General features: G+C 38.9%; 2 protein-coding genes and 1 long non-coding RNA gene across 4 annotated transcripts; 1 reads left to right on the top strand and 2 right to left on the bottom strand.

Annotated features, from left to right (window-relative positions):
• Window positions 1–26712: 26712 nt before the first annotated feature.
• LOC145980755 (DNA repair protein XRCC1-like) lies at window positions 26713–130714 on the top strand. Of its 2 annotated transcripts, XM_083113815.1 has the most exons (11): window positions 26713–26906; window positions 40691–40885; window positions 41729–42065; window positions 43599–43724; window positions 46079–46472; window positions 47333–47446; window positions 49485–49564; window positions 55324–55402; window positions 64298–64486; window positions 111719–111788; window positions 130536–130714. In XM_083113815.1, exons 1-11 carry the CDS (start codon window positions 26856–26858, stop codon window positions 130644–130646), a joined length of 1746 nt encoding a protein of 581 aa, XP_082969941.1. In that variant the 5' UTR covers window positions 26713–26855; the 3' UTR covers window positions 130647–130714. The 2 variants fall into 2 exon arrangements, with proteins under 2 accessions (XP_082969941.1, XP_082969942.1); XM_083113816.1 differs by lacking the exons at window positions 64298–64486; window positions 111719–111788; window positions 130536–130714 and adding an exon at window positions 57747–58348.
• Window positions 84729–88278, bottom strand: LOC145980786 (uncharacterized). Its single transcript, XR_014440885.1, has 3 exons — window positions 88195–88278; window positions 86115–86442; window positions 84729–85091 (listed from the first exon to the last, which is right to left on the bottom strand). It is a non-coding gene; the product is annotated as an uncharacterized LOC145980786 (long non-coding RNA).
• LOC145980793 (uncharacterized) lies at window positions 99592–106164 on the bottom strand. Its single transcript, XM_083113880.1, has 2 exons — window positions 106111–106164; window positions 99592–100537 (listed from the first exon to the last, which is right to left on the bottom strand). The coding sequence occupies exon 2, from the start codon at window positions 100372–100374 to the stop codon at window positions 99721–99723; it is 654 nt and encodes a 217-aa protein (XP_082970006.1). The 5' UTR covers window positions 100375–100537; window positions 106111–106164; the 3' UTR covers window positions 99592–99720.
• Window positions 130715–144179: the final 13465 nt, after the last annotated feature.

Here is a 144179-nt window from a genome sequence, read left to right as displayed (position 1 = left end):
GAAAAAAATCTGGCGAGAGGATGGCACCTTCCACCTCGTGGACACCAAGTTGATATGCCTTACCTTCCATGGTAAACATCTACCGGAAAAAGTGCTGATAAATAAGGAAATCTTCACAGTCAAACCGCGAGTACGTTCGGTGTTACAATGTTCTGGCTGTTATCGTTATAACCATTCCCAGGTTCAATGCCGGTCTAAACCACAATGTGCTAACTGTGGGCAAGAAAGACACGGGGAAGGATGCCCCAACCCCCCTCACTGTAGTAACTGCAAGGGCCCCCATGGGGCACGTGACCGCAAATGCGCTTTCTGGCAACGAGAACAGAACATTCAAACTCGCATGGCGGAGGAAAATATCTCCTATTACGAGGCGAAGGCCAAACTTTCCGGTACCTTCCACCCACCCCTAACCCGGGAAGATATTTTAAACCCCCTGCTCAACAAGCGCGACTTCCCCAAATTGTCTCCCACACCCACCTCGACCCCCACGAATGGAACACGCCAACTCGGCGCTTGGGATAACCCTTTTCATACTTTACAGACGCATTCTGCATCTGCACCCCCACCCCAAGTGATCGTCAGACCGCCACACCGCAGGCAGTGGAAACAGCCCGCTCCAAAAACAAAATTCACCCCCGCCGCTGGACTGGCAAGTCCAATACTCCTGTGCCCCATTCCTCCCAAAGGGAACATCACCCAGTTTTACAAGTTAAGGCACCCAGCCCTAACGTTGACAAAACAAGAACGATTTCCAGCTCCTCGACATCAGAAGATGAACTTACCCCCTCTCCCCCCATTGGGCGTAACGCTCATCCGGCCCGGAGGGCCCCCCCGGACACGGTACCACAACCGCCATCGGAACCACAGCAATTTCCATATTCCGATCAACAAACAATCTACAAATCACTCCTGGACCTCATAACAACCTTATGGGCATCAGTGCTCCAAATATCAAACATACGCGAACAAAAGATTCTCATTCAGCAAATACAAGCCCTCACGACTCAACTGTTAACAATAATAGAAGGCTGATTACCCATCCATTTTTGTTTCTCTTTATTCTTCGGTTTTTCTTAATTCTTCCCTCGTTTTCTTACCCTATAGACAAAATGAAGATATTACAACGGAAGCCCGCCTACTCCGGCATAGACCGCCTCCATGAGTCTCTCTCCCCCTTTTTTTTTTCCTTCCTTCCTTCCCCTCCATGTCCTTTCCTGTTATTATTCAATGGAACGTCCGCAGCTTTTCGGCCAGAAAATGTGAATTACAGAAACTTGTGGCGGATTATAAACCGCATCTCCTTAGCCTACAAGAGGTGAAAGGAACTCGATATGAGAACTACAGACTCCCACATTTCATCTCTTACGGTCCCCCTTTCCCCGCAACACAACGAGGTGTTGCCATTTACGTCCATGAAAATATTCCACGATATATCGATAAATATTCTCTCCCCTCCTCCCTTCCTTTAATTCATCAGTTTAATGTCGAACTGGTTGCTATACGCATTCAGGGTTCCATCAACACCTATTCACACTCCTCTCCCTCTATATTCCTCCCCATCATTTTTCGCAGAATATCCCTTTATCCACCCTCACAGACCTTCTCGCCCTACTCCCAGGACCCTATCTCATAACCGGAGATTTCAATAGCCATAACCAAATGTGGGGCAATGTCCAGACCGATAGATTAGGTTCCAACATTGAAAATTGGATCTATGAGAACGACTTCATTCTAATGAATGACGGTACCCCCACCCACTACCCACACAATGGTTCCTGCCCGACTGCCATCGATTTAACAATAGTGTCCCCAAACCTCTTTTCCCATATCAACTGGACAAACGATTTAGACTTACGAGGGAGTGATCACACGCCGATATTTATTTGTTTACCAAATACCTTTCCGAATACAGGCGTGACTGACATCCCTGTCCGTCGATGGACACGCGAGTCTCTTAATTGGAATACCTTTCGGTCATATTTCCTTAAATTATATTACACGGACGATATACCCTCTCACCGGACAATGACGTATACCAAATTTCTCCAAATGATTACGTTAGCGCTTGATCGGAGCGGTACGCGCCAAAAATTATTTTCCATTGACCGATTCCCTAAGATTCATTGGTGGAACAAACAGTGTGCCGCCATAAAAAAAAAAAAAAAAAAACGCACTCAAAAAATTCTATGCCAAACACCCCACGCCCGAAATATGGCTGGAGCTCCATAAACTACAGACGCTCGCCAAAAATACATATACCAAAGCAAAACGCCAAGCATGGAAACTATTCTGCCAGTCCCTCGATGTAACTCTCCCCATAGGAGCCATTTGGCGTAAATTCAACTCCTTACGTCACCCCCATATTCCCCGCCCCCGACCGCTCAATAATGCATGGGAAGCGGAATTTATGGACCTCCTCACTCCCCCTACGGTTACCTTACCTCCCCCATCCCTAGCCCCGACAAACTTTTCCTTTACAGCAGATTTCCCTGCTGTTACAATTTCGGAACTCCAACATATCCTAGAGAATATCCCCTCTACTGCCCCAGGATATGATGGCATCACCTACGACACCCTCAAACACCTCCCAGAACAAGGACTTAATATCCTCACGGCCATCTTCAACTCTGTTTACCGTAGGGGTAAAATCCCGCGAGGCTGGACCCAACATGTTGTCATTCCAATATTAAAACCGACGAAACCAGCTACCCATGCGACGTCTTACCGTCCCATTGTTCTTATACCTGTAATGGCTAAATTATTCGAAAAACTTTACAACACCGAATAACTTGGAATTTAGAGAAACGAAACTTTTTTCCTCCCTCTCAAATGGGTTTTCGAACCGGACTCGGCAGCCAAGATGCTATCTGTACTCTCACAGTGGCAATTCAGAATAGCCAAATCTTGAGACAGTATTGCTTTAGTTTATTCATAGACATTGCTCACGCCTACGATTCGGTCCACATTCCCATATTATACCAAATACTTAACAATATTCACATTCATCCGGGGGTAGCCCAATTAATATGGCAATTATATCACGAACGAATATTGTTTTTTTGGTTCTCCCATAACGTTACGGGACCACGAATAATTCGGAGTGGTGTCCCCCAAGGCTCCCCGCTCAGCCCAATTCTGTTTAATATATACACACAACACTTGCATCAAACACTAAATTCTAATCACCATATACTGCAATATGCCGACGATTTTTGTTTTTACAATAGCACACCAGATGCCACTCGAGGCATCTTAGACCTAAGCAAATTCATCATTCAATTACGTGATCAATTAGCGCTCCGCGGCTTATCATTTTCCCCGGAGAAATCACAGATCATCATTTTCAATCCGTATCCGCTTACCCGCTATCCCAATATGTTAACTCATTTACATCAAATTCCGGTGGTCCAAACCTGTAAATACTTAGGCATCCACTTCGACCGTAAATTAACTTGGCAACCGCATCTTACCTATTTGCACATAAGAGGGAAAAAATTGATCAACATTTTGAAAGGGCTCGCCACCACCAAATGGGGGGGTCACCCCTCCATTATGTTATTATTCTATAAGAATTGCTTCCGCTCACTTTTCGACTATTCGGCGCCCGTACTGGGAGGGATGTCTGATCGCTGGCTCCAAAAAATGGATATCTTACAGCGACAGGCACTCCGAATCTGCCTCGGACTAATGGCATCTAGCCCTAATGTGAGCGTTTATGGAGAGAGTACTGAACTGCCTCTCTCCTACCGATATCAATATTCTACCACGAAATACATCTTGAAAACATGGGAACGTCACCCTCACCCCTTTAATACCGTATTCGCTATCCAACGCCAACTGAATGCAACTCTCAACCTCGATCGCTCTCGCCTCCGGCTTTTCTTTTTATCTTGTTATAATATTGATAGCGACGCCTATCATCTCAGCTTTACATTTACCTCCCCTTTGATATACACTCTCCCAATACTCATCGCCCCTCTTCCTCATATTAACTTTACCGATTTCGGAAGACATGAATATTACAAAGAACTCTGGCCCGACCATATTTTTATCTACACAGACGGGTCCAAAAATGCTGACCGAGTTGGATGTGCATTTTATGTCCCCCAATACAATGTTGTACGCCAATTTTCCCTCTCGTCAGAAGCATCTATCTATTCGGCAGAGTGCTATGCCATTTATCAGGCCTTGATACACGCTCGCGAAGCACAATACACTCAAACTTTAATTCTTACAGATGCCCTCAGCGTATTATTCACGATCGCTCGTTGCGGTAAGGATGCTTATCGGTTGCAACTCTTTCCCATCTTAATCTTACAAGAGTACTTTCACCTCCAAAACAAAGCCCAACGCGTACAGTTTACCTATGTCAAAGCGCATAGCAATCTTAATCCTCACCAAGACCTTGTGGATCATTATGCCAAAACAGCTGTGGACGTTCCTTCCCCCTCTACAATCCGACTCGCCTATACTGATCTTCTCCCACGGGTCAAAAAAAAAAATCCACTCTCAGTGGGAAAATTGGGTTCATGATGCAGTGGCAAAAACCACTACTTACAAATGGTTCTATGATAAACTCATTATTCGACCTTGGTTTCATCATCTAAAAATACCCCGGGAAGTGATCACCTGTATCCTACGCCTTAGAACGGGACATGTGACCACAAACGAGCATCTGGCACGCATTCACCAAACTCCCTCTCCCAATTGTACCTGCGGAGAACATAAACAAACCCCCACCCACTTATTTTTCCAATGCCCACTATGGAACACACAACGCCAGGCACTTTTCCACAGACTACATCGACGAAAGGTTGCTTCTCCTTTCTCCTTGCCCACACTACTTTCATCTCCTTCCCCCTCTACTATGTGGATTCTCTATGGCTTTGCCCGACAGTGCGAACTTCGCTTTTGATTCCCGCCCTCATCATTATTGTACTATAGTGACAGTGAAGTGAAGTGTCAAACAATATTGTGATGTTCATCTTAGTGCGCGAACTCCTAACCCTCAAAGTTCTCAGACCGTTGCCCAAGACTGCTGTCATTTAAGCGGTGAGGGGCATGAAGAAGAAGAAGAAGAAGAAGAAGGGATGCTAAAGAAGCTGATATGATAACATAAAGAGACTGCTCCTTAGGAAATACGCTTATTTGAATGAGCTAGGAGTTCGAAAAAGAGATCCTGTAAATTTATTTATTTCAGAGTAAGAATCGCGTAAATTTGTGCGTTCGTGTATAATACAAAACTCAATTACATGCTAAAGTAAACGCCACGAAAACTGTCCAGTCAAGGTCACGCTGGTCCTGCCATCCACGTACAGTGCCAATAAGCAACAATTTCAACTTTCAATAATAATTCGGAAAAAAATGTTAAAAAATAGTACTTAACGTAAAGAACATTATGAGGTATTTTTTACGCTGAAATAATTTCTTAGCAATTTAGAAAAAAATAAAAACATGTTTCCGTGAAATTCACGAGGAAATTATTATTTTTTGCTTCAAACTGTATAAAATAATGGAGGCAGTGAAACAAGAGGGTTGGAAAAAATAGCGAAGCGTATCGTACCCAAGGTATTGGGTAAGAAGTATAAAGTCTTAGCATAGCAGGTAGCAGAGATAGGAATGCTGAATAAGTAATCAGACAAAGGTCGGGTGATTGACTTGGAAGGCGTTGTGGCATGAGTGTTGGAATTGTCAGGAGGTGTGATCAGTTGGCGAGAAGACGAGAGAGAGTAAGGACTGCAGATTATGAGATTATGAGAGAGAAGCAAAGTGGAGAACGATTATTGGACGATGGTGTGTGATTGAATCGATGTCTGAAAGGGAGGTCAGACAAGGGATAGTTGAGAGGACAAGTGTAGGAACAATATTCATCTATTTGTAAGGCAAGTAATATCATTTTCTAAACCAATCCATATCGGTTCAGTCATGGAGAGTAGAAAACCCATATCTAATCTAAGTTAATTATTTCTATCGCCATTCCTTTCAAAGGTAACCTCTTGCATTTATCACATTTAGGCCAAGCGAGTGATAACCATCTGAGAGATGAATGAGGAATAGCTACATCACCCAATACAATTTAGAGGTTCTTGGTTCGATCCCAAACGCAGCATGGGAGTTGCGTTACGGAAGCATTCTTAAGGTTTATAGATGCCTACAGTATATATTTCATATACAAAATATATAATCATGTGAAGTGAAATGTTCAAAGATTCGCAAAAAATCGTCGCTGGCTAACTCACATTCTATTTGATCACGTAAAAACTTTCAGCGAGAAAGTTTGTAATGAAACATTTAAATTAATTTTAAGAACAAATACAGGTTCTTTAGAGTGACATATCAACTGTATTTTATGTTTTATTTGACGGATTTTGCCGCGCATCGATCTTGCGCTCTTCTGAGCGCTGCCTGCTGTGACGTGTGCCCCACTACATTTACTTACTGGGGAACAAAATATTTCCTATTTGTATTTCGTCCACAGTAAGAATCATCACTATCTTCCTCTATAACAGTGGCTCTGGGGGGAATGCGGAATCAAATTAAGGGGTTGCGATCTTGAAAATAAAGACATGAAATAAACATGTACGGCTGTTAACACCAATCAACTTTTAGAAGGTTTCCATAAAAATATGCCGTTGAAAGTGAATTCTATCATAGGAATTGACTTAATTTTGTGTATTTCTCACAGTTAAAAATTGGCGGTCACGTCTAGAAAATGGGAAATATGTAGAAATACTCCGTGAACGAAGTAAACACTGGTGATTTATGAAGGAAACAACAATATTTTGCAATGATTAGCGTTCAAAAACTATGTTTATGAATACCCTCAATTTTAACTATGCTTGCCTAACCTAACCTAACCTTACGTGAATGGTTCGTGCGGCAAGTATGTTTTCCACATTTACTGAAGACACCATATTGTCACATGTAAAGCAACGCTCCATGGAACGGATAGCGAACTTCACTTGTTCACATCATCAAACATGGCGACCATTAGTATCGACAATCATAGCGGTAATGTATGCTTTTCAATATTTATACTCAACAATTTCATACTGTACCTCATGGTCAATTTAAAATCCTTCAATTTGCAGACGACTTTTGCTACTATTTGACCACACCAGATGCAACACAAGCATTACTGGCCACAAAGCAACTCATTCTGACCCTCGACAAATTATTACGTAACATGGATTTGACATTCTCTCGTCCCAAATTCAAAATCATAATATTCAATTTACGCACTTGTGAAAGTGTCGCCCCCCTATCCCTCGTTTCTATCCGGCCCTCTGGATTACTTCCTACTTTCATCCCTTAATCTCTCCTTTCACCTCACCCTGGGTGCCAAGCGAGCAGATTATATTTGCGCCGGAATTACAGAAAGGGGGGGGGTTTCACATAACAATTTATATTTTTATGTCCCTGGTTCGTTTACACATGTACAGCAAGTGAATATACAAGTTGTTAAATGGACAGCACGTTGTTCTTGAAATCATAACATTTTCGTAGGATATATTGGTTTATTATACGTAGTTATATATATACATATTTTACAGAGCGTTTCCATGAGTGTCTTGCATAGACCAAATTACCAAATCTCTAAATCAATATATATGCGCACCTATGGCATAACCATCGGCACTTCCCTTACCACCGAGTTAGCAAAACTATCTCGGTGGGCCTATCCTCAGCTTAAATGATATTCCGTTACAAATGCGTTTCCTTACGCCTTCTCTCTTTCTTTTGGACATCAATTAATCAAATACGGAAATATCCACATAATCAAAGCTTTTTCTAAAAGGGGACTTGGGACAGCAACAGGGGCTGGCATAACCAGATGCTACATTATGATATCCAGTTTAGCCACCATAAGTGGACTAAACTTGAGGAGACGTTCCTCTTTCGTCGATCAATGGGGAAACACTGTTTTTTGCTAAAGCCCACTGGCCTTTTTTATAGCCGGGGTAAAAGTCCGTGGACGTGGACCCCGTAGCGTTGGAAAATTCCACTGCCAACGGTCTTTTGTAAGACAGCTAGCTCCCCCAACCGGGGAGGTAAAGAACAGGGGAATCTAACATCCAGCAAAGCACAATCCAATAATATACACTTACATGCAATAATAACATAAAAGTACACTCATGGAAACATATTACTTAACCCTACCCTCGTAGCTGGCCAGCAATTAGTTATTACAATATACCAAAACCAGTAATGGTCAATCCGACCGTTACACACTCAACATAGATATCCGAACACAATTACCAAGATAACTAATATTCCAGTCAGTGGCGCATTAACGGGGGGGGGGGGGGTACAGGGGTACATTGTACCCCTCAAATTTTTGAAGGGGGTACTGTACCCCCTAAATCCGTAAATCGAGTTGTACCCCCTGTACCCCCCTTTGGTAATTTGACAGCAGACGCAAGGTGCTAATGTTAAAGGAACCTATTTAAATTCGCCCAATAAAAAAATGAATATTTTTTATAACTTAATCTTCCTTACCACAGAAATTCAAACCATTGTAAACTGATTCTACTACATTGTGCTTGCTACTAGTTAGTTCATTGACCTATGTTCTTGAAAACATCTTTACGGAGATGAAAATTGTTTAAAATGTGTGTGGAACGATGGAATCAGATTTGCTCTCAGAAAATCACACTGCAGACGAATGCTCCTTTGCGTAAGGGGGTACACTTTTCTAAAGAGGTCGTCGCGTCGATTCGAAGATAAGATACAAATCTTCATCTGAAGAGTGTATGACTGATCCCATTTTCTCTTGAATGTTTAAAATGGAATTTTCCGAAACGAAATACTTACTAGAACGAGATGAGACCAACTGGGGGGGGGGGGGGGGTACAATGTACTACTACTGTACCTCACCCATATTTTTCATAACTTTGCAAGAGGGTGTTCGGAAAACTATACTTAAACCTATATACTGTATTAAGAGATTTTTTATAAAAGAGTGCCTAGGCTATCTGAGCATGAAATGGATCAAGAATGTGTTTTTAATAACTTCAGAGTGGAAACCGAAACAGAAATAAACAAGAACGAGAAGGATCTCACCATACATGAGACTAGATGAGGCTGTGACAATTCTAGACTCATCGCATCGGGATATCATTTGTGGTGGGGCAATATGTAAATAACATGAAATTTGTTCTGAAGATTATTATTGATCTTAAGAAAATATGTAGATTAACCCGGCATAGCTCATACAAATACAAACACAAGTAATAAATAACCTTCATGTATCTTATGGCCATAAGTAAATGTTTGTTGGGATCCCTTATCTTTTATTGTCACTTATGCGATGCACTTCCTCACACACACTGTTCCTACTTTAGGTTGAAGAAGATGGCTGTGGTTCGTTGTTGAAGGGGGGGGGGGGGTAAAAGAGGATTGTTCACGGCTTCAGGTCAGGTTGGCTGATGTTCCGGTCACATGGTGTGATCTGCTTCATGTATTGTTCAGTAACCACTCGGAAGTAGTTCCATTTACACAAAATTAAAACACAGCTCTTCTTGCTGCACTGTGCTGTCAGCTGTCACAAATCGCACTTCACCTACTTTGGTGGCTGATGCTCCTGCGACATGTTGTGATTAACACGGGGAAGTAGCTCGAATTACACAGGAACAAAACACCGCTCCTTCCGCTGCACGGTGCTGCCAGCTGCTCAACAGCCACACTTCACCTACTTTGGTAACGTGTCTCCTTGCATCGCTGGATGCCATACGCAAAGTTTAGCCACACTTCGAAATACAGCTCCTCACTCCTCTCACCTCTATATTCTTGTGTCCCGTCTTTCCCCAAAGACGCCCAAACTTCCCCTGTGTTCTTCCAATGTTGCCGGTTTTAGCCTTGTACAGTGGCTCTAACACACACACACAAACACACAAATACCCAAAAGGAAGAAAAAACTAAGAAAAAAAAAGGACACCCTAGCCAGTGTAACTTGCCTGAAGAGCCCGGTTCTCCCTCTCGCCATGCCAAGCAAGGGACTGGGTGCGAGTTTGAAAAAAAAAACTGGTAAACTAACTGATAAAAGAAAAACGAAAAGCCAAAATTATATAATAAAAAAAATAAAATAATAATAAATTTAGGGTGGCACTACATCTCCCCCCTCAGATAATTAGGATAACGAATATGAAAATAGTATCATAATTATCTGAACCTATTTTCTTAAACTTAAAATAAAGGCTAAACCGGGGTAATGCCCCTTCTTTCCCCCCGGCTACGCAAAAAATAAAAAATAAAAATAAACAAACCCAATAAAAGCATTCACAATAGCAATAATCACTCATTTTTTAAAAAAAAATAATAGAAAATGACACAAAAAAAATATTATATAATTGCATTCCCAAAATATGTTTACTCCTATTATTTACAGCTTTCCTTTTCTCCATTAACTCTTATACCCCTGCCTGGTAAACCTCGCCCGACAAGGTGCAAGGGAAAAGGGGAGGGGTTTTAGCTTCGATCTTTTTTCTCCCTCCTTTCTGCAGGCCAGAGCCTCTTCTTCCCCAACCACTTGAGTTCACGCTCTCGAGGGTCCCTTTGTATTCGGAACAGCAGGTTGTCCTTGTCCCTTTGCCGATGTATAAGGTCGCAGGTTCGATGTATTATACACTCCAGCCTCTTTGTTACATTGAAAGTCCCATAACAAATATGCAATTGGGGCCACCCGTTTCTTTTTTTGGAATGGGCCCACGTAAAGGTGCACAAATTTCTTGCAAATTCCCTTTTGAACGTCTGAGAACGCAAATGACTTTCTTAAAACAATATCTCCTGCCTCGAAGGAGGTGAGCCTTGCCTTGTCATATTGCTTCTTGCGGTTCTTGGAAAGAATCCATAATTGTTCCTGTGTTTAAAAAAGGTGATAAAATGAACTGCAATAATTACCGTGGAATTTCTCTACTCTCAACAACATATAAAATATTATCTAACATTCTTTTAACAAGACTAACCCCATATGCTAATGAAATTATAGGTGATTATCAATGTGGATTTAAACGCAACAGATCAACTACAGATCAAATTTTTCACATCAGACAGACACTTGAAAAAAGTGGGAATATAATCAAAATGTCCATCAGCTATTCATTGATTTCAAAAAAGCATATGATTCGGTCAAAAGAGATAAATTATATAATATATTAGTAGAGTTTGGAATACCTAAGAAGCTTGTTAGTATGATAAAAATATGCACCAGTGAAACAGAAAGTAAAATTCGTGTGGGTATTAATATGTCTGACAAATTTACAATTCATGATGGGTTAAAACAAGGAGATGCATTATCTCCATTGCTCTTTAATTTTGCCTTAGAATATGCTGTTAGGAAGGTAAACGAAACTAAAGAAGGACTAAAATTAAATGGTGTGACTCAGTTGTTAGCATATGCAGATGATGTAGACTTACTGGGGGATGATGTGAATACAATTAAGAATAATGCTAAAATATTTTTCAAAACTGCTAAAGAGATAGGTTTGGAAGTTAACAAAGAGAAAACTAAATATATGCTTACAGGCCGAAACCAAGTGTTAGGTAATAATCAAAATCTAATTATTGATAACAACTCGTTTGAAACAGTTTCCAAATTCAAATACTTAGGAGTAATATTAACAAATGAAAATTATATTAAAGAGGAAATAAAAAGTAGGCTTAATTCAGGAAATGCATGTTACTTCTCTCTTCATAAACTTTTGTCGTCTCGTTTAATATCTAAGAATCTAAAAGTTTAAATATACAAAACCGTAATTTTGCCTGTAGTATTATATGGGTGTGAAACTTGGTCCCTTACATTGAAAGAGGAACATAAATTGAGAGTATTTGAAAATAGGATCCTTAGGAAAATATTTGGACCTAAAAGAGATGAGGAGACAGGTGAGTGGAGAAGGTTACATAATTTAGAACTACATAATTTGTATTCATGTCCAGACATTATTAGAATAATTAAATCAAGAAGACTTAGGTGGGCAGGCCATGTGGCACGAATGGGAGAGGAAAGAGGAGTTTTCAGGATTCTTGTTGGGAAACCTGATGGTAAGAGACCAGTAGGAAGGCCAAGACGAAGATGGAGGGACAACGTCGAGATGGACCTAAGGGAAATCGGTAGGGATGGAAAAGAGTATATAGATCTTGCTCAAGATAGGGACAGATGGAAGGCCTGTGTTGCTGCAGCCATGAACCTTCGGGTTTAAGAAGGCTAGAGAGTTAGTTAGTTAGTTAGTTAGGTTCTTGGCCGCTCTTTCTACGTTTTCCTTTGCTCTCAGCAGCTTCCATTCATAGCGTGGGTCATCATTCAATGAGGGCAATTTAAAAAGTTTCTTGATCTCGTCGTCCGGTTTCCTGTTGAAAAACAATTCCACTGGAGCGAAGCCTGTGGAGGTATGAACCGCCAGATTTAAACACTTTACCATATCGGGGATGTGTTCCGGCCATTTCTTGTGGCTCCCATCTATACACAGCCTAAACAAGCGTGAGATCTCTCTCATGCATCGCTCGACGGGTTCGACTGAGGATGCTTAGCGCTTATAAAGCGTGCCTCGATGTCTCTCGACTGAAGCTCTTCTTTCCACAGTCTCGAGGTGAACTGAGTGCCCTTGTCTGTGAGAATAGTTCTCACGTTGGGACACATTATCAAAAATTCGTTCACTTTTCCCAAAACGGCCTTGGTGGTGGCCTTTCTCAGAGGGTATATCGCGATGTATTTGCTAAACAAGCAGCACATAACGAGGCAATATTCCAAGCCGTACCTAGCCTTTGGCAGCGGCCCGTACAGGTCCACCGAGATCACCGCTCCCGGTTTGTCTGCGATCACGGGATGCATCGCTCCCTTCACTTCGTAATTAAGGTGCTTTGTCCTCAAGCAGAGGTCGCACTCGTTGACAAACCTTTTAATTTGATCCTTCATCTTTTTCCACGTGAAGTGTTCAGCAACAGCCCAGTGTGTCTTCTTTTGTCCGAAATGGCCCCGACCGTGATAAAATGTGATTAGCTCTTTGGCAACTTGCTTCGGAACGCACACTTTAAAGATTCCTCGCTCTCTTTTCCACAATATTCTATCCTTCAAGGCATAATCTTCGAGCTTTCTCGCCCTTTTTCCATCTCCCGATTTCAACATCTCATCTCTTATTCTCCCAAGTTCAGGGTCCTCTTGTTGACGATTTGGCAACTCTCGCATGAATTCTACCAATTCAGGCGATGACTTGAAGTGTATGTTCGCTATTACCTCGTGCGGCTCCTTTATTCGTGAACGGTAGCGCTCCTTGTGCCGCTAGGGTAACGCGAAAAGAAGTCCGCCATGTTTTCTTCACCCTTGATGTACCGGACATCAAAATCGAACGACTGTAGGAACAATATCCATCTCGCTATTCGTGGGTTTGTTAACCTGCATGTGAATAAGAATTGTAGCGCCTTGTGATCCGTTCTGACAGTGAACTTTCTTCCCAGTAAATACACGGCGTTTTTCTGTATGCCATAAATAATAGCTAATAACTCCTTCTCCGTTATTGTGTACCTCGATTCGCAGTCGCTGAGGACGCGGCTGTGGCATGCAATCAGCCGATGACCCCCTCCATCTTCTAACTGGTACAGCAGACTGCTGACAGCTTTGTCGGAAGCGTCTGTCTCCAGATACAGCGTCTTTCCAGGGAGAGGGCTACCAGTGGCGAAGCTTCCTATGAGGCCCGGAGGCCAGGCCTACCCTAATATATTTGTCTATAACGGATTATTGTATTACTTATAAATTTCATTAAACGACGCTTAATAAAAGAAAACTGAAATTCTTGGTCTTCCGATAATTACCGCAAGTTTGCAACCCTGCCTGGAACCGTATCTGAGCATTCAGCGAGGCCCGCCCGAGAGTGCCTCAGCTGATCCCATAACAACCTATGTGATTCGTGTGGGAAAGCATAATTTCAGGGGTGCGTTCGCCTGTAATGTAACCTGAGAGGCCGCCCTCTTTTCTCTCTCACACCCTCTCTCCCTGACTTCCGAAGAGTGCCGATCGTGTACGAGCGCGTGACGAAGCAGGCAGTGGACGTACAGAGCTTGTTGAAGCAGTGTTTCCATGGAAGATTCAGAGCTGTGCTGGGAGCGGAGCACACCAAGCTGCTAACATGTAGCGAAAATGTGTTGCTAACACCTCTAAGCCTGGCCTCCTAACCTATCAAAGTAGACATTATTAGAATTCTAACTGCAAATAATGCATGCAAGTTGGTTACCAGTGTTAAGTTTGGTGCTTTCAGCTCTTTTGAGGAACCGCTTTTCGCGAACTGTTAGCTGCTGGATGTGCCCCACACCAATCTCGATTCAGAGAGGGAAAGTATTTTATTTCTTTGAGGAAAGGGATATTGAGACGAAATTTCCTTTCATGATTGGTGCTATGCACAGGGGAACACTTTACCTTTTTTTTTTTTTTTTTTGATTAGTGACATAACTGAAAACGCGCTACTTTTAAAATGGGGCAAAGTACGTACAATGCAAACGTATAGAGAAAATCCGTGTTACTGAAATTTTCTGGTCGGTGTGTTACGCAGTCCGTGTTCTCATTTAGCATTTCATCATTTCCTAAATCATATTATATTTTTTTTAAAAAAAAGTCGCCTGTTGAAGAAGAATTATATGCATAAAAGAGTTAAAAAGAAATAATTGATTGATAGATTTAGTTTATTTTACTTGGCTTTCTGCCATTTTTGGCTAATTGGGAAGATGAGAATGAGCGATAATATGATGACATTGACGAAGAACACCTATGCCCAGGTGGGAATTCGAACCTGAGGCCCTTGTCGTAGCACGCTGTTATAAAAAATCTGCTGCGGAGGTCAGCATTAAAAAGAAATAAACGCTAAGTTACGATCAAGTGAACCAACCATTTCTGTAATGCGAGAAACATTTACAATACTGTTATTGAAGTAGCAAATAATTTTTACGAACAGCTTTAATCTAACAAATGTAAGATGGTTAGGGCCTGACAGAACGGCTTTTTCATTGGGTGACGCGTGGTCAGAACATCGAGTCTCATTGTCACTTTTTTCTGACCTTCGAGACAGAAGCGCCTTTATTCTCAGATATCTAATCGAGACTAGATTAAAGTAGAATCTGAACCAATGCCTCCAGGAGGAATCGAACCTTCTACTTCTTGATTATAAGGCGAGAGCGTTAATCACTACATTATCCTTTACAATCACTATCCCGACTTAAGTAGACGAGATTCAGGTAATATTTTTTATTTTCTAGGGGCTATATTTTAACATACTACCGTTAAAAAAAAATCACATCTTCCCCTCCCCCCAAACCCTGCTCCGTCCTGTGCCTACCCTTCCAGAGACAGCACGCTTCGCCACTGAGGGCTACGGATTATCACATCCTGCAAATACGCACGTTTTATCTTCTCGAATGCTTCCTGGTGCTTAGGCAAGCAGACGTACGCCGCTCCCTTGCGAAGAAGTTCGAGAAGGGGCACCGTGAGCTCTGAATGATTCACCTGGAAAATCCTGTAAAACTGCAAGTGGGCTAAGAACGACTTCAGTTGCTTTGAGTTCTTTGGCCTGGGAAAATCATTGACGGTCTGTAGTTTCTCTGGGTCCTTCCTTATCCCGTCGGACGACACCTTGCATCCCAACAACGAAGCTTCCTGCCTCGCAAACTGGCAGTTTTCTAATTTTAGCGTTAACCCTGCTTCTTTCAGTTTGGAAAAAATGACTTGCAAATGCTGCAAATGATCCGAAAAATCATCATCGGCAAGAGAAATATCGTCACAGTAGGCCGCCATGAAATGACAAGTTTCATCATCCAACACTTGCCGCAAACACCTTATAGCGCTCGCTAACGCTGAGCAAAACAGAGTCTCTGAAATGTGTACACAATGCCCTCGTACATAAAACCCACATATTGCTGGTGTTCTTCTTTAAGGCCGATTTGGAGAAAAAATTGCGATAGGTCAAGGCAAGAAATATATTTCTTTCCTTCAAATCTCTGAAGCACTTCTACTATGGAAGGGGGAGAGTCGTATTCTGGCTGTATTCTCAAGTTGGTACCCCTGGAATCGAGACAAACTCTGACTGATTTTTCTCCCGGTTTTCTCACGCAAACAAGTGGATTCACGAATCGTGCCTTTGCTCTTTTGATAATCCCCCACTGTAACCACTGCTTAATTTGTTTGCTCACATCCTCCCGGTACTGGTAAGGAATGGGATACACTTTCTGAGTGAAAGCTTTATCATCTATTACGTCGATTTCATGCTCGTATCCACGGACCAACCCTGGTTTGTTATCAAATATCTCGCGATATTCGAAAAGCAGCTCTCTTAATTTTCTTCTTTGTTCAGGAGTCAACCCTTGCGCCTTTTCTACGCTCTCGTAAATTTGGATGTCGGTAGCCCTAGTTTCTTCTATCGCGTTGCTCTGTGATTCTTTGGTCCCTCTCTCAAACCTTCTAAACGAATCTAGCGGCTGATCTTTATTCACAGAGTCCCTCTCGTATAAAGCTTCATTTGAAATTACATTCACATTGTGTACATCTCCCTCCATTACATTCTCGAAAGATTCTCGTCCTCCTTTCTCCCTAACCACCGAGTGATTTTCTTCACAAAATTGATCTCCCTCTACTAAAAACGCAGGCTCCTTCTCGTGCCGGCAGCTACATCCTTCAGCCCCACACACGTTTCCTGTATTCGGACCCACAGGACCCATGGTTGACATAACTTCGTCCCCACAACGACAAATAGGCTCCATACAAGAGTAAACTATTCGGAAATTGTGCAACTCCTGACACGCCGCTGGCTCATTAAATGTTGAAAATTCTATTTCTGTGTACCCCTTCTCAGTTCTTAATTTTAAAACATGCTGCTCATAATTCAGGATTGCATGGTTATCCTCCATGAAATCAGTGCCCAACAAAATCGGCTTTACTAAATTTCTTATCACTAAGCAGTTTACATCTATTCCAGTCCCTCCAAAATTCATATTTAAATACGTCTGTGTGATTACTTTTGAATGTTTAGTCCCGAATGCCGAGACAACTTTCAATCCGCCTACGGTGAGACAAGGCAACCGTGAGTTAATTTTCAATAGCTCCAGCCATAAACTCTCGCTAACGCATGAATGTGTAGCCCCCGTATCCATGACTGCATCATAATACTTTCCTTCTATAATCACATTAATTTCAGGCAACGACCTTGGGGTCTCTTTTCTCGAGGTCTGGGGTTCCTCTACAAATTCCTTTAAAACCGAGCATACATGCTTTACAGAAGTCTCGCACGAGTCGGCATACCCTATGGCTATCCTGAGGCTCACTTTCTTCGGGTTGACGTAAACAACTCTCAACCTGACCCGCAAAGCCACCGCTCAACGTGCTCTCCCCTTGTCATGCTTCGTTGTCAGGAGGGGGTGGCCCCCTCCCACTCTGACTTTCAAACGTCATGGCGTTTATGTTAGGGAAATTTGGGGGTGATCCCTCCCCTCGGGCACTCCACCCCCCTTCTCCATCGTTGCCAAACGTCCAACCTACTTGTCGGTTTGGGCTCCGTCTTCCTCGCTGGAAACCTCCCCTCCCCCGAGAAGGTTGGTTGGGAGGGTTGTCAAATTCTCTCCTGCGTCCGTTGCCGTAATTGCCCCGTGACCGAGCTCCCCTTTCGGAGTTGCTTGGGCCTGGGTTCGCTTCCATAACATTTATGGGTCTCGGACGATGACGTGGGGATGACTGACTCGAAGCACCGTAGTTCATTGTTTCCTGAAGTTCTTTCAGTAACCCGAGTAACTGACTGCTGGTGTCGATGGTCAACCAAAGGAAACTCCTCTGCACAAACGGGGGAAGTTGCTTTATCCCCAATCGAACCAAGGCCTTTTCACTCAGGGGTTCGGGAAGGATGGCATTCCTTTCGATGAGTTCCATGTAGTACTCACAATAAGTCTTCCCGCCCCCGGCAACATAGCGGTTCGTGAAAATCTCAGCTTTCAGGCGCAATAATTTTTCTTCAGATATGAAATACGACGCAAACAGTTCCCTGAAGGTGGCAAAATCTCTGCATTGCTTTCTGTTAACGTTGAACCAGCTAAGTGCGGCCCCTTTCAATGACAAGCTCGCCACGCCTACCTGTTGTTCAGCCGGGATTCGAGCCAGGTTTATGTAAGTTTCCAGCTCCATGAGATAAGAGCTGGCTCTCACTTCATTCTCCGAACCAGAAAAGCTTGGCAAGCGCATGTCCCTGTGCAAGTACACATTACTTGGGGTTGTACTACCGTAACAATCCAACGAGTTGCCATTGTCTTTTCAGTAGTTTAATTCCTTTGTGTAATTTGTACCTTTCGCATGCCAAGCAATAACTCGTCATGTCAATGACGAGTGGTCTCATCAAGAGGATGAATGATGAGTAGTTTACATCACCCCATCAATTAACTGGTTAACATTCTAGGTGCTCTTAAGATCCCACGAACTTTAAGGTTCGTTACGCTACTATCGCTGCTCGCCGCAAGGGATGCCGCGAGCAACTGTTCGCTCGCCTCTCCCGAACCCTGGACTTCGTTCAAGCGGGCGTTTAATGCTTCTATTTCTTCCCTTAAATCATTTTTTAGTCGACTTTCATGACGCTGCAAAACCCCATTAATCTGCTGCGCAACATTTTGTCGAACTTCCTCTGCTACATTTTCCTGAAGCTCTGCTACAGACTGCCTTATTTCGGCCGCATTTTGCCTACATACCTCCGGTTCGCGCCCGGAAACAGCTGCCAATCCCTCGCTTAAATTTCCGACAGTTTCTTCTAAAGTACTGGTTCTTACGACAAGCTGATCCACAATTTTCCGTGTCCCTGCGCTACCTTTTGCCACATTATCTATCCTACGGGTCAGATTTCTTTCAATTTCAGATTGCGACTTTTCGAACCGACGCGCCTGTTCCTCCATCCCTTCTCTAAATTCTCTCCGTAATTCTCTCATTTCCTGCTTGAAATCCATCATCATTCTTGCGAGGACATTTAATGTAATCGGGGCAGCTTCCTCCCTTTCAGATTCAGACTCCATACTCCTGTCCCCAGTATTTTCCGTATCCCGTTCTAAATTCCCTAAATTTTGTACATCCTCTTCTAAATTTTTTGTGACCTGATTAGCCTCGCTGAAAATAGAAATTCGCGTTTGCTCCCTCGTTAAAACCATGATTGTCCCAAACAATACAAAGAAAACATAAAATAACTCTATAAATGCCTTAAAAAAACTATGATAAACGAAACTTACAAAAAAAAATTGAAAATGACTCTCAAAGCATTACTGTTTTTAGTGGATTTCTCCCCTTTGCTAAGAAGAAAAAAAGAGAGAAAAAAACACCCTGCAACGCCCCTTGTGGGTACGTACTTACATGTTATTTACCACGGCTACAGATATCTTAATCTCAGGGGGATAGGTTCTTTATTTGAGAATTCCAAATAAGAAAGCGTTTTATAGCCAAGAGGATATAGTTAAATGCGGATATATATTCTGATAACAATACAAAATACAGAGAAAAATATATATATATATATATGTATAATCGAAAAGGCTTGTTCTTTTATTATCAGGAAGGCTTCTTCTTCTTCTAAAAGGCTTCTTCTTCTTTTAAAAGGCTTCTTCTTCTTTTAGTATGGAAAAGGCTTCTTCTTTTTTTCTCTCTTGATTATAGAATAGGCTTCTTGTTCTTTGATTATGGAAAAGACTTCTTTTATTATCAAAAGGCTTCTTCTTCTTTAATTATCCAAAAGGCTTCTTCTTCTTTTCTTCGTTTAATTTATTATCTTCCTTTAAAGCGTAATCTTATTTATATGCTCGCTTTCCCCCCGCTTCTTTGTCAAACAATACAAGCTATACTTGTAGAAAGAGTAGGGTCAACTAAACTGACAATAGCGCCACCTCCTATTTGACGACCAAAGGGGAATAACCAGGATCGCTAATAACTAGCGCTGTCAATGGCCCAGTGCGACTAAAAACGAAGCGCAACCGTAAAGTGCTTCGGGGCGTCTAATTGACCACAGCGCCACCGGGGAACGGACAAATGCAAAAGCTGACGATGTTCTCCTCGTCAGAGAATCAAAAAGAAATTGAGATACATTTCTGAATTCATTTGCTCGCTTAATAAATTTCCTAAACGTTTCATATGCGGCTATATTCTTAATTCTTTTAAATTACTATATACATCATTCTATTTACTTCTATTATAGTATTTGAACTCTTCTTTTATATTTTTCTCAATTTACTATAATATACATAATCCATCTTCTCCGCTCTAAGTTTTTTATAATCTCCTTCGCTCCTATTTATATGGCGTGCTGCCATCTCTTGTCAATTCCGAGAAACCATTCCTCCTTGCAACATTCATTGTGTCGTGTGAAACTGGCACGTGACAACCCGCATTATTTAGGAAAAAGTAATATTTAAGAAAATTGGCCAAATGTACCTGAATGTAAGGAACTTCCCCTTCAATTTAAATAAAATTTCATCAATCCAGTCGCTTGGGTGGCTTGACAAAAGACAAACCGGAAAATAAGTTTGAAAGCTAAACAAAGCATGACTGGTACTGGCTACTGACAACATAAGTTAGTTGCTGATATCAAGATGAAAATATGCTAATTTTACTGATAAAGTTTTGAACAAAAATTGTCCTTTCTTTTGTTTAAGCCTAAACATCGGCGGTAATCGTGCCCCTTAGTTGGGCTGCCAGTTGTGGTGGGGCAATATGTAAATAACATGAAATTTGTTCTGAAGATTATTATTGATCTTAAGAAAATATGTAGATTAACCCGGCATAGCTCATACAAATACAAACACAAGTAATAAATAACCTTCATGTATCTTATGGCCATAAGTAAATGTTTGTTGGGATCCCTTATCTTTTATTGTCACTTATGCGATGCACTTCCTCACACACACTGTTCCTACTTTAGGTTGAAGAAGATGGCTGTGGTTCGTTGTTGAAGGGGGGGGGGGGGTAAAAGAGGATTGTTCACGGCTTCAGGTCAGGTTGGCTGATGTTCCGGTCACATGGTGTGATCTGCTTCATGTATTGTTCAGTAACCACTCGGAAGTAGTTCCATTTACACAAAATTAAAACACAGCTCTTCTTGCTGCACTGTGCTGTCAGCTGTCACAAATCGCACTTCACCTACTTTGGTGGCTGATGCTCCTGCGACATGTTGTGATTAACACGGGGAAGTAGCTCGAATTACACAGGAACAAAACACCGCTCCTTCCGCTGCACGGTGCTGCCAGCTGCTCAACAGCCACACTTCACCTACTTTGGTAACGTGTCTCCTTGCATCGCTGGATGCCATACGCAAAGTTTAGCCACACTTCGAAATACAGCTCCTCACTCCTCTCACCTCTATATTCTTGTGTCCCGTCTTTCCCCAAAGACGCCCAAACTTCCCCTGTGTTCTTCCAATGTTGCCGGTTTTAGCCTTGTACAGTGGCTCTAACACACACACACAAACACACAAATACCCAAAAGGAAGAAAAAACTAAGAAAAAAAAAGGACACCCTAGCCAGTGTAACTTGCCTGAAGAGCCCGGTTCTCCCTCTCGCCATGCCAAGCAAGGGACTGGGTGCGAGTTTGAAAAAAAACCTGGTAAACTAACTGATAAAAGAAAAACGAAAAGCCAAAATTATATAATAAAAAAAAAATTAGCGTGGCACTACACATTCCTAGGTGAAATGAATTTTTCCTAGACATTTAAACAGGATGCAATCTGCGATTATATCAGACGAGGGGGGGGGACTTATTTTACCTATGTATTAGGTATACTAATAATACAATTGGACATTGCTTAGAATCTGATTTTGGTATCGAATGCAACATAAACACAACGTCATTTTAAGTTAAACCCTAAAGTCAAACTGTAAGAAAATTTCATTAGTCAGATGAATGCACGAGATAAATGAGACACTGCAGGTTCTATTGGTAGATTTTGGATTGGATTCATTCAGTGAGTGAGACGGGAATGTTTGATTGATATATTTGGTTTATTTTACTTCGAATTTCTGCCACTTTTAGCTAATCTCGAAGATGAGAATGAGTGATGATATGATGGAATTGGTGGACACTCACAAATAACATCCATGCCCAGGCTGAGATTCGAACCCGGGACCAATGGCGTCATAAAGCGCTATGCTAACCCTTCCACCACGGAGGCCGGCGAGGCGGGAATGTGTTTTGGATTTCATTTGTAGATTCGAAAATCTTTAACTGTGGCCTGCATGCTTTTGTTTACATTAAAGTTTACCTTTTCACATATACAAGAAATTGAGATGTCACCCTAAAACACGCATGTATATGCATTTAATACCACTCCATACGAAAATAAGCCTTGGCCGGCTCTTCATATTGTCCACCAAAGATTGATTGATTGATTGAAAAAACAACTTTTGAGCGTATGGCTTTCCTTGCTTTCTCAGATCTGAAGGATTTAGGTTTGTATATGTAATGATAGTACTTTCAGTGCTTGAAGAGTGTCATTAGGTACAGCTAAATATATAATAAATAAATGCTTTGACAAATTTTTCACAAATATTTCAGTTAGACTTCCTATCAGTTGATCGGGAACCATCTCAACTCAGTTTTTTTCTTTTTTAATACAACGCCCTATAGATGTCTGAGAAAATACGAAATACATGGCTTTTAAAGGGCATTGGATGTGGTACACATCTGCCATAAATTGTTTAAAGATATTTTTATGCGTAGCTATGGGACTTTAATATTAGAATGAACTGAACTTAAGTGGAACTCTATAAGTATGATATATTCAATAATGTGATTTCTATATCCAGTACGTGGGAGATGATTATTCCTGGTTGAGGTGACTCAAAATCCTCCTCATCCCCGTTAATCTCAACCTGCATTACAATGAATAGATGTATCTTTGTTCGCAATTTTCACTCGCACTCCTGATTTTCCGTTCCGTTAAATCCAAATATGCCCAGAACGAGATCCAGAGCTCTATATGTTTCAGAATTGTTATCAGGTTTTAAAATCTATTTGGTTGATTGATTTGATTGATTGATTTAGTTTATTTTACTTCGCGTTTTGTGCCTCTTGGCTAATTTGCGAAGATGGGGATGAGTGATGAAATGATGAAATTGATGAATGGACATTCACAAACAACCAAGCCCGACCGGGATTCAAACCCGAGACCCTTGGCGTTGCAGCGCGATGTGCTAACCACTCGGCCACAAAAATCTATTTGGGGTGGGGGTCCAATGGGTCTTACCAGAAAGACTTACCAAGTAGTAAAAGTAAATAATCAAAATATAATTGAATAGCATTAGATATATAATCGATGATTATTTCCGCTGAACTTATTGGAAGGCAAGGAAATTGGCTCAAACGGCTTTGAAGGGTTCCAAATATTTATGCACAGTACTAATGATAATATCCATAAAATGTTGATCAGCCACTTTACTTTTCGTTGATTGGATCTAACTCCTTTTTGTCATTCAATAAATATTCAATTATTATTCTATTTGACATTAAATCCTTGCCAGGGCAGTTGTTTTTATGCAAATCTTGGCGATCTTAACTACACGAACGAGAGATAATGAGTACGTGCTGTTCTGTATATCTATTCTTTTACTATCTTTTACCTATTCATGTAATAATAAAAATGCAACATTAATTAATTTACATATTTAATTAATATTTTAATTTAATTAAATATAATTATTCTAATTATTATTATGTATTATTATTATTATTATTATTATTATTGCTACACTTTGTTGGAACCCATCCCCAAATGTATTTCTACATACGTGCCTGCTATATATACACGGGAGGCTGAATTTTGTAGCCCCCAAATGAAAAACGTTCCTGCGCCACTGATTCCAGTAGTTCACACAGGTATTTATTTGAGAGTCAGGTTTGATAGAAAATTAAATTGGATCGCACATATCAAATATCTTGAAAATAAAGGACGACAATTAAATAATATTCTACGCTGCCTCGCGACCACACGCTGGGGGATCCACCTCTACGTAATGCTCTTACTTTACAAAAATTGTTTCCGGTCTCTTTTTGATTATGCTGCAGCAGCATATGGTAGCGCCAATTCTCGATACCTCCAAAACCTTGATATCTTACAAAGACAGACTTTACTTATTTGTCTTGGACTCATGAACTCCAGTCCAAACATAAGCGACTATTTAGAAAGTAACAAAACCTCACTAACCCATCGTAGACAAAAGTTAACTACCCAATATTTATTAAAAACTTGGGAAAATCATGCGCACCCCTTTAATGAAGAATTTGCATTGCAACGAGAATGGGAATCCGTGCAGGTTTTAACTCCATCAGACCCCACATGTTACTTTCTCCACTGTTATAACATCGATCGGGATGCATATCATCAGTCATTCACGTATACCCAACCACTTATCTATCAGCTACAATTTCCCTTAGTCACTCCATTGGATATTTACTACCAAGATAGAGGACAACATCATAATTATAGGGAAAAATGGCCTAAGGCAACATTTATTTATACTGACGGCTCCAAAAGCGGCGACGAAGTGGGATGCGCGTTTTATATACCAGGACAAACCGAAGCTCATCAGTAGGGAACGGAACTTTAGGTAAATAAATGTTTTTTTTCTGCGATAAGATAGAGACCCTCGTTCTTGCCAAAATTCTGATCATAGCCTTATATGTCAACACAACAAATTTTATTTTACATAAAAACACATATTTTCCAGTTTTCCGTATGTAAATACATATTTTGCGAATTTTCATTTTAAATACATAAAATCGCTCATTGACTTCAGCTACCTCGAAATCCTCGAGGGAAAAATGTTTATTCTCCGCACCTCTTTCATATCGAGAGTGTTAGTTAGGTTTGCTTTGTCTTTGAACACGCTCGCTGGCAGACTTCTGGCGCCTCGCCTACGATCCTATTGGGGGAAAAAATTACCCCCACTGGATCTAACGCACAAGTGCTAATGTCTAAATGTACAGAATTTTTTGGGAAAAAACAAGGTTTTCAAACGTTGTGCCAAATTGCACGTGTTTTGGAAGGTGAAGTAGAGGATGAGGAAGCTTTGGAAAACTTCAACGTTAGTGACATTTCGTGCTTCAAATATGCAAGAATTGTGTATTGTGACGTGGAGCGATCTTTCTCACAATATAAGATGCATTTAACGTTTTTAGAGATAATCGTCACAGATTTACAAATTGAGAATTTGGAAAAAACTATTTTGATCCACTGCAACTTTTCTTAAACAAGGTTTTCAAACGTTGTGCCAAATTGCACGTGTTTTGGAAGGTGAAGTAGAGGATGAGGAAGCTTTGGAAAACTTCAACGTTAGTGACATTTCGTGCTTCAAATATGCAAGAATTGTGTATTGTGACGTGGAGCGATCTTTCTCACAATATAAGATGCATTTAACGTTTTTAGAGATAATCGTCACAGATTTACAAATTGAGAATTTGGAAAAAACTATTTTCATCCACTGCAACTTTTCTTAAAAAAATAGCCCAATAAGAGGCAAGCATTTAGAAACTGATTTCAGGTGTTAAAAATGCATGTAATATTTTGTTTTTGTTATCAAATGTTATTATATTTTTGTCACATATTTTCAACATTTATGACACATAAAAAAATATTTCTGAGTTTTTTAGCGCATAAAGTTCCGTTCCCTACTCATCAGTATAGGTTACCACTCGATATGTCATTTTTTTTCTGCGGAGAGTTATGCTATCTTCCAAGCACTGACCTTTGTTCAACACCAGGATATATCTCTTACACTCATTCTCACAGACGCTTTAAGCGTCCTCCAGACATTGGCTCGAACTGGGGCTGCGGCTTTTCGCATGAGTGTTTTCATCTTCTTAATTCTTCAGGTCGTTTATAAGCTACGTCATTATTGCCAAATCGTGACTTTAACCTATGGTTTAACGTACATCTCAATGTATATCAAGATCTTGCTGACGCATTCGCTAAACGAGCCAGAATGGATATACGTGTTCTCCCACTGCACTTGTCATACACGGACCTTCTACCACGAGTACGGAAAAAAATTCAAACAAGTTGTCCCATACCACAACATATAAATGGGTTGCACAGGTCGGCAACCACCAGCCTTGGTTCCGTTCTCTACAACTGCCTCGTGCAGTGATTACACTCACAACAAGACTTCGCACAGACCACGTGCGAAACAACCAACACCTTACTCGACTTCACTTATCTTCTACCACTTCCTGCAGTTGCGGTGAGGCTATACAAACGATTAATCATATATTCTTTCAATGTCCGTTAAGCGAAAGACACAGAACTACCCTTTATCAGTGTCTTGTACGAGCAGGAACAACATTTCCTATTTCCATAGCCACCTTACTCCATAATCCTCACCCCGCTGTCATGTGGATCTTATACGGGTTCGCCCGAAAACAAAACATCCTACTGTAAACAAAACCCTGTTGATCAACAAAGAGACTACAACAAGGAAGTGTGATATAAAGTGCTAGTGCCGAAGACAAGTGACAAGTACGAAACAGGCGAGAATGGAAACGTGTCTTAAGTCTTCTCAAGGGTTTGTGACTTTGGTAATTCCAAATGCTTCGAAATTTTGTTTTTACAGAGGAGGAATAATATCAACACAAATAGCAACTTTGGCCGGAGTCTGCAAAGGCGGTGTGGGCCAGAAAAAGGAAGAAGAAGAAGAAGAATTCTCGAGCCTGATTGTTATGTAAGCTCTTTGAACATCACTACCAAAATTCACAAGAAGAGGAGGGAGCGGGACAAATTAACCACAGGAAAGAATTTGCGGAAGGGAATTACGTTTTGTCTAGAAAGGATACGTTGCAAAAACCGTTAATGTTCTTGTATCGGCACTTTCTGACACAATAATGGCTCCAATTAAAATTGATCATATTGTAAGCTTTAGCAGTGAAGAAACGGTATGTATTCACTTTTGCTTTTTCTGTACCAAGAAGAAACACATAGGCTATTCATGTTAGACAATATTTTGATTGCCATGCCTTTGAAGAGTGTTAAACTGTCACAAGTATGTGTTGGGATATACGATGTATCTGTCCATAAAATTGCAATATTCGTTTGTACAATTTGGCTATTAAGGGTAAAACTATGTTTCCTAACCTAACAGAACTAACCTATCCACGCGCCAATGGTTCGTGGGGCTAGCTATTCTCCGTCGGAGAATTAATTTTCAACGAACAACATGAATTTCAGCTATGAAACATTCCCACATCACACAAAACACTTTCCCGATGTTCGACAATGCTACAGGAACTTATTACGGTAAGTAGTTTCGTCTGTAAAAATAAATAAATGTGTCCGAAGGATAGTAAACTAGTACCACTTGGAATCGTCATTCTTCAATGGGCATGACATTCTGCAGCTTAGACCAACCATGTGAGATGTGAATTAAAAACCAAACATTAATAACTTTTCCCCTTGTTAAATGCGGACCCGTGACCAACCCTACACCTTCTAAACTTTCAACTTTTTAAATGTGGTAGACAAAATTCATTGTTTAACGCAACATAAAATGATATGAATTTACAATACCGGAAGTATCTCCAATTGCTTTCAAATTCGCCATACTCACTAATTTTGTTCTCGTAATCACGAATCTGCAGTTAAAAATTGTTGCCGAATTTGAAAGCATTCGAAGATACTTCCGGTATATTAAATTTGCTCCCATAAAATTTATTGGAACGAGTTTACAATACCGGACCACTCTCCAATTTCTATGAAATGTCACCTACTCACTAATTGTGAACTCCTAAACACGAATCTGCATGTAATAATTGGCGGTCAAGTATGGAAATCGAGAAAAAAAACGAAATAAACTATGTTTTCTTAACATAACGTAACCCTACCATAAGAACAATAGCTCCACGGAAGACACCATTTTCCCAACATGAAGAAATCAACAGGCAAGACAAGATATAGTTCTCGTAGCTAAAATATTAATTTTTCTTTGTATTTATGCTAATGGAACCTAACCGAACAGGCCTAACCTAACCTCGTAGGCATTCCTCGTCTTACGTCAGCAAGATTGTTGTGCATAAAGGAAGACCATTAACGAATTGCGAAAGAAAGATGGTTCCGAATTGCTGTGTAGGGACAATCAGCGTGGTAAATCGCAAGGTTATTTTACAATTTCTAGACGTAAATGTACAATTTTAACAAGCGACCGCCAAATATGAACTACAGTTATGTCATCAGGACACCGAAATTAGTAAGTAAGCGAAATTTTATAGAAATTGGAGAGTGGTCCGGTATTGTAAACTCATGCCAATTTATTTCAAGATGCGGAAACCACAAGTAATGAATTATGTAGCCCGAAAGTGTTGCCACATTTTGCCATTTTTTAAAAACAATATGTTGTCGTATGGAGACGCACAAAAACAAGAAACATAGAAAATCTAACAGCATTAAGCCTGACACTTCTAAACAAAAACGTAAACTTACAAAAATGATGAGCTGAGTAGTTAGCACAGCATGCTAAGAGGCCAGGTTTGGGTCCCTGCCTGATCATTTCCATGTCAGTTCAACCAGACCACGGTACCCGTGCTCTCAGTTTTTGATGAAACTTGGCACATTTAATTCTTCCATGGTGGTTTGAAACCACATTTTTTTTTTATAACTATGGTTTCATTTTTATAGCCCCACAAACTTTCAGTGATTCATCCTTTCATTACCAGTTTCATGGATCGGAGACACATTAAAATCGGATATTTTGTGTTTCGCATGGTTCGTATTTAACAATTGTGTATTGCGGAACATGGTTCAAGGTGCCATTATGCTTTTTACACGAAAACAAACACTTTTTCTAATAAAATAAGCCATTTCTCTAAGTGCTACCGAACGCACGTCATGGTGCGATATCGCTTGCTTTGCGAAAGATATCACTTATTTTGTTTTTGAATATCAGTGTTTCCAACTCCATTATGCAAGAAAATGGCTATGTTGCACGAATTATTGGGTTTTTGAAATTATACTTTCAAGTCACAAAACATGCATGGTTAGGTTAGGTTAACATAGTAAAAATTGAGAGATTAACTTACACATCCAGGACATGCCATTTTCTTGTAAAAAAAAAAGAAAGGGCATTTTTGGAAACCCTTCTTCCACTGGCGACACCGTGTGACTTTTGACGCTCGCGCCATCTGCAGGTACATAATGAAAACAACGGCATAATGTTGTCGCTTTACACAAAAGGCAAGTTCATTACATCAAAAGTGATTATTTCTTGTTCTGCAGCATTCTACGATGAAGTTTTCAGTTTCTGCAGCATTTCGTACTCTGCAGTAACAAATTTTCGTAAATACTTTTTCTTTGTTTAAATGAAGAAATGTGTCTCTGATGCATGAAACTGTTACCTCATATTTATATTTTAGTACAGTAATAACTTAATATATATTTTTTAAATTTTTTTTACCGAAAACATGGTGTACTAAAATTTGAATTATCATTGAAAGGGAAAGGTAACATGTTAAGCCTTGTTTCCATGTTATAACGTTATAAGTTGCTTTTGGACTTTTAACGTCGCAGTTTCGTTTACGCTAGAACATATTTTTGGTTTTACATCTCTGATTTACACTTTAAAACTACTTAAGAAAACCCAAGGATTCTTTACTGTTTTTTCCTTTTTTTTTTTGATTTATTACAAACTTTTAAAATAAACTAGCGGTTAATAAATCTTTAATTTGCCCTGGAAAGCTGGAGGGCTTTGTTTTACATAGTTAAAACTAATACAAAAATTACCTCCAGTTGCCTTAGATTAATCTTAGGTTAGTAACATAGATTAATAAACAGAAAATAAACACTTTAACCTCAATTAAAAGAATATGGTCGACCTACTTACGAAATTTACTCAGTGCTGCACTTTCACTTTGACTGTAATCAACACTTCCGATATAAAAGTACACATCTCGAGAGCTCTCGACACTAGGGGGGGGGGGGACACTATTGGCAGAAGCTCCTTGATGACTTCTTTCCCTCGAAGATCTTTGACGTCTATCCCTTGAAGTAATTCACCGTCGCATTCATAGTTCAAAGGTCGGACTTGGTATCTACGTCGTCATCTCGATTAGCAATTCTCAGTTCACAACTACACACTTGCAGTGTTCTTTTCACTTTTTGCGCTATAAAAGTTGCCACGAGAAAACAGTCTGTATTTAAATAAAATTCCGCGCGCTCTTTTCCCAATCACGCGAACGTTCAGATCTCTGGGACACAGATCACTGTTAACTGTCCCCTAGGCAAACGACATCTACAAAAACAGTCCCCGAATATCTAACTGCAACTTACTGCCTATAGCACTATCAAATTCGCGAATTCTCCATATAAAGAGATCTCGACACCAACTGCTGCATGTAAACTTCTGCAGCCAACGCGCGAAGCAACGCGGCCTTTCACTCAAAGGCTCTACAAACACTACTCGAAAAACTTCCCCGCGTTTTTCTTTGTCCCTTTGTCTTAGCATAGTAAGGACAGTTCATTTTCCCCGAGGGGTGTTAATCTCTCTAACCTCTTTCTTCTCGGAAGAAATAAGCAGTCATCAAAATAATCTGTTATAAATGCCCCCTCCCCTGAAGAGACATTAGATGGACTGATCAAGAAGAGCTAATGTCTTTTAGAGTCTATTCATCTCCCTGAATTTTTTGACCAGACCTCGCATATACATTTTTCACACTCACATTACAGTTAACTTTTTTTTTTTTTTTAAATACACATAACTATATTGATATTCCTTTATATGTAGCACAAAAATATTTATAAGGTATGATTTTCAGTTACCAAATGAGTAAATAATATTTTAATTACAATGATTTCACGTGAATTCACGACAATAAAAAATCAAATATTTACTCTTGAATTCACACATAAGCACCATGTGTATTCATTCATCTAAGCACTATTAACATTCTACAGAAACTTTCCAATATATATATATATATCATCATAGTTCACCTATCTTTATACCTTACATAAAATCAACTTTCAATCATTACCACTATACGGTCTATCAATCCAGTACAAGTAACATTAATCAATAACATTTAGTCTTGCAGGTTTTCGAATTTTTTCAACTGACTTACATAAATTTCTCTCTTACAGTTACTACAATTCCATAATTTTAAATTTTCCACATGTTGTGATTCAAGTACCTCTCCAGAGCAACAATCAAGTAAATCAAAACTTCCAGCATTAATTTGCCTTTTACACAAATAAGGACCCTTATAAAGTAAACAATATTTAGCTATAACTTTATTAATTAAAGAACTCTGATTTCTAGCTTTCAGAAACACTAGGTCCCCTTCTTGAATTTCCCTTCTACCTTTCTCTTCATTTGTTTTCTTCTTCATTTCCTTTTCCCTAATTTTTCTGGTCCTTGCTTCCACCATTATCAGTCGTTTCTCCCATTCTTCTGGAATTTCTTCTAATTTTAAAGCAACTTTCAGTGGGTTATCTATTTGCTCATTAAGATGAATTGTGACTGGCGCTTCCCCTAAAGTGTCATTGATAGAATAATTTAATAAATTTAGAACTTTCGCCACCTGTTTAGGCCAATCTTCGTGCGCTTCATTGCAAAGAAGTCGCATTAATCTATTAATTTCTTGATGGATTCTCTCCACGAGATTAGTCTGTGGATGGTAGCTATTACAGTAATAAACCTCTACTCCAAAACTATTAATTTTCTCCTTAAATTTTTTACTAATAAAACAAGGTCCTCGATCACAGATGATTCTCTTAGGTATCCCTAGGTGCACAAAATAGTTATTTACAAGTTTTTCCAGCACCTTCTCAGTTGTTGCAGCTGTCATAGCATATGCTACTAAATATCTTGAAAAACCATCCAACACTGTTAGAAGAAAATTTTCTCTCCGGAAACCTCTAGGTAAAGGTCCTTGCAAATCCACGAACACTTGTTCTCTCATTCTCTCTATGCGATGTTGCCTCAAATTAGACCTCGGAGGGTGCTTGTCAGCTTTACTCCTGGCACAAATCTCGCAGTCATTAATCCAGTCTTTGATATCTTGCCTCATTCTCCTCCAACTAAACGTCTTCAAAATTTGATCAAACGTTTTCTTCAATCCAAAATGTCCTGATTGATCGTGATAAACGAATAACACATTACCAATCAAATTTCGAGGCAAACATATTTTCCACACTTGTTCAAAGTGAAAATCTCTAATCATCAACACTCCAGACTCAACTTGGTAATATTTTAGTAGCGGTCCTTTTCTCTTAACATTTTCTACATTTTCGTTAGTTTCTAAGGCATCAATTATTTTCCTCATTTCTTCATCCTTTCTTTGTGCTATTACTAAATCTTCTATTTTCAGATTTAAATCTGATAAAGATATATTTCCCACTACATTAACAAACAATTTCTCCTTTTCGACTTCAGGCTGAAAACGAGACAACAGGTCAGCTAGATGATTTTCTGAGCCCTTTATGTATTCAATTCGAAAATTAAATTTACTCAATTCCAGCGACCATCTACATAAACGAGGGTTCCAATGTTTGGCCGCAGTCAGCCACTGAAGTGCTTTGTGATCGCTCAAAACAACAAATTCCATGCCCGCGACATATACTTCAAGCTTTTTAATGCAGAATAGTATAGCTAGGCACTCTAATTCTGTAATCGTATACTTTCTCTCAGCCTGATTTAGTTTCCTACTAGCATAGTGTATAATTCTCCGTTCACCATTTTCAAGCTGGAACAAATATCCACCCAAGGCTATAGTAGAAGCATCACAGCTGATGTAAAACGTCTGGGAAAAATCTGGATGGTACAAAAGCGTTTCCTGCGCTATAAGAGTTTTCATTTCATCGAAGCTAGACGGCTCCTTTTCTCCCCAAGTCCATTTTTTATTTTTCTGTAAAAGTTCCGAAAGTGGAGCTATCACATCCGAATAATTGGGTACGAACCTTTTGACCCACACGAAGCTTCCTAATATCCTCTGTACTTCCTTTCTGCTACGGGGGGTCGGTAACTCTACTATACTCCTGACTTTATCGGGGTTAACTTTTATTCCTTCTGCAGAGATAATATGTCCTAAAAACATAACTTCAGATTTTCCAAACTCTGTTTTCTTCAATTTCACTGTCATTCCAGCATCCCTTATGCGTTTTAAAATCAAACACACGTGATTTACATGATCATCAAAGTCTGAATCAAAAATTAAAATATCATCAACATACACAATACAAAAATCAGATACATTGCCCAAAACATGATTCATTGCACTAGTAAACGCCGATACTCCAGTCGAAATTCCAAAAGGCAGCTTCTTAAACTTATACATTTTACCATCAAAAATGAAGGCAGTACAGTCTCTACTTTCTTCTGTTAACTGTATTTGGAAATACCCTGCACATAAATCAAGCGATGTAAAATACCTCTTGCCATGAAAGCTCGCCAATATTTCTTCTAAACTTTTCACTCTATTATGCTCCAGTCTGATTTTAGCGTTAGTAGTACGAAAATCCACAACTATCCTTTTCTCGTCAGAACGCGGCTTGGGTACCACTAACAAAGGGTTGAGGTAAGCAGAATGTCCCAACTCAACAATATCATCTTCTTGCCACTGACCTATTTGTTTTCTAACTTTCTCTCTCAAAGCAAACGGAACAGGGTAATACTTTCCCACAGCTGGTTCATTATCAATCAGTTTAACATTATAAGTGAATTTATTGCAAGTCCCAGGCCGATCCGAAAATACATCTAACAAAAGAGAAGTTCTATTCAACATTTCTTCTTTTTGCGCCACCGTCAGAGCAGTAGACATTTCCATGTGAGCTCTTAGGTCTTCGATACTCGCGTCTCGAACGTCGCCAGTTTCTAAACCTGCTACGGTCACCAAATCGGACATAGTTCTCCCCTTCTCTTCATAATCACATCTTGGCAAAAATCTGACAACTACTTTTCCACCATTAGTTTGAAATAACATTTCTTTCTCTTGAAAATTAAGAGTAGCTTCAACGGTAAATAAAAAATCGCTACCCAGAATGGCAGACACATTCAAATCTCTAACAACAATAAATTCCATGAGCAAACTAGCATTTGCCAGAACAGTCGGTATTACTGTTTTCCCCATCACTCTTGTTTTGTTTTTTCCACTATAATCTATTAACATAATATTATCTACCTTTTCTAGAGAAGGCCTAGTCACGTCAGAAGTAATATTTTTCCATGTATTAGCAGAAATTAGCGATACCTGAGAGCCGGAATCCAGTAAACAGTTTACAGCTTTACCATTCATTTCCACTTCTACGCAAATAGAATGTTTAATTAATTTTCTCTTTTCCGCGCTGTTCAAAATCTCATTATTACATTTCAAGTTTTCAACTTCCAGATTTTCATACTCCCTTACATCTACTTCACAAATATATACAGGTTGCAATTCTAAAAGAGTCAAAAATTCTTTCATAGCCATTTCATTCCAGTGGACTAAGTCTTCACGTCTGCCTTCTCTCTTTAGTACATAACGTTCATATTTTCTTAAATCTATCTCCCCATTCTCCATATAAAACATCTTTTCTAGATCAATAACTTTCACTTTATCACACTCTTGATTTTTGATTACTCTATTAAAATACAACATTTTTTTCCAATGTCCATATTCCGAAATATGAGCCACAGCCGGAATAGGTGGAACAGTACACAAAATAATTTCATTACTTCTTTCTTTCAAATATGACACTAAGTAGGAATACATTTCCTCAAAATGTTCCTTTTCAGTCAATCTCATGACATCATTGGTTCCTACAAGAACTAGAACTTTCTCCCATTTTCAACTTGCACCTTCCTTTCTTTCTTTTTCTTCCAAAGCATGAACAAGCTCAGAGACTCTACTTCCACTAACACACAATTCTTCCCAACCGCTTTCTATGCAGTTTAATTCAGGAAATTGCCTTCTACAATATGATGCTAATCTTTTTAACAAACTATCTCCTAACAGCACATAATTCTTGAGACTAGCCACAGAATTCTGTAAGTCTGCATTTATTTCAACATCAGTATGCTTTTTATCAGCATCAAAAACATTTTTACGGTTCACCTTCGACCCTACTTTTGATTCTCGTGCCTCACTCACACTTCCATTTTTCTTCTCTGAATACTGACTTCTGCTGCTTATTCGTTCAAGAGTACTAATTATTTCATCCTTTTGTGTCTTCAGATAAATATTTCTGTTTATTTCACATTTTGAAGAATTTCCCAAATCTTTTTCCTCCGAGTTTAACTGTTCAAGTTCATCTTCTATTCGTTCTTCATCCTTTCTTGCAGGTTCAATAATATCTTTGAAATTCATTTTAATATTTACATCTTGGTTTTCGGTCCGCCCACTCTTTAGTGGCGGAACGGTAACTCGTTTTTTGGATCCTCCTGGTTATGTACTTCGGCGGCGACGATCTCATCTTCGCTTCTATTCCTCCTAGGAGGCCGACTAGAACTTTCATAATTTTCACTCTGCCAGATTTTTCTCTCAAAACGAGGTGAATAGTTGCTTCTTCTTCGCTCATCCCACGGAGATACATCAGATCTTTCATTTCTCTTCAAATTTTTGTTTCCTCCTCTTCCAAACTGCAAATTCCGACGATAGAATCTTGAATCGTTCCTCCCTTCATCATGATTCTCGAAACTTTCCCTTGATGTCTGTCTATAGTTATCCTTTCTCGGTGATGTAGGAGTAACACCGACATTACCAACATTATATCGTCGCTCCTCTCTACCTCCAACGTTTCTCTCATTTTTCTGGCCTCTAGAAGAATCTCGATTCTTCTGTTCTATCCACAATAATTCATGACTCCTTATCAGATCAGCAACTGAAGACAAGGTTTTACTTTTAACGTTTAACAACATTTCACGAAGCCTAAAAGGGAGTAAGTTTGCTATTAGGCTGACACACTTTTCTTCCGATAAGGCAGGTTCTAGCAGCTTCAGTTGCCTCGCCTTGTCCCAATAGAACTCTTCTACACTTCTTCCCTGACCTGGCACAAATTTCTGTGTTAGAACTTGAGCTAAACGGGCAGACTTAACATTTTCTGACTCAAAAGCATCCAAAAATTCCTTCTTAAATACTTCATAGTTCGTAAACTTTTGCTTATTTTCTATATACCACATTTTAGCAGTCTTTACCAACACAAAAGGTATCACATTCAGGTACTGATGCTTGCTCAGGGCCATCAGATTCAAGCTGTCTTCCACATGCTGAAGAAATTCAGTGGGTAACATTTCGTCTGTCTCTCCTGTAAACTTGGTTAACTTCGACACTTCACTGTACTTAATGCCGACCTGTTGTCTACTACTTGTGTCTTGAAGATATTTCAAGTCTTTTTCTCTTTCACAAATTTTCCTCTCCCTACCTGCAGAACTTTCAAAATCTACATACTTTCGGTACAGCTTCTTTTTCTTACGACCCTTCAGTGAAAACTCTCTCTCGGAACTGCTTGATGACGAAGTTTCAGTTTCCTTGTTTCCGCCTATCAATTTTTTCTTCCTTTCCTCCTTTTCTTTCGATTTCTTATTTTGTCGTCGTCTATAGCTCATCACAATATCACTTGAACTAGAAGACTGCATTCCCGTCGCCTGTCGTCTTGTGCTTTCCCTTTCGTTGCTCAAACAATTATTATTAAATTGCAATTTGAAGGTTAGTTCGTCCTTAACATTACGTATTGCCTCTTCTAATTCATTTTGCATTCTAGCCTGATTATCTGCCATCTTTCTTTCTAACGTACTTATTTGTTTACAAAGATCTTGTACCTTTTCAGCATTCTTTTGATTTTCACAGCAACTCGCTTTTATTTGAATTGGTTCATCTTTGACAACGACCACATTACGCCGCGGACTGGCAGACCGTCCCAAAGCACTGACTTTCTGCTGATCATTCTCTTGTGCCCTAACTTCTAATTTCTCTACTTTTTCTCCTAATCGGTCGCTTATTTCCCGAAAAGTGCGTTTAGTCTGCTCTATACTCTGATATAGGAAATCAAATCTTTCATCCTGTTCTAACTTGTTTTGTTCCATAATTTTAAGTAGTTCCTGTTTATCTCTACTCCGCTCTAGCTTATCTTCTTCCCTAAATCTAAGCTGATCCTTTCTCATGCTTAACAAAATAGATTTCAAATCACAGCTCTCATCAAAAACTACATCTTCCTTTTCTTTAAATTTGTCCACTACTTTCGAGACACCCTGTGAAATTTCATTGTCTTTTCCCTTTCTAGACGTTTCATTCTCCAGCTGATCTCGACAACGCTTACAAGAAAAAATTTCCTCAGGCTTATCTTGAAATTTTTTAAACTCCTCTTCACTCATATCTTCGCATTTTCTGTGCGACCCATTTCTTACACAATGTACATTCAACAGCGCAATCAATGTCCAGTCTTTTCCCGCAGCAATCTAACACGGTATCCCAGGGAATTTCGGGGGCCTGATCCTTCTCATAAGGTGACACTGTTATACGATTCATGTTGTCGTTTCTGCCGACCTACTTTTCCCCTTTCCGATAACACAAAACAAGGAGGTGTCAGTTGTTTTTTTTTTTTCTTTAAGCCTAACAGCTGACGCGACTCAACTTCGCTTGACGACAGAATGTCTGGACAGGGGTGTATGTTTTCTTTGAACCAATAAGTAATAGCCGTTCCCGTGTTTCTTACATTATACAAAAATCAATGTTTACAAATAAACACACTCGACAGTTTACAAACAATGCTCGCTATTATTATTATTATTATTATTTTCTCAGCAATACAATCCAAAGCAGTTCCCGGTAGTTCCGGCACCATATAACGTTATAAGTTGCTTTTGGACTTTTAACGTCGCAGTTTCGTTTACGCTAGAACATATTTTTGGTTTTACATCTCTGATTTACACTTTAAAACTACTTAAGAAAACCCAAGGATTCTTTACTGTTTTTTCCTTTTTTTTTTTTTTTGATTTATTACAAACTTTTAAAATAAACTAGTGGTTAATAAATCTTTAATTTGCCCTGGAAAGCTGGAGGGCTTTGTTTTACATAGTTAAAACTAATACAAAAATTACCTCCAGTTGCCTTAGATTAATCTTAGGTTAGTAACATAGATTAATAAACAGAAAATAAACACTTTAACCTCAATTAAAAGAATATGGTCGACCTACTTACGAAATTTACTCAGCGCTGCACTTTCACTTTGACTGTAATCAACACTTCCGATATAAAAGTACACATCTCGAGAGCTCTCGACACTAGGGGGTGGGGGACACTATTGGCAGAAGCTCCTTGATGACTTCTTTCCCTCGAAGATCTTTGACGTCTATCCCTTGAAGTAATTCACCGTCGCATTCATAGTTCATGGTCGGACTTGGTATCTACGTCGTCATCTCGATTAGCAATTCTCAGTTCACAACTACACACTTGCAGTGTTCTTTTCACTTTTTGCGCTATAAAAGTTGCCACGAGAAAACAGTCTGTATTTAAATAAAATTCCGCGTGCTCTTTTCCCAATCACGCGAACGTTCAGATCTCCGGGACACAGATCACTGTTAACTGTCCACTAGGCAAACGACATCTACAAAAACAGTCCCCGAATATCTAACTGCAACTTACTGCCTATAGCACTATCAAATTCGCGAATTCTCCATATAAAGAGATCTCGACACCAACTGCTGCATGTAAACTTCTGCAGCCAACGCGCGAAGCAACGCGGCCTTTCACTCAAAGGCTCTACAAACACTACTCGAAAAACTTCCCCGCGTTTTTCTTTGTCCCTTTGTCTTAGCATAGTAAGGACAGTTCATTTTCCCCGAGGGGCGTTAATCTCTCTAACCTCTTTCTTCTCGGAAGAAATAAGCAGTCATCAAAATAATCTGTTATAAATTATTATTAAATATATAAAACATTTAAATGCTGACCAAGGTAAACTATATAGTATAAAAAATAAACATAAAAATGTAACGTTTCCACCCTCTAACAGTGTCTTCCTCAGATGAATATTCACAATAAATTGATGAAAGCAGTGGCGTGGTCTGACTTTTCAGAACTGTTACTGGCCCATCAGTACGACAATTATATATATATAAATATTGCAAAACGAGCACTAACTTGTGTTATAAGAGTATGGTTGTAATTTCAGTAGGTTAGTGACTGTATGTGCCGATGATTTTGACACGCCCACCTCTTGTGAAACACGGCGTAGAGGTTTGTTTGGAGAACGTTCTAACGCAGCACCAATATCATCGAGTTTTGCTTCGGTTAGAATCCGTCGTTTTTGCTTAGGTGTTTTAAAATTTAACGATCCAGTTTCTCGTAATTTAAGGACAAGATGTCTAACCGTATCTCTGTGTGGAGTTGAAACGCATGGGAATTTCTGTACAAATTACCTACACACGTCTCGACACGAGTTTGTTTTCACGTAGGTACGTGTCATACATAAAAAAACTCTTTGTTCTAACGTGAATCTTGCGGCTGGCATTCCAATCGTCTCACTGACACGTCACACATACACACTACAATAACACAAACAAGTAACTGCAAGTAACCAAGAATAACACTTGCGCACAGTACGAAATTAACACGCTCTTGGTTTACATTGCTCGCCACTATATTTACAACTCTGTCTTCATCTAGTCGCGAAGGAACAAAAACTTGAGCTCGGAGATTTCGGATTGCAAGGAAGCTCACGAACACTATTGACTTTTAACGGTTTCTTCTACAGCGTAATCTTGATACAGTGTTGCACATTCAAAACCTCCAAACGATCCCCATCGGCACAAAACTCTTTCAAGGATATAAACTTAAGCAGGACGTTACTGGTCAAAACTATGATTAATATGTTTTATTATCTGTGGCTCTTAACATCGTTTCTAAAGCGTATTTTTTGTGTATATAAGAGCAGAACTTGGATGAATTACAGAAGAACTTTTGCGTGATATAACACAGGTTAGTGATCGTTTTGCAATATTTATATAAATGTCTGCATATGTCTATAAAAATAAGCGGGCATTACAGGCCGCAAATGTCGGCATTTCCGTCAGCGCCGCCCGCCACGCTTCTCCCGATCTCTCGGCTGCAGATCGAAATGAACACACGGTATATTGCACACATTTTAATTTCAGTCACAATAATTTGTTAATTATTATAAATTTGTTGAAGAAACATGATAATTTCAGACTGAAATAGTGTTTTTTGAGGGGCCATCACTATTAAGGGGAAAAATATGCCTCCTTTGCCCCCCCTGGAAAAACATTACCTTACTTGCCCCTCCCTGGAAAAATCCTGTGGACGTCCATGATCATCACTCATCCCCATCTTCGCATATTAGCCAAAAGTGGCAAAAGAAGCGAAGTAAAATAAAGCAAATCAATCAATTTATCCATGACGTACATTTTACCTGAACATGTTACTTTCTTCCCAGGTTATGCAATTTTAGATGCAAGATATTTATTACTGTTTTCCAGTGGTGGCAATTAGGAGAGGTATGGGGCAGTTCCCCCCCACTTTTACCCATGCACTATGCTAAATCTTATGTACAAAAGGTAAATATACTGTCTTTGCCCCCCTAGTTTTGGCACCTTGCCCCCCCCCTGTTTTTTTAACCCAATCACCGCCACTGCTGTTTTCTGATGAAAATTAATGTTATTTCACAGACAATTGTGAAGAACATTACTGTATTAATGCTAATCATAATTGTTACAAATTGCACAATTTATCTACATTGCTTCCAGAATTTTCCTGCAGACAATATTCTGAAAGATGATCCAAGTAAAAAATGGAAGTGCAAAGCTGGAGACAAACAAGCAGTTGTTGTGTTTCAGTTGGAAAAAGCGGTGCAGATAAACTCCATTGATATTGGAAATGAAGGTTCTGCTTTTGTGGAAGTTTTGGTTGGACGCTCTGGAGCTTCGGATGACAAATATGAGGTAAGACTTAGGATTGTTGATATTAGTTGACTCAGGAACATAGCCAGGAGTTTAATGGGGAAGGGGTGAAATAAAAACGTGCAATGTATGTACCTGTAACTAATAAATAATATAATAATCCGTGTCTCGACAGCCCTGGAAGGGCCTTTGGCCTATCTTCCGACTGCCAGTCTTCCACCCACAATCCTACCTAGAGGTGTAGAGTTCTTCAACCGGTAATGGAGTGACTTGGGGTCAGCACGTCAAACCCTCAGCCGTTATAGGAGATATCCCAGACCAGGTTACCCTACTCACTTGTAGCTCCCCAATTTCCTCACGATAGTGGGTTGCCACTGGCCCTATATACAGGCCAAAAATCCGGGCAGACTCAAACCCATGCCATCCCGCAACCGGAGTCCAAATCACAGTGCCTTAGACAGCATGGCCACGGAGGAGGACATGTACATGTCACTAACCATATTAAATGGGAGGCCATTAACACTCTTGAGAATTAAGTTGAATTTTCTTTTAATCGACAGATTTCATTGTCTTAGTAATATGCAGAAAACACAAATAATGTAGATAAAAACATTGGGCATAGGTATATTTTGTGAATGTCCCGTCATCAATTTTATCTAAGTATCACTCATTGTCATGGTTGAAATCAACCAAAAGTAGTAGAAAAGCAACACAAAATAACAAAAAAGTACAAATACAGTAAAATTTATTATTATTATTTATATGTAAAACTGCCATGCATAAAATTTGAACCCAGGGCCTCTGATTTTGCAGCCATCTTAATTTCTGTACTGTAGTCACGTTTCATGCAGTGTATATGTTTTTGATTATAACAATTGTTTTTAGGTATTGTTGGGATCTTCATCATTCATGACTCCTATAGAAGGAAGGAATGGAAGCAACATGAACCGTGTTCGCATGTTCGACTTGGATAAGCTCGTGAAGCCAGTGGCCGAGCAGAAGTGGGACAGAGTGAAGGTTGTCTGTACGCAGCAGTTTAACAAGCACATTCCTTATGGATTGTCCTTCATCACGTTAAACTCCATTGCGAAGAAGGATGAAGGGTCAGGTGGAAATAAATTGGGTCATTTTGTTGTCAAGGAGGATGAGGATGAAGGCTCGATAAGCACCGGGAGTCTCTTTGCGCAATGGAAGAAGAAAGCTGACGATGTTCCTGCAGCTGGTATGTGACATGTTGTATTTTTATTTTATTTCAGTCATGTACAACAACAAAGTTTCTTCTGCCAGTTTTAGTAACTTATTTGTAGTTACAAATCTCAGTAACAAACCTTTTATATTTTCAGCACTTTTATTTATAGAAAGTTTTTGAAAATTATGCCAATTCTACTTTGTACATCTTTTAGAATATATATAAATGTAAGGGAGATTTTGGACAAAGTGAATGGGCCAGTCAACAGCAATGTTTTACAGCGTAGTGGCATAACAGGCTGCATAAGCCTGCATTTGATTAGTGAAATTCTCAAGTGATACATGTTGTGTAATGTTTTCGTACTCCCTTAAACGTATCTCATTTTAACTATGGCCGACCTCCGTGGTGGAGTGGTTAGCACAGCATGCTACAATGGAAGACTGAGTATGAATCCCTTATTCTGTGTGAGAGTTCCTTTATCAGTTTCATCATATCATCATTCATCCTTATGCTCAGTGAAATCCACTGATGATTTGCATCACAATATGGACTTTTATGCAGATGACTCTTGCTATTTCATCATGGCAGACTTACTCAATTTTTGTCGCCCATCATGGAAGTGAAGGAGTGCCCCGCTTCTCCTTCATGCTTCTAAATTCATTCAAACATAGCCGGCCACGTTGGCAAAGTGGTTAGCACATCACCTTACGGCACCAGGGGTTCCGGGTTTAAATCTCGGTCTGGGAATGGATGTTTGTGAGTGTCCATTCATCAATTTCATCGTATCATCACTCATCCTCATCTTCGCAGATTAACCAAAAGTGGCACAAGAAAGAAAGTGAAATAGAGCAAATCAATCAATCAATCATTATCGTCACAATTAACCAAAAGTGTAAGGAAATGGAACAAAGAAACAAAAAATCAATCATTTTAATTATAGTGATGTGAAATATCCAAACTCAATCAATCATTTTAACTATTCTACATGAGAACCTCACTTACACTTGCTTATGAAACAACCAGAATATTAAAAATAACTAAATATTATTTAATAGTTGAATCCACTTTTATTACATAAGTTTTTGTTTCATAAATAATGAAAATTCACAGGATACAAGGATTTCAGAAAAGTAGTGTGTGTGTGTGAGAGAGAGAGAAATATATGTGCTGAATGATTGACCTCATTGGGAAGGAATGAGTGTTTCATCATGTATACCCAATTCTAGCAAACTAAACTGATTTTCATTGGCAGTAACTTTCTTAAGAAAGAATAACAGCAATATATTAATCTAGTATTAGTTCAATGACTAATTTGAATAATTTTATTGCCTAATTAGCTGTTATTTTATTTCAACTAATGACTGAATAGTCCAAATAAAAATTAGTCAACCATACCCACCACTAGATCCCTTTATTACTTTCATCTATAAACTTTTCATTTTCATAATGGCAATTAGTCTAAAGATGCAGAATTATTAAACTTAAATAAATACTGAAAAGAGTTATATTGTTTGTGCATTCTTTTGTGATGAAAAGTGAGCAGATAGATATCTTTTCTATTTGTAGGTGCAGCAGCAATACGCGAAGCATCTAGCCCAGCAAACGTTGCATTGGCAGAAAGCAAGAAGAACAAAAAAGACAATGACAGGATGAGAAATGTTCCCAATCCCACTACATCTACCTCACATAAAAGTAAGTACACTCGTTTGTTCAGTTCCTGAGTCTGAAGAAACCAGGCACGTATATTCTAGGCTATCGCCGAAGCCCAGATTAAATACAGGAAATAATAGACTAGCAAATGTGACTGATGCTTCACTCTCAAACTACGACCGTGGGAGAAAACGATAGTATAAAACCCGCGACTCCTGTGCACTGTACTTCCACAAGGAGGGGAGGGGGAGAGTGGACCATGCTTCCTTATGGCCCGAGCTGAAGGGAAGAAGTAAAGGCTGCGGGAGGATTTTTCGTCCAAGGTTTGTTTTCCTTGTGCTCGCTCTATACATGGGGATGGACTCCTTTCCTTTAAAACAGCACGTGGAGGCGGTCAGTGACATATTTGTAGTATCTTCCAAACCCAAGCGTGGACAGGGAAGTCTTCACTTTACAACGGCGATAAAACCTTACGGTGATGCCAATTCGCTAACCAGTATGAGATTTTTCCCAGGTAAGGGAAATTTTGAAACTAAACTACTATTACAGGAATGGGAAAAGAGTGGCTGGCATGTGATAGGGAATTTGTCCTCTAGGCCAAAACAACACTGTCCCATCAAACACATGCAGAACTCGCAGGCCGCTGACCTTCAACCCCTCTGCTGCTTTGTTTATGGCTGGCTGGGGTAGACTGACTGGCCGGAAATGACAGGGCATTTTGCAAGTGGAAATTGCGTTGAAGGAAGTTTAAGAGTAGGTTTCTTACTGCGTGGATTTTCTTAAGTGTATTGAGTGAGTGAATTACATATATATGTGTTGAATGATTTGTGCTGCCTCGTATAGTGAATTAAAATGAGAGACATAATTAAGAAACTATTGACCAAACAATTTACTCGGCTTTTGAATGAGGATAAACTTCAAATCGTGAAGACATGCAGGCCTCTGGCATCGCAAAGAAGAGAAGAATGGATTTGATTTGTTATTTTGCGTTGCTTTTCTGCCACTTTAGCTAATCGCGACGATGAGGATGAGTGACGATACGATGAAATTCTTGAAGAGACATTCACAAAGAATATCCATGTCCATGCTTGGATTTGAACCCGGGACCCCTGGCGTCATAGTGCGCTGTGCTAATAACTATTTTACCACAGAGGTTGCCAAGAGAAATTAAATATTCAAGGTAAGAAGTTTATTATACGCGTATATGTTATTCTCACACGTAGGCCTACATAAATATTTCACAATATGGAGCTCTATATTTTATAAATAACCATGAAATATTTGAAATGTTTTCCTTATTGTTTCTATATTAATGAAACTGATATTTTTATAATTATTAGTAAATTGTAATGTATGTATTTTAATCGCAATGTCACATCACCTTAAAATCCAAGCAACTGAACGAAAAAGACCCTCCCATTTGAACATTATGATAAGAAGAGAGAGCCCAGGTTTTGAACCCAGCATACGCCAGGGGAAGAAACCCTTAGAAAGTTTAAGTAGCAGTAAGATGCATCACTCCTATATTTAACAGGACTACTGTAGAGAGTTGAAGTTGCAATGTTGACAAGAGATGGCGTTAGTGTCAGAACAAGGAATTTAAAAGTTGGGGGAGAAGCATAAGGTACAACTTGTGGCTTCTGTGTGTATTTGTCAGTACTATATTTAATTATATGCATGTATCTTGACTTTTTTGGAGGGATGTTGAGCCAAATGAGAGGAGAATAAGGTGAAATAGATATAAATCAGTGTTTGGAGGTAAGTAGTGTACTTATTTTTGAGAAATTCTAACTGTAACCGGTTACTTTACTGCAATAGAATGACTTTTTGGAGTTGAAGTTACGTGATCAACAGTTACCTGCTTTTACAGTTACTTTACGGCATTTAAATTGTTAACTTGAAAATCTGAAATCTGGAGGAAGATATAAATGTGACACTTCTGTTTTAAACTGTATGTCTTCTCTGGATGCAAGGGTGAAAAGTATTAAAAGTATAGAGTAAAGTAAAATGACTGATCATTCAAGCAAAGCTGTCTCTTTGTTCCATCTTTTTTTATTTGTTGTAATAATATTGACATGTGAAAATTTATATAGCAAACATATAAATAAAACACATGTAAGTCTTCATACATTATTACAATTAATAACTTCCCATCAGAAAGTAGTAACGTACAGTTACTTTTTAATATGAGTAACTGTAACTCAGTTAATTTTTGAAACAAGTAACTGAAACTGAGCTCGATTACTTTTAAAAAGTAACTGAAACTGAGCTTGATTACTTTTAAAAGTAACTGAAACTGATCTCTGTTACTTTTAAAAAGTAACTTTCCGTGCACTGAAATAAATGTTATTGTGTGTTGCATAACTGGTGTGTTTGATATGCATATTTCTTTTCAGATGCTGAGACAGATATAAAGAAAGACAAGGATGTGGCTAAGAAAGACAAGGATGTGGCTAAGAATGGCAGAGTTGTAGCTTCGGACACTAGTGCAAAGAATAAGGATTCTAAAGCAGACAAAGAAGGGAAGGCAACTGCTAGAAGACGAATGTCGAATGATGACTCGAAAGGTAAACCAGCAGAGAAGAAGCAGAAGAAAGAAGATAATACTGACACTAAGAGTGGAAATAGCAAGAAGGCGGTGAAGCGAAAGCCATTTAAGAAACTGCTCGAGGGTGTCGTTCTCGTGATAAGTGGCTATCAGAACCCACACCGTGCAAACATTCGAACCATGGCTCTTGATATGGGGGCTAAGTACAAACCAGACTGGGAAAATGGCTGCACTCATTTAGTGTAAGTGTAAGCTTAGTTTGTAGTTGTCATGTCATGTGACCTCTGTGCACAGAGCACTATTATGCGAGAGGGCATGGGTGTTCTTTGTGATTATCCCTTCATCACTCATCCTCATCTTCGTGATTAGCCAAAAGTGGCAGAAAAGCAAACTAAAATTAACCAAATCAGTCAGTTATGTGAAGAATCAGAAAATATACCAATTGTGATAATGATATTCAACTATTTTCAATATACGTATTATTTAAAACAATAATGCTGTAAAATTTCTCTTTGTGCATTATAAATATCCTTAGATATTGCACACTGGTACAGAGTTTCCACACATTTCTGAGAAATTAAATCATGAAATTTGAGATTATTTTTAAAAAAGCAGAGCTAGAAGCCCATATTTGTTATTTTTTTTTCCTTTCAGTAGAGCAGTACAACATTACAGGTTAAACTTACCAATTAAACTTAATAACAGAGTTGAGCTGATAGCAAAGTATCAGAAAGTATTGGTTTTTAATTTTGTTACCAATACTTTTTTGAGATTTTGGGTGATTATGTGATCTGTAAATATGTTGTGTGATACTTTTGCAAAGTCAAATTATCGTGGAAATTTTGAAAGATCATTGCTGTTACTTCAGTTTGCATTAACAGTAATCACGCATTACATTTAGTGTAATTTTTGCAAAAACTGTAGTACTAACTGTATGAATAATATTGTAGTTTCTTTCAACGATATTCCCATGTAGTTTTCTTAAGCGATAATTACATACGTGGAAACAAGTGCACATTTTCAAAGTTGAAGTGCCATAAATTTCTGAAAGAAAAGGTATGATACATGTCATTTTCAACTGTTTTTTTCCCCAACTTTTTAGGTGTGCATTCCCAAATACACCCAAATTTCGACAAGTTCAACGAAAAGGCTGCATCATTCGTAAGGAGTGGGTTGAGGATTGTCATTCAAAGAGATGTAGATATCCATGGCGAAGGTGAGTTTCAAGCAATACAGTTCCTTTAATATGATAAGAACTGGCGCTGTTTGTGTGTCAATATGTTTGCTACATCTTCTGTAAATGAACAAATTTACGCACTTGTAATATCTTACCCAACTAAATATGAGAAAGCAGCTTTTTAAAGTTAAAAACTGAGCTTCTATCTATCAACAGGAACAGGAAATATGGCATTCTTTGGTACAATTGTAGCCAAGTCTTTTGTTAAAAATGTGTATTTTTCGTTGGGAAAAATACTTCGACTTTTTGTATTCATACTTGAATAATAAAGCTTACCAAATGTTTCATGGATATCATTCTTCATGCATAATGTTAGGCAATAATTATTTGCACTTTAGCTGAAGCAACAACAAATGAGCACTATTGACATGCACGCGTAGAAAGCAGTGTGGACAACCTAAAGAAAATTACAGCAAAAGTGTGGATACTTATTGACTAGTACTAATACTTCTGTGCTGCTTATTTGTCAAAGATATAATTAACTTGTTTATACCAGCACTGGGCAGTATGGTGTATCTGAAAAATACACGTGAATATTTTATATTAATTATTCATTGTTATCATTGCAATTAAACCAGATATGCATAATTTAGGGATGGGACATTAATCGGTACTGTATCGGTATTGGCCGATATAGGCATATTGGTATATCGGTAAAATTACCGATTTTTTTACTGATCTGATATATCTATAATTATCTTACAATTTAGTGCAAAATTCTGCCCTTTTGTTATATTTTTTATGGACAATCTCCATGCTCTACTTTTAAAAAAGTTAATATATAAATGTGCAACTTCTTTTGCATTGCAGTCACCTTGAAACACACATTTATTAAGGAGGTCAATGATCATTTCAGATTCTTCAAGGACCATTTGGAATTTTATGTCAGATCGGTAGAATATCTGTATCAGGAAATTTTATATCGGTACTTTATCGGTATCAGCCAAAATTTCATATCGTCCCATTCCTAGCATAATGAGAAAATTATCTATCACTAGAGGCACATATTTTTGGTAAATAAAAAAAAGCAACATTTCAGTACAAAAACAGTCAATTTCAGGTTCAAAAGTGGTAAATAAAAAAAAAAAAATTGCTGTTATAGCGGTCAAAAATCATTATCAAAATGACATTGTGGTTTTAAAATTGTGAATATAATCCTAAATTTGATTTAAAAACTGCGCTTACTACACAAAATAAACATATCCCTTCTAATAACACATTTATGTCGTTACCAGAATATTAATGTGGCTGCGGTGGCTCAGTCGGTAACGTGTCTGACTACCATGCTAAAGGTCCCGGGTTCGATCCCTGGCCAGTTCAAATCCGGGAACTTTTCTAACGATGGAAGCGGCCCTGGCGCCCACCCAGCGTCGAATAACATGGCTACCTGGGGGAAACCTTGGGGTGTAAAGGCGGTCAGGGGTGATGCTGATCACATCACCCCCACTCACGACCGGATCACGAAAGTGTGGGGCGTTACCCCCACACCCCATATATGCCTTCATGGCATGGTGCTATGCACAGGGGAGCACTTTACTTTACTTTTTTTTTTTACCAGAATATTAAGTGTATTCCTGCATAAATGGATCAATTTTGCTTCTCAAATATTTACAGCTGAATTAATCAATTTTCCGTGAATTGCATAACTCACAGGATAATTCTGACTTCAAAAAGTGTCACGTCGGTGAATAAACTCCAGATTTCGTGTTTGAGTCTATTTCACACTTTGCAGTTCATTTTGCATTATTTCGTGACAAAACAGGGTAGGAAAATCCACCTCACATGTTTCAGAAACATGAAAAATTAACATTACAATGTTTATTTCACATGTCGTGTTTTCGTCAAAAACTAAACATGCATGCCTCTATCACATTATGTTTTATAATGAAGATAACATTGATAACCTTGTGGTTTTATGATCACAGATGTTGCATCAGGAATTAAATTGTAGTGATGACTATTTTTATATGAATTTAAACAGAGATTTCCTTACACATTTTTCTACTTTGTTTCTCAGATATGCTATGGATCCTCAAGAGCAGATTATAGAAGAAAGTGAAGAGGAGATTATGGAGGAAATTCCAGATGACACAAAGGGTAACTGTTTTTTAATGCACTACAGAAGGTTGTTCGCTTTATATCCGACCATGTTTGATGGGTACTCACCTTAAGAGATACCATGCCGCCACCACCGATCATGTTCTATTGGACCCCCAGCATTGTGGACTATCGCCCGGCATCGCAGTTTCCATTGCAGCAAGCTCCGGCGCAGGACAGGCATGGGAATTCTGTCCCACTCCTCCCTGCAAGCTTTTTATAGACCATCCAGGGTGCGCGGGCAGCAATGTTGAAGACGTCATTTCAACAGTCCAAATGCGCAAAAATTCATTGGACTGGCATCTGGGCTTTTCACAGGAATGTCTTCAAATGGAATGACACGGATTCCTAATTCCTCTGCCATTTCCTGATAAAAACGTAGTGATGTGCTGGCAGTATGACTCGAAGCCTTGTCCATATGGATCATCACCTGGTCCGCGTCCATTCCATACAATTGTGGGATGTCTCTCCGATAGATAGGTGTCAGAATGGAGTCTTGGAAGTAACTGGCATTCACCTTCACGTTTTTGTCCACCTTGCGTATCATCAACTTACCCTCATATCTGAATCCCGTCTAACCATAAAGCCACGAGGGAAACTTTCCCTGCACTGACGAAAAAAGTTGATGTCAATGTCACGGTATGTGATCGCCCGAATGTGACCACCAGCAGTGAGATGGACTTATGATTCATCCATTGTGACAACTTTCTTCCATTTGGAACCCGCCAGGTACTTTTCATACAGTTTCGTGCAGTTTGTCTTACGTTCGGCAATGTGACGCGGTAGAAGGTGGTGTACACGGGTCTTCCGCACACACTTCAACCTCTGAGGTGCTTGCGAATTGTTTTGTTCACAGTTGACGTGATGTGAAATCTGTGGGCCATATCACGGTGAGTCGGGGGATTTTCTTGGCACGCCAATCGACGGATCCTTCTTCGCACTACGGGTGACACTTTGCTTGCAGCCCTTCTCCTGGTCGTTTTCGTGGGTGAATGTTTCGCAAGGAGAGCCTGTTATGTAACGGGCCGCAATAGCTTTCGCAGTAGTTACCCCAAGTGTTAACCCATTCTCCCGACACTATCACAATGCGTACGTACGAGGGTCACTATTTATATTTTGAGCCTAACAATGAAAAAACAGGAATTTGGCATTGAAAACTGCTTTATTGTTTGTTGAAGTATTCTCCTTTATGGTCAATACACTTTTGCATTCGTTCGAACCATTTGTCAAAGCAGTTTTTCCAATCTTCTTGAGACACCTCCATAATATGGTTTTTGAACGCATCAACGGCATCTTCCGCCGACTAAAATCGTCCTCGCAATTTATTCTTGACATTCGGGAACAAGAAGTAGTCATTGGGTGCCAAATCAGGACTGTACCAAATCAATTCGATTTTTTGACTGTTCATAAAGTCGGTTGTTAGACGAGATGTGTGACAGCTGGCATTGTCTTGATGAAGAATGCCGACAGCGCTTGTTTGTTTTCCGTATTTGACCGAAGACCTCTGGCAAACAAATTTGTTGTGTACCATTCAGAGTTGACCGTTCTACGTTCCTCTAAAGGCACAGTTGCCACATGACCAGTTTTCCTGAAAAAACAGGAGACCATTTGTTTCGATGTGCTTCGAGCGCGAACAACTTTTGTTGGATTGGGTTCATCTTGAAACACCCATACAGTCGACTGCTGTTTACATTCCGGCTCATATGCATATATCCATGATTCGTCACCTGTTACAATCTTACATACGTCTTTTGAAGCACCACGATTGTATTTATTGAGCATTTGTTTGCACCAATTGACGCGAGCGTCTTTTTCAGTTTTTGTCAAATTGTGTGGGATTCAACGAGAACATACCTTTCTCACAGCTAAATGATCATGTAATATTTTATATATGCTGGTGGAATTAATGCCTATGGTTGCCTCAATCTCACAGTATGTCACATGACTATCTTGCAGTATTAGGTTTTGCACAGCATCAATGTTTTCTTGAACAACAACTGATTTTGGACGACCTTCGCGAATCTCATCGGTGAGCGAATGGCAGCCACGATTAAATTTGTTATACCAGCGTTTCACAGTGGCAAAGGATGGGGCTTCATCGCCAAATGTGGAAGTAAGTTGATCGATGCACTCTTGTCTTGATAATCCACGTCGAGAATCGTAAAAAATCATCGCACGAAAATGTTCACGAGTTAATTCCATTTTATTGTTGTCGCGCAATCTCCAAGGCAACATAAACAACACAAATGAAGCTATTGACAAAACATTAGAAGTACGTTATGGCCAATAATGCCAGACGATTCCGTGCAAACGTCAAATCGCGCCTAACTTCAATCAGTGTTGCCAAGGTTCAAAATATAAATAGTGACCCTCATATGAAAACTTAGCATGGAAAAGGGCCATTACGTAACCCTCCCAATACCGGTTGATTTTCGGCGCCATTTCATAACATTCACTACCAACACTTGTGCACCTACAAGGTCAGACACAACACTGCTTCCGCCAGCAGACCCATAGTTCCAGCATGATACGCCAGGTGGCAGCACCAAATGGACAATGGTCGGATATAAAGCGAACAACTTCTGTATATTAATTCTTACGTGCCAATTTGTCACCCTGCTTTTATACAGCATGTTTTATCAAATAAGTGAATCCCAACTGTCAGAGACTTTCAGCATCTGAAGTTTCCAATTTTTTTTTTCTTCGTACCAGTTGCTCCATCTGAAAGTTATGTCCCATTATTGAGTGTGGTTTGAGTTGATGTTTTAAGTCAAGTTTGTGCACAGTAAGGCTAATCGGGACTGGACCTACAGTTTAAAGTGGAATCCGAACCACTATGTGTCTCCACAGGGTATCGAACCCGGGACCCCTTGATTACAAGGTGTTATGCCCCGTTATTGTCAATGTGATTCCTGGTAGTTAAATGCCTTAAAAAAAGACAAAGCATTGTATGAATATTGAAGAAAGATTGTGAAATTTGAAGTATTTTGTTTTGGAAAAAGAAACTGAATATTTACACGTTTTACATCATCAGAACCATGAATTATTGCTTCATGTTCATGAGAATAATATTGAAATTACAAACTAGTGATGTTTCACATTAATCATCAGGGGTGGGAAGGAACAAGCAGGTTAAAATAGGTGAATTATAAATAGGTTCACTGTGAATAAGAAATTATCTAAGCATAACATCCTTATGCCATGGGTCTTTTAATGTTTTAAATAGGTATGGAGCAGATTAATCAGTACTCTATCGGTATAAGCTGATATAGGTATATCAGTTTATTGGTGAAATTATTAAACCATAGTTCATATGACCTGATTTTATAAAGTAAATACATAATCATGCAGGGCTTTCACGCTGGCATAGTGGTAATGTTATTCCCTTGTAATCAAGGGATCCTGGGTTCGATACTTAGTGGAAGCACGTAGTGGTGCAGATCCGATTTTAAAAGATTGGTCCAGTCCTGAGTCCCAGCTGTGCATAAAGTTGACTTAAAACAAGAACTCCTCTAAACGTGCTATTTCTTTTTATAAGGCAGAACCCATTGTTATAACCTGGTTACATATTAATATACATGTACCAGGTGTATAAGCTTATATCTGCTGTTTGCTCATAGATGGCATTAGTGAGCATATGAAGCTACCATGGGCATGCCATACCTGGTGTTTGTATGAGTTGGACATCTGCCAACACGAATCAGTGCACATCGTCAGTACGTGCAGACAACAACAGACAGTGTTCCTGTGGTAAGCATGTCTAGTTTTGTGCCAGAAAAAGAACATATGCGTGAAGCTCTGCTTTTCTGCTTCCATTTGAAGAAATAGGCTGCCGAATCGCATCGAATGCGATTGACAGTGCTGTATCGGAAACAACGTGCAGGGATTGGTTTCGTCAGTTCAAAGACTGCAATTTTGACCTGAGTGACAAGAAGCGTGAAAATCGGCCCAGGAAAGTTGAGGACCATCAATTGCAGGCTCTTTTGGACGAGGACAATACCCAAATGCAAAAGATGCTTGCCGAGCAATTGGGTTTTACTCAAGCTGCCATTTCCATGCGTCTACGTGCCATGGGAAAGGTTCAAAAGATCGGAAAATGGGTGCCGCATGAATTGACTGATCGGCAGCTGAAGAGACGCCAAAACACATGCGAAATCTTGCTTGCCAGACAAAAAAGAAAGTCTTTCCTGCATCGGATTGTGACTGGTGATGAAAAGTGGATATATTTCGAGAATCTTAAACGCAAGAAATCATGGGTAGATCCTGGCCAACCATCAACATCTTCCTCGAGACCAAATCACTTCGGCCGGAAGACGATGCTGTGTGTTTGGTGGGATCAACAGGATATCGTCTACTTTGAGCTGTTGAAACCTGGTGAAACTGTCACTGCCGACGGCTACCACCAACAACTAATCAAATTGCACTGTGCTCTGTGTGACAACCGGATTATCAACAAAGACATGACAAGCTGATTTTCCTCCACGACAACGCCCCATCGCACACGTCAAGACTGGTCCAAAACTACTTGGAGACACGCAACTGGGAGGGTACTACCCCATCCTGCCTATTCACCAGACCTGGCCCCTTTCCACTACCATCTGTTTTCATCAATGGGCCATGCCCTCGCTGAGCAGCACTTCGATTCGTATGCAGACGTTCGAAAATGGTTTGATGAGTGGTTTGCCTTGAAAGAGAAGGACTTTTTTTTGGCGTGGTATCCACAAATTGCCCAAGAGGTGGGCAAAATGTGTAGCTCGCGAGGGCAAGTACTTTGAATAAATTTCTTGGTGCTTTCTATGAACAAACCATGTGTTTTTCTGACTACAAAACAGCAGATTTAAGCTTATACACCTGGTACATATTGTATTAATTAAGCATGTTAATGTTCTTCAAGGAACATTTTTATCAGATTGACACAAAATTGGTTGTTAGTCTTGGTAAATTTTATGTATGTAATTTATTGGTATTAGAAAAAATTCCTATTAGTGCATCTCATCTGTATCGTAATATTGCATTGCTACTATTATTAGCAATTTTGTTAATGGACCAATGTACCGCTAGGGTACCAATTGAAGGGCTCTGTAATAAGACAAGTGACATTTTGTTCATTATTGAGTTACAAAGTAAAGAGTGAGATCTTTCAATTTTCGTGTATAATTGATATGTAGTACAATTTGCATTTGACTCATTGCACACTCCTGAAATCGGTAAACACAACACTAAAACAATTTATCTACACTATAGCTTCTAATATCCTTTTTTCTCAATAAATTCAATAATGACCAAAATGCCACTTACCATGTATTACCCTGAGACCTTAAATTATTCTGCCTATTGCTCATATCCATTGCTAGGTTTGCTATTATGTGATTTTTGAAAGCTTGAAATTATCGAAAGAATTATGAAGAATACTTATTAACTGGCATTTAAACCTTTACACTAACTGTCAACAAAGCAGTGAGACAGTAAAGTATTCAAGGTTTACTTACGTGAAATTTAAAGGATTTCGTAATTCCGCGTTGCACAATTTAATGGTTCAATCCTATTAATTTCGAAGATCCACTGTCTTCATTCACAAAAGGGTACGGCGTTTGAAGCGGAGATGGTACCGCGTCAGTACATTGTAATTTTAAACCGTGTTTACCGCAACCACCATGTATTCAAGGTTTGATCTATCATTTTCCACTTCCCTACTTGAACTGTTTGTGAAAATAAAGCATAAATGCTACAGAGGCTAATTTTTAATACATACTTTTTAGGTGGCGAATCGGATGGAGAATATTCCGGATCTACAGACGTGGGAGAATCAGGCACAGATACCGAAGATGAGATTGCAAGGTAAGTTTCACGTGAATGGAACATGAACTACACTAATATCTCACTAATATCTCACTAATATCTCACTAATATCTCACTAATATTGCTGAATAGGTTATAGACCACTGAGAGCCAGTGTATGAAATTAAAAAGTCACTTGTAATCCGCTAAATTTACTTTCTGGATTAATGTTAACTACAACTAATTACTTTTTAAAATAAGTAACTCTAACTTACTTATGCCATATTGGGAAATAGAGACGTGACACAAAAAAAATCTCAACCTACCACTGGACTTGCTAAGCACATCAAATTAACAGCCATAAAATAAAAAATGTGCATGTCAAAAAACACACAACCCATACTTAATACACTCCAGGCATTTGCCATGTCCACACATGTCCATGAGATCACTACATCATGTAGCATGATTCGTCACTCCACAGGATGTTTTTCCATTGTTCTAGGGACCACTCGACACATTCTTTGCACCACTGTAATTGACGTGTCATGTTCGGGTAGTAATCATTGGCTTATGTGCTGCAGCTCTCCCATGGAATCCCAGTATCACCACCATTTGCCAGATGATACACGAGTACTGCCATCACTTCCTGATGCAATTCGAAAGTCTATGGTCACAGTGACGAATGAAACCTGCTGGTTTGACTTCACCATACGTCTGAGCACTTGCCAATCCCTATCAGTGAGTTCTTTGTCTCCCTGAGTTGCAGTTGTGTTTTTATCACACCCTCACATTTCCATTTCACCACTATATCACTGACTGTTGGGCGTAGTATCTTGAACCTGTCCGATATCTCATGGAGGAATGCCCAAATCAGTGGGTGCTGATAATCATACCCCATTAAGCCTCACCCAGCTCGCATCATCCAACCATTTTGACTGCTGGCAGCAGTATACATGTACACAGCGCACTCGCTGTCTTTTATGAGTCATTCTAAAGGCTCATGACGTGTATTGATGACATATGGGTGATTCTCCTTACAGTTCAGGGGGTGTCTGGTCGTTATTGGTAATATAGTGTATTTCTTCATTGCACAATCTTTACAAACTCTTCGGACCTCTGTTTAATGGGCTAAATATTTTTAATATTAATATTTAAGAATTTAGTAAAACACATTTAATATCACATTTTGCCTTGAAATAAGTTGCAACATTTGAGAATATCTGTACCACATAATTTCCACTATGAAATTTGTAGCTTTCTGGAACTCTGCAGCTTAACATGAACAGAGATTCTGTATCAATATATCTACCAATATCTACTGAACTGTAAACTTTATGAAGATTACGTAATAATATTCTGAACTTGTTTGACATTTGGTATGGTTCTTGTATCCATTAGGACATTAAAATACACTATACTAACTTGTTAATAATTTATATAACTTTGGTTGAAAATTGCATAATATTTGATTTGAATAATTTCAAATAATTGTTATCAAAGTATTAATGTATGAATCACAATCGTTAAATTATTTGTATAGGAATAAGTAAGGTTGCCAGATCACTATTTACAGTAGATTAAGGTTCCTGATCTCTTGAGAAGAACATTATTGTCTTATGCACGTCTTTTTAATGCAAGACTCATTATAATTAAATATAATTTTTTAAGAAAATAAATATTATAGGAAATTGTTTTTGATGTAGAGTGTTAAATATTTGATAAAGGAATAAAGATTATGTGCAGTGAAAATTCAATTATTTGTTTCAAAATAAATGTGGTTAAAAAAGCAACTTGTTATATTGTGAAAGCATTGTAACATAATTTGTTAAGAATAAAGTGTATGTGTATTGTGAGATGAATGTAAGATAAAGGATATAAAGTTTTTCATTTTAATAATTTGTGATAAGCAAATGTGCTATTAGATGTTTATTCAATTTTTGTGTGACAATTATCGTGATGAAACTAAATAATCTCATGTGAGTAAGCATTGTCTGAGTGATATCATTGTGCTTTTTCATGTCTTCAGTTTCATCCGTTCATCCCCATTGTTGTGATTGACCCAAGAGGTAGAAAAATTACATAAAATAACCAAAAAAAAAATAAAAAAAAGGTTGTGTAAACTTTTGGTATAATTTGGTAGAATAATTGAATAAATAACCTTAATTTCAAAAGCTTTGTATTCAAATCTTGCCAAACATATTTTAAATGACATTAGGAAGCATGTACTGTACTTGTACAATGATGCATGTTTGAAAATTTGATTTTTGAAAAGCTTTTGACTAGTCTTCATCACAAGTATGTTTCATATTTGGGAAGTATTTGAAGGATTGAAGATTACTTGTGATGTGAAAATCATGTTAAATGCCAGGAAAAACCTTCATCTGTGTCATAACTGTTTCAGGATCAGAAGACAGGCCGTTTATTAAATTTCTAGGATGCCCTGATCAGTTTTACCAGTATGGTGGAGATGCAAAATGCAACATTCCATGAGAGAGACAGTATTTAGAGATCCAAGAAACACCCAGCAGTACAAATTTGTGTGTGTGTAGCAGTTGTGATAATCATTTTAATCCACATTTGGTCTCGTGTTTGTGTGTGTGTGTGTGTGTGTGCGCGCGACTTAATTTTAGTTTCTTAGTGCATTCCTAGTGTCAATGAATATTATTTTTAGTTTCTTAGTGCAATCCTAGTGTCAGTGTACATATTAATTATGCTTATATGCTCTTCTCCTGTGAAGTATGTATTCATTTAGCCTAATATAATGCTTAGTTTGCTTAAGATTTTCAAAATGCTGGTAAACATGTAAAAGTTGGTTCAGATCCCACTTTAAACTGTAGCTCCAGTCCCAATTAGCCTATTTGTGCATACAGTGGACTTCAAACAATTCAAATTCATGTAAAAGTTATATTAAAATAAGGGCATTTGAGAATTGTAACTTGCTATTTTGTACAGAGTATCTTCTGATGTACATTTTATAGTATTATTATTATTAAAATAGCATGCTGTAGTGAACTTCTTGTTTACAATAAAAGAATTATATTTTATCACTAATACTGAATTATTGGTCTCTTTCTGTACCCAAGTAGTATAAATAATTCCATAACTTTTTAAGTTATTGTACTTGAGTACAATCGTAAATATTGACAATTTAGCGGACATAATTTGAATTGTGTTATCTTTCATTATTTTGTAAATCTCTAAATGGCATGTCATGTTATGATTGTTGTTACATAGAATAATCTTTTTGAATATATACAATGTTCTATTTCAATTTCAGTGGTACTTGTACTTGTACTTGTACTCTGTCAGTACTTCTTTTTTTAAATGCAGAACTATGAGATCATTTTCAATGTGGTAAAAAAATAGTTGGATCATATAGTTTGATGACTTGATTTTCTGCAAATGTTCCATTTCACGACTGGGTTTTTATGTGGTTTAAATATACTAGATGCTAGATTACTGCAGGAAGGCTAGAAATGTATACATACAGTTTTCTTGAGTTGTGTATTAATTCTGTATGCCTTGACAATATGAGAATTTCAAAATTGTTCAGTTTTTTTTCCATCCCTTATTTCGAAGAATTAATCCATGTTCAATTTTGTGTAATGCAGCATATGTTTCAGACTGGAAAGTGTAAATTTGATGTTAAATAATTTATTTTCATTTTGCACTTGATTTAGCATTATTTCATGACATTGTGTTGTAGGAAATCCACCTCACACCTTTTAAAAAAATATGTTTTTGGTCACAGGCAGGAACATAGTGCAGGAAAGTGTAAAATCAGGGAACGTGAATGTCAGTGGCAACCCTGTATCTGCTGTGGTGTTGCATATTTATGACTAAAAATACCTTTTTTTCAAGAGCTTGTGGTGTCAGCTAAGGATTCAACCAGGAAAATAATCTTAAGAAAAGTTCTTATCCCAATACCCTCTTCATGTTGTGATAGTTTGTCAGTGTTTTGTGGCAATATATGTTGGAATTACTTTTCAAAAATTTTGTTACATAATTTACATCTGGGGCCTCACCGATGGCATATTGGTAACATCATCACCTTGTAATTAGGGGGTCCCAGGTTCAAAATCTAGTGCAGACACGTAGTGATTTGGATGCCACTTTAATCTGTAGGTCCAGTCATTAGTTCGTCTGTACATGAAAGTGGACTTAAAAACTCAAGCACAAACAAAATTTTCATTTGACACATGTAAGCTAGGCATTTTCCATTTTAATGTGTAACAAGTTATGAATTAAAATACAAGTTTTGCTTTCGTGTCGCTTAAAAGGTTAAAAATTATTATTCATCTATTACGGGGAGAGAGGTACGTACATTTCAGAACTATCAAATCAAGATTGAAACAACACTACAGAGAATCAGGTTCTCGAGAAGATGCAAGTTAAACAATGTAGTGCCAAAATTTTTGAAGTGGAAAGTTAGAATTCGTAATACCTACACCAGTGAAAGGAAAGCTACAAATGTTAATGATAGGAAGACTAATTAGGGACTCGTACTCAGAATTGGACAGCCTTTCTCGAAAGACATATGATCTTCACGTAACATTGTCAAATTCTTTGCATCCACTCATATGGGATAAAGTAAACAGAGCTACACAACAAGTTGTAGAACACTACAGCAAGCTTTCAGAAAGGAGACTTGATAGGAAATTCTACCAGCTAATTCAAGAAGAACAAGTTATATACAACAACAATGAAAGAAGGGAAGCAGTTAATGTCACTGGTTAAATAGAAACTAAGAACATTAACAACAGATTATTTATAAATCTTACAGATATTGAGGTACCTGATGAGTATATAGAAATTTTTCAATTCGGAATGAAATTTTCAGTTGGTAGTGCTTATATACACAAGGAAGATTTTGTGATTTCAATAGAAAAAGCACTGAATTTCTTAGATGATGAGGAAGAAATGAAAAAATTACGAAGTTTCGCACATGATGCTCTTGATGAATGGTTAAGTTTTGAATGCAAAAAAAAAAAAAAAGGTCCAAAATACACAGAACGGGAGAAAGAGCATATAAGGTTGGGGGAAAAATTTCGTAGTTTCAAGATCTGGTTGAGAGAAAATGACATTTTCTTAATAAAATCTGACAAGGAAAATAAATAAAATCTGTCCTTATCTATAAAGACTATAAAGAAAAATGGAAGAATGTTTCAAAGTAAAAAATTTCATAGAAAGCTCTCAAAACCCTTTAACTAAAATAGTGAATGAAGTAAAGAAAGTAATTGAAAGCAGTATCACGACACCAAGAGAAGTGAAGAAAAAACTCATTGTCAAAAATTCAACCCTGCCGATTGCCTTTGGACTACCAACAACTCGCAAACTGGAAACTCCAATAGGATCCACCATTGCAACTTTCACACATCCTGTGTACGAACTATCCAAATATTTAGTTGAAAGGCTTGCTGTAATTAAACAACAAACTCCATTCAGTGTTTAACCCATCCGCTTACCATTTAAATGCCAATTTTTTTGCCATGAAATACCATTTAAATTTGGCTATCTCCCGTGAAGGTTGCACAGCAAGACAAGATGTCAAATATTGTGTAAACTATCCAAACAATTTACGTGAAAATTTTATATATTGAAGTGGAAGTATAGTAATAAGTACGCACATATGCAGTTTACTTGAAAGGTAATTAGAAACTCACCTAATAAATTTGATCACACACATCGTTGCATTCCATTTCCATTCCTCAACCTTTTATATTTTTCCTGCCACAGCCACCTCTTCCTCACTTTCACTACATTCTTCAATTTCACTAACATAAAATGAACCCCCATGTTCATCTCCCCTTCCAAAATCCACATTTTCCTTTTCATCGCTATCGAAAAGCAACTTTTCAATCGCAGAATCATCTACAACATTTTTATGCAACATGTTTGCAAGACGTAACAAATGAAGGTTTGTTTACATGAGAAATTACTGAACAAAACATGCTTGAAATGGTATGAAAAACTTAGCAGCACAAACATACACGTCATAGATTTGAAAGATCATACAACCTCTGCCATCTATTGAATGAAAAGGGAACTACATGATGAAAATCGGGAACCCGTCGATTCGACGATTAGGTTTGGGAAGCGAACGTCCAGTCAGGCCGTCGATTCGACGACTAGGTAAGCGGATGGGTTAAAATGCATATGAAGTGAAACGGAAACTAGAAAATATGGTTTGGAATAATAGTATCGTATTGCAAGTTTTGATGTTGAAAATGTATATCGTAGTGTCCTAATAGAAAGTGCCACAGATGCATTACACAGATGGCTTATTGAGATGAAGGTTAACCCGGTAGAAGCATGGGAAATGGTTTGATGGTTTACTGTATGTGCAAATTACAATTACTTCATATTTGATGGCAAAATTTATCAGCAAAGTAATGGTCTATCAATGGGAAACCCAGTATCCGGAATCATCTCCTTCATTACATAGAATCTCCAATTGTTAATCAGATAGATCAAGATATCATACCCTACATCAGATATATAGATGTTGTGCTAATTCTTGCTAAAATTGAGAACACCATCATGGACGTATTTAAATTGTTGAATGAATCGCATCCTCACATAAAATTCACTTGTGAACCCATGAATAACAATGTAATTTCTTTTCTGGATCTAAAAGTTAAGACCACTGACAATAATTCAAACATCAGTCCATAGGAAAACACTAGCAGGGGAAAAATCCATCCATGCCAATTCAGAACATTCTCTTATAACAATGGATAATCTATTTTGAATTTTTTTCCCAAGAGCACAAAAACTATGTTCTAATAATATGGATATCAAAAATGGAGGAGAAAAAAGCTTTTTAATATAGCAAAACAAAATGGCTTTTACATTAACAGAATAAACCAAATCAAAAAACAAGTCGCAAGAAAACTAAAGGAAAAGAGAAATACAGACAAAGATGGAAAATCTGTTGAAAAGAAATTTGTTTGCATTCCATTCCACAAGGGATTCTCACATGAAATTGCAAAATTTTTTAGAAGATTTAATTTCAAAATTGTTTTTAGATCACCAAGAACTTTGGAATGTACATTTAATGAATACAAAATGAGAAAATCTCTACCAGATGTGGAAACCACACAAATATATAAGTTGTTCATGTTCAAAGGATTATGTAGGACAAACATCAAGGAAAATGGCACGAACACGATTTGGACATTACAAATTGAAACACAAGAACAGGTTTGTTAGCTCACATCATCAAGAAGAGGCATGTTATTAAAAAGAGAAGGGTTTCAATAAGAGTGACGGGAAACATAGATTTAAATGTCTGGGAAGCTTCGTTCATTGCAGAAGAACACTGGAATAAATTAAATAATGAAAATGGTAACATAGACTCACTATTGAGATTTCTTTTTCACAAGTGAAGTAAGCCACCATCTTTAAAATTTAATGTAACAGAAAATATCAAGAAACTCTGTGAAAGCAATGATGATTTTTAATTGCCTGATGATATTTGGGATTCATAATTTTTAAATAAAAAAATAATGTGATCAAAATTTTTGTCTGAAATAAAAATAAAACAGACTGCTTGTTTTCACAGTTAAGTTGCTATATTACAACAATGTAGCATTGAAAACTTCCATTGTATAACTGATTCTTTTTTGTTTAAAAAAATTAACCATTAACTGTATCTTTAATCAAACTAAAATTAAATGTGTGATGAAGGGGGAACATGTGTTCTCCTGAAATGTCACAACAAAAATTTGTGTTTTTATGCTTGTAATAACCGTAGACTACAAGAGAAATCATTCCACAATGAAAGCAATGTGTACATACAAGAAAAATTAAAAGGTTCATTTCTAAAACTGACATTTCAATATCGTTGCCGGGTTATTCAAAAAGGTAAAAGGTAAAGTATTCCCCTGTGCATAGCACCACGCCATGAAGGCGTATAGGGGGTGTGGGGGTAACGCCCCACACTTTCTAGATCCGGTCGTGAGTGGGGGTGATGTGATCAGCATCACGCCCCTGACCGCCTTTACCCCCCATCGTTTCCCCCAGGTACCCATGTTATTCGACGCTGCGTAGGCGCCGGGGCCGCTTCCACCGTTAGAAAAGTTCCCGGATTTGAACCGGCCGGGGATCGAACCCGGGACCTTGAGCATGGTAGTCAGATGTGTTACCGACTGAGCCACCGCGACCATTATTCATTAGGGTTATCCAATGAGATCAGATTAAAAAGATATAAACAATCATAAAAATTGTTAAAGGGATAAAAATGAAATTATTGAATTCTTCCTCATGATCATCAGCTGTCTTGCATTAGCAACACACGTCACTGCCCACTGCCTACAGCATTGGGCCAGCCAATGCAAGACAACCGATGACCATGGGGCAGTCTTCAATAATTTGATTTTTATCATTTTAACTAGGGGTGTGCAGGATTGTGAAAAAAATATCTCATCATGATGCTGACTTTGGGAAATGATTTCCTGAATTTTCGGGATCCTGAACAGTCAGGAAATTCCAAATGGTCATTTTTAAAGTGGTTAATTCTCAATGAAATTCCTGAAACTTCAAGGAAATTGTTAGTTTTCATTTCATTAATGGAGAAGCAATGACTCAGCGAAAATGACATGTAGAATTTACAATATTCACAGTGTCGGAAAATTTCGAACATTTCCCAACTTGTCCGGGAAGTGGCAAAATTTTCCCATTTCGAATCTTTGGGTCAGAAAAGATTTTCCATCCCCATCCTGTTCTGACCAAAAAATCCATCCTGCGCACCCCTACTTTTAAACTTTTTAATGTGATCTCATTGGAAAACCCTAAAGAAGAACCCAGCAACAGATTCTAAAACTCTATTTCAGATAGAAACTTTTAAAATCACACATAAATAAAACTTGTATTTTTGTTTTGAAATTTGGAAGCTGTGGTTATGCAAATGATAAATTACTTGAACTTGATGTATAACATGTTGTATTTTAGGATAAGAGCACAGAAGGATCCTTATGGAGATGAGACCGATGTTGATGAGGACATCGAGAAGCCTGATACGTCACATTTGCCTTTACCCAAGTTGCCTTCCTTTTTCAATGGCTCCAGGTTCTTCATCCATCCTAAGCTCAAACCCATCGACGTTCAACAACTTCATCGTTATATAGTGGCCCACAAAGGGTGAGTACAGTATTTTTTTATCTGGGTGTGTTACATCACAGTTATATTCAGTATATTCTGGCAAACATTTTTGTCTATTAGCTGTTGGACATGCTGCTCCATTGAATGAAAATGGTACCATAACAATTTGAGAACCTCCACGTAGTCAAATGGTTAAGACTGTAGTCTTTGGTGAGAGCTGTTCTGCGTTTGATTCCTTGTACGAGATCTAAACTTTCAGTGTCGCCAGTGTAACGACAACCGCGTCTACTTTGTCTGTCCTTGACCAGCCCTGAAAATGACTCCGTGAAGGATTCGAAAGCTTGGAAGAACTCCGAAGTGATTTTTATCGTGCTGTTTGTGTGTGATTTCAGTGTTTTAACGAATATGTTGCTGGCATGTGATGTAAGAAGTTTTCTACAGTCATACCAGTGAGGACAATTGGAGATCTATTGGCAAACTGTTGTAGTAGGCTTTAGTTTTGAAAGCCAGAACACAGCAGCAATGCAATTCTATGCACAGACTATTGCCTCAAAGAGCTGTTGCAGCACACAGTTTAGCTATAATTCCATGAAAACCATTTTCAATGTTACTCAGAAAGCTTTTGTCAAGCAAAACAATTTGACCATAATATTCCTAACTACTGTCTGTATTGCCATCAGTGGCATATTAATGACATTCTCCAATCGGAGGCTGACTTCTGTGGTGGAATGGTCAGTACAGCATGCTAGAATATCAGGGGTTCCAAGTTCAAATCCTGACCTGTCATGTCAGGATATCATCATGTCATCACTCATCATCATCATCGCGATTAGACTAAAGTGACAGAAAAGTGACAAAATAACAAAAAATCAAATCTCCTGGGTGGGGGCAGATGAACTTTCTTTAGCAGTCGTCTGCTAGATTCATCGAAGCTTTCTTGTTTTAAATATTTTCCCCATCACTCAGTTCTACTCATATTGTATGATTATTTATTGTTATGTCTGACATCTTCGCAAAAGTTTAGACAAAGCGAAGGTAAGATCTCGGTTTACTCTGATGTTAGTTTTAGAATTTTGTTAATAATTACTGCCTTTTTACATTAGAAAAGGGGACAATCGACATTTATTCCAATGTTAATTGATGACTTACTGTTAGTTTCATATGCCTCCACTCTTCCTCTTAATCCAGCCATGATTACTGCAGACACTATACAAAAATAAAACACTCCTTCTGTGGTCTGTGAAACTTTGCATGTCATGTATTTTACTCTTATCTTTTGGAGAATTGGAAAAATATATTGGAGATGCATTTACTACATGACTACATGACTACTAATCAGAACATTAGGAACCAGTTTATTAGTTCTAGATTTTTTAACCAACTGACTTAATGAGGATTATTTATATCATAATACATTAATATTTGGCAGATACGACATTACACCAAATTTTATCTGCATTTATTGAAGCTTCCTGAATATCCTAATTAAGATAATGTTCCTTATCATTGTTACTCCCATTGGTATTTCACTGCACAAAACACTATATTTGTGCTGGTCTGCATGGTAGAGTAATTAGCACAGTGTGCTACAATGCCAGGGGTCCTGGGTTCGAATCTTGACCTGGGCATGGGTGTTCTTTGTGAGTGTCCCTTCATCAATTTCATCATATCAGTTGTCCCCATTGGCGATTAACAGAAAAGTGACACTCAATATCAAGAATCAATCAAAATGAAAATACCATATTTGTATTGTAACATTATTTTCTTGTAGTTTACGGTTATTAAAAGCATAAGAAAACAGTTTTTCATTGTGACGTTTCAGAATTCACGCTCCCTTCATCAGACATTTATTTTTATTTTGACTTAAGATACAGTTATGTTATATCTGTTATATACACAGATACAAGTCGCAAGAAAACTTAAGGAAAAGAGAAATACAGACAAAGATGAAAAATCTGTTGAAAAGAAATTTTTGTGCATTCCATTTCACAAGGGATTTTCACATAAAATTGCAAAATTTTTTAGAAGATTTAATTTGAAAATTGTTTTTAGATCACCAAGAAGTTTGGAATGTACATTTAATGAATTCAAAATGAGAAACACGCTACCAGATGTGGAAACCACAGGAATATGTAATATAAGTTGTTCATGTTCAAAGTATTATGTAGGACAAACAGCAAGGAAAATGTCAATAAGATGGCGCGAACATGATTTGGACATTATAAATCTAAACCCAAGAACAGGTTTGTCAGCTCACATCATCGAAGAGAAGCATTTGATTAAAAAAAGAAGGGTTTTAAAAAGATTGACGGGAAACATGGAGTTGAATGTCTGGGAAGCTTCGTTCATTGCAGAAGAACACTGGAATAAATTATATAATGAAAATGGCAACATAGATCCAGTATGGAGTTTTCTTTTTCACAAATGGAATAAGCCACCATCTTTAAAATTTAATGTAACAGAAAACATCAAGAAACTTTGTGAAAACAATGATGACTTTAAATTACCTGATGATATTTGGGATTCATAATTTTAAATAAAAAATAATGTGATCAATTTTTTTTTATCTGAAATAAAAATAAAACAGACTGCTTCTTTTCACAGTTAGGTTGCTATATCACAACAATGTAACATTGACAACATCCATTATATAACGGATTCATTTTGTTTAAAAAATTGCTAACCATTGTTATAACTGTATCTTAAGTCAAAATAAAAATAAATGTCTGATGAAAGGAGCATGAATTCTGAAACGTCACAACGAAAAACTGTTTTCTTATGCTTGTAATAACCGTAAACTACAAGAAAATAATTCTACAATGCAAGCAATGCGTACATACAAGAAAAACTATTGTATTGTAACGTTCCAAATACCAATATTGCCACAGGTGACATGGAAATTCAAAAAGATGTAAGAGAATTGAGAAAATTGTGTTCAGTAACATTTTTACTGTATTCAGATCATTTTAGTAACGAGGCATGCCAACTTATTCACTTGGAATATCCTTGCGGTCCATTCAACCTTCTTGAAGCTACTTTTTGCTACAGCAGCTTCCACGTGGATCTCCCTTTCCGTTGACCACCTGTTTCCCTTTAGTCTCGGTGCATGGCCCATCCCGCCCACATGGCTCCTTGCATCCTGCAGGTTTGGCTTTGGGTGGTTCTTCAGCTATTTCTGGTGTTTCCGCAAGCTCCTCGTCACTCATGGCTGTCCAGTAGAGATTCCCTACAAAACTGGATCAGAAGTCGGCTTGTGGGCTGATTTTTCGTAGTCTCGGTTTAGACACTAGTTTTGTCCTAGTGACTGCCCGATGATCTGGTAACTGTCAGAGGGTTAGAAGGTGAGTTAAAGATTACTCACTAATTTAAATGTTGTCCATCTTTAAGGTGTGATGGTTAGGTACACCTAGAATTCTGAAAAAGATACAGAAATTATTTCATGTACAGTAAAACGTATAGTATTTCAATTAGATATATTTGCACCCGGGTTTCTACACTGTAAATTCTCATCCATTGAGATATTTTAAAACAGCTTTGATTGCAGTGTATTTTATACAGATATTTCTAGAAATAAATAAATAGCATAAGTCAGGCACCTGCACAGACAAATGGTTAGTACTCTTGCCTTTGGTGTGAGCAGTCCTCCTTTTTATTCCTAGTGGGGGCCTCCAGAATTGTGGCATTGACTGAGCATTGTGAGAACAAATGGGGAACTACTTTAAAAGAAGTAGCAGGTTCCGGTATCGAAAGTCAGAAAGCAGTGGTGATGGGAGTTGATGCTCTGACCACACATCACTCAATTTAATAGCCACTCTGGTCAGGTCCAAACCCTTAGAGGGCTTTCTTGCCATATAGTTTTTTCTACGTCAAAAATCACCACTCCCCCTACCCCCAGAATGGCAATTTCAAGGGAGAAGCTATTATATTATTATTGTAGGGTCATAATTAAGTTAGCAGCAGCTGCGGTGGGCTAGTCAGTACGGCGTCTGACTGCCACGTGTGAGACCCAGGTTTAATTGCCAGGGTGGGTGATCCAAGGTTGAAATTTTTACGGCTTTGTCACCGCATAAAGTGGCTCCGGGGCTTACCCAGCCTCAAATCAGTGGGAGCAACCCTGAGGGGTTGCCAGATCATGGTGCTGATCACATCATTTCCAAAATTGTCGAGATCGAGAATATGTGGGGCCCTACCCCCCACCCCCACATCTCCTAAATGTGACTTCATGGCATGGTGCTATGTGCACAGGTAACTTTACATTTACCATAATTCAAAGTTTTATGACTCGTTCCATGCTGTTCTGTTGTGTGTTACCTGTAGGGGTCATGTGCAGCATTTAATGAATTTGGGAATAACATTTTTTATGGGTAAAGTGAAAAAAGTTACATTTTTGTGCCATATAATCTTGGTTAGCAACACTGATATCGCAGAATTTTTCCCTGGCATTGTTATGATGGTAATACTTGAAGCAAAATGTACAAAGAAGTTTGTTTCAAGTCCACTTGACAATTCAGGACTGAACCTACAGTTCAAAACTGAACAACAGACAGTGCGGTGTGCCTCCTCCTGGAATTGCGTCTGGGCTACAGTGTTACCACAGTGAGACCCACAAATTATACTATGTGCAAACATTTTGTAACTAATTAATAATATTTGCAACTGCTTAATTTGTGTTTTTCTTCACTTACTTAACATATTTTCAGCTGTGGCATGTTTTTTAGGTTCCCATGGTTATGATGATATTCTCGTCAACATTATTGTAATTCACACATAATATGCTAACAATAAAACAAGATAATTTGATTGTATAATTGGAGAAGATTCTGGAGTTATTTCCTTTACTCAAATGTTTGATGTTCATCAGGACATAAGCTAGATTAAGTACAGAAGGACAAACTCATTTACAGCAATGAGCATAATTAGCTGACGGTTTTAAATAGCAGAAATAAAATGAACATGTTTCATTAGAGTGTATTATGCAACTTGAATAAATTCTACATTTCTTGGGAAATAATTTAAGAAATAGAAACAATTAATCTGTACACTTGTTGTAGATTAATTCATACACACAAACTGATATTAACCAAAAATAATATATTTGAAGTGGTCACCTTGTGATGTTACACAGTATTGGCTTGATTGATTGATTTGCTATATTTTACTTTGCTTTTTGTGCCACGTTTGGCTAATTTGCGAAGATGGGGATGAGTGATGACATGATGAAATTGATGAATAGACACTCACGAACATCCATGCCCATGCCAGAATTCGAACCCGGGACCCCTGGCATCGTAGCGCGATGTGCTAACCACTCTGCCACGGGGGCCGGCTACACAGTATTGGAGTCTTATCGAGCGAGCAGTTGAGATTATTGGGAAGGAGCAGGAAATTTTATTTTGTGTGCACTCTTATGCACAGAGAGGCTAGTCGGGACTGGACCTACAGTTTATAGTGGGATCTGGACCACCATGCAACGTGCCTCCACTGGGTATCGAACCCGGAATCCCTTGATTACAAGGCAATAATGCTACCAATACATCATCTGGGAAGCCCTAATATTGGGAAGGATGTCTCGAAATGTGGTTAAACTTCGAAAAAAGACTCCAATACTGTGTAGCATCACAAAGAAATTATTTTTGGTTATTATCAGTTTGTGTGTGTGAATTAATCTACAAGTGTACAGATTAATTGTTTCTGTTCCTTGAATTAATCTCCAAGAAATGTAGAATTTATTCCATTTGCATAATATGCTCTAGTGCAACATGTTCGTTTTATTTCTGCTAATTTAAAACTGTTAGATAATTATGCTCATCTCTTTATATGTGAGCATCTACTACATTCAGTTATATGAAAGTTGTGTTTCCTAACTATAAATTAATCCCATTGCAAATAAAATAAACAATAATGGGAGCTATGCTTTAATTAATGATTGTGAACCACACGCAAGCTTTTCAGAAATGCTACATTTCACCATTTTTTTAGTAACAAGTAGCATGTGATTTAAATCAGTTACTGAAATTAAAAGGAACTCTTAGACCAAAGTGGGGAGGAATATGCACTTTACCCTCCCAGTTGTAAAAAAAAACAACTTTCAAAGCATCTCAGCTTTTGTACCAAAATCATGATCTTTTATTCACCATAAATATGTGGCTCTACCTATTGGTATTTCACTCCACAAAATATTTATTCTTTGATGCACCAATTAAGATTACAAACTAATATAACCAGGGGTAGAAAAATACAGAGTTCTCGGTCACCATAAAGTGTGTGTGTGTAAAGTGCTCCCCTGTGCTATGCACCATATGAAGGCGTATAGGGGGTGCTGGGTTAGGGCCCCACACATTCTTGATCACGGCCGAAGGTGGTGGGGCTGATGTGATCAGCACCATGCCCCTGGCCACCTTTACCCCCGGAGTTTCCTCCAGGTACCCACTTTATACGATGCTGGGTGGGAACTGCTCTACAGATCTCTGGGACAGAGTATAAAGGCTTTCCTATTTTGTGCCTTATGCAGTGTAGGGTCCACTTACTTAATTTAATACATGTATCATCCATCATCTGATGTCTCCTCTTCTTCCCCTGATACACTCCACTTGAAGAGGTGGAAAAAATCCCGGTTCTCTCCTGCCGGGGATCGAACCCAGGTCTCTCGCATGGTAGTCAGACGCCCTAACGACTCAGCTACCACGGCTACTCTCGGTCACAATGGAGCCTGAAAACTTTCTCTTGGTGCCTGACTTTTTAAAATTATTTTCTTTTTGTCTCCTTTTGTTTTAATATTTTGAGTTTGCTTACGGAAATTTCAATTACATATGCATTTTTTAATGTTTGTACATTTTCTATATCACGTGTATCAAATCAGAGTAATATACATACCATTCTAAATTTTTGTGCTGTTGCTAGCCAAATTTTAAAACCTGCAGCAATATGGTAGAGTCTGACATATACATATAAGAATGTATTGCACAATTATTTATCATGTTACGGGTAGAGCCTTCTTAAGGATGACCACTCTGGTACAAGAATTAATTACTTTTAATCTAACCTTGTATTAATTAATAAAGCTCAGAGATCAAAATGTGTAGCCTTTATCTTAGTTGGATTCATGACTTTCTTAGCTCGTACGTGCAAGCAAAAGAAAAGAAGAAGAAGGTAGCTCCTAAGAATAGAACCTGGTACCTTAATAATTCTTAGTTTTGTCTAGCCCTGACTATGACACATTATTGAATGCCAAAGTGAAACTTTGAAAAGAAATAAGAGGAAACATTGTTCATTAACATTTTTACTGTATTCAGATCATTTTAGTAACGAGGCATGCCAACTTATTCACTTGGACCTTTCGGTCCATTTGACCTTCTGGAAACCTTACAGTCCATTTGACCTTCTGGAAGCTACTTTCTGATGCAGACGCTTCCACGCGGTGGTTCCTTTCCTTTGAAGTCCTTTTCATCAGGACACGATTCCTGCTTCTCACTTTTCCCCTTGGCTCCTGTATCAGACTTCTCTTTGTCTTTGTCTTTGGATGAATCCCCTGCTTTTTTTGATGTTTCCGCAGGCTTCTTGTCACTCATGGCTGTCCTCTGGAGATTCCGTACAAAACTGGTACGGAAGTAGGCTTGTGGGCTGATTTCTCGCAGCTTCCTAGTTTTGCCCCAGTGGATGCTGGATGATTTGGTAATTGTCAGAGGGTTTGAAAGTGAGTTCAAGACATTGTCCACATGTAAGGTCTGGTGGTCAGGGAAGCCCTAAATTCTGAAAATAATGTGGAGAAAATTATTTCATGTGAAGTATAAACCAAAACTCTTAACTACAGATTAATATGTATTGTCAATGGCAACCTATAAAGGTCTATACGTGGAAGCTTCAATTATTTTATGGATCTGATATTTTTCTAAATTACCTTATGTTAATGAAAAATCGTGCCATTATTGTTATTACTTCTATAAATACAGGGTGACAAGAAATAACCCGTACAAAGTTTGGCGTATCCTGCCAAGAATGTAGTGTACTGTTGCCAAATAATTGTTGTGTTATTGGATTCTCCATAGTCTTTTGTAACTGTACCTGTTGTTTTGGCTTCATAACGATTATTTTCTTTGTGTTTCACAATGTCAACCAAACACAGTGCAATTTTGGAACTGTGACGCTTTCCTTGATGCCAATGTGAAATTGTTCGTTTGCTGGGTGTTCCAAAAATGACAGTCTCAGATGCAGTTTGGCGATTCAAGGAGCTCGGCCATGAAGGCGACCGTCCCGGAAGAGGAAGAAAACCTACCGTCAACACGTCCCAGAACCGTAAGATCATCAAAAATCGAGTTCAGCGAAATCCGAGGGTCTCCATGAGAAAAATTGCTCGTGAGTTCGGGATCAACTGCGAATTGGTGGGGCAAATGGCGAAAAAGAACCTCAACCTCAAGGCGTACAAGCTCCAAAAAGTTCAGCTTCTCACGGACGAAAACAAGCGCCTGCGACTCAAAAGATGCCGCCCTCTGAAGCGCCGGGCCACAGGTCAGCGATGGGAGTGCATTCTCTTCACAGATGAGAAGCTGTTCACCGTGGAGCAGGCGCACAACCACCAAAACGACAGGACCTGGTCTGCAGAGGCTCCCGGTACCTCAGCCATCGTCGAACACCGCCAAAATTCGAAGTCGGTCATGGTGTGGGGCGGAATTTGCGCAAGCGGCAAGACGCCCCAGGTTTTCGTGGATCAAAGGGTCAAAATCAACCAAGAATTGAACCGCCGCGACATTCTCGAGAACGTCGTCCTTCCGTGGACCCAGCAGCACTTCGGCGATACGCAATGGAAATTCCAGCAAGACTCCGCTCCGGCCCACAGGGCAAAAATGACACAAGCGTGGTGCAGAACCCATTTTCCGGACTTCATCGCATTGACGGAATGGCCGCCCTACTCTCCGGATCTCAACCCAATGGACTACAGTGTCTGGTCGATTTTGGAGGCCAGGGATGTGCTAAACGCCACCACAGTTTGGAGTCGCTGAAGCAATCGCTGCATCATGAGTGGAACCGATTGTCGCCCGAGGACCTGCGGCCCATCGCCCAAAATTTCAAAGCCCGTTTGGACCTCTGTATCGCCGCCCAGGAGGCCACTTCGAAACTGGCTGAACATCTTGTTCCTAAGGTCTTGTGTCATTGTTCTTCAGTGTTGTTTTGCTCAATTGTTTCGGTTTGATAAATTTATGATCACAAACATTAGTACGGGTTATTTCTTGTCACCCATTATAAAGCTACAATTCATATCTCCCATGTTCCAGATTTCATAAAGTAAATGCCCAAATATATTTCTTTCTTTAAAAGATCATATTGTAGTCACCCACGATAATTAATTAAGGAGATGAACGAACTACAGTTTTTGCCATTATTAGGCACCCTTCCAATTTCCTGTGGAAACAACAACACATGCCATGGTTGGCATCTGAAAAAGTTTCCACATCTTGGCCACCTTCTCAGCCGATCTCCATGGCAGCGTTGTTAGTGGAGCCTAACAACAGCCAGGGCATGGGTGTTCTTTGTATGATGCAACAACTAACTATATCCAGTGTTGCAAAATTGACTGATTCATTGCCACACCCTGTATATTAAATATTGTGCTGTAGCTTTTTCTTGCTGGGAGTATCCATGTAAAATTTTGTCCTCAAGTCAATTGTCCAATGACAAAGGCTGCAAGATCATGCCACAGTAACATTCAGCATTTATGGTGTTGCTAAAGAAAGTGTGGGTCCAATTACCCAACCTCTGGAAGTGGCACACCACACACAAACCCTTCAAATTGTGTTATGACATTTTATGTATTGTGTGCTGATTATCTGATGACTATATGTAACTGTTTGACTTAGTGCAAGAGTGACAGTTTCACACCAGGTATGCATTTATTTCAATATCGTCGGAATGTGCACTGCTACTGAAAAAAACAAAACATAGTTCAAGAGAGTATGAATTTCTCCCCATGTTGCAAGTGGGAGCGGTTTTCTAAAGTTGATTATCAAGCTATATACGATCTGTAAAAAATGTGATGAATAAGTACACAGAATCACATGTATTCCTTATGGACAAACAACTTCAAGTTAATGCTAGTCAACTGGAAGTTTAGACTTTTCCCAACACAAACAAAATATTCAACTTGTTCTCTTTCCGTTCATGTGTTTTCTACACCATCGAAAGTTTGATATTACCAAGAGAACAAATAAAATAATACTACCATAAGCATAATACTAAGTTTGCTCCTCCTCCAATGATCATCCAGCGCACAGACATATATTTCCCCGGCTCGCCATGGGGAAAGGTCGGTGAGGGAGGAGCAGTTTCGGGTCGTCACGACTTGCTGGACATGGACACTGTACCTTGTGCCCTTAACGTAACTAGATAAACAAGGTCAGAAATTAAAGTCACATCGATCATATTCTCTCCATTTACAGCAATAAAGTCTCCAAACCATGCTTGTAGTTCCTTTTGTGCAGATTAGATTATGCATTGTTATTACTTTGTAGGCTGTAAATGTAAATACTTCTTCAGTGTGTGATTTTTGGTTGTTTTACAGTCATGGACACGTCTGGGTTGTAATGATTCTATTAAAATTCAATGGTGTCTGTGACCATACAACCACCTCACTTGATGTGCCAATTTACGAAATTTCTTATCCTATAATTTCTCCTGCCAGAACTGGGGGCCTGCCATCACTGATCTAGTTTTGCGAAATTTATTGATCAACTTCAAAAATTCATTATGATGTGGTAGATATGTATCAGGATACCTTTCCATATACATATTTTGCACTTTTCCCATATATTCCCCTCCACTTTGAGAAACTTGTTCCACCAAAAACAGAGAAGCTTGGAGTAATGAAATAATGTTGGTGCATTCTTGAGATTGGCTGACAATGAGTAGTTTTGTGAGGATTGGGCAGTGAGGTGGAAAGAGAGGGGAAATAAGAAAAGAGAATAAATGGTTATTGTCGACATGTATAGGGTCGTGTAGGACATGAATACTGTAGTAATATAAACACCTAGAAAGGAAGAAAGAGAAGTTTTACCCTGTGTAGTGTAGGTGCATAGTGACTTTTCCTCACTCAATATACAACCTCTGACAATAAAGTTCGGTGAATGATCCTGAATATCGAAAGTAGACGGAATTCTTAATGAAACATACCTTACTGTCCTTCGAAGTAGTTCCCTCCCATGGCTATGCACCATTGAGAACGGCTGTACATGTCCTGGAAACTTTTAGAAAAGTCTTCTTTCGGGATGGTGTTCAAGACCCTCGTCACGTTCCGTTGGATGTCCGGAAAATCCTCAAATCTCTGACCTTTCAAAGCAATTTTGAGGCGTGGGAAGAGAAAGAAATCTGGAGGATTCAGATCCAAATTTTTTGCAATGCATTGCTACAGAGGATGAGAGCTGGTGTGTGAGGTACAACCCTGAAACGAAACGCCAAAGCATGGAATGGCGTTCTCCTGCATCACCCCGTCGGAAGAAGGTCAAGGCATAAAAATCACGCATCAAGACGATGCTTATCACTTTCTTTGACAGTGATGGCATGATCCAAAAGGAATTCCTGCCGGAGGGAACAACAATTTTTCCACCTTGGCCTTCTTCCGATGGGGTGATGCAGGAGAACGCCATTCCATGCTTTGGCGTTTCGTTGCAGGGTTGTACCTCACACACCAGCTCTCATCCTCTGTAGCAATGCATTGCAAGAAATTTGGATCTGAATCCTCCAGATTTCTTTCTCTTCCCACGCCTCAAAATCACTTTGAAAGGTCAGAGATTTGAGTATTTTCCGGACATCCAACGGAACGTGACAAGGATCTTGAACACCATCCCGAAAGAAGACTTTTCTAAAAGTTTCCAGGACATGTACAGCCGTTCTCAATGGTGCATAGCCATGGGAGGGAACTACTTCGAAGGACAGTAAGGTAGGTTTCATTAAGAATTCGTTTACTTTCGATATTCAGGATCATTCACCGAACTTTATTGTCAGAGGTTGTAAGTGGCCTGTCTAAAAAGTATCCAACTGTATGCCAGGAAATGAAAGTCTGGTGTGGTTCACATCCTAATTCCCTTCAAAGTAGCCCCTTTGGGATTTCACACACTTAACACAACAAGCCTGCCATTGCTAGAAGCACTCTTGGAATGTCTCAACTCTGCCATCCTCTCGGCTCTCAAAACGGGAGCCTTTTAGTGGAGGTTTTTGCTTCGTGAACAACCATGGAGCCATGTCCATCATCATCATCATCTCCAGATATCACGGTATTGAGAAACTCTGCATCCCTGTGACAGTCTCCATTTGTCTTGTGCGACGTCATGTCAAAGTTCTCGCTGTTCCTGTGAAAGGCAGCTTGGACACAAGTTTTGCTGCTACCTTGTGCACGCCTAAATGCTCCCGCAAAATTGAATGCACAGAATCTTTGCTAATGCCAATGTCATCAGTATGGCTAGGATTTTCATGACTTAGCATATTTTTTTTTGGTAAGGGTGATGTGTTCCCTAAATATATAGAAATTCATATTGTGAAGAAAGTAATTGAATTAAGGTGCTTCTTAAGGGCATATTTGGCCATTTACATGATAAAGCATATTTTGATGGATATTTGGTCATATTCAGCATATTTTCGGCTTTTCAAGAAATACACACTCATTTTCCAAGTGGATTCGTTCTTACTCCCATGTTCATTCAAGGGGTTTTTTTTTTTTGGACTGCAGCAAAATACTTTTCATTTTTAATTGAAAATTTACAGAAAGTATTCGTTGTGCATTTCAATTCACCAGGGCCCATAAAGTGAACTAAAAAAAGTATGTATATGAAAATATTTCAGCATAAGTTAGATATTGATGTTTGAAACAGTCTAGTTATAACAGCATATTTTACTAATTATAGTACATATTTTGTAAAATTTTAGGTCATAAGAGCATATTTTATTTTGCAAATTTTGGTGATAAAAATCCTAGCGCTAGTCATCAGCAATTATCCTGACTGTCAAACGACGATCTTCCATTATCAACGACCTAACTTTTTCAACGTTTTCTGCATTCTGGCTTGTTGATGACCTCCCAGAATGCCGATCACTCTACGCCAATGTGTTGCCATTTTTGAAGCGACAGTCCTTTATTTATGTAGAAATTTTCAGCGATAGTAATAGTCCTTAATTTCTGTAACTCCCACGGCATCATCGCCAAACGCCTTTTGAATCTTGCAAATTGTTTCCGTTTTCGTCTTCCGAAGCTTTGGGCAAAACTTGCAGTATCTCTGCTCCATGCATTCCATCATCCTAGCGAACATGGAAATGCGACATTACACTCACTCGCCAGCTGCCTCTCATCTACTGACGGGTCCGACACCCCCAGTAACATGCGTGCATGTGCATGAAGGTTTCCTTCACCTCTGTGCAGTGTGTAGCCAACCTACCATAGATATTTTCCGTGGAATAAGAAATAGTCTGATACTTTTTAGACAGGCCACGTATTTGTATTACTATGAGGTTTGACACACATTGGTCTTGTGATGACATAGTGGTAACATCATTGCTCAGTAATCAAGAAATCCATAGTTCGATATCGAGTGGATGCACATCATTCAGAGTCCACTTTAGTAAACTGTAGATCCAGTTCTGATCTGTGCCCATCCATGCATAAAGTAGACTTCAAACAGAACTAAAAGCAATTAAACACATGTACTGCGATTTCATTGGTTCTCACATAAGCTACTGTTTAATATGTTGCTGATAAATAGATAATTGATATGATTGAATACTTAAGACAAAGTATACAAGTAATATTATGAGAAAACATTTTGTAGCTAATGAATGCTTTTTACAACTACTTAATTTTTTGAACTTACTTTACATATTTTAAGCTGGGCAAGTGTTTTAGGTTTCCATGGTTTCCTCTTTAACATGGTTGTAAATGAAAAGCATGTTAACAATATGTAAGAGAGGTGTTTAATGTATTATTGGTGAAGATTCTGGAATTACTTCCTTTCTGAGGAGTGTATCATGTTTATGAGAACCCATAATCATAAAATATAAATTTGTTTTAGATGTGCATGTTACATTTACCCATTTTTATGATAATACTTACACACTTCATCAATTTAAAATTTCTCTGAATAGTTATGAACTTAAGGAGAAAAAACAGTTTCTATCATAGCTTTTCCAGTTTACTTTACTAAGAGTTTTCCTCTTAAATATTATTTTATTCATTTATACATTTACTGTAAAAAATTCATGCATGCGGCATCCGCATTGAACTTTGTACCCTCCTCCCCCCTTCACTAAATAAAAAATATTTCTGCACATTTGTACCTTCAGTAAAAAAAGTACCTGGAATTTGGCTGGTAAAAGTCCCACATTGGAGGTATCAAGAATTCATTTTGTCCGTAGGATGGCAGTACTGTACTGAATGACCACGCAGAGGGATAGAGTAATCTATCCATCAGTTTGTGCACAGCAGTTGTTTATGTTACTTGTATTGAGGAGTGTCCTGCGATTTGGAGAATGGAGACAAATATCGAGCAAAGAATTTTTTTGAAATTTTGTGTTGCCAATGGACTGTCGTGTGCTGAATCGTTTAAAATGCTACAAAAGATCTTTGGTGATTCGTGTCTGTTGACACAAGCATATGCATGGTACAAGGCTTTCAAAGAAGGCAGAGAAGTTGTTGCTGATTTGCCCCATTCTGGTCGACCTTCCACGTCGACGACTGACGAAAACATCGGAAAAATCAGGACAATGGCAATCATCATAACTGGTGATGAGACATGGTGTATGAGTATGACATGCAAACAGGTCAACAATCTTCGGAATGGCACTTCGAAAATGAACCAAAACCCAAAACTCCATGCCAAAGTTGCTCAAAAATTAAGGTCATGCTCATTGTTTTCTTTGATTATTGTGGTGTTGTGCACTCAGAATTCTTTCCAGCGGTACAAACTGCGAATAAAGAGTTTCATGTGACCATTATGAGGTGTCTGCGTGATAATGTTTGCCGGAAAAGACCAGAGTTATGGAAAAACAATTCTTGGATTTTGCACCACGATAATGCGTCGTCGCACACGTCGACTCTTGTTCGTGAGTTTTTGGCCAAAAGCTCAACACATGTGCTCGTGCAAGCCCTATATTCTCCAGATATGGCTCTGTGTGATTTTTTTCTCCTTCCACGACTCGAAAGTACCACTTTGGGGAAGTCGTTTTGAATCAATTGAATCCATTAACCATTTTGGGGCGGGGCCTATAGATGTCAGAAGTAACTCAAGGACGGATGACGAATATTTTGTGAAACAAATATTTTGGTAATAAAAGTTTAATAAACAGGAAACCGAATTAAAAAAACTCACGGAATGTTTTTGGGTTTATTCTCCAAGCTTTCACCTCACATCTGCCGTCATCGCTGAGTAGACTCTGACGTCATCCTCGTGTCGCCAGGCTAATTGTTGTGCTGTCGTATTCGCCTTTATATAACTTGGGGCAATCAGCGACCAGTGGTGGTTTGCCCAGATCGATGAGTTCTACCGAATGGGAGCTAGCCAAACTTTGAAAAAAAAAAAATGAAATTTCTCTGTCTGTTTCTTCCAAAAATGGGTACACATCGACGACATGTTTACCTTACCGAATGAAAGCCTTGGAAATTCTGAATAAAACTAGTCTTCATTGGCATTTATCGTGTTATTTCAACTTTTTTTAAAAAAACATTTTCCAAAATGTTACATTTTGCTTAAAATGAGCCCCGTCCTTGGGGTATTTCCATGGATGACGAATATTTCGTCATCTGCCTCGAAAGGGTTAAAGGAAATTCGCAGAAGGAACTCAGGGCGATACCATCTTCTCCATTTGAAAAGTGTTTTGAAGACTGGGTTAAGTGTTGGCATGTGTGTGTTGCATCTGATGGGGCCTATTTTGAAGGCCACAAAATAAATGTTGTTGATTAACCACATATTTTGAGTTATATTCACAAATTCCGGGTACTTTTTGTACGTAATAGTATATGCATGGAAAGAAAGGCATCCAAAGAGTGGGTAAATGAAATGAAAGAAAATGGTAAACACTACCGTTCAAAATAACCATTTATATATTTTGTAGCTTTTAAACATGTTCACTGGAGAAAATATAAAGACTGCATCGTACTGCACTGTAGCTAGATGACGGGAGAAGATGGGAACAGGCATTAAACAAAAGGCTCTTTCTCCATTGTTTAGCTCTTGCTGGATCGTGGGTGGGATGGAAAATGTCGGAAATGTGTGGCTGGAATCAGGGGGTGGGCATAGGTTGCATTACACTGGGAAAGATCCTACATATCAGTTATGGATGCTACCATAGCCCCCTGACTCAACCTGGCTGCTGAGTAATTTGAAATATTTATGAAAAACACAGGTTTTATGTAGTGCATTCCCCTCCACCTTGTTTATTGCTGCTTGATTGATATTCACCTAAGTCTTCTCCACATTCAACACCTTCTTATTGTTTATTGTGATAATCTTACTTTTGTGTGTGTTGTTTGTTTGTTCATTTACTGCATGAAAAAATTGTAAGCATTGAAGAACTTACAATTTAGATTGATCTTTTGTTTTGTGTTTTACACCAACTTTATGCTCAAATAGGTTAATTGGACTTGACCTACAATTTGAAGTGGGATCTGAACTGCTGTGCCATGTTTTTCCATAGGGGTTCGAACCCAGACCCTTTCATTACTATGCAACAGCATTGAATGAATGAATGAGTTAAGATTTTTGGGTACTTTGCAACCTTCAAAGTACATGAAAAAATCCTTTTATCCAAATTCCTTGCTTTAAAGTTGAGAAACGTTAAAAAATGTAGTGTTGTAAAGACATCTGCATAGGACATACACAACACGTTAACATGGCAAGGAGATTGATTTGGATTGATTTTGTGTTTCAAGTCCATTTTATGCACAGTAAGGCTAGTCGGGACTGGACCTATAGTTTAAAGTGGAATCTGAGCTTCCACCAGGTATCGAACCTGGGACCCCTTGACTACAAAGTAAAGCTCTATGCCATCGGGGAGGCCCAAAATGGTAAGGAGAGACTTAAGAACTTCCTTGTAGCATGAGAGGCTCATTCTTCTCAAAAAGCTAAAAACATTTGTTACAACATGAGCTGGAGATGCTTCCGCATTGTAACACTTTGCAGGATCTATGATACTGTATTATTAGAAGCATGCATATTTGGTTTTTGACGAAACAGAGAATGTGAAATAACACTGTAATGCTCATTCATCCTGCACCGTGGCTGTGTGGTCTAAGTCTAAGGTGTCATGCTTTGGGCTCCGGCTCCGGGAAGCGTACAGGTTCGACTCCCCTGGAGGAAAATGTAACAACTTTTCTCCTGAGATTTCGGCCTCTATATGGGAGCGGTGGCCACCCACCATCGTGAGGAAATTGGGGAGCTACGAATGAGTAGCGTAGCCTGGTCATGAGAACCTACAACAAAAACTGGGGGTTCGTCGTGCTGACCACATGTCACCTAGTAACTGGTTTGATGATCACCCAGGTGAGCAAGTGAGTAGCTGGGAGTAAGGCTGGCAGTCTGTAGGTAGGACCGGGGTGGGCTCTTCTGCCAGGGTTATTATTATTATTAATGTTCATTGTTCTTGAAGGCCGCGGTGGCTCAGTCGGTAACGCGTCTGACTACCATGCTAAAGGTCCTGGGTTCGATCCCCGGCTTGTTCAAATCCGGGAACTTTTCTAACGGTGGAAGCGGCCCCGGTGCCCACCCAGCGTCGAATAACATGGGTACCTGGGGGAAACCCTGGGGGTTAAAGGCAGTCAGGGGCGTGATGCTGATCACATCACCCCCACTCACGACCGGAACAAGAAAGTATGGGGCATTACCCCCACACCCCCTATACGCCTTCATGGCATGGTGCTATGCACAGGTGAACACTTTACCTTTTTTTATCATGTATTTGAAAGGTGTGAGGTGCATTTTCCTACTATGTTTTGTACAAAATGATGCGAAATGAACTGATGAATGCAAAATATACATTTCTACACAAAATTTCGAGTGAACTTGTGCTCGAAGACTGAGAGCTATGCAGATACATGGAAAATTATTTCTGCTGTAAATATTTGAGAACCAAAAAATGGCTCCTTTACACAGGAATACACTTAATAGTCTGATAACTACATAAATAAGCTATTAGAAGGGAAGTGTTTATTTTGTGTAATAAGTATAGTTTTAATTTTAAATCAAATTTCATGTTTTATTCACCATTTTAACACTGAAATGTCATTTTATATACCACTTTTAATCCTGAAATGTGTTCAAGTTTGAATTATCCTGAGAGCTATGCAGATACATGGAAAATTATTTCTGCTGTAAATATTTGAGAACCAAAAAATGGCTCATTTACACAGGAATACACTTAATAGTCTGATAACTACATAAATAAGCTATTAGAAGGGAAGTGTTTATTTTGTGTAATAAGTATAGTTTTAATTTTAAATCAAATTTCATGTTTTATTCACCATTTTAACACTGAAATGTCATTTTATATACCACTTTTAATCCTGAAATGTGCTCAATTTTAGTACCGATATCTTGATATTTTATTCACCATATGTACTCACTATGTACAAGCTCGTATTATCTTCATATTATCTTCACCATTAGCCACGTTTCAAGCAGAAAAGTGAAGTAAAATAAACAAAATCAATCATTAGAGGAGTAAATTATAATTTCCTATAACACATTTGTGGCTGCGGTGGCTCAGTCGGTAACGCGTCTGACTACCATGCTTAAGGTCCCAGGTTCGATCCCCGGCCGGTTCAAATCCGGGAACTTTTCTAACGGTGGAAGCGGCTCCGGTATCCACCCAGCGTCGAATAACATGGGTACCTGGGGGAAACCCTGGGGGGTAAAGACGGTCAGGGGCATGATGCTGATCACATCACCCCCACTCACGACCGGATCAAGAAAGTGTGGGGCGTTACCCCCACACCCCCTATACGCCTTCATGGCGTGGTGCTATGCACAGGGGAACACTTTACCTTTTACTTTAACTTTTTTATAACACATTTGCTTCATTTTGAATTAACCTACAATTCCTTTTACACAGAAACTTTATGAACAACCTATATATATATATATATATATATATATATATATATACATACACACACACACACACACACACACACACACACACACACACACACACACACACACACACACACACGAGGGGGTTCCCCCCCAAAAAATGGAATAACGCTGCGCTGGGCGTTAGTACGAATTTTTCCCGCCAGGCAAGCGTCGAGCAACTCGTTGTGAGTTCAGTGCACCTAGTGGCTTCGCCGGGGAAGGTTGTCTCTGGTCACAGTGATTTTTTTCGTAAAAGCAGTTTCGCTCGCACCTTTTTTTTGTGATGGCCGATGTAAGAGAACAGCGTGCGGCTGTGAAATTTTGTTTCCTGCTCGGGAAGAATGCCGCAGAAACGGTTGTGATGTTGAACGCAGCTTACAAGGACAGTGCTATGGGGAAAACTCAAGTGTACGAGTGGTTTTCTCGCTTCAAGAAAGGTGACACGGCGATTGATGACAAACCCCATTCTGGACGTCTGTCAACTTCTAGAACGGACTAAAATGTCGATAAAAGTCGTGAACTTGTGCTCGAAGACTGACGACGGACCATTGAAGAGCCGGGGAAGTTATCCGGACTATCTTGGAGCTCGGTTCAGCGAATTTTAACGGAAGATTTGGGAATGAGAAGGGTCGCTGCGAAATTTGTGCCTTGGAATCTGAGTGACCAGCAAAAAGAGTGTCGAGTGAAAACATGCCGTGCTTTGAAAGAAGAGCGCCGAGCGCAAGTTTTTGGCAAAAAATAGCATGACTCTCTTGCCCCATGCCCCTTACTCACCTGACCTCGCTCCGTGCGACTTTTTTTTTCTTTTCCCGAATGAAGAGGGACATGAAGGGTCAGCGATTTGACGACGTAAACGAGGTGAAGGAAAAAACGAGGAAGGAGCTGTCAGCCGTCACAACAGATGAGTTTAAAAAATGTTTTCAAGAATGGAATTACAGATTGGACAAATGTATTAAGTGTCATGGAGAGTACTTTAAAGGTGATAAGGTTGTTTTGAAAAAAAAAATTTGGCTTTTTTTTAAAAAAAAATCTAGTTTCTTTTGGGTACACCCTCGTATGTTGTTATAAAAATCATATTGGCACAAGGCATGAATTAAGCATTATTATGTGCATGAATTTAAACAATCTTCTAAGTGTTCAAAATACACTGTCATTAAAAGTCAGAATTTGTTTTTCTTTTCTTTTATTGTACTGAAATCAGAGCTGTGAATGAGATACAACAAATGATTTACTTATTGGCATCATGCTTGTTTGCAGTTACATTTATTACCGTGATTATTCCTTAGCTGTGCCCGGTGCTGCTTTTGTTGTTCTTTGCACATGCAGCGTTCTTTGTCCTCAGTTGGTGGTTCTACTTGTGCTTCTGCTTCTGCTTGTGGTGGTGCTGGTAGAGATGCCATAGCTATTGCTGCTATTGTTGGTGGGGGCAGAGTAAAAGTGTTGTTGTTCATGACAATTGGATTTGGTATTCGTGGAGGAATTAGAAATGGGTTCCTGTATAAATTTCAAAGTTGCAGCTTTTAAAATTAGCAAAGCTCAGAAGTCTGAAAAGAAAATGAAAATAAAGCACAATGAGCAGTATAAGCAGAAAAGTAGGATAAATATTTGTATATTCACTACAATGTTACAGAATGTATGATTCCAAAATAGCTGCCCACTCTTATTTTTGACTTCTGAACTTTCAATTTTGAATCAACATGTTAAGAACGATTGTGAAGCTACAGTATTTTAACGTGAAAAGTTGCAGTTTCTGGTTTTGCAGACCAGGATTGCATAACTTAAATCTATCTAGCATACCTTGGTCCCCGTAAGGCTTTTGTCTACTTTTTTTTAACTTTGACTTTTGTTTTAACTTTGGCTTTTATGCACAGATAGGCTAATTGGGACTGGACATACAGTATAAAGTGGGATCCGAACCACTATGTGCCTCCACCAGGTATCAAACCTGGGATTTTGAAGTTTTAATTATATGCTAATCATTCACCCCCACCCTCAGTTTTGGTATCCCACAGAGTCTGCAAAAATACTTTGTCGTCCTTTTGTGGAGTCCAAATATCCTGCATATTATTCAAACAGCATAATTTTCATTTTATTTGTAACAACATTATGGAGAGAAATTGATTGTGATTAAGTGATTCTCTCATGTGAAATTATGATTACTTTAAAGCTAGACCCTGGTAGAGGAATATGGTGTAGTTCCGATGGAAAATGTACACAAGATTCATGAATATTCTGAACTATTTTAAATTGTTACAATTTTCAAGAATTGCTATTGCTTGGAATTGCAATTAGATATAAGCAATTAGCTTGTGCATTTAATTATTTTTTGTAACAGCTTCAAGAGTGTTAGGATTATAATCCACACTAATCTTAGTGTGATGTAGATTGTACCGTTTATACAGTCTTCACAATCCTGATAAATTAAAATTTATATAATTAGAGGTAACTCAAGATACATTGTCATAAATTCTTTCCAGTTGTCTATGGTATGACAGTGGTCATCTTGTGAATTAATTGTAACTTTTTTTTTTCTTTCTTTGGTAACCCTAGGTAAATCTCCTATTTACCATAACTAACTCCAAGCTTCCTAACACTTGCGGCAGTTGTTACATGCCTCCTCGCCTTGCTTCTGCTGCTGCTTTGGTTTCTCATCTCTGCACCCGCAGCACGCCTTCTTCTTCCCTGCAGCCGGTTGCGCTTCTGAAGTTCTTTTGCCCGTTCCTGTTCCAGGTGTGGTGTCTACTTTGTCGCACTTGTCACTCATGGTGAACACTTGGTTTCCTTGTACAATTCGGTGCCCGTGGTTGGTGAAATAACCAGTTGCTTTTGAGGATTTTGAGTGGCCTCTTTCACTATCTGCAAGATGATTTGGGTTTGTCAAAATCACCACAAATTCTGAAATAAAAGAAAAGGCAAAAAAAAGAAACTGAAAACCATTGCATCCAGGATTTTATGTTATGTAATGCGGAAATTATATGGACAATAATATCAGTGAACATAACTCTGACCTTAGCTCTTGTGTAACCGATGGTTATGACTCTCATCTTTTGTGCTAGTGGTTCTGAGTTCGAATACTGGTGGAAGCTCCAAAATTTTGGTGTCGTGAGAACAGTTAAAGATCTACTTGGAAGTGATAGTAGAAAAAAATAATCTTCAAAGCCTACATCATCTCCAGTGGAACATGTCACTCAACGAAATACTGATTGGCAGACTTTGACCCTCAACATGCTGTTTGTACCACAGGGCTTTTTCTTAGCTCTAACCTTACCTAAGTAGTTCATGTTTTCCCCTTCAGTCTCTCCAAAGTAATTGATACTTTAGAACCTTTAAAAGACAAGGACACTTCTTGTCCTTTTCCTTCCATTCTATAACTAGTATTATTAAGTCAGTAAACTAACAAACTAGCCTTCTTAAACCCGAAGGTTTATGGCTGCAGCAACACAAGCCTTCCACCTATCCTGGGCAAGATCAATCCAATCGTTTCCATCCTTACCGATTTTCTTTAGGTCCATCTCAACGTCATCCCTCCATCTTCGTCTTGGTCTTCCTACACTTCTCTTACCATCAGGTTTCCCAACAAGAAACTCTTCTTTGCTCTCCCATTCGTGCCACATGGCCTGCCCATCTAAGTCATCTTGATTTAATTATTCTAATAATATTCGGACAGTTAAAGTTATGAAGTCAGTCATTGGACCAATGCTTTCGAGGATGGCAACACTTTACATCCAGCCTATGGTGATGTCATTCTAGCACATTTGAGTTTTTTTTTAAAAAAAAAAGTCCACTTTATGCACAGAAGTGCTTATCGGCACTGGACCTACAGTTTAAAGTGGGATCCAAACCATTATGTGCCTTCACTGGGTATCGAACCCAGTACCTCTTGATTACAAGGTGATGATGCTACCACGACACCATCGAGGAGGCTCCAGATGCAAGAACATGTTCTCGGGATATCTGCCAGGTTAAGTCAGCATTTCCTAACAACGTTTCGAAAATACATACAGCTCTTCTCAGTGGGAAATTGCACGATTCCCTGATCAGTAGAGGCACATATTTTTGGTAAATAAAAAAAGCAAAATTTCGGTACAAAAACAGAGTAAATTTCTGTAAATAAAATAAAATTTTGTTGTTATAACAGTGAAAAAGCGGTATATAGAATGACATTTTGGTTTTAAAAATGTGAATATATTCCAAAATTTGATTTTTAAAACCGTACTTACTACACAAAATAAACATATCACTTCTAATAGCACATTTATATCATTACCAGAATATTAAGTTTATTCCTGTACAAAGGGGTCCATTTTTGCTTCTAAAATATTTACAGCAGAATTTTCCGTGAATTGCATAACTCACAGGATAATTCTGACTTCAGGAAATATCGCATTGGTAAATATACTCTAAATTCCACGTTTAAGAGTCTATTTCACATTTTGCAGTTCATTTCGCATTATGTGGTGACAAAACAGGTAGGAAAATGCACCTCACACCTTTCAGAAACATGAAAAATTAACATTACAATGTGTTATTTCACATTTCGTATTTTTGTCAAAAACGAAATATGCATGCCTCTGCTGATCAGCAACACATCATTTCCTGATGAAAAAAACTTTTTCTTTTTTATGATATGACTAATATAAAACTTACTTTAAAGTTAAAACTGTATCATTTTTCCATTTTAAGTTACCGTGGTTTCAGTGAATACATTGGAAGCATTTGTCATTATTGTGCATTAATTATTTCCACAATAGAGAAAATGACACGAGACTAAAGAAAATTATTCATGAAGAATGTAAATATATTGAATTGTTTTCCTTATATGGTGAGACTTCTTTCATATTGGAAAAATTATTATCACCACACTTTTAGTCAGAAATTAAACTTATTTCTGTCACTTCCATTGTTGTTGGCGATTTGGTAATCATATCTTTAACAACAACAGCTGCTGAGGCCAAATATGACACTAGTTTAAAACTGTGAATGGCATCTAATGCCAGATATCTTAAAATTCATTATTAGTTTATTTATTATTATTATTATTATTATTTAAAAATCAGTCACTTTAGGAATTAAAAAGTTGAGATTTGAAATCCAGATCTTAGAAGAACCATTTTCAAAACCATTTTTACATGGTGCACAACACTTATTACAGTCATTTCTTTTTAATTATGTGTAGCATAATATAGATGTGTTTGTAAGCCCTCACAGAGTCCATGATGCATGTACGTAGGGGGAAGGGGAAACGGTTGGTTCTATCAGTCATTAAAGATCCTTTGATCTATCATCATAGGGTAACCAGATCACCATAAGGGACATAATGTTCCAAAATGTAAGACTTTAAATCAAAATGTAGGACACAAAACAATCTGAATAAACAATACACATTTCTAGAACAAGTTAGAAAGTAATTTAAAATTAACACTTTTCAACTTTAAAAAATATGATTTCGTAATGAATTCTTAAATGGAAAATTTCCAAATTTGCAATCAGTACTAACCAATACCCCTCTTTTTAACCCATGTTTTAACTGGTACTTCTCAGAGGAGTCAATTTTTATAAAACTTTCAGGTTTAGCCAAATGTGTATTTATGAGAGACTGAAGAGACTGAACAGTAAAACTCTTTGAAACTATACTGAACCAATACCAAACTTTTTACTTACTTTTATTAAAAAAAATATATATATATATATATCTTGAGTCTGTTTTGCTGATGCATGGGCGTAACTTGGGGGGGGGGGGGGCAGAATCGAACTTGGGTCAAAAAATGGGGTGGGAGGGGCAAATGGCATTTGGGGGCTAACTTTATGGGGACAGGATCGAACTTGGAGCCTAACTTTGGCAGGCAGAATCGGAAAATTTTCATCTCATAAAATTTGAGATGTTATTTTAAGTCTCAACTTTATGCACAGATAACCATCCCCTAAAAAGGCATCCAGAACTATTTTCCTATATAACTGTTACATTTGAGAAATAAAAAATAATAGTCTTTATATCAACGTTGAGATGGACCTAAAGGAAATCGGTAGAGATGGAAAAGAGTATATAGATCTTGCTCAAGATAGGGACAGATGGAAGGCCTGTGTTGCTGCAGCCATGAACCTTCGGGTTTAAGAAGGCTAGAGAGTTAGTTAGTTAGTTTATATCTCTGTTCTACAGGCGGCAGGAGATTAAAAATTAGTAAATCTGGATTGGAAGGGGGGCGGGGGGCCAAGTGCCCTCCCTTGCTACTGCCAAGTTACGCGTATGTGCTGATGCTAATGAAAGTACTCTCTCAACTTTTGCATTATGACCTGGAAAGGTAGCATGAAATTGTTACAGAAGTTTCATCTGGGATAGTTTTTAGTTCACTATACACCCTGCTTAACAATTCATTGAATAGGAATTGGAAACACCTTGTTCCATCAGTATAAATCCCAAAGCTAGAATTTCCACCCAGGCACTGAACAGTGACATCATCAGAATGTGGCCCCGAAACTTTGTTCATTCATTTCTTCAGTTTTTGTTCTAGCAGGACAAACTTTTATTTTATTTTCGGGCAATTACTGGATCAAAATAAATTTGGGAGTAACTTGCATGATTTCTTTGTTCAAATGAAACACGTATTTTTCTAATTAATATTATGTGACACTTAAAATGTAGGACATTTATGATATTTTTCAAATTCCTCCCGGACGCCAGACATAAGGCTAAAATGTAGGACATGTCCGGGAAAAACCGGATGTCTGGTAACCCTATATCATCATCATCATCCTACGCTGTTTCCTTCCTCCTTTGATCTAATCATTGGCAATTTCAATCGGTTTTCACTCATCAGTTGTCTGTCCAACCTTCAGGATCATTCTTGCCTCCTAGATGTGAAGCAAAGTTTGGGCCTCCACCATGTCAGTTAATTTGTCATAACTAGATCTTGGATTTTTAGGTTCTAAAAACTTTGCTTTTAGGTTCCTGAAATACATCCTAAAAATCCTAAAATAGGTTCTAAAATAATTAAATGAGACTCAAAAATCCTGAAATAGGTTCCAATAAACTTAAAATGGTTCAAAATTCCTGAAAAGTACTGATTGGGCATAATTGTTAAAAATAGAATTTCAAAAGAATTGGAAGAAATTTTAATGGGGATATAAGGGTGTCTCAAAAATATGGGACATTTTGAAATTGAAAATAAAAGAAGAAGAACTTCGAAGCAAATGTATTCATGGAGATGAATAGTACAGGGTGTGCAATTAATTGTAAACATGTTATTCATTCACAAGATGGCCTTCATATTTTGAATATAACGCCAAGAAGATGGCTACCATTTGTGCATACACATTCCTGAAGTTGTCGGCGAACGTTGTGCATTGCTCGATGTGACATGTCCACAGGAATCTGGTTGATTTCCTCACGGATCCGTGTCTTCAGTTCTGCAATTGTTGCTAGTCGATGTTCATACACCTTTGTCTTTAGGTAGCCCCACAAAAAGAAAATCACAGACCGTGAGATCTGGGGATCTCGGGGGGCCATGGGATGTCACCAAATCGCAAAATCACTCGATGGCCAAACAACTGTCTTAATGCTGCAATTGATTGGCGAGTTGGGTGTGATGTTGCCCCGTCTTGTTGAAACCAGGCATTGTCACGAATGTCTGGAAATCGATTTAGTTCCTGAGCAACAACATTTTTCACCTATCAACATAACGTTGGGAATTGACGGTCACTGGCTTACCATCACGATCTTCAAAAAATTAAAGGCCCATGATGCCAGATGATGACAACTTCATTCAGTATACATGGGTTTTCAAGGACCCAATATCGGAAATTTTGCTTATTAACGAAGCCATTGAGATGAAAATGGGCCTTGTCTGACGCTTTCCCTGATCGTTTGCTTTCAATTTCTGGACAATCTGAACATTTGTACGGATGGAACTTTTGGTCACACTTCATTATTCTATGCACACTTGACCTATGCAGCCGCAGAGACGCTACCTGGCGCCGAACAGAGCATTGTGGACTTCTCTTGATGGCAGTCTGAACAGCCTGTATGTTCTCCTGTGTTCGGGCACTGCGAGGTCATTCTGTTTGTTTCTGCTTCAAGGTTGAACCTGTTTCCTCGAATTTTCGTACGCAACTTGTGCATGCTGTTGCAGTTGATAATGTTGCCGAAATTCTCGATGTACAGCACTGACGCTGTCGTTATTTTTATAATATGCTTTCACAGCATATGCACACTGTACACCACTCCACTGCTCCATGATAACTGAATGGCATTGCACCTACTTCATGCTTTGTACGTTACATGGCACCACATTCCTTGCAGTGTTGCCAAGTTACGTTTTCAAAAATTCCATATTTTTGAGACACCCTTTATAAACACCAAATATTAATTTTCTAACCAAATTTTCATTTCTGTGTATCATTTTCAAAATAATTCACAAATTATTGTAATACTAATACTTGTGCTGTTATCAAAAGTTACTTGTTGATATGAAAAATTAATTATGTATAATATCCTGCACAATACATAATAGTCTTAAAATTTGCCTTTTTTCTGTGAGGATCATCTTATGTGCTGAAAATGATCTTTGAACAGTAACATAATCAGTGGTGCAAATTTGAATGCTGAAACGTTATTTCCCAAGGGGTGAATGCCACAATGCACCAAAAGTGAGCAAGACTACAAGCATCAGAAGTCTGCCCTTTGGATTGTGCAGGCAGTAGCATGCCCAAAGGGTGGAGGTGGGGGGGGGGGAGCCTGGTGGAAGTCATAATCCCTCCCTTTGGCCCAGTATTCATAAAAAGTGAATGCCGAAGGCAGAAAAAGATGGCAAAATGAGGACTGACTAAAAAAAGGATACCTATCCCCCCCCCCTTCCCCGAAAATCCTAGGGGCATTGCCGAAGGAGTAGTGGTAACTCCATCACATTTTAATCAAAGGGTCCCAGGTATAATACCCGGTGGAGGCACATGGTGGTTCGGATCCCACTTCAAACTCTACTTCCAGTTTCGATTAGCCTTTCTGTGCATAAAGTGGACTTCAAATATCAAAATCAAATCGAAAATTCTAGGCACGACACTGTGTACAGGGAATAGTGGCGCCAGGTATTTTGCTTTGTTTTGAGCTTTGAAAAAACATCGTGGACTTGGAAGATGGGAAATTGACAGAGAGTAAGTTTCAAACAAGTTAGTCCACAATTTTTCGTCACCAGACAGAACAAATACAGTGGAACCCTGATTTTATGTTCCAGGATTTTACATTTTCCTGCATTATACATTCAATCTTGACTGTCCCAACATAGCAAAATGTTACGAATTTCTCCTCGATTTTACATTTTCCCCCATTTTAAGATTTTCCAGCTTGGTCTCCTGAAAAACATAAAATCGAGGTTGCACTATATTTTTATGTGTAACATAAAAATACTGCAAAACCTTAAAAAATATGTAACGACCTAAAAGAAGTTTTAATGTAGGTGCAAAAAAGTACAATAAGTTCTAACAAGCAAAATAGGTTATTTTAGACACTATAAAACTTCCATCAATTCTAGAGCTTTTTCATGAAATACTGACATAACTTGTTATTTCTTATTTACTTGCTGAGGAAAAATAGGTTAAAAAAATAAAATCTAAGGTCTAATTATTACTGATCTAACACAAGATGTGGTGTTTCAAATGTTCACAACTGCACTCCTTCATCTTGTTTTATTTATTTTGGATGACAAGACCTTTTTTTTAGGGCCTCCCCAATGATGCACTCTTTGTCATCTTTAACTTGTAATTAAGGGGATTCCTGGTTCAATTCTTGGTTTGGATTCCACTTTGCATTGTAGGTCCATTCTCAATTAGTCTGTCTGTGCACAAAGTTGGCTTAAAAGACGATGTCTGACCTGTCCTCCCCCCAAATCCTGCATGGATGAATCATCTAGCCGGAGGGAAGTTGTCATGAGGGAACCCACGGTACACTTTACACTGGGCATCTGCAGGGAGAACGAGAACAACGCCGGTATTTAGGCCCAGGTTTGCAAACTGAGGACTACATCTCCACAGGACTGTGCACAGGTGGATGTTGCCCTGGCCTCAAATAGAAACTACCAGAATACTTCAAAATACTGATGACAAATTCTCTATTGAGTTGTCCACATCACACTGCCCCCATCCAATAATCTTTCCTTCGCACCTCCTCACTGTCTTCCTCATCCTAAAGTTTACAGACTTACATGTTGCTCTGGCATTCCTCTCCGGTCATTCCTTGACATCAGCCCAGAGGTACACTAATTCACTCTCTAGCCTTCTTAAACCCAAAGCTGCAACAACACAAGCTTTCCGTATGTCCCTATCCTGGGCAAAATCAATCCAACCTTTTCCATCCTTACTGATTTCCTTTAGGTCCATCTCAACGTTATCCCTCCATCTTCCTACAGGTCTCTTACCATCAGGTTTTCCAACAAGAATCCTGTAAACTCTTCTTTCCTCTCTCATTCGTGCCACATGTCCTGTCCACCTAACTCTTCTAGATTTAATTATTCTAATAATATATTTACATGAATACTGTATTTACGCATGTATAATGCGTGTGCGTATGTAATACACACCCTGGTTCTTGATGGGGAAAAGTCACAAACAATTATATCTTGTCTATAATACACAGTACAACCCAGTTTCAAGAAATTGCTTTCTTAGTTGTAGGTCATAAAACTGTTGCTATGCATATCAAGAGTGAATGACATCACACCTATTCAAAGAGTCACCTATTGCTATGTGGATCAAGAGGAGAATATCCTCTTGTGTAAACAATGTCACCAACCCCCCCCCTCTCCCTCCACTGTGTTTAGCATCCTAACTTTCACTCTTTTAAACCCTTATTTATTTTGTAATAGTAGAAAGCGAGATCAAAATTATGTTATGGATTTGCAGTTTCTATTATTTCTCGCCCAACAAATACCGCTGATACGCATTCCATGTGATGGGAGGTGTATGCTCGAATTCCGTCAGAGTGGCACTGCTTTTCTTGGGTGCCTCAGAACATTACATTTCAATGTGAAAAATCGTGAGAAATGGCCTTCAAACTTTTATATGTGGTTTTGTTCATTCCTTCTTTACTTTTTCTAAAAAAAAACCTTCAAAATATGTACCTTTTCCGTGACTAATGTAAAATTTATACGAGGCACATTCAGAACCCTCAAACTAGCAGTTTGCAGCACAAGATTTCTTCCATTAAGACATTTAAACACTCCAATTTTGCCAGTAATACATTTTAATTATTATTTTGTTTGTCCTTATCTTTCCTTTCTTCCAAAGTACTATAAAAATCAGAACGTTCCTTCATTTTGTGATGAGCTTATTTCAACCGCATTTCACATTAGTGTCGCTATCTTGAATGGAATACTGTTGCCATATTCAGAAACTGCAGGATTTAAGCTTTACAATGATATATAACATGATAGGGTTCCATAAACATGAAGAATCAATGTGTCACAAAATCATGGAATCACCCTGTATGGTTTCATGTTGGTTTTCCGCACCACAGTTTTTTGGGGCAAAAATTTTGGAAAAGGGTGCGCATTATACATGAGTAAATATGGTATATGTTTGCTCAATTTTAAAATTTCATGGCATGGTTGTCTTCAAGCTGTACAATGATTTTTCTCAAATATTGGAGTTCAAAAGTCATGCAATCCTATTTATGTAGGGGGTCCTTTGTTCAGTTCTGCAGTTGAGCCCCAAAGCTGAGAATGCTACCATCAAGTGGTAATGTGCAATTAGGAAAATGTTCTTATCCCATTCAACTGAACTCAAAAAACTGAAAAAAACTTTCTTCTTGATTGTAACATTTCATAACTTTCCCTGTTTGAAAATGAGTATGCAAGCGTAGAACTGTGGAAAGAGAATAGGCAGGACCACCTTTATATTCGTAGTCAACATAATTACTCCTTGGAACAAAGCTTTGTGTCCTTTCCTTCAATTATCTGTGTTGTGTTTCTACAACTTGTCTATGTAGAATAGTAGGCAAATAGAATATACTAAAATATCACATACCAAGTACTGAACAAAGCAGTGTTTATAGAGATGGACCGATATGATATTTTTGCCGATTCCAATAAAGTACCAATGCAAAATTTACTGATATAAACTTTCAAAACCTCCTTAATAAACGTATGTTACCAGGTGAAGTAAGTTTTTATATTTAGACATTAACTTAAAATAAAGTACAGGATGGGGATGATATGTTTATACTAGAGTTGAACAGATATCGATGCCGATTCCCACCGATACTGATACTTGGAAATTATAATAATTAAACGTTGTTCAAAATATTGATCAAAATTCTTGTGTGAATATTCTTCTCCGATTATATGCATCAATTAACCAAGAAATTTGCTTCAGAATATTCAAGAATTATATTAGTAGAGCCTGGAAGTTTGGCAAGATGCCTTTTTTTTTTTATCTACTGCATATACGAGGCTTGTCCGGAAAGTAAAGATACAAACACATTTGCACGTTAGGGAAAAAATGTGTACCAAAGTTGGTAACACTGGCAGTAACCGTGATCCATACAACGAGGATTAGGAGTGAGTCGTCAGTGCTGCGCTGAGTCTTGTGCGAGGAACACACGTTGGAAATGGCAGCGGCGATACCGAATCCCGCCAAGTGCGAAGTGCGCGACGTGATCAGGTTTTTGCAGGCACAAGGAAAGCGTCCATCGGATATCCACCTAGAAATTGTGACTGTGTACGGGAACGTAATGAATCGTCAAAATGTGGTGAAATGGTGCCGTGCCTTCGGAGAAGGTCGACGTGCAGCAGTCACTGCAGTGGCGCCATACCCATTCTCCAAAAGCCAAAAAATTCAAAACGTCAATTTCAACCCGCAAGATGATGGCAACAGTTTTCTGGGATGGCTACGGCATCCTGCTGGTGGAATTCATGCCGCCTGGAAGAAAGATTAATGCTGAAACCCACTGCCAGACTGTGAAACATCTTCGATGTGCAATTCAAAACAAACGGAGAGGCATGTTGTCAAGTGGAATCCGCTTTATTCATGACAACGCCCGCCCCTATGCAGCGAATGTCACCAAGGATCTGCTTGCACAGTTTCAATGGGAGGTCCTTCACCATCTGCCATACAGCGCCAACCTTGCACCCAGTAATTACCACCTGTTCCTGTACCTCAAGAAAAATCTTGGTGGAAAACACTTTGCCGACGACCATAAAGTCAGGGAAGAAGTCACAACTTGGTTCCAGATGCAGGCGGCGGATTTCTACGATTCAGGGATACAAAAACTTGTTCCGCGTCTGAACAAATGTTTGAACAATGGTGGCACTTATGTGGAGACATAGCCTCTGTATCAGTGTATCAAGTGTAACTTTAGTTGAGAGCAATACATTTCTTTTATATCTTATTTTTGGTTTGTATCTTTACTTTCCGGAGTTTTAATTTTTCAGATATACGTTTTTTATGTTGTTTCGAATGTTTTAGAAGCCTTTTCATTTTGCCTATTTTGCCTATTTGGGACCCCACTGCCTATTTTTAATTATAATGCCCTTTTTGCCTTTTTCAAATGAAATTTGAACATTTTTTTTAAAAAAAATGTGTAAATAAATTATTTTTCTCCCAAAAAACGTTGTTGGCATTTATTTTTCTTCCGTTTATTATGTGAATAATTTTCGCCTTATTTAAGTAATATTGAACTCACGTATGGAAGGAGGAAAGTGTGTTTAAAGAAAATAGTATTTCATGCTGAGTTAAGATATTGCCTTTCCGTTAACATGTCCTTGTGAATGATTGACTGCTGAAAACCTGTTGCAGAACACCTGCACAATTACGTCATCACGTCCAGCGTCCGTGTCAGGAGGTTATTGACAAGAAACAGCACTAATGCCCAAGGGCCTTTGCATGGATTCCAAAATCAAGTTCTCTATCTTTAGTTTAGTTCTGCACTTTGGAAGGAAAGGATCGTGTAGTTGTCATCATGCCGAAATTTAGTGTGCTATTAAGTGGTAAGTTACATGGTTACGTGCATGAATTTGGTGAAAGCACATTTTTGACAGATGGTACTATTCTTCTCTGCAAGATATGTGAAAAAACATTCAACCATGAGAAAAAATACTTTATATCTCAGCATGTGTCAACAGTAAAACATAAATCTGCAGTTGCCAAAAAGGTTGGACAGAAGAAGATATCCCTAATTTCAACAGTGGGCACTTCATCCAACAGGCAATGTCAGTTTTCTCTTGAACTGTGCAAAGCTTTCATGGAAGCAGGGATACCTTTCTGGAAAGTGGAAAACAAGTCACTGAGGAAATTCCTGGAGAAATACACTAAAGAAACGGTGCCGTCGGAATCTACGCTGCGGAAAACATATTTAAGCATCTGCTACGAAGAAGCTCTGCAAAGAATTCGTGCTGAAGTTGGTGGAAAGAAGGTTTGGATTTAAACAGATGAAAGTACTGACGCTATGGGACGCTGGATAGCCAACGTCATCATATGAACTATGGAACCAACATGCGGAGAACCCTCGTAATTTCTTCTCACGTCAGAACAACTAGAGAGAGCCAGTGGTTCGTCAATAGCTCAGTTATTCTCAAATTCCCTACTTCTGCTCTGGCCAGATGGTGTACATCATGATGACATGTTACTTTTTATCAGTGATGCAGCTCCCTATATAAAGAAGGCTGCCATAGCATTGAAAATTCTCTTCCCGAACATGCTTCATATCACATGTGTAGCCCACGCAATGCACAGAATCACCGAAAAAGTTAGAGTGTTGCACCCAGAAGTGGACAGGTTGATTTCGAACACAAAGAAGATATTTCTGAAATCTCCCTCTCGAACCCGAATATTTCAGGAAGTTGCACCTGAGCTTAGTTTACCTCCGCAACCAGTCTTGACGAGATGGGGAACCTTGATATCAGCAGCTATATATTATGCTAACCACCTTGAAAAAATCAGTGAGGTGATCGATGCTCTTCCAGAAAATGAAGCGGCTTCAATTCGTGAAGTGAAAAAACTCCTGTGCTATTCAGAACTGAAGAATGAACTGTCGTTTATTTTTGCACATTATGGTGCATTGCCAGAGACAATTACAAAGCTAGAAAAAAGAGGTGAGACTCTTGTAGCATCCATGAAAATCTTCGAGGAATCTATGCAGCAGATGATGGAAGTGTCAGGAGAAAAGGGGTCAGCTGTTGTGGAAAAGTGCAAATGGGTAGTGAGTGCAAATGATGACTTGAAACAATTGAAAACAATTTGTGATATTCTAAAAGGTGAAAATGCTGTTATCGAAATGAGTCCAGCTACATTTGCTTGTTTTATGTATGCTTCATTAACATTTTGCCAGAAATTATAGATAAAAGTAAGTGACTTTCAAATGTGCCTTTTTCAGTTTATTTTGCCTTTTTTCCCATTTTTAGTGCCTATTTTCCACATTATAAATGCCTTTTTGCCTGCCTATTTTAAGGAAAATAAATGCCTGAACTTCCGGGCTCTATATATTAGAATATTAAAATAGATATTATGCAATCAAAAAGTATAGTTTGAATTTTGCATAACTTCCAGGATAATTACACTCCTCAAAAATGTCTCACAGCATTTTTGAGCAGCCTGTGAAAGACCAATCAATATGCCGGAAAAGTATCGGCTGGTATTGGTTGATGAATTCCAACCAATACTTTCTGATGCCGATACCATACATCGGCATCGGCTCAGCCCTAGTTTATTTTATACCCATAAAAATGTTAACAAAATGGCACAATGTTGCACTAAATTGTAAGATTTTTATAGATATATCGGATCAGTAAAATTATCTGTAATTTTACTGATACATCTATATCAGCCAATACCAATAGAGTACCGATTAATCTCTCCCATCCCTAATTTTTTATATTAATGTCTTTGATGACAGGTAGAATGAAAGTTGTTTCATTTTGTTAAAAGAAACAAAGTTTTCTCTCTTTCTCTTTTTTCACATTTGCTGCTGGACACACTGGATGTGGACTTTCAAAAATGAAAACAGAAGTATGGAGATGAATATCAGAGAAGTTCTCGTACATACAGATGCATTTATTCCTGATTTTCATTGCACATTACTAATCCAAACAGTACACGAACACAGGATTTTTCATTTATGTATTTTATGCCTCTTCTAATTTCTCATTATCCTCGTCCATCTCCATATTCCATGCCTAGTGCTGGTACATCAGTTTATTCAGGTGATGGGTCCTCAACCACTGGTTCTGCATTAAATTGTAAAGAATGTGCTTTTTGTAGCAGCCCTGCGGTATTTTCAGCATCAACTTGTGCTGGCATTGTTTCCTCAGTAGCATGTTCAACTTCTTGTAGAGTAGATTTCCGTGCAGATTGTGCTGCTGGCATTGTTTCCTCAGTAGCATGTGCAACTGGTTGTAGAGTAGATTTCCGTTCAGATTGTGATGGCATTGTTTCCTCAGTAGCATGTGAAACTGGTTGTAGAGTAGATTTCCGTGCAGATTGTGCTGGCATTGTTTCCTCAGTAAGATGTGCAAATCGTAGAGTAGATTTCCGTGCAGATTGTGCTCGCATTTTTTCCTCAGTAGCATGTGGAACTGGTCGTAGAGTAGATTTCCGTGCAGATTGTGCTGGTATTGGTTCCTCAATAGCATGTGCAACTGGTTGTAGAGTGGATTTCTGCTCTTCTACTTGAGATGTCATTTTCACTTCAGAAAGCAGCGTCGTTGTTGATGTTCCTTCTGCTTGTGAGGATGGTGCTGTTGTTGTTAGTAGTGTTGATAATGATGCTGTCCCTGCTGCAGTCACCACAACAGCTGATGCAGCTATACTCGGTGGAAGAAGTATGGATGGATCACCGCCTACATCCATTTTTGTATGAGCTACTTACAGTGAGATTCAGTAACACTGACTGAGGATTTGCGGCCAGATATTACTTCTACTGTGGGTTTACCTCTTGTATTTTAAATTTATGGTATTGTATGGTGACAAACTAACAATTTGCAACACCACTTTGTACTTTGATAATCAAATACTGAAACAGGAAATGAAATTGGTTAGAGAGGAAAACTGCCTAGAATTTCTAGTTTGTCATATCAACTAAGTCCACAACTTAATCGCATTGCTTGTCCTGCACTGTGGTCATATAGATTAAAGCAGCAGGCTTTGGGCTCAAGCTATGGGATGCACGCATTGGTTTGAGTATCTTGGGAGGAAGCGTAAGAACTTCTCCTGAAATTTCAGCCAGTGTGTAGGACCAGTGGCCACCCACCATCATGAGGAAATTGGGAACTACGAATGAGCCACCTTAGGTCTCACTAATGAAGATTCCAAGTCAAAATGATTGATTGATTTGGTTTATTTTACTTAACTTTTCTGCCACTTTGGCTAATCTCGAAGATCAGGGTGAGTGATGGTATGATGAAGCTGATGAAGGACACTCACTAAGGATGTCCATGCTGGCATTCGAACACAAGGTCTCTGGCATCGTAGTGCAAGGTGCTATAATAATCATTCTGCTATGGAGGGTGGCAGGTTCGAGTTCTGGCTTGGGGCCTGGGTGTTTGTTTGCGACTGTCCCTTCTGATTGGTTGATTTTGGTTTATTTTACTTTGCTTTTCTGTGACTTTGGAATAATTGTGAAGATGATGTTGGGTGATGATTAGAGCTGGCTGTTTTGAATGGATGTTTTTTTTTTTTTTCAATAAAAAGCCATTTTTTTAAAAAAAAAAATGGAAATTGTGGCCTTTCTGGCTCTTTACCAATTGCAGCTAACCTATTTCACTTGAAGTTACTGTTATGAGTTTACAGGTTTGTAGTGACATATTTTACAACTAGCTAAAAAATGTACATGATGTAGTAGTCAAGAGGCAGATATTGGCCAATCCCAGTGGACACATATTGCGTAATGGTTCAGATTCAATTTTATTTTTTTGGAAATTACAATAATTAAACGTTGTTCAAAATATTGATCAATTTTCTTGTGTAAATATTCTTCTTCAATTATATGCATCAATTAACCAAGAAATTTGCTTCAGAATATTCAAGAATTATATCAGGATATTAAAATAGATATTATGCAATCACAAAATATAGTTTTTCGTGCAAAATAGAAATAAGGTTTGAATTTTGCATAACTTCCAGGATAATTACACTCCACAAAAATGCCACGTGGCATTTTTGCGCAGCCTGTGAAAGACCAATCAATATGCCGGAAACGTATCAGCTGATATCGGTTGTTGAATTCCAAACAATACTTTCTGATGCCGATACCACTGGTTTTGGCATATACTGATACATCGCCATTCAAGAGGCAGATATTGGCCAATCCCAGTGGACACATATTGCGTAATGGTTCAAATTCAATTTTAACCTTACCTTACCGAGCTGTGGGGTGGGGTGGGTGGCTTGCAGACCCACCACCTCTATTTTTTAGATTTTTCAACTGTTGAAAATAAATTATAGTGTTCCCTAGGATGTTCCCAATATTTATCTATTACTTTTGTTCATAAAAACAAATGCAATGTAATTTGGAGGCAAAATGCACTTGCTGGGCATATGAGGTGCCATCTTAGAATGCATCTCATTCGAGACACTCATGCCATTCACAGTGTACAATTGGTTAGTAATGATGGTAAATATTATATTTAGTAAACAACTGCACTTTTACAAACACAAAAGCATAAATAAACCATTATAATGGATTTTGTGAGTTTTAGTGAATGATAAAATATATGTGACACACTCATGCAATAATTGGTTTTTACTTTTTATTAATGATAGTAATTTTTGTAATTATTATAAATAATAAATAACTCCACATATACAACAGCTAAGAAAGCAGTGATTTAATAATAAAATCGTTTCTTGAATTTTAGTGATTAAGAAAAATGTGTGGGCCTGTGAGCCGTAAGTATGTAAGTTTCTTGCACAGCATGGGTAAGCTAGGGTTAAAACTAAACGTGTAGTCCTGATGAGCACATCTGACCATGAAAAGGACTTAAAACAAGCTTTTACATTTGTATCTCAATTTAAATGTTGATGTCATAAAATATGAGAAATGTTAATAAGAAAATAATCGATGTTTCGAGACAATTAAAAATCTTTACTGTTCACAACAGTATGCAGAAGTATACTTATTATGCGAATGTGTGTATATAACCTGTTTGGCAGAGCTTTGAGATGGATGTGACACGCGACTCTTGGAAACCAACCCTTAGAAGTAAATGCAACCTTTCGAACTGAAGCAACATAAGCTGCAAGTGTCGCTTGTGACTTGGGCTGTAATGTTTTCTAAGGAAACTTTCAGGTCACTTGGAAGCAGACCATCAGTAATGGAACCTTTTGAACCAAAGTGTGATATGAAGCTAAACATGTCACTTGCATGTTGCTCGGACTATACTGCTTTCTCAATGGCGTGCATCGTGCTGCTTCTGCTGTTGCATGCACGGTGAATGTTTTGCTTTACTGAAGGAGACTGTGTCGCTTGTCATCTGTACTTCAGTCTGAAAGCTCCTTCAATAGAGCACATCATGTCACCTCGGTGTTGTTTGTGCATTCATGGTGGATGCTTGCTTACAGACTGAAGGAGCCCATGCTGCTTGTCAATTCAATGTGACAATCCCCACTGCCATGTGTTGCTTCGGTATGAATGTTCTCTATACTTTACAAGATTTTTAACTACTTCATCAGAGATTAAGATTTAATTTAGGCTGTAAATCACGGAGAACAAATTGCAAGTACTACTGTTGGAAAAGGCCAGCTTTTTGATAGAAGATTCCGTTTATAATCATGAATGGGCCTCTGGAGTGGAATAAAGTAATGCTGTGGCCTTGTAATGAGAAGGGGTGCAGAGGTTCAATCCTCAGTGGAGACAGAGTGCTTTGAATTTCATTTTAAACTGTAGGTTCGGTCCAGATTTCATTAGTAGATTTTTTTTTTCCATTTGTGGCCAGTGTTAGGGCCAGTATTTTTCAACCGCCTGGCTGCAAAAGATCCATTGCACTCGGGGGTTGATGACTAATTTAAATCTAATTTTATACATAATTGAACTATGATTATGCTATAGTTGATATATTAACATTAATTGAGGGTGCATATTAATTTCCATATAAACTTTCAAGTCGAGAAATGTATTTATTAGTAAAATAGTTGGGATCTGGGCATTGTAAGAAATAAATTTACTGGGTTGTTGCCTCACAAAGGTTGAGAACCACTGCAACAAGCAGCTAAAATACATCACTAGTTGCTCTGTGTCCATGTTTAGTGGCCATTTAACCAAATTTTACATGATGTACTGGAAAGCCATGTTTCATGTATGTTCGTATAACAAATTCAAACATTAAAAATAAAATATCATACTATTAGGTTCTATTAAAAAAAATATACAAAACTACTCTAGTTATGTGAATATGTTTATACTACATAGATATATTTAATAAACCTACCGAAAAATGAAGATAACACTCGAACAAACCCCTCATTCAAAAAAGCCAGTTTTTTTTGAAGCACTGTTTGTCTATCTACGAATTTCATATTGTAAATTGTATTTTATATTTTGAAATGAGTGTCTATTTTACAGTAGGGAGATAAACGAAAACCATGGAACAGGAAAAATAGTGTCAACTCCTGTATTTTCATTGATTTGAGACACTTTTGTGAGAAAAGCCAAAAAGAACCCAACTAAAAAAGCCGTGGAAAAAAACTCAGTTTTTTGTCTCCAAAAAAGCAGTTTTTTTTCCGACCACTTCCAACTCTAGTGACGATATAATGAAATTGATGAAGGGACACTCACAAACACCCATGCAAGACCGGAATTCAAACTCGGGGATCTCTGGCATCATAGCATGCTGTGCTAACCACTCCACCATGGAGGCTGGCGAGAATGCATTCAAAGTTACAAAATAAGCATTCATAAATGCATCTTTGTTCATTATAGTTGTTACGTCTTTGTTTATAAAATCATTGAAAAAGTTCTCCACCAAACATGTCCTCAAGGCACTAGATTAAAAATGAATACCATCAGAAATCTTACTTCAAAATTGTAAAAAAAATATTTCAACCTTCTATTCAAGTTGGGTGTATTTTTTTGTTACTTCATATTGCAAAATCTTATTTTCTTGAACAACAAATTAACATATTTGGTCTAGGAATTAATTCGTGCGGTTGTTACGCACACATTGAAGCTGTAGTACAAACACAAAATACATAAATACCTTAAGAAAAATATTGTCCATCGCGAGCCATCACTTTCGCCCATCTGTCAGGCAAGTTACAGATTCCGTGGCGAAAGAAGTCCTCATCCTTTGAAGTGATCCAGTCAGAGACCCATTTTTCGATATCTTCTGAAGAAGTGAACCGCTGTCCAATCAAATCGTTATTCATGCAATCGAACAAGTAGTAGTCCGAAGGAGCAACATCTGGTGAATACGGCGGGTGGGGTAAAACTTCCCATCCGACATTTTCTAAATAGGTTTTGACCGGTTTTGCGACATGTGGGCGAGCGTTATCATGTTGAAAAATAAGTTTATCATGTCTGTTCTCCCATTCTGATCGTTTCCTGGCCAGAGCTTGCTTCAAATGCATTAATTGTCGCCGATAACGATCTCCATTAATAGTTTCACCCGGTTGCAGCAGCTCATAGTACACCACACCTTTCATATCCCACCATATGCACAGCATAACCTTTGCACAGTGAATAACTCGTTTCGTTTGTGATGGACCTGGTTCACCTGGCTTCACCCAGGCCTTTTTTCGTTTCGGGTTCTCGTAATGGATCCACTTTTCATCGCCAGTAACAATGCGATGCAAAAACCCCTTTCTTTTCAGTCTTTGAAGCAGCAATTCGCAAATGGTTTTTCGTCTTTCAACGTCTCTGTCTTTCAATTCATGTGGAACCCAATGTGACATCTTTTGCATCATTCCCATGGCTTTGAGGCATTTGGAAACTGTTGTTTGATCAACGCCTAATGCTTCTGCAAGTTCTTCCTGCGTTTGACACGAATCCTGATCGAGCAATGCTCTCAATTCTTCGTCTTCAAATTTTTTTGGCTGTCCAGGTCGCTCTTGGTCTTCCAGGCCGAAATCACCACTTCTAAACCGTGCAAACCACTTCTGACACGTTCGCTCAGCTAGCGCATGGTCACGATACACTTCCACCAAAATACGATGACTTTCGGTAGCACTTTTCTGCATGTTAAAGTAATGAAGCAGAACACCCCGCAAAAACACTTTATCTGGCACGAACTGCGCCATGTTCAGTTGACTACAAAATGCTGTTGTTGACGCGTCAATCAACTGCCCTATACTACGAACGATGCGCGCTGACAGGAGTTTTCAACGCATGTGTGGCTACACGGAACTGTGGGACGATACGCTCGTTACGCCATCTCTTGTCCAGGTGCAGAAATTAATTCCTAGACCAAATATATATTTAGAATAAAACTAATTATACAAATATGCAAGCTTATTTTGTACTCTTCAATAACACTTATTCAACATCTAATAATTGTATCAACATTTATTTCGTGCAAACATATGGTATTATTTATTTTTAAGAACTGGTACTAAGTTACCCTCAAGATTCTAATATTACAACTGAATACATACAGAAAAAAAAGCAGTGAGGAAAACACCCAACTCTTGCATTTGCAAAGATGTTACCATAGAAACACACACACACACATATTCATGTTTCATTCTGTTCTTATGTGATACTCTTGTAATGAATTAAATTGTTGACAGCATCAGTAATTGTCCCAACATTAAAACAACAATGGTTTCTTATTTAAGCAGAGTGTGCATAGATGATAGATTGATTCATAGACAAATTGATGTATGGATTTAAAAAAAATGAAAAAATTGCTCCCCTGTGCTTTGTACCATGCCGTGAAGGTGTATAGGGGGTGTGGAGTTAGGGTCCTGCACTTTCTTGATCACGGTCAAAGGTAGCCTCTGGCAACCTTTAGCCCCTAGAGTTTCCTCCAGGTACCCACATATGGATAAAGCAAGTTGGAAATGTGTTTGCTTGGTGTGTAATATATTTTTTTTATTTGCTTTATTTTACTTTGCCTCCACTTTTGGCTAATTTGCGAAGCTGGGGCTGAGTGATGACGTGATGAAATTGATGAATGGACACACAATCATCCATGCCCAACCTGGGATTCAATCCCGTGAACCCTATCTGCCACGGGGGGCTTGTAGGTGTATAATATGTTCGATTATGTTTCGAGAATATTTGAATATGAAATGAAAACATTCACAAATGTTTACATTTTGAAAATACATATGCAAATCATTGTTGACTCCAAAAGACAGATTAGTGGAACATTCCAAATGTTTGTGTCAGTGTGTCAGTTCATGAAGTTCTGAATAAGCACTGAGAGTAATATATATTCCAGCAAGTAGGTACTATTTGAGTTTGCCTGCCCTGCCATCCTCTGCTAGAATCTTTCCTGCCTCACCTTCAAACAAATCCTGGTTATTGACCCCGATAGATCTGGTATATTCTGTCAATGGGGTGAGGCTGATAGGAATATATGAAGCCATACCTCTCCTTGCCAAATTTCATCATTGGATATATGAAACTAATTACTTTTAATTACATGTAAGAGATTTGTTCTGTTGTAATCAACTTATTTGCCTAGGCCTGTTAGCTGCTGATACCCTAGTGGTTCTTAACTTTAACTCATGCATTTAGTTTGGCCTCCGTGGCAGAGTGGTTAGCACAGCACAGTACGATGCCAGGGGTTCTGGGTTCGAATCCCAGCATGGATGTTCTTTGTGAGTGTCCCTTCATCAATTTTATCACATCATCACTCATCCTCATCTTCGCGATTAGCAAAACGTGGCAGAAATGCAAAGTAAAATAAACGAAATCAATCAGTCAAAAACCAAATCAGAATTCCTGTACTTTTAAGATCAGTTTGTATGTGTGTACAAGAGAGAGTAAAAGTTATTTGTTGTTTAATTGAAGCATTTATTTGCATATACTCTAAAACTAATATATTTTTCTCAATCATTTTGAATATTCTACAGATACAAGCATCTGATGGTGACGGTCTTATATATTCAACACGTCTTATTTAAAATGTTTGTCATGTAATCAGATGTAGAGCTTTATAATTGTCAGGGTGTCTACCATTCTGGAAATTATGGAAAAGTCAGGGACAGGCATGTATACAGGGGGGGCGGCTTAGGGGGCTCGAGCCCCCCCGAAAGTTTTGGGTTTACACTAGATAAAATGAGTTTTTTTTGTTTATTGTGGTGTGAAATAAAATAATGTGACAATAATTTAAGGAGAGAAACAATTATCGAGGCAAGACGGAGAATGTTCCGTAACCCTGTTATTGATAATAGCACGTATCCAAGATGGGGCACAGGGGGCTCGACCCTCTCCCCAGGAAATTTTTCAGTTAACATTAGATAAAATTAGGTTTTTGGCTTCTTCAATAATGTGAAAATAATTTAAGGAGAGAAATAATTATCGAGGCAAGACGGAGAATGTTTTATACTCCTGTTATTGTTAATAGCACGTATCGAAGGTGGGGATGAGGTGGCTCGAGCCCACCCCCTCTCAGGAAATTTTTCAATTTACACTAGATAAAATTAGATTTTTGGCATCTTGAATAATGTGAAGATAATAAATTTATAAATCTGAGAGAAATAATTATCGAGACAAGACGGAGAGTGTTCTATAACCCTATTATTGTTAATAGCACGTATCCAAGGTGGGGTTGAGGTGGCTCGAGCCCCCCCCCCCCAGGATTTTTTTATTTTACACTAGATAAAATTAGGTTTTTGGCTTTTTGAATAATGTGACGATGATTTAAGGAGATAGACAATTATCGAGACAAGACTGAGAATGTTCTATAACCCTGTTGTACATAATATTGCACGTAAGCTTTTCTTGTTGCAGCGCACTATGTAGAGACTTATCACCATTTGGAAGCTGCACAGCAAAGATAGCGCCACACGTAGGGCGATTCGTTGTAATTTCTAATCTCTGGAAGGCGGGAGAGGGTACGTTCTTGAATGAGAGAAGTAGTCAACTACTGGCAATATTAACGAATCGTTTTATCTGAAGAACGTTCTAGAATATAATGAGGATATAAATACGCGGATTCAATTTTTTCGGTTGATCTGTACAAAGAATCGGTTAATGAGATTTCAGAGGTAAATGTGACAATTCATAGTCGATTAGTGATCAGTCAGCGTCCTCTGGTTGCTTTATAAGATATAGTGATTTGAAAATGAAGACATTGACGACAGTAGAACTTCCGGGACCTCAATGTAGTGCTAGTTCGGGGAAGTTCTTCTGCAGGAAGAACGCATCTTACTTTAATCTCCAATACGGAATGATGAAAACTTCTGGTGAGTTGATTTTTAAAAATGTGTCCGAGATAAAGAGTGGCGTGCCCAGGATTTTCGGAAGGGAGAGGGGTTACGCATACCTACTATTTTTGGTGGTCAGTCCTGATTTTAACATATTTTCCTGTCTTTGACGTTCTTCTTTTATGTTTAAAAAAAATAAGGAATACTGGGTCAAGTGGGGTTATGACCTCACCAACCCTCCCTTGGGCACGTCACTGGAGATAAATGAGTAAGCATTTGATCATACTGGGAGACGAAATATTAGATGTGTTGGGAACGGAAGAGTTTTCACTGTGCGTTAATTGTTTCGTGATCCAGTCATATTCGAGAAGATTTCCTTTGTTTCGTGCCGATGTATGACAAGACAGCGGAAGCTGTGACAGGCATTTTTGAACACTTGTGAGTGCTAAGGCCTGAATCTGAACAATTTGGTAGGTTTTGGCTTTTATAAGAGCTGCAAACATAGAAGGACAAGACACGTTAGTGGTATTCAGGCTCGAATCAGAGAGACATATTCGAGAGCTGTCTGCATCCAGTTCGCAGCCCACAATTTGAATCTCGCGTTGTCGAGTGGATTGTCCATCCCGTGCATGTGTAACAGCTTCGTAAAAACACTCAAAGACACCATAGATGTTTTTATGCCTGATGAGATGAAATGGACAAACACACATACTGAGATGGTTCCGACACACAATGTTAATGCATGGAAACAGAGGAGTCGAGTGGTAAAAATGTTCCGATTTCACGTTCTGATTAAAATGACAGCCTTACAGTGGTGATGATTTAAGGGATAGTTGCTCCCCATTTTTTTGCCTCAACATTATGGCCTCTTAATGTTAAGCCTTGTCTACCAAGAGAAAGTAAACTTTCCTTCAACGCCCTCCGCATCCCCCCTCGTTTTGGAACCCAATTGCCACCACTGGTCTAAAATATACAATTGTGAGGTTCTTACTATACCCTTTAAAAAATGGTGTTGAGGCCCCCCCCCCCCGAAAGGAATTCGTGGATACGTGCCTGGTCAGAGAAGTTACTTTTTCTGGAAAAATCATGGAAGTCTCCTGGAAATTTACTGTGTTTTGGAAAAATCTAGATTTTTGTAGTAGTGCATTAAAAGTAGGGTTTTGAATAAAGAGAAAAGGCAAGCAAGAAATTAAGAATTTGGTACAGTGAGGATTGCCAGTAGTTATAGTAAAAATTGCATAATTTAATACTCTAGAAAAAGGAGCCATGATTACAACAATTTTGAAGTAGAAATCTACGACCACAAGTGACTATTGGCATTTACCACTTTCTTCTTGCAATTTTTGGGTTGTGTTTGATTCATAATAGGATTATGACATGTACTAAATTTGTCTATAATTGTGTATTATTTAAGCTATAATTGTTATGATTTTTCATCAAAAAGAATTCATTGTTTACCATTAATCAATATGAAGCAAGTATTATGCAAAAGCTCACCCAATGGTTAATTTCCATTCAGTTTCCCTTCTTGTATTTACTTTTAACATGTGAAGTAAATATTCTTGAAATTTGTTTATGTGGGATTCTAAGTTTGGCGTTTAGCCAAGATTTGAACACATGTTTAAATACATGAATTCCCATAATGATTTGGTCTGGAAAATTTGGGTTCTTGGTCTGCAAAACCTGGAAAAGTCAATTTTTTTCCCCTACAAAATTGTAGACACCCTGAATTATACTGCATTGTAAGTCTTATTTTCTAGATGTCCAACAATGGTTATGCTTGAGACAAGAAATATAATATTATTATTTCCCAAAAAATTGACAGGGCTATAGGCTGGTTTCCCCCAACTGTGATACTCGGTATTCAGTAAAAAGTGCACCTGTCAAACAGTAATTCACCAGTAAACAAATGAAGAATTAGTGGTTAGTTGTTTCATTCTCATAATACTACATATATGTGAAAATATATGTAATATATTACAGTCGTGAAAAGTTGGCATGTTGAAATAGTCTATGTGTTTAGAGAGTTTCTGCTGCAATTTTCCAGTGAGTGCACCAAATATTGATGGGCCACAGTTGCTGGACTCTGTGCTTGTGGGTTCGAATAATAGTCTGAAGAACAACCAGGAAGTGAGCTGCATGCATGGGACAATTTAACTCGGTGATTGAGCAGCAGCTGAGATAGACCACAGTGATTATGTGTGCTCTCACTCCCCACTGTTGGGAACAGTAATTTAATTTGACGTGGGAGTCCGTTAAACAGTCAAATTTATTGTGTGCGTTTGTTAGGGAATTAGAGGCCGTTTTTTTTAGCATTGCACATGTTCAATCTTATATTTTATACGTACTGTGGAGAATTTAAACACTTCAAACATATTTACACTAGTGCAGTGTGCCAACCTCTGTGGCAGAGTGCTTAGCCACAGTGTGCTACGATGCCAGTGGTCCTGGATTTGAATCGTAGCCTTATTCTTGTGATTGTCCCTTCAACAGTTTCATCATATCATCACTCATCACAATTAGCCAAAAGTGGCAGAAAAAATCACAAGACACTGAATAAGAAATACAATCAACTAGTGCAGTTTTTCTCAACTGATGGACTCCATCTTGATTCCGGGACCTGACATCAATTATATACCAGGTTGTGAGACGTTCTGAAATTTGCCATTTTATTAGATCCAATAGTTAGCAACTAATTTAAACCTATTTTTATATTTGCCAACAAGCCATTCTTTAGACAATCGAACTATTACTCTTTATGATTATTCTATAATTTATTAATATACCTTCAAATAGTCCCCAGATATCAGCTTGAATTAGTATTTTTTGCATTAAGCAGTAAGTTTTTGTAATATTTAAAACATTTTTTTTTCTTTTTTTACAGAAAGGTTGCTGAGAAGCCTAATTCAGGAGTCAATTACATTCTGACAGATGGAAAGCTGGAGTTGGAAAGGGTAAGACAAAATAATTTAATTTATCCTTGTTGCCACAATAGACATCGTATGATTGATGACGTAAATTATCAAATTACTTTTGTAGTTCACTTTACTATTATTTATGCAATGTTTTGATGCCACACATGGACATCTTCCTCAGAGTTATGTATGCAATTAATTTTCGTTCAATATCATTGCATGTCCATTACATTTTGGATAGCAGTTAATGAAAGAAGGATTGCAAGAACAAGTTACCACAAAGTTACCACCATCTTCTGAGAGTTGATATGCAGAAAGTGCTAGAAACAAAAATTACTTGGCACAGTTTTAAAAATGCTTACGAATAACGCAGTCACTGTCTTGAGATATATTAGTGCCAAGATTTCTGAAAGTTTGGAAAATGTGTGAGCTTTAGGTTCCCATCCCCTCCCCCCTGCCAGGGTTTCAAATATGATTGTGGATCTATATAAGACGTCACATTACTTTTGGGTTTGTTTTGGTTACAAATTATGACAAAACTTTTGATAAACAACAACAAAATGCCAATTTATCTTGAATTTTACACTTAACGCCTTAAGTGTGGAATTTTCTGAACAAGTCGGTACTGGGAAATGTAGTTCTTTTGTAGCAGAATTCGATTGAACAAAATGAACTGAAATAAAACACCAGTATTTGCCTCCCTTCTTTTATGCAGTATTTTTTTATATAGAATTGCTTTCATGTGTGAAAATAAATGTAAATGATACAATAATACACAAATATAATTTTACAATAACACAAAAATACAAGAATACATAGCATGTCAGCATGTATGTACTTCAGGCTTATGCAGAATAATATTTCTGGTATGGAAGTCTTTGAATCAAGTGCAACTCAATGTTTGTGTCACACAAAGTTTGCTTTTGAGACATATTTCAGTTTTCTATTATGCACAAACTACAGCACATGAGAGCAGACAACTTTTCTTACGTCTAACTTATATTCTCTTTGTTCTTCTTTTTTTCATTTTCTTCCTCTTTTTCGTCTGCTACTTTTTTTGTTTTTACTTTACTACAGCTAGCATAATCTCACCTAATGTGAATTATTATGTTCCCAACATCTGGGTGAATATATACAAGGTAAGTCAAAAAGAATGAAACAACAGTTATTATGACATTACTATTTATTTATGATAGAAAATCAGACAAGGCATCAATATAAAGAAAAACTCTGGATGTTTTACTCACATGACTCATATTACAAAGATTCAACATGGGAACCACGTGTAACGCAGAAAACGTCCAAACGATAATCAAGTACTTGCTATGCAGAGACAGTTGTCCACAGTTTCGAAGGCACGAACAATTCGCAGTTGTAACTTTGACAAATCTTTCAGAAGGGTGAAACATGCATTACTACCAAAACACATTTGGAAATGTCTTTGCACCATAGTGATTGTATAGGTTCTCGATACCTCTAACACACAACATGCCTTCTACTGGTCATTAGCCATTTTGCAATAATGGCGATTCTGGTGAAGCAGCAGCAAAGCAGCATTAGCCCACTAAATGGGAATAAAACTTCCAGAGTTTTTCTTTATATCGAGATCTTGTTTGATTTTCTGTCACAAATAGTTACATGATAAAAACTGTGTAAAGTTGTTTCATTCTTTTTTACTTACCCTGTATATGCCACATGCAGTCAGTCGTATCCAGTCAAAGTTAACTCAAGGCATATGTATATATACACTGCAATAGCACACTGTGAATGCTATATATATATATCTGCCATCTACACTTAGGGGGTTAAATTTCCAAACATGTACTAGATGTAAGTCAGCTGTTTAGGTGCTACCAATTATAACATGCTTCCGAGATGAGATTGTAATCAGAGGGACCATCACTTTTGAGATACAGCCTTGAGATTTTTTACATTTGTATAACATTTCTTTCTGTGTATAAGAAGAGTATAGTTTGCAGGCAATGAAAGCTAATTATCAGTAAGTGTGATTGGTTATTTAATAAACCTCAATGTGGTGTAGAAAGTAAGAGAGTCGCTTTTCGACTGTTGCTAGATATCAAGAAGAAAGCAAATATGGGAAGGAAGTGTTTTTTTTTTCAGGGATAGCTGAATAACTGTTATGTTTATTGTTTTTATCTATCATAGTTGGTTCTATTTTGTTAACTCATGTCACATTAATATGAGGCGCATGTAAAAAAAAAGGGCCGATATTTTTTAAAAAACAAGAAAATGATAGGAGAAGAAATTTATTGTGATTGATAAACAAGTACATACCTTGGCTATTTTTCGATGTAGTCACCATTAACCTCCAGACATTTCTGATAGCGTGGCACAAGCTTCCGTATACCCTCTGCGTAAAAATCTGCCGCCTGAGAGTGCAGCCAGTCCAGAACTGATGTCTTGAGCACATCACTGTCGTTGAAACGCTTCGATGCAAGCCACTTGTTCAGGTGAAGAAAAAGAAAGAAATCGCTGGGAGCAAGGTCGGGGCTGTAAGGGGGATGATTGAATAGTTCCCATCAAAATCTTTGAAGTGTCTCAACAGTACGAACGGGCGTTGTCATAAATCAGAAACATTCCAGAGCGTAGCATTCCTCTCCGCCGATTTTGGATGGCACGTCGCAGATTATTCAGAGTTTCACAATACACCTCTGCTGTAATTGTTCATCCTGGTTCCAAGAATTCCACAAAAAATTCCGAAAACACGGTTGCCATGATTTTGTGAACTGATGGTGTTTGTTTGAATTTCTTCGCTTTAGGAGAACCAGAGTGCCGCCATTGCATTGACTGCTGCTTCCACTCCACAGTGGCGTACGATATCCACGTTTCATATCCCGTCACTATGTGCGAAAAGAGGTCATTCCCATCCTCCCCCCACCCCCAGCGGACCAAAAAATCACGTGCAACTGTCCTTCTTTGCTCTTTGTGAGCGTCTGTCAGCATTTTTGGTACCCACCTCGCACATAGTTTGTGATACCCCAGGTTGTCAGTCACAATTCGATGCACTGTTTTCGCAGGCACTTGTGGAAACTCTTCGAGTTCAGATATTGTGAACCAGCGATTGGAACGCACTTTCTCGTTAACGCGTTCCACCAGATCGTCCGTTTGAACACTAGGCCTTCCGCTACGCTCATCGCCATGGACATTTGAACGCCATTCTTGAAACTCTCTGCACCATTGTCTGACCTTCCCTTATCACTATTGGTCCATAAATGACACACAATTCACGATGGATGTCAGCTGCATTCTGTCCTTTGGCGTTCAGAAATTGTATGACAGATCTCACTTCACATTTGGCGGGATTTTGTATTATGGCAGCCATTTCACCTTACTGCTACTCGCACGTACGCAACCACACTCTGACGATTCTATCTCTGTTGCAAGCACAGAATGCTAGGGCATGCTCCTGCGCATGCTCAACTTCATCAGTGTTGCCAACCCTGCATAAAAAATTATCAGCCCTTTTTTTTGACATGCGCCTCGTATTATAACCAGGGATAGAAAAAACTAAAGATAATTCAGGTGCCAGCCTAGCTTTACAAAATAAGATAAAGTTATGCATTTGAAATGATACATTAAAACCTAATTTATTAATTAATATAAGATTGGATCAAACATAATTCATTTTTAGAGATACTTATTGAAGTAGCCATACATCAGCTCCCAGTCATCCTTACGAAATTGCATTATGTGTGTGTATTTGATTTTCCACGAAAATACACACAATCAAGAAAACGTATACTGTACTCGGACTGGAGTCCCAGGTTTGAATCTCAGTTTGGAATGGTTTTTTTCTACTGAGTGTCCCTTCATCAATTTCATCATATCATCACTCATCTTTGTGATTAGTTAAAAGTGGCAGAAAAGCAAAGTAAAATAAATCAAATAAATATACTTTATTCATTATTTAAGTTTGGTAAAGTTACGTCAGTCAATATTGCGTTTTGTAGCATCACATAGCACGAGTGGTATGAGCGCGAAGAACCGGGTAGGAATTCTACCGCTGTCGTCTGCTTCAGAAGGGTCACGTGAACCAATCACGTAGCCCTCTGCTCCGTACGCTGGCGTACGAGAGAGCATTTGCGCGCGTGCTGTCAGAGATCCAAGCTTTCCCTCCAGACGCCGAACCTGCCCGGCAAGCTTTCCCTCCAGATAGACAGCAAGGAATATAGAGTCCTTTACGCCGAACCTACCTGGCGTCCGGCCAGGAAAGGCATTGGAAAAAATGCTAGAACGAGTGCTGTTAGTGGTGCGTTGCAAACGGATCGCGAAAATTAGCTATTTTAATGCCATGAAGGTCAAACATATATGAAATTAGTCAAGTTTTAGTTTATATTTACGCATTTTTGAAATTTTAAATCGGGGAACGCCGGGTGTACTGGCATACTATAATGCTACGCCACTGATAAATACAGTGCCTTCATTCGGTTATTGTGCTGTTTGAACGTGGCAGGCTTATAGGTTGGAAGCATGCCATTTGCTGGCAAAATCTAATATGTGTATCCCCTTGGCTCAAACGTGTCTGCTAGCTCTCCAAGCCAAACACACTGCGGAACATTGCAATAAAGCCAACTCTTATCATCAACATGTTATCGAGAACAGATCCATGCTGTTGGAACATGACACTTCTCTGTCTGCTGTGAATGTCAGTATGTATTTGCTTTCATATGGGCAGATGTGTCATGCTGAAGGAGGATTTATATATTAGTTTGTGTGTAGTTTGCTAAGGTGATCATTGCAAAACTGATACGTGTTGATAAGTGTTATTAGTGTTGTTATAATGCTGAAACAGAAGTACCATATTTCACCGTATAATCGTCCCCACTGCATAATCGTTGAACCCTGTTTTTTCACTTCAAAAATTATTTTTAACCTTTCATTGTGTAATCATTCCATCAGCATGTCATATAACAAAGCCAACGATAGCAGCGCAGAATCCACATACAGTCTTGGCCACAGCTGGGTTGTAACGACCCTATTGAAGAAGCAGTGAAGCAAGCCATTCATGTCTGACCACCAAGCGCCTTGTGACTAGACAACCCAAACAGCATTGCAATTCTGCGGCTTGTATACCAGTCACGGGTATACATCTCTGTAAATTGAGTAGTGATGCCAAAGAGAAATACGAGATGAATATTGTCGATCGTAATGTCTCGTGTTCTCGACATGCAATAATACTCGGTCCACGTTACGTTCCATTATTTAATGTTGTTTGGGAACGAACCTGACGGACTGGGTTTATATTTTCACTCCTTGCATTACAGTAAATTCCATATTTTACAATTATATTAATGCTTTGAACGAAAATAATACCCAGAAAAACATCGAAAACACGTGCACACCACTCTTCTCACACACATGCACGTGAAAACAAACACACAAAGCTAAGTTTTAACTTCCAAGTGAATGTCCAAGTAACAGTAAATGGAGAAGCACGATGTGCGAAACATGGGATTTTTCACAGAAAGAATGCGTCTATTTTTGACACACGTGGTTTCTATTAATAGACAATGAAACAATTATGAGATAAATTAAGATGCATTTCGTCTTCAGGTGTTGAGGAAGGAAACAGACTGACTGGAAAAAAGAAAACATGGTGTTATTGATAGAGTGTTGGTTAGCGTTCAGAGCTTTCATCAGTGAGGTCTAGGTTCGATCCCCACCAAGGACAATTTTTATATTCTTTTCTATTAGTGAAGAAGTATGTAATATTGTTTTCTAGGCATTTTGACGAAAGGATACACGTCAAATTTGTTCGTTTAATCTGTATTTTCATTCTTCTAACAGGTTCTCTATCACAAGGGGATATAGAGATTCTCTATCTAGGCGATGGATATTTTTTCAATGGTTCCGTAGCTACGATTCTCCAGTCCCTTCCACCCACTTGTCTTATTTATTTACTTTATTCATATCAACTCACGAAATACCATGAATCTAACGAAAACACACAGATATAGTTAGAACAAGAAACACACCTCGCGTTGAAGGTTCCAGACTCGAGTTCTGGCTTTTTGGCGAGGGTGATTATTCCTGTGTGTCTGTTTATCAACTTTGTCTAAAAAATATTCCTCATTATTGCCGTGATTAACCTAGGGAGAGACCAAAGCGACTGAAATAACGAAAGTACAGAAAATGCAAGACACATCTGCCTAAGCATGTTATACCTTGGGAATTAGCAATCTGAAAATTAACTTGCGTTTCAGTCGACTACTTGCGAAAGAGTTTCGTGTTGTCTCGTTTGGAGTGTTGGTTATCGTGTCGGACTAGCATGCGCGCAACCCGAGTTCGAGTCCTATACCTGCCGCAAAATTAGTTTGGTATTGACATTTGGGAAGCACGTGGAGAAAGCGGGTCTACTTTACTGCGGCAGGGTGGGTTGCTGGCATGCGAGCCAATCAAAATCGTCCCAGTGCTTCACCCAAGCTCTGGTTACCTAGCAACAGAAAACGTTTATCACGGTGTTGCCGCTTATCGGGCGATTCTTCCTGCGATCAGTTTTCATGTTGTTGGGACAGGACGTGTTGTTTGTTGCGTTGCTGTAATATTTTAACCGGTCCGTTTGTTTAGTGTTTACTGAATTTAGCGTATTCTTTGTTGTATATAGCGTGTTGTTTTAGTGTGTTATTTTTTTGTACATAATTTTCTGCTTGAGTATGTCGTGTGCTTGTGTGAAGAATGTCAAGCACAGGAGGCAATACTCGAGGAATTCCTCCCAATGACCAAACGCGGGAAAACGTTTGTTCTGTGCGCAAATATTTTGAGCAAGAGAGAAACAATGGGGGTCCAATCATTTCTGTAAATAAAGTTCTGGACAGGACTGCTGCTGCTGTCGGCGTATCTAAGAACACTATTGTTACCGTAGGGAAAGAAGAATATAATGTGGTAGAAATAAATCAATGCGAGGCTTCAAAACTGGAAACCCCAGGAAAGAAGAGGAATGTCAGTAAACGCGTAACAAATTTAGATACCTTTCAACAAGATGCTATTCGTCACCATATTTACTCTTATTATAGGAGGAAAGTTCATCCCACTGCAGGGAAACTGCGCGTTTCGTTGAAAGATTCGGGACTTTTTCAAGGTTGGAAAACATCTTTAAGGACAGTCATAAAATCTCTGGGATTCTCATACAAAAACAAATAATGGACGCAAAATAAAGTAAAGTATGGAGGCATATGGGGATGTGGAGGTAGGGCTCCACACTTTCTCGACCTCGACCATATTATGGAGGTGATGTGGTTCACCAACCGCCTTTACACCAGGTTTGCCCCAGGTACTCATTTGGGCTGAGTAGACTCCGGATTGATTGATTCATTTGTTGTTTTAAGTCCACTTTATGCACGGGAAGGCTAATCGGGACTAGACCTACAGTTTAAAGTGAGATCCGAATCACTGTGCCATGTGCCTCCACTGGGTATCGAACCCCTTGATTCCAAGACGACGACGTTACCACTACGCCATCGGGGAGGCCTGCTAAGAATATTTGAAACGCGGGTCTCCCGCGTAAAAGTCAGACGCCTCACCAACTGGACTTTGTGCAATTCAGTTGCGGTATAATTGAAAGATGGGCAGACTTTAACGGCGACTTCGGAAAGAAATGGTTATTGCAAGTGTATATATTCAATATTTTCAGAATGGATTGAAAAGGTCATAAACAATGCTCGTTTCGTTAATTCGTTCATGTTGTAAGGGAGATGGAAATGAAGAGAGAAAACAATAACACATTCATCATTGTTGTCATCATTGTTATTCCGTTTTCCTCGAAAAACAATAACACATTTCATCATTGTTGTTCCTTTTCATAACACGTTTTCCTCGACACAGCGTCAGAAGGCTGCACTGCGTACCGTACCGCATGATATGGCAACACCGTGACGCGTGTTCCTTCAGCTCTCAATACCAAACTAATTTTGCGGCAGGTATAGGAAGGATTTTTTTCATCCAACCTTATTTATAAAACTGAGGATTCTGCAAAACCTTTTCAATTACATGCCACTTCGTATGTTAGTAATCTGAAAGCAGCAAAGATGAAAATTTGATGTTCCGAAGCGACGATGTATTTGTGTGTATGTTGAAAAAGCGCAGTTATTTATTAGCGAAAAACATGCAGCCACGTGATCATTGAGAACGCTTCCTAGTTCTCAGTGCTAATGTGACAGTAGCTAATTACATTCTGTCATTACACACCAACTTTCCATGTTTCAAAATCGTGAGTGCTGTCTAAGGCAATACTTTGATACTTGCGTTTGCATGTTCGAATCTAAAGTAATACGAAACTTTTTTCCCCCAACAAATGACATTGAAACCATTAATAACTGTTTGCAATGTGATATTGATATAATATATGGAAAGAATAAAAATGGCGAATTTTGCTTAAAACAAGTTATAAATATTTTAAATTATGTGGATACCTGATGTGAAACGTACGATGCACGATCAGAGAGCCTGAATGTTACATTGAAAACTGCAGAGAACAATGACTGACTAATGAACAGTGAAAGGGTTTTCTATGCTCCAATGGGATTTTATTTATAATTATAAATAAACAAGTGAGATTGTTAAGTCATTGAAAAGCAATAATGATAGCAACACAGATCAAACTCCATATGAAGATGAGCCTATTATTACTTGTGGGATAAAACTACGAAGTAGAATGTACATCTCTTTCGTCAACAAGTAATAAATTATTGAATTTATTACTCATGTTATGCAAGTTAGTTAACATCAAGAGTAAATTCCAAATAAAATTATAAAAAATATTGTGTTTTTGTGATAAATTGTCTCTCAGGTAATTAGTAATATTGCGATACAAGAATATCATTTTGTTATTATGTGAGGGTGGATCAAATGAAAATGGAACAGTATAGACCGTGTTAAAAATGTAAACATAAACATTGGTGAGGTCTTGTCCGGTCCCCCGGAACTTCCGGTTTAGGCCAGTCCCCGTTGTTGCCAGTGCACATGCACCGGCATACGAAGTAAGAAATGAGCGCTTGTTTTCATCAGTTGTGCGACGATAGTCAAGAAAGGTATTTGTTAAAGTTCTACTATGAAGGAGTGGAAATCAAGAATCCGTCGGATGATCAACTGCAGAGCAGATTATTAAAATATGACGTGTCTTTGTGGCCGCCAGTTGTATAGCATAGCACGCACGACGAACTCAAAACGTGCGAAAGTTTAGAAATATTCAATTATTTTGTAAATGGAAAAGTGAGGGAAAGATAATTTTATAAAACTAGTGATATTATTATATTATAAAGTATGCTTAAGTAAATCTTTGCCAACAAATCTGCAAAAGTAATGAAAAGACACATAACAAATGCTACTAAATATATGTGCTTTCAACGTCGCCTTTCCGCCTGCGGTATTTAGGGAAAACCTATGATATGGCATGCCACTTTCACTTGCCCGAATTTACTTCAAACAAGGGAGTTTTTAGACTGAAGCGACAAGGGATATCGGGATTTCGCACAGAAGCATTCGATCTAAAGCAAACCATTCACCAGTTTCGCTCGCGCAAATAACAGGCCGGGGCAACACAATGTAGGGTATTGATAAAACGGCCCATTCCGAGCGACAAGCGACACCTGTCTCTTTAATTCGGAAGGTGTTGTTTATTTTTGAATGTTGGTTTGCAAGAGACACGTATCGCTGCAGTCTGAAAGCTTCCTTTCGAACCAATTCACCACGAGAAAATGCACCTGTCGCTTGGACTGGACTGTTGTTTTCTCAGTACCATGCATCGTGTCGCCTCGGTCTGTTGTACTCGTATGCAAGGTGAATTGTTTCCTTTAGAGTAAAGGGGCTGTTGCTTATTGCTTCGGTGTGTAATCTCCGTGCCACTTAAAAGTGAATCCTCAGTGCTCAATAACATTTTTCGAACAGAAGCGACACGACAAGCTGCACGTGTCGCTCAGATTTCCAATGGATTGTATTGTGCCGCCTGAGACTTGATTTCCCATGAGCGGTAAATGCTTATTTATAGACTAAATGGGCCTGTGTCGCTTGTCATTTCGGTACGAACTACTGCTGTCGCTTCGGTTTGAAACCTCACTACGAGGCGTGCTTTTCACCACAACACAATACTTAGATAAACGATCAACATGTTTGTAACAAAATGCAAGTCGTAGAAATCCTTTCCGGGTACCAATACTTTCTTCGTTCTGCTTGTATCCACAGGTTTCGTCTCTACGTCCTTCGGGAACCTACGAAGTGATACTTGACTCAATAAATTTGTTCCCGATTGAACTGTACAACCATATGCTACATTTCTTGTAAAATTCATATTAACGTCCATAGCACTGTAAGCGTAACCGGATGTTCGAGGGGGACCAGACGAGTGCGCATGCTCATCAGTAGCTCCGCCTTTAACACCGTCTATATATGAAAGTATATACATCCGCTGTTCCGTTTTCATTTGATCCACCCTAATATAATAAATAAGATAAATTTAAAAATTTAAGTGAGATAAGTTAGGCAATAGTAAAAAGGTAAAAAAAAGTATTCCCCTGTGCATAGCACCACGCCATGAAGGCGTATAGGGGGTGTGGGGGTAACGCCCCACACTTTCTTGATCCGGTCGTGACTGGGGGTGATGTGATCAGCATCACGCCCCTGACCGCCTTTACCCCCCAGGGTTTCCCCCAGGTACCCATGTTATTCGACGCTGGGTAGGCGCCGGGGCCGCTTCCACCGTTAGAAAAGTTCCCGGATTTGAACCGGCCGGGGATCGAACCCGGGACCTTGAGCATGGTAGTCAGACGCGTTACCGACTGAGCCACCGCGGCCACTAGGCAATAGTATATTTATAAACTATTTTAATGTGATAAATGTAAAGTGATGTTCGAAAACATGACAAGAAACAATGAAATTCATATGTGAGCGCCACGCTCACCTAACACCAACTGCGTTACTCTGAAACACATATAGCAATGAAGGGTTAAGGAAAGCAATTACTTTAAGTTTTGGACAAATACTTCCAAAATAAGATTTCGTTATGATAACTAACTAACTAACTCTCTAGCCTTCTTAAACCCGAAGGTTCATGGCTGCAGCAACACAGGCCTTCCATCTGTCCCTATCTTGAGCAAGATATGTATACTCTTTTCCATCCCTACCGATTTTCTTTAGGTCCATCTCAACGTTGTCCCTCCATTTTCGTCTTGGCCTTCCTACAGGTCTCTTACCATCAGGTTTCCCAACAAGAATCCTGTAAACTCCTCTTTCCTCTCCCATTCATGCCACATGGCCTGCCCACCTAAGTCTTCTTGATTTAATCATTCTAATAATATCTGGACATGAATACAAATTATGTAGTTCTAAATTATGTAACCTTCTCCACTCACCTGTCTCCTCATCCCTTTTAGATCCAAATATTTTCCTAAGGATCTTATTTTCACATACTCTCAATTTATGTTCCTCTTTCAATGTAAGGGACCAAGTTTCACACCCATATAATACTACAGAGAAAATTACTGTTTTGTATATTTTAACTTTTAGTTTCTTAGATATTAAACGAGAAGACAAAAGTTTATGAAGAGAGAAGTAACATGCATTTCCTGAATTAAGCCTACTTTTTATATCCTTTTCCATATAAGCTAATATATTTGGCTTGAAGGAGATTTCTTCCTGTATGCTGGCAACCCAACATAACATTTGATCGCATCTATGACGTTGGTTCCTGTCGTGAAACGGCTGAAGGAAGGGACACACACGTACGAAAAATGATACTACCAACCATATTATGTGTTGACAAACATTACGAGGAACAAGTGAAAAACTATGGAATGACAAAACAACTTATCCAGAAGCTGAAACTGTTGAGGAGGGGAAAGAAACGAAGCCTTGCCTCAGATGCGTCCACAAGCGGAACCAGGAATTGTTGTCTGGAGGTTGGGCAAGGGCGCGAGGGGTCAGGAGAGGCACTTGTCCTCCTGATATATCTGGAAAGACTTCATATAATTCAAGTTTTGAAATTGTAGCGTGAAAACATGGACGAGGAGTGCCGTGAAAGACAGCAGATTAAGTGCCTGTGCAAATTATTCTCGTCCTATGGATGCTTTATGAGAATTCTGTCAACTGGGGGAAAGCATCACCCCACTTTTCCCCCACTTTAAGCACAGCTGCCCCCCTGAGAAAAACTCCTGCAGGGACCTTGAGGTTGGGGAGAGGGCCTCCGGCGACCAAGAACTTTTTTTTGGTTAGCACTTTTTTTCTTGGGACCTAAAATTTGTGTCGGATTTCGTCTCGTGGCCAGCAAATTAAAATTGAATCTGTATTCAGATTTTTGTTTTTGTTCTGAAATATGTATATTTTATCCACTGTAAACTTACTTTTCTTGTGGATGGAAAGGGACGCTCCATTTTATTCACGCTTGAACGTATCGAAACGCGGGCAAGGTGAAAAAATCTCAAGATCCTTGGAGTTTCTTGCCTATCACATAGGCAAGTAGATTCAAAATTCTAATTAACTTTCGTGCACTTCTTCTAGCGTCGAATAAGCACTGTAAACCCAACCCCATCTTGTTCCAGCATGTATCCTAACATTGAGGGCCAAACTTCAATATGTTATACGTGAACATTTGGCGTTCCTGATTCCACTTATCACAAGCAACCATTCGCACATGCATAATTCGTTGGGTGAAAATTGCGTCCTGTCACTGGCCATTGTAAATGGCGAAAGGTTCCAAGGTTAATGCCCAGCTGGCCGTCGGGAGGCGTCGAAATGTTGTGCTAATGGCGATATCAGTTGCGCGTAATGGGCTTTCAACTCAGCAACCCAAGTTACTACCACAACAGCGCCATTAATCGAAGGCTGCAGAAATAGGCTTGGAAGCTGAAGCTTTGGAAGATACGGTTTACGGTAATCGGGTTTGTATAACCGTTTTGTAATCTGCCTATGGCACGTGATAAGATTACGTCCTCTGATTGGTTTGTGGTTTACGTAACTGTGCTAATTCAGACTTGTTAGTTTGATAGAGCTTTGCCCCTTAATTATGGCTGTATATGTGTGTGTGCACGTATTGGAGTCACGCGAGTTTCCAACCGCCATGGGCGGAGTGAGGGATTAAAATTAACAACGATTGATTAGAATTAACGTTATGGATGCGTCTACGCTTAACAAAACTAACAGTAAATGGTCAGGTAACATGAGGGTAAATAGAGATCGTCTCATCACCTGTGGCGTCTAAAATAAGCAATTTACACTGCCTAAAACTAACAATAAACCTTCTGTGAAATTAGAATAGCTAAAAGAGCAGTGTGCGAACTAAGCTTTTTTCTGAGGGGAGGGGGGGGATGCTCACTCAGTGGCTTATTTGTGACTTCATTTCGGAATTAGGTTTTATTGGATAAGCAAATTTGTATATGTTACCAGTCAGCAAACTAAACTATTGCGTTTGCTGTTCTAAATACTCTAGAACATTGGTTCTAACTTAGGCCATTAGATCTTATGATAATATTTACACGTTATTTAGAAACAGTATACAGTAAAACCTCGTTAATCGGGACCCTAGAAGTCAACAATCGCATTCGTCATTTTTCTCCGTAACGGACTCCCCTTGCTTTAAGCCGACACACCAATTTTTGAAGTAGAACAACATTCATCAACAAATTTGTCAAAAAACACAGCCCCTATACTCTACTGTATAGTGTATTTAGGCCTATGCCCTTTAAACATAGGCGCCGACTCCATGGTGCTGGGGGGTGGCTCGAGCTCTCCCCCCAATGTTATCGATGGGGGAAGAGCCCCCCAAATAATTTCCCTTAAGATAATCTAATGTATTATTTTGCTTCTCTTGTAAAGTTTACTCTGAATTGTGCCACATGAACTTAACTTTAAATACACATTTGAAATGTAGTCCATCAACTTTGGGGGCTGAGACCGCTAAACCATCAACTTTGGGGGACTATGACCAAAGACAGCAAAACACATGACGTATTACTATATACTAAGTACCGTGCGTCCATTTCGATCTTCAGCCGAGAGATCGGGAGAAGCGTGGCTGGCGGCGCTGACGGAGATGCCGACATTTGCGGCCTGTAATGCCCGCTTATTTTTATGGACATATGCAGACATTTATATAAATATTGCAAAACGAGCACTAACCTGTGTTATAAGAGTTGTTCAAACTGATATCCACAAAGTGCCAAGTGTATAGACTTTCGGGGAGAATACGTTGAATAGCCTGAAACTTTCGTGCCTGTAGCTAAAGTCCTTCTGGGTCGGGCCGAGAACTTTTCAGCCCCCCTCGTAACGTGAACCTTGCGGCTGGCATTCCAATCGTCTCACTGACACAACACACATACACACTGCAATAACACAAACAGGTAACGGCAAGTAACCAAGAATAACACTCTTGCGCACAGTTCGAAATTAACAAGCTCTTGGTTTACATCTGCTCACCACTATATTCACAGGTCTGTCTTCATCTAGTCGCGAAGGAACAAAAAACTCGAGCTCGGAGATTTCGGATTGCAAGGAAGCTCACGACAACCATTGACATTTAACGGTTTCGTCTGCAGCGTAATCTTGATACAGTGTTGCACATTCGAAACCTCCAAACGATCCCCATCGGCACAAAACTCAAGGATATAAACTTAAGGAGGACGTTACTGGTCAAAACTATGATTAAAATGTTTTATTATCTGTGGCTCTTAACATCGTTTCTAAAGCGTATTTTTTGTGTATATAAGGGCAGAACTTGGATGAATTACAGATGATAAATTATAACACAGGTTAGTGCTCCTTTTGCAATATTTATATAAATGTCTGCATATGTCCATAAAAATAAGCGGGCATTACAGGCCGCAAATGTCGGCATCTCCACCAGCGCCGCCCGCCACACTTCTCTCGATCTCTCGGCTGAAGATCGAAATGGACGCACTGTATATAATTATGAGTATTGTTAACATTTTTACTAAAAAGAGTTTCAGAAGAAGATGAGCATGAACTAGGAATGTTCGGGCTACAAATGGCTCTCACATGACATTCAGAACGAGATCATTGATATATTAGGGAGATCTGTTTTGCGCTCCGTGGTAGCAGATATTAAAAGTCGGGAATATTTTGCTATTATGGTTGACGAAACTTGCGACATATCCATCCGTGAACAATTGACATTTTGCGTTCGAACTGTAAATGAAAATTTTGATTTAATATTTGTGAGGAATTCATGGGCTTTTACGAGATTCCGAACACTGAGGCCAAAACTTAAAAAAAAGAGGGAGTGAGTCATGCATTAATTTGTTACAGTGATCAGAGGCCTCCCCCAATAATTTTGACAAGTCGGCGCCCCTGCCTTTAAATACACCATAATAAACGTGTTTTCTTGCTATAAACGGAGTTTCAATGCACTTTCTAGTGTTCTTTTAGATTATTTAAGTTAATCCGGACTTTCGTTAAACCGGTCAACTTAGCACCGCATTAGTCCGGATTAACGAGGTTTTACTGTATTTACATTCTAAGAAAACCAAAAAATCATACACAAACAGAGCTATCGAACTACTAAAACCGAGAACTTGGTCAAATTTCTATTTCCAAGTCCAAACTTAATGTCATTTAACCTACCTACAAGTTTCTTGTGAGAGCACTCTAAAAGTTGTAAAATATCAGCTCTTAAGTGGAAAACAGCTTGCTGTTGTCTCGGTTTGGCAAAGTTGGTCAGTTTCATTTAATTCACAAGGCTGCATACTCTTCGGCAGGTAAATATTCGAGGACTGGATCATATTGGACATGAATGATTTTTCAATTGTGTTTTTTAAGTAGTTGGGAAACGATATACTACGCTCTCAATCCCATTTTCTTTGAGGGGGATAAACACATCCCTGGCAGGGATAAAAATAATAATCTTTTGCCGGGGATAAAATTTTGTGGGGGAAAATTTCTTGGCATCCTGCCCGTTAAGTTGGTCATGCTCACGATAGAAAAATAGTTAATCATCCATTGTATATCTTTGTTGTTGACAGTGTCTTACAAGATTTCTCATCTCGCTTATTGCGACCCTCAGTCTATTTTAAAGTTTAATGTAGTCTGGTATATACGTGACTCCCCCTTCCCCCTCAACAATTTCCGGAAAACAATTGTTCATCACAAAGATGAAAAAACAGGTCAGTCACAGAAGAAGAGCTGAAGTGAAGTTTACGTTATATTTGGAAGATTTTGTCGCAATGTTGCGGTAGAAAGCGAAGTTTATTTTCCCACAATTGACTAATGTGTACAAATAACACCACTGATTCAAAATGTCAGTATACATTTTTCCGATTAAAAATTAAAATGTGATTATATTTCGAAAATATATTTTTCCTTTTTTTCCCCCTTTCAGTGCCTCTTTTTCATGTGTTAAATTCCTTTTGTGCCTGCTTATTTTAGCTGGCTTAAAATGCCCTTATTTCCTGGCTCTAATCATTGTCTTACGACTCTAGTGTAAATTGACTCGCTTTGAATCCATGTTGAGACATAGAAACTTTATCAGAGTTTTCTATTCCACTTCCACTTTTCGCTTTCGTGTAAGTCACTGGCGGCGCCGGGGGGTACTTGTGCACCCTTTCTATTCAGCCCCACAGTTAAACAGTTCCATGTACCTCGATTATTTGGCGTTAATGGCCCTTCAGGCTGTAGATTCACCCTCGATTACCCTCTGTGTAATGAAGCTACCGTTACAGGGGGCGACTGAGAAGTTCACAGCCTGACCGAGAAGAAAATGATCTAGAACCGTGAAACTTTCTATTCCCTGAAGATCAAGACACTTGGCACATCGTGTCTCACGTTTCTTTATGTCCGTTGAGTATCTTTTAAGGTTGGGAAATAGACGATGCAAAATCTGGCGAGTAGGGTGGATGGTCTATGCATTGAAACTCGAAATCCTTCAGAGTAGCCAGTGTCTTCTCAGCCATGTGTGGAGGAGCATTGTCCTGCGAAAACAGAATATATTTCCACATTCTTCTCCGCCATGGTTCCTTCAATGGCTTAGAACGAATGAAAAATTGTGGCATGATCCTGCAAATTGGCACATATCGCTGTGAAAAAACACTCTTTATAGTAGCAATGACAAAATTGTATGTGTATCCTGGGAAAAGTGTAGGACCGAGAACTTTTCAGTACCCCATCGTATTTAATAGCCTACCATTCAAAACAACTACTTCTCTTTCTATTTTTACATAAATTAGTTACGAAATTGCTCCGTTGCCTTTTGTCATAATACGATTACTGTCTCATTTTGCATTCTATATCTTGGTCTTTGTTGTAACAAAAATATTAGCATGAATTATGTCAGTCTTGCTATTTGACTCATTTTTATGTAGCCTATGTACAACAAAAAAGTTGTTGCTATGTTTTCGTCGAACGGGCGTAAAAACAAACATGTAAGTTTTGGTGTGACTCGGTTGCAAACCCAGCAGAATTTAGTTTAATGTAATGATAATATTTACTGCTGTATTAAATGGCTCTACGGTATATGCCTAATTATAATAATATTATTATCAGTCACAAAAGTAAATAAATAGATACATAATTTTTCGGCTAAATATACATCGTACGCCTTATGAGCCCCACATCATCAGATTCCCATCCTGGCTCCGCCTACTATGTCTAAATTAAAGGCAAATCGATCTACCCCGCCCATCTATCTCTCGTAGTAATTAATATTCATTGGGTTTGAATTATATGGAGGGAATATGTTAGATTAGTGAAATATGAACCGGAATTTGGCTATAACTTTTTATTACATGAAAATATTGCAAAAATACAAATTGACCGTTTTTCGGTATACATTCCACTAGTGTCAAGCACTTTTGCCACCGGATTGGCAATTTAAAGCTGTAAAAACGTTAAGCGGACAGATTTAAAATAAATCGGCGAACAATTCTTCTATAGACCATAAATTTTCACTCCTGTTTTATGGGTTTCAGCTTTTGCAGCGATCCATTTCAGGCCGCTCGGTGGCCAAGCGCGTTAAGTGGTCGACATTCTATCCCGCCACCGAAGTTCCGGGTTCGAATCTTGACCTGATCATGGGTGTTATTTGTGACTTGTCTCTTCATCACCTTCATCTGATTGTACATTCATCCCCATCGTCGCGATTAGCCACAAGTGACAGGAAAGCGACGCTAAGTGGCAAAAATATAAGTACAAGTTATTCAAGGAACCAGTGGTCGAATTACTGAACAGTGCGTGCGAACAAAAAGATCTATATGAAATTACTCGTTCATAATTTAATTACTGTATTTCTTATTTGCTTAGGTAGCGTACTGTTGCTTCTGGTTTAGACGTACATGGCAAAAATTAAGAAACAGGGAGATTTCAGAACGAAGCGACAAGCGACACATGTCACTTGCGAACGTGCCAATGAACAGCACCGTTTCACACCGTTGCGGTATGACAGACGGCGCAAATCTGCATTCGATTGGTGAAATCCTCAAGCGACACGTGTCGCTTGTCGCTTCAGTGTGAAATCTCCCTTAATGTTGGGTTTCATGAATTGAACTGTGTTTATTTCCTATTTCGTAGTCAATTGAAAGGATTTGTTGTACATTTTTGCACGTTATGAATAAACTGAAGACTGTTATACTGTATAAAGCATTTTATTCAATAATATACTCAATAATAAGAAGCAACATGAATGCATCAAGAAAGTGAAATACCAACAAATCCTTTTCAAGCGCACACCTTCGTGCTAATGATGTATAAATCAAGTCATTACTGAATAAATGTGCTTTTTTTTGCCTACTGTTGCGTTATATCCCTTTAATTGACCTTATTTTGTCTTTGCAGCTCACGAAGCAGTGTCCCGACGCAAGTGCTGTGCGATTCGATTGGATCTGGGCTTGCAATGACGCCGAGAAACTTTTGCCTTACGAATCATACGAAATCGCTTCCAGCTAAAGCGTGCACTGCTGCCGACCCTTCACACGAGTGTTGTATTTATTTGTACCAATGAATGACTTTGGAAATATGATGGTTTTTTTTCTTTCTTTTCAAAACCTCCATCTACGCTGACCTTGGCGTCCTTGACGATTGTCCATTCATTCCTGTCCCGTTATTGCTTCTCCACAAGTTGGATTGATTTAAATAAGGTGATTAAAAAAAATCAAAAAAAAAATCATTGATTTAAATTACTTTAAATAAATAATTTATAGGATAATGTACATAAGGATTTTGGGCACTATTATAGTATGGGGGAGACACCTATAAATCATATATTTCGCACATTTTTACATTGCTAACGTACTATTTTGAAATGCGGAACATTTCCTAAGGTGAAACAATGCATTTCTAACTAAGATAATGTCTATTTCTTACATTTACGAGTACTTACTGTTACTTGTTATTTCGATTCTGTAACACATTATGGCGGGCGATAGCGTACTGGTCCAAGGCGCGTTGCGCGAGTGTTTTTGTCGATTTATGCAGTGTTGCAACCTCGATCACCGGAAAATACCTACTTTCGTGCCCGGATTTGAAATTATGCTAATACCTCGCAAACCATTGACGTTAGCCTCACAAACCATTGACGTTAGCCCCACAAACCATTGACGTTAGCCCCAAAAACCATTTTCCGTAAGGTTAGGTTAGGTTAAGTTAGGTTAGGCAAGCATAGTTAAAAGAAATAAAAATACTCGACACGTCATGTTCTAGTGAAAACACGGCGAGTTTGAAACACTGACTACGGGGTTACGTCATCTAACACACGGAACATTGTGCTGTCGGGCAGAAAGCAAATGGCGGCAGCAGAAACAGCGTGTCGGACAGAGATTTTCGTAGAAAACAACATGTATTCGCATTAAAATGGATCAAAACTACATTCAGGAACTTCCACAACGCTACAGAAAAAGATTTCCGTAAGTACTTTCTCCTGTAAATTTGAAGAAATCCGCCACCCCTATACTATAATGTTACCGTATTTTGTATATATATATCACAATCACTTTTGGTGAAAGTACATTAATCTCGTAATCATTTAATAGTGTTTATTATGCTCTAAGAGAGGAAAGGAAACGAAATATATGCACTGATGGGGTGAAGCTCATACGAAAGGAAATATAAAATGTAAACTATAAACACACTTACATTTTTTTTTATTTAAAATTCAATAATTCTTATATGCAAAAATAGCAAACATTCTGTGTAGAATAATATACAAAATACTAATCATGTTAAACCGTAAATAGTGTCATTATCATTTAACTGTAAATAAACATGGCAGCTGATATTTTGCAAACTATAATTTAAAAAATTGCCAAAATTCAGCTCCAAAGACTATAAAATATATTTTAAGTTGCAATTATAGAGTACACCCAGAATGTTTCATTTTCACTGGAAGAAAAGTTACTGAAATTATGTATTGTAGTTTCATTAACACATTCAACAAACATTTCCACAGAAGCAGAAAAATGCATATTTACATATAATTTTTTTATTTGCTTTTACTAGAAAAAGCCTTTATATATATATATATATATATATATATATATATATGGTGCCAAAAACAGAACCATCAATTCTAAGTGTTTTTTTAAAAAAAATCAAGAAAATCTATTTAAATAAATAAAAATCCGATTTCAATAAAAAAATCAAGAATGATTTTTAAATAAAAATCATTATTCTTATCCATCGTGCTTCTCCATAATGCTCACTGCCTTCACATCCTTGTCTGCGCCACCCATGCCGGTTTTTCCGTGGTTTTCCCACGCTGATGTTTCCCTCTTCTGGATTGTTCTTCCCATATGGCCATTTATTCCTCCTTCCCGCATCCCCGAACTAAGGAAGCCATCCATATTTTCTCTACTTCTGCTACCAGTTCCAAATCTTTCTATATATTAAAGATTAAGTTGATGCTATGTGAAGTATGAGTTGAATGGTCCCACAGTGTACTTACACTCCGCTCACTTATTAGCAGTTCTGCATTTTTTTTTTGTGTATACACTATGTTTGTCCAAGGTGCAGTTCGGCGGCCATTATTCAATTGCAGGGTTGTTAAAGCTCCAGAAATTTTAAATAAATTCAATTCCTGTCCAGGAGAGAAAATCAGCAAGGGTAAATGGGTTCTGGACCGTAAAGAACCTTTCTATGTTTAAAGTATTTAAATTCGGTTCAGGAACCTTTTCCCCGGATCATTTTAAATCCGGTCCAAGTTCCGTATTGAAATGAAACAATACTCAACTTGGACCGAATTTAAATTGTAAGAGAAAAAAGGTTCCGCTTCTGTTGCAGAACCCAATAGAACCTATTAGAATTTACGGGTTGCTGGACCTTTTAACAATTCTTTTTAATTGTTTTGAAGTGGAATTTTCCATTGCTTCGTAATCTTTAATCCTTCTCAGTGAAAGTGAACACTTTCAGAGGGCTGCATATCGGTCAGAATCGCCTACTAGGCCCGCCTGGCTGGTCGGGCGGGCGAGTAAAACTATATACCTGAGTTTTGACCCGTCAAGCATCGAAAGCCCACGGGTAACTGGAAGGCCTTGCAAGACGAAGCTCGCTTATCTTCAGCGAACGCTCATTCCGGTTTTGCACCGTCTCCAGATACATGAGTCACGCAGTCACCATTGCCAACTTTTAGATTCTAAACTGTTCTAGGAGAACTTAAAATGTTCATCACTTTTATCAATTTGAAATTGCAGACATTTATTCCTTGCTAGAAAACATTTGTATCACTCACACCCAGTGGCGGCGATTGGGTTCCAAAACTAAGGGGCCAAGGTGCAAAAGTGGGGGGGGGGGGCAAGGACAGTTTAATTTCCCTTGATACATGAGGTTAGAGTGGTGCAAAAGTTTCAAAAAGTCGGGGGGGGGGGGGGGAGAGGCAACTGCACTCTCTCGGCCCCGCCTCTAATTGCCGCCACTGCTGACACCTGTAAAGGAGTACGAACCAAGTTTTGTAAAAAGTGCCATCGTAAATATTTTGGACTTTGTGTTACTGGTGGTTGTTCTACATTATACTTTTGCGGGGGGGTGTTCCCCTATAGCGCAGTGGTAGTGTCGTCGCCTTGTAATCAAGGGGTACCGGGTTCGATACCCGGTGGAGGCACATGGTGGTTCGGATCCCATTTTAAACTGTAGGTCCAGTCCCGATTAGCCTTATTGTGCATAAATTGACCAAATAAATGAATCAATCAATCAAACAGATTTTCTCTCTGGTGTAATTTTGCCAATGCTGATATCTACAAATTTCTTGTGTACATTATTCTGTAATTTTATTTAAAGTGATTTCAATAAGTGATTTTTTTTAAAAATAGAATTCCCAATTTAAATTTTGATTTAAATCAAACCACCTTGCTTAACAGAAAGCTGGCTTCTGGGCAGCGAATGATACTTTTACATTAGATCTTGTCCTTTCTCGTTCAAGAGTGAGATTACTGAGTCCGGTAAATTTGGGCTGAATCATGCCATTGGACACTACCTTCCAGAAGTTTTTCCTAAGTTTCAATTTTGAGAAAGTTCCTTTTTCGTGGTTGTTACTTGAAGAGTACGAAAAAAAACAGAAGGCGGTACAGGATACAGAGAACACTGGAAGCTAGTGTAGAGCTATCAGGAGAATAAACTTTGCCAAAGCACTTGATTTCAGATTTAAGCACATTCCTGAAACGTAAAACTTTATCAGGATATTCTGAAGATAAATCATCTGTAGGAAGGAAGGAAGAACTACAAATATTATCCATACCCTTCCTCAGTTTAAAACACCGGGAGCATTTAAATACCCCATACTTTGCTCCGTGGCAGTTTGAGGTGCTTTATCATTAACATATTAAAATCGTGTAGGCTATGCAAGGTCACGAGACAGAAGAAAAGCCAAGACAAAGCGCTTTCTATTCAAGAAAATAATAATTGGATAAAATTGTCCAAGCAATTTTTGCGTTAATGTTTCACATGAGAAATGAGAATTGTTTTGACTTTTTTGGGACCCCTTAGGCTTAGAGCTCCCGCCCGCCTCTGATTTGACGTATTCATTCAAATTATAATGTTAAACTAGAATATAAAGCCAGATAAAAAAAGTTTTAATTTTATTGCCCAAAAAAATTAGCCTTTTCTATCTTTCTCACTTCCATTTATTACGTTTTTCGTATCAACCTCATAGGACGTGAGGCCCCTATATGCGCGAGGCCCAGGGTGGTCGCCCACTTCGCTCACCCCTTGCTACGCCAATGGTTATACAACCTCAAGGCACCTGCGCCTAGCAGAAATTCAAATATTTCCATGCGTAGTGAAATATAATGGCCGTTGGCAACACTGACAGTAGTGCTCGCCGTCTACCTGCAAGAACTACATCGAGTCTCACGGGTCTTCTTAAGACCCGGGTAATAGAAAAACCTGGCAGGCATTGATGCCTGTGCACAACTGTGACGTGAAGCTCGCTTGCGCGATTTCGAACACCTGGGCTTGACGTGCGTGTTGCATATTATTGTAGGCGCGCCTCCTCGCAGACGGGTTTTTTCCGGGTCTTGTGCAGGTCTCTAAACACTTTTCTATTCAATTTTAGAAAGTGTTAGAACGAGAGCATCAAAATTGTGATGTATAAATTACACAGAACTGCTATACTATCCCGGGAATATCTCGAGCAGGCGAACCGAATGAAGCTTCTGTGTAAGTAATGACTCGAGAGGGATTGACAAATGAACGCGTGAGAGGGGAAGCGAGTGCACGAAGAGGAAAAGGCAGCTGCAGCTACCAGCTGTTAGCAGCAGCGCGTACTGCTTCGCTCAGTCACTCGCTTTCGCCCTTTCACTGCCGTTATGCGTGGCCTTGCGCCACACATTCCCGTATACTACGTCACAGGAGTTTGTGGAGCCAAGGCCGCGCATAAAGGTAGAGAAGGGGAGAAAGCGAGTGGGCTGGGAAAGCAGTGCGCGCTACTGCAAACGGTTGGTAACTGCAGCCGCGTTGCTCCCCTCATTAAGGAAGATTTCAGACCCACGCGACACGTGTTGCTCGGAAAGGAGCCAATCACACAATAGCGTCACGATTGGCGTTCGATGGGCGAAATCCTCAAGCAACACGTACTACCTGTCGCTTCGGTGTGAATTCTCCCTAAGTCCCTTTCCTTCCCACGCGTCTATTGGACGAGCCATCTCGAGTCACTACTAGCGCAGAGGACTTGTTTTCGTTCCCTTGCTCCACAAATTCCTTGGACAGAGTATAGATTCGTTAACTGTACTCTCAAGTGAGAATGAACTTAGGTGATCTGTTTCTAGTTTGGCTGTGAATACCACTTCCGCATAAGTTTTTACACCCACTCGGGGAATATGCCCATCGGGGTGAAATGCCCACCCCCCTCGTATCTCGCGCAACGTTAATGTTATGGCAACTCTCCGACTCTCGTTTGAAAGCGACCTCCGTGGTAAGACGACGCAGCAGGTTTGGAGCTTGTGAGAAAAATCTGAAGCCATCCAGGGCTAATTTCATGAGGTAAGAAGACAATTTTTGAGGTAATAATATATTGGCCTTTGCTGTATTAACAGTGTGCAATAATATCCCCAAGAGAGAAAGAAACTGAATTTATTTGCAGTGAAACTGCCGCATGTTGCTCAAAGTTGCCAACCCAGTGATTCAATTTTCTGCTTGTAGCTGTGGGGTGATATGCCCACAGAAATTAAGTGCAATATGCCCATGGGCATTATTATGAGAAGAATGGACCACAATGTGACTGGATCCAGTGTATTCGTTGTAGTATGTGGATGCATGAAATATGTACCAAATTCACGTCCATGTGTCCAAAGTGCAGTGCAATTTCTCACAAATGTAAACAGTAAAAGAGGCTATGGTAAATTCAAAAAAATGTTGTTAGAAACACTATGCTTGTCTGTACAAATGATGTTCTGTTTACGAAACAAACGTTAATGATCTTCCAGTTAATGCTGTGGAATATTTTCCTTTAAATATGTCATGTCAAGTATTACAACAATTGTTTCTTGTATTGGGCATTTTACCCCTAATGGGTGAGCAGTTTACCCTGAACACGGGGTGATTTGCCCAAATTGACGTTCATCTGTTTATTTTGCTATGGTTCTTTTGCTATAAGACTTACAGTAATAAAACTTATAGGCAACAATAACAAAACATGTAGCTTTCATTTGACATCCTTTTCATTGCGACACTCCTTCATTTCGCAAAGCTATAAACCGCCAAAAAAAAGTTGGGCGTGTTCCCCCGAGTGACTACTTCTCAACACTGTTAATTTATCTAGTCAGTGTCAAAGACAATCTGAAGGTTATACACCATGCAAGACGTAAACCAGGAACGTAGGCTTAGTGAGGCCAATTCCAATGTAAGCCACCGTCCGTCCTCTTAATTGAAAAGAAGTCCTTTGGAGAGAGAGGGTTGCGTTCGGAGATGTTAGGTCCCCAAGATCACTGCATGAATAGGGTTCATTTAATTGGATTAGCCATATTGAATACTTTGCGCTATCGAAGGGGTACCGGGAAACTTGCAGCCCGTGTGACGTCATAATGATGCATTGAAGTTGGTGGTAACTCCGACGGCGAGTTTCAATGGCGACCGGCCAGGACAATGTTTGCCCGACGTAGATTAAAATCGCCGTCCTTAGTCGAACTGCTTTAATTGATCTCTGCTCCAATTCGTCCCGCCTCAAGCTGCAGTGAAGCATGTTGTAGACTTGAGGAGGAAGTAACTCTTGTGGACATTTGTAATGTGGGTGTAACTTCGTGTTTGTAAGCGATGAGGCGTTACCGTTTGCACGAGGAAGCGCAGTGTTTGGAGAAGATTATCGATAACTGCGCATGCGCAAATTTGGCTTTCCTCAATTATTTTCTAATCCTTAAACGCACTTGAAGTAGTGATCTCCTAAATAAACACACAGAAGAACATCAGACGACACTGGGACCACACCAGTGATTTCTCGATTAGCCGAATGTGATAGAAGGGCGAAGCGAAGCGAATGAATTCAAGTCTACCAGTAATTTATCCACACGCCTTTTGGTGCTCTCCAAATTTATAGTCATTTATCACTAAATTTACTCTTGCAACCCCTTAACCTCACACCCTCAGATGGAAAATTATAGATAAACCCCTGTTCTGTAGTTTTCACAGCGGAATACGACGCCAGGAGACCCGAGTTCGAATCCTGGGATGGGCTTGGGAGTTCTTTGTGATTGTCGCTTCATAAATATCATCGTTTCATCACTCATCCCTTACGTCGTCGACTTCTAATCAAGGAGTTTGGGTTTCGGTACCCAGTCGAGGCGCACAGTGATTCGGATTCCACTTTAAACTGTAGGTCTAATCCTGATTAACCTATCTGTGTATGTAGTGAACTTAGAACAAAAATTTAAACAATTCGTCACTCGTCCCACTCTTCGGGATTAGCCAAAAGTGGCAGAAAAGAGAAGTAAAATAAATCAATTGGGAATGGGATACAAACTACTGTGTGCCTCCATCTGGTATCGAACCGGGACCTCTTGATTAGGCGATAGCATCTTTACTACGCCATCGGGGAGGCCCCTGTCCAGTCGTAAAGTTGCCGCCTTATAATCAAGAAGTCCCGAGTTTTAATCCCAATAGGGGCTCATTTCACTTTAAATTGTAGGTTCATAATGATCTCATATCTGCTGAGATATTTGTATTTTAAAAAGTATAATTGTTCAGCAGTATTAAATAGAATTTCTTATAATTTTTTACTTGTAGATTTTCAGGTGCCACCTTTGAAATCTAGAAGATTAATAGCTCAATATTTTATACTTTATAAGATTATGAATTACTTAATAGATTCGCCTGAAGTGTTGCAATATTTTAAACAATGTTAAGCCAATAAAGTTTAGATGTTTGCTTCCTTTTTTTATTGATAAATCGAGAAACAATATACATAAATCTTCAGTTGTTTTCAGACTATGCACAAATTATAACAACCTTGTTCAAAAGGGAATTAAAATAGACTTCGGGCTTCCTTTTATAACATATAGCCCATAATAAAAAGACATATATTGTCATTGCCTAATCATTTAAATTCACAGTAAATTTGATTGAAGCTGTGTTTGTATTATAATATTTTTGTCGATACTATGTATTTAAAGTCATGCCTTATTTACTCTCATATGGATTTGATATTTGTACAAATTGTGTAATTAATCTTAGTGTTCATCGGGTATTGTGCGATGTATAATATGTTTGTATCTTAAAGTATTTAGCAGTACTCTGTTGTGATTGTATATTGTGTTTGTGTTTTGTTCTGTTACTTTGTGTAACATACCTACTGCCATTTTTATCTTTTTTAATCTTTTGCTTTGTATTTTGTAATTTTGTAGTTTTGTATTTTTGTAATTTTTAAAATGTATATTTAATCTTTATTATAAATGTTTTTAATATTGTAATTGGAACTATTGGTTCTGTTAAGGATATTTTGCTAAATAAATAAATAAATAAATATTGCTATACACGCACAAATAAGAAGAGACACGAGTAGAAAGGAATGAATCACCTTTACTCAAACATGAAAAATATTTATATGCTATTAATAACAAAATATTTTGTACAGGTGGGTTTGATGTGACGTCAGGATGCACACAGCCGACATATTTGAGGACAATTTTATTTGTGTTTGCAAGAAAATACCCACCACGTAGCGTTCGTTACATATGCACCAACTACACGTTTGTTTTAAGTCACGAATGTTTGTGTTTGTATCTCCTGCCCGCTTGAATTCCGTATGCTTACAAGAACTGGCCTCAATCATAGCTGCTCGAAGCCACAATGCAACAGTTTGTGACGTAGGTGATACACACCCATTCATATGAAGGAGAAATAGCAATATTTACTAAGTGCAGCTGCTTATTTTTGGTGAATAATAGTTGGTGATTTGTTTTTAAGTTCAGCAACAGGTGCATTGCCGCAACTGTCTAGCTAGATTCCTTCAAAATTGTTTTGCGTACAATTGTAAAGAAAATGTCAGTTTGCACTGGAGTTTAATCTTCTTACGCTGCTAATACCTATTTGCTTATCTTTCGACTTTGCTTGTTTTCGATGTGGATCATCTACTTCCATAAATTCGTCTGTGGGTCCGTTTACATAGTTTATTGTTTTCGTTCTTCAATTTTCTTGTTTGTTCTTCTTGGATTGAAGTTTCGCCGAACATTCTTGTTTTCTTTGCACTCGGAAATGCAAGGAAAAGCATACGAATTGTGAGTACATCATAAACAGATTTATTTACTATTTCTCCAGTCACGAGCATTGTGTTCAGATGAGACGAGACGGGAAAACGGACGGTTTTGGCCCCTCTGGCAGGTTCCACTCAGAAAGGATACCGCTAGAGGCGCTGGTGTCGGTACAGGTGCATGGCATTCGTCTGCTTATAATGGAAGTAAATGGAGTTTTCGCTGCAACGTCTGATTCTTTTACATGAAGCATTTCTATGAATGTGACAATTGCTATGGTGGTCGCGAAGATATTAACGAACATTCTAGACAGTCGACCACGTCCTGTTATCGTCATACTTTCGTTAATAATACGGGATAAAAATTCGCGTGGAATGCTCTTGGCAACTAAATTTTTGTGTATGAATTAGGTTCATTATCATCATCATCATCATCATCATCATTTCTTTTAAAGATATACACACTGAAGCATTTGTATTTTTGATATTTACTGTCTCTTTTCTTCTACTTTAAACTAATCGCGGCGATGATGATAATGATGATTGCATGAAACGACAAGGGGAACCCCACAAAACTTTCTTAGTGCCATCGACATGAGTGTAAGGAAACTTTCGAACCAATGGGACAAGCGACACGGGATGTTCACACTGTCGCACTAGTGACGCACACTTCCAGACTGTAAAATAGCATTCATTGCACATGAGGGTCCAAACAGCAAACGATACGTTCATATGGCGTATTCGCGTGCTACTTGTTACTTCGGTCGGAAAGCTCCTTAAAAGAAGGGTGCTCAGACCGAAGCGACGCGCTACAGGGAAGTTCCCAAGTGACAACCGACATGGTGCCTTCAGTCTATTAGCAAGCGTTCGCTGCTAATTGTGCGAACAACAGATAGGCGACACGTTAAACCACACATTACAACAACATATCTAGGCAACAGGATAAGCCACACGTGTCGCTTTGTCGCTTGTGCGTCGCTCAAACTGGGCCATTTCCTCAATAGCTTGCAACATGTTGCCGTGGTTTGTTGTTCGCGCATGCGCGATGCAATGACTGTCTTGCTTTAGGGAGATTGCGCACCAAAGCGACAAGCGGCACGCGACACTTATCGCTTGAGGATTTCACCAACCGAACGCGGGCATGTGCTTCCCGTCATGCCGCTACGATGTGAAATGTTGCTCTTGATTGGCTCGTTTCCAACCAACATGTGTCGCGTGTTGCTTCGGCATGAAAGTTGCCTTGGACCGAAGGACCCGTGTCGCTTTGGTGTGAAATCCTCGTATCGTTTGTCTCGTGTCGCTTTGGTGTAAAATCTCCTTGAGGAAACGGTGCAGTCAGAGCTTGTGTTCCTAGGGTTCGAAAGGCTGCACCTGTGGTTTGTAGCCTCGGTATGAAATATCTCTCAGGATACTATTTATATTCTAATAACATAAAAAAATAAAACTCTAGTACACAATCCAACACCCGACATCCGGAATCACTTTGCGATGTTTCTTCTTGTGTTACGCATGCTATGTATTTATTAATTTTATTTTACTTTTCTTTCCAAATTAATGCCGTTTCATGACTGCAAATCACTCCACAAATATAACTGTTTCCATCAATTCACGTACCGCATTTCAAGACAAACAAATATACACACTATATTCCAAAAACTAACTAAGCCACATTACTTTCATAAGAAAATCAGCACTCGTACTGATCGCACTGCCATCTATGATTTCATCCGTCTGGGGAACTAGTTTCTTGGGCCGTTTTCCACACTCCGTTATTCAAGACGCTGCACTCCCGTTTTTTTTTTTTTGTACGTTGTCATGGCTTTTCTGCCACAGCATCAATTTTATTTTTAGCTGGAATCTCATTAGGCTACAAATACATGATAGGTACAAACACGATTCCCCCTTCTCCCCGTATAAAAAGCGGAGTTGTGAAGGCTAGGGAACCGGGTTGTTTACAATGAATATCACAGCCCCACCGAACCAACCCGCAACTGTCGCATGGCCAATTCGATGGGTCTGTGCATGGCAAGGATACATAAAGAACATTAAAGCAAGACAAAACGGGACAACACATGGTACCCTAAGGTACCAAAGTGTCGACGAGGTGGGTGATCACTCGTCGACGCGTCGAACGATCTGGAGCTGCCCGGATTTCTTGTAGTCCCTTAAGAAGCTGGATAAGGCCTGGAAGGACGTCGGGCTGCGCTAGCTGACTTAGTAGATCCAGCAGTGATGCGTGGTCTAATGTCGGAGGTGCTGTGTTGCTTGAAGGCAGTCGTGGTGCTGGGTGACGTGTGTCCCTCCTGCGTGATGGTGGCTGCTGATTGGCCGGTCTAGTAGGAACGCGTGGACGATAATCCCGAGCGGGTGTCGTAACAGGAACGTCTTGTCTAATGAGCCTCGGAGGGGCTGGGCGCTGGTGGTTAGAAGGGGTCTTGGCTTCTTTCTGGATCTTTTTGAAGAGAGAGCAACCCCGGTAGCTTGCATAGTGGTTGAGGCTGCAGTTAGCGCATCTTGGTTTGGTGTCCGTATCCTTTTCCGGACAGTCGGCAAAACGATGTGGTCCCGCACACTTCACGCAGCGGGGAGTCGCAAAGCAGTGCCGCTGCCCGTGCCCGACCCGCTGGCACGCGTGACACTGCAGAATAATATTCGATCTATATTCTTCTCCACGCGTACGTGGTATAGTCGAATTCTGGTAAGGTTGTAGATCCTACGAGAGTCTGGAATATTGGGTAAAGTGACCAATATAAGTGGAAGAGGCTGTCTTGTCGGAGCGGGTCCCTGTGACTCCGATGGGGCGGTCTTCGGGCGTCGAACTGGTGCATTTAAGCGTTGAACACTATGGATTTGGAATCCGTGTTCCTCAGTCAAAATAGTGTGCAGAACGTTGGGTTTGGCGTCGAGCGGAAGGTAGCGAATTATTACCTTAACTTTGTCTGCAGCCGATGAGCCATAGGCGAAGCCGATTTTGTTCTTCTTGAGGTATTCACAAATGTTTGTGAATGCCTCGTGATCGTCTGTAAGTACTTGACAACTTCCTTTTTTGAAGCGAAAAGTTGCTTTTGGACCAACAATAGCGTACAATGAAGTAGCTATCCCGTTGGATGTGGCGTGGTAGATAGTTATACAGGGGGGCCTGCGTGTCTTCGGTAGTTCCGAGGTAGCTGGTTGGCTACCCCTTGCCTGACTGCCCTGCTGGTTGCTTTGTTGCGTCTCTGACTGGCAGTCGCTGTCGAATTCGCTGCTGGCATCTGCATCCCCCTCTTCTTCTCCTTTTGGCTCTGGTCTCTCGTTGCGAGCTCGTTTCTGCCGTCTCCCCTTATTCATGGCTGGGGTGTACGGCGGCGAACAATGCCGTTTCTACCAAGGCGATGAGTGGAGTCCGAAGTGCTTCCACCTCGGCATCTCGGTGAGGGATGGCACTCCCGGTCTCGCTGCGCTGGCTTTATACTCGCGGTGGCGCATGGGCGGCGAAAATCCTAACTAAGACTACGCGCTTGCCAACTCACTTTTTGTTTACATGTTGCAAACTCCGTACCGAGAATTATCATGGTTTGATATTGAGAAATCACTAGTGGAAAAATCACTAGATGCACATGTTACCAAAAACTGTGTGCTTTAAGACAATACAATTAATAATGAGTCGCGCAGGACTCTGCAATACTAAACAATGGATTTAACAGTGTAAATGACAATAATTAATAACGTTTACAGAACAAGTTAAATTAAAAACTAAAGGCGTATGCCTCGCAGGTTCCATTAGTAAATGGCGACCACGCAGGGTCGTTACATCATCAACTTTCTACCCTAGTGATGTGTCAGCTTTCGAGAAGGACCAGGAGAGACATACAATTCTCTGGGATGTGCTCCTTGAAAGAGGAAAGGGTAGGAAAACCAGGACGAGGTACTCTCACAAAGGGAAGATCCGGGAGTTTCGAGATTGAAAGGTTTTTGTCTGGGAGTTTAAGGAGAGCTGTTGTGTGTGTTATTGGAACGTGTGAAGTGCCGAAGTCAATCCTAACCACCAACCGAAGTTAAATCCTCGGAAGCTTCTGTCGTATTTGATTTCCTGTCTCCTTCTCGCTGAGTAAGTGGCTCGCCTTTTTCTTTCCCGCTTTCGGGCGAGATTTCTTTTTCTTGTTTATTTGGCGACGAGGAAATTTTCCATCTTCTGTGTTAGGATAGCGTGAAATTACTGCCTTCAACGTGGTTTGCCGCTCGGTTTTGTGCTATCGAAGCGAGGTCTGCGAAATCTGAATTTCACGCACCGAGCTATCTGTGATCCATTTTACCAAGGTGCTGCATTCAAATTT

This window comes from Lepisma saccharinum, chromosome 28 (genome assembly GCF_977018435.1).
Source record: "Lepisma saccharinum chromosome 28, izLepSacc3.1, whole genome shotgun sequence".
Taxonomy (NCBI): Eukaryota; Metazoa; Arthropoda; class Insecta; order Zygentoma; family Lepismatidae; genus Lepisma; species Lepisma saccharinum.
The sequence above is the reverse complement of the archived record's forward strand: the minus strand, read 5'-3'. Positions and strand labels throughout refer to the sequence as shown.

What these genes read in the sequence shown, in the direction of transcription:
- LOC145980755 (XM_083113815.1), top strand. Translation starts at nt 26,856, where the DNA reads ATGGCTCCAATTAAAATTGATCATATTGTAAGCTTTAGCAGTGAAGAA. An exon ending in TGTAGATATCCATGGCGAAG is followed by an intron (nt 47,447 to 49,484) that starts GTGAGTTTCAAG and finishes TTTGTTTCTCAG; the next exon opens with ATATGCTATGGATCCTCAAG. An exon ending in ACCGAAGATGAGATTGCAAG is followed by an intron (nt 55,403 to 64,297) that starts GTAAGTTTCACG and finishes GTTGTATTTTAG; the next exon opens with GATAAGAGCACAGAAGGATC.
- LOC145980793 (XM_083113880.1), bottom strand. Translation starts at nt 100,374, where the DNA reads ATGGATGTAGGCGGTGATCCATCCATACTTCTTCCACCGAGTATAGCT.